At 48.6% G+C, this 144,179-nt stretch overlaps 4 protein-coding genes and 1 long non-coding RNA gene across 5 annotated transcripts in view; 4 read left to right on the forward strand and 1 right to left on the reverse strand.

The window, feature by feature from the left end:
- Nucleotides 1-1,544, forward strand: part of GDF2 (growth differentiation factor 2) — a 4,233-nt gene extending 2,689 nt beyond the window's left edge. The window contains exon 2 of the mRNA XM_030847674.2: nucleotides 595-1,544. Within this exon, the coding sequence (XP_030703534.1) occupies nucleotides 595-1,544 (950 nt within the window). The remainder of the gene's footprint in view (nucleotides 1-594) is intronic.
- A 13,830-nt stretch (nucleotides 1,545-15,374) lies between these two features.
- On the forward strand, nucleotides 15,375-24,845 carry RBP3 (retinol binding protein 3). The gene is made up of 4 exons (XM_030847670.2): nucleotides 15,375-18,422; nucleotides 20,665-20,855; nucleotides 22,731-22,873; nucleotides 24,367-24,845. The coding sequence occupies exons 1-4, from the start codon at nucleotides 15,375-15,377 to the stop codon at nucleotides 24,843-24,845; spliced, it is 3,861 nt and encodes a 1,286-aa protein (XP_030703530.2).
- Nucleotides 24,846-33,007: 8,162 nt separating this feature from the next.
- Nucleotides 33,008-43,278, reverse strand: ZNF488 (zinc finger protein 488). Its single transcript, XM_060286336.1, has 2 exons — nucleotides 43,163-43,278; nucleotides 33,008-35,851 (listed from the first exon to the last, which is right to left on the reverse strand). Exon 2 carries the CDS (start codon nucleotides 35,708-35,710, stop codon nucleotides 34,736-34,738), a length of 975 nt encoding a protein of 324 aa, XP_060142319.1. The 5' UTR covers nucleotides 35,711-35,851; nucleotides 43,163-43,278; the 3' UTR covers nucleotides 33,008-34,735.
- A 546-nt stretch (nucleotides 43,279-43,824) lies between these two features.
- ANTXRL (ANTXR like) lies at nucleotides 43,825-75,846 on the forward strand. Its single transcript, XM_060286009.1, has 13 exons — nucleotides 43,825-43,938; nucleotides 56,568-56,639; nucleotides 59,513-59,594; nucleotides 59,700-59,733; nucleotides 60,638-60,717; nucleotides 60,795-60,863; nucleotides 61,202-61,279; nucleotides 61,375-61,435; nucleotides 70,692-70,787; nucleotides 73,554-73,623; nucleotides 74,198-74,276; nucleotides 75,489-75,669; nucleotides 75,824-75,846. The coding sequence occupies exons 3-13, from the start codon at nucleotides 59,574-59,576 to the stop codon at nucleotides 75,844-75,846; spliced, it is 792 nt and encodes a 263-aa protein (XP_060141992.1). The 5' UTR covers nucleotides 43,825-43,938; nucleotides 56,568-56,639; nucleotides 59,513-59,573.
- Nucleotides 75,847-75,920: 74 nt separating this feature from the next.
- Nucleotides 75,921-82,781, forward strand: LOC132593640 (uncharacterized). The gene is made up of 5 exons (XR_011376799.1): nucleotides 75,921-76,226; nucleotides 76,810-76,848; nucleotides 77,994-78,068; nucleotides 79,497-79,574; nucleotides 82,220-82,781. It is a non-coding gene; the product is annotated as an uncharacterized lncRNA (long non-coding RNA).
- The last annotated feature ends 61,398 nt before the right edge of the window (nucleotides 82,782-144,179 follow it).

A 144,179-nucleotide genomic window follows, 5' to 3' on the forward strand; every position in this document is an offset into this window, starting at 1 on the left:
TCTGTAAAAGTGGAATAATAATTAGATCTTCTGGGGGTCAGTGTGAAGAGAAAAGTGAAATATAGTATGCAAAGCTCCTGGTGCAAAGCTGGGCACGTAGTAAATGCTCAGTAAACAGCTGGAGCTGTCAATTTCAATGCGATGCATCTCCTGCCTGTTTTTCTTTGGAAGATGCCAAACGTACGTTTTAAAATATCCTTCTAGGGCTTCCCTGGTGGCGCAGTGGTTAAGAGTCCGCCTGCCGATGCAGGGGACACGTGTTCGTGCCCCGGTCCGGGAAGATTCCACATGCCATGGAGCGGCTGCGCCCATGAGCCATGGCCGCTGGGCCTGTGCGTCCGGAGCCTGTGCTCTGCAACGGGAGAAGCCACAACAGTGAGAGGCCCGTGTACCGCAAAAAATAAAAATAAAAAAAGCTTTTAAATAAAATAAAATACCCTTCTACATTAAGGGCTTAAGTGAAAACAAACAGACTTGATAGAGATAGACAGTGTCATGCCAAATGCCCTTTCATCTAAACCATGAGTCTCAGCTTTGGTGTCATGAAAACAGACTCTCCCAGCAGATGACTGTCACCGTGTATTTGCATTTCAGATGCCATCTCTATAGCCGCCACAGAAGACTTCCCTTTCCAGAAACACATCTTGCTCTTCAACATCTCCATTCCCAGGCATGAGCAGATCACCAGGGCCGAGCTCCGACTCTACCTCTCCTGTCAAAGTCACGTGGACTCCTCTCACGAGCTGAAAGGAAACATGGTCATTTATGATGTTCTGGATGGAGCCAATGCCTGGGATGCTTCTGGGGGAACCAAGACCTTCCTGGTGTCCCAGGATATCCGGGACGAGGGCTGGGAGAACTTTGAGGTGTCCAGTGCTGTGAAGAGGTGGGTCCGAGCAGACCCCACTAAGAGCAAAAACAAACTGGAAGTGACAGTGGAGAGTCACAGGAAGGGCTGTGACAAGCTGGATATCAGTGTCCCCCCCAGCTCCAAAAACCTGCCGTTCTTTGTCGTCTTCTCCAATGACCGCAGCAATGGCACCAAGGAGACCAGGCTGGAGCTCAGGGAGATGATCGGCCACGAGCAGGAGAGTGTGCTCAAGAAGCTGTTCAAGAACGGCCTGATGGAGGCAGGTGAGAACAAGGACGACGAGGAGGAGGATGTGCAAAGCCACACGGCTGTGAGCTCGTCTTCGGCCAGGCGGAAGAGGAGTGCTGGGGCCAACAACCACTGTCAGAAGACCTCCCTGCGGGTGAACTTCGAGGACATCGGCTGGGACAGCTGGATCATCGCGCCCAAGGAGTACGATGCCTTTGAATGTAAAGGCGGCTGCTTCTTCCCCCTCGCTGACGATGTGACCCCGACGAAACACGCCATCGTGCAGACCCTGGTGCATCTCAAGTTCCCCATGAAGGTGGGCAAGGCCTGCTGTGTGCCCACCAAACTGAGCCCCATCTCCATCCTCTACAAGGATGACATGGGGGTCCCCACCCTCAAGTACCACTATGAAGGGATGAGCGTGGCCGAGTGTGGGTGCAGGTAGTGCTGGCCCGTGGGTGGGGGAGGCAGGGTGGAGGGGGCTCCTAGTGAGAGGTCCTGTGTCCTGCTGGGCATGACAGAGACTAAGTCCACCTGGGTGGCAGCCTGGAGAAGGAAGGGGAGCCACCAGGTCCTTGTGGTAAAGACCTGCTCTCCCTCTCACGGCCCACCCCAAGCACACACCACTGGGTTGAACTGCAGGGGAGGGGATGCCGACGGGCAATGGGGGTTTGGGGAGAAGAGGAAAGCCTGGAAGTGTTGCTGGGGTGGAAGGGGAGATGAAGAAAAGGGGACAAGAGAAAAATTATCCAGAGTCAGCAGAAAACTGAGCGAAAACGAGGCCAAGGAGTATAGACGGGAGATGCACAGAGATTAATGGAAATTAAAGGACGTGAGAGGCATGGGGTTTATTCCAATAACCTCAGGGAGTGAAGGGGAAAGGAATGGGCTGTGTGCGCCACACCCACTCCACGTTATTCCCACAACCTGTGAGATGGGCGTCGTGACTCCCAATTCACACACTCAGAAGCCAAAACTCGGGCAGTTCAAGTAGCAACAGTCAATGGCATGATTCCAACCCACGGGTCTCCATAGGTCTGTTGATCACCGAAGCCCGGGACCTCCCCAAGTATCCCACTGAGGTTTAGCAGGTCGCCTGGTAGCTGAGGAAAATTAGACTTTGGTGGCTGGGGAGTGCGGGGCAAACGGAACTGAGGCCGGCCAGTACCCAGCAGGATGACTGGGCTGCTGGTCACATCCAGGGAATGTTTCGACTGCTCCGCACCTGTGCTGATTCAGTGTCCAAGTGCTTTTTAAGATGACCGCTAAGTCACTGAAAACTATCCCCTAAAGCAACTGCGGGATGGAGAGAGGCAGGACGGAAGCCCTCAGGTTGCAGTGAACGCTGTTGGCTGGAGGTACTTTGACCTGCTGGTTCATACAGGGTCACTCTCCGCCATGGACTCAAACCGCAAGGTGGTTTGGAAGGGGGTGCACAGTTAACCCTGAGGGATGGGGCAGCCCATGGCCTGTGTCTCTGCAGTTAATTAGCACCACCAGTTCACCAGCATCACACACCATGGGCTCCCCTCCCACAAGGACTCGGTGGATGACAAGACCTGGATTTGAATGTGTTGGGATAAATGTGCTCTTGCTTCGGTATTTGCAACATCCCTATTCTTACTCCATGTACTCAGGTGAAGACGTCCAGTCCTCCTGGGTGAGGGCTCCTGGCCACTGGCGAACTCGGGTCCTTATTGGCCGCATTGGCTACGGCTGTACTCGCTGGCTTTCCTGAGCAATGTGTGTCCAGCCCTGGTCCTGGGCTTGGGCCTTGGGACCAGGCCCCTTCCCCACTGACCGCAAAAGAGGACCTCTGACTCTTGAGGTCACACATGGAATGGGGTGGACTAGGAAGTTCTGACCGCTGACCAGAGCAGAGCCTATAGGAGGCCTGGAGAGACCTGGGCCATTCCCACTGGTTGAAGTTCCCAGAATATTTTTTTTTAATGGTTTGTGTTAAATGTTTACATGGAACCAAAGAACAGCTTTAACACAAAAATGCAATAAAAACATTATTGTTTAATTACTGGAGTTACAGAAAATGCTAATTCCTGGTACGACAATATTGCTCAATTGTAAGGAGGGATGACAGACGTCTTTTAGTCCCGGTGGTGTATTTCTGTGTCTGCATCAAAGTTTCACTTGGAAATAAACTCAGAGTCTAATCTGTGGCCTTTCTGGAGTGTGAGGCCTGGGCCTGATGGTCCCCTAGCCCCACACCCCGCCCACCGCCCCCCTTCAGGCCCTTCTTTCCCTGGGGGGAAGTGGAAAGGAGAGCCACGGAGAGGAGTAGACACCTGTGGGCGGTGTCTCTGCAGGTTGGGGGGAATGGGTGCGTCTGTGTAAGAGCCCGTGTGTGGGTATGCGGGCCTGGGTGTGAGCAGGTGTAAAGTGGATACTTGCAAGTGGACAATGACAGTCAGCCCCATGCCTTCCTTGACCTCCCCACACGTCAGGGGCCAGAGGCTGGGCTCTGTCAGAGAGACACATCCGGCTGTAAATCCTGTCTGCCCGGTGTCCTGGGGCCTGCACAACCCTTCCAGCCTCTGCTCCCTCTACATCCCTGCTCAGACGCCCAGCTCCAGCCAGATATACTCAAGGCCACCTGCTGTTCTCAGCCCTCAGGTGACTGCTGTGACCGCCCCGCCCCCAGCTCTGCAGCCCAAGTCCACCTTCCATGAAGGCCCAGCTCTAGTGCTGCCCACACACACCCCTTGGCCCCACTCTTGATGCTCCCATTCTGAACTTCTTGGCTCTAAGGGACATTACAGTGCTTTTGTCTCCTGGTTGCCATTGGCCTGGTGTGGGGTCCTACTGACCTCTTATCTTGAGGCTTCTGGGGCACTGAGTCCTCTGGGGACAAGGCCCAAGGGCCTCTGGCCTCAGTCACTCCCTGGAGGGCTGATGTGGGTTGTGGCTCAGGACAAAGTGATTAGGATGGATGTGCTGGGACAGAACTTGCAAGGAGATCCTGAGAAATGCCCTCTGCCTTCCATTTCACTGTGTTCTTTCCACCAGACCCTCCAAAGCTTGGCCAGCCCCAGTCAGAGAATGAAATCCAACAGTCCCATCCTCTGGACACTCTGTTACGCGGCCAATCAGCCCTAATGACTAATGACTGATGACTGCCACAGTCAGTGCTGCATTTGTAGTGTGTCCTGAAGCATTCTCATTTTTACCCTCTCAGGGTGATGATCACGGATATGAAGTGGCAGTCCCACAGGGCCGCTTGGTGTCATGTTCTGCTCTTGCCATCTCGAAATTCATAACAAATTTTAAACAAGAGATCCACATTTTCGTTCTGTGCCTGGCCCCGCAAACGATGCAGCTGGTTCTAGATGCTTGTGTGGGGGTGGCATCTTGGTTTCCCGAGTCCCAGGGACACTCTGGAGGCTGCTTCAGGCCCAGACACTGACAAGATCCTGTAGAACAGGGTGTTGGAGCCTGGCTGCTGAGAGCTTCCCCGGGGTCTGAGTGAAAGGACCAGCCCGGCCCCTCCTCCCTGGCCCACACCGAGGGGGCCCAGGGGCTTCTCTGGTCTGTGATCAAAGGCAGCAACACTGTTTGGCTCTCAAAGGCTGGTGCACTCCATCTATATGTCAGCTCCCATGGGAGCAGCCTGATACAAAGGGGGTCCCACTTTTCCCAGATGCGCCTTAAAGAGGAAGCCAGAGACTATACACTAGACAGGCAGCACTGGTGGCACACAGATGGCTTCTGTGAGACCAGACTGAATAAACCTTTTGGAACTTCTTTCCTTTTCAAATCAGATCGTCTAACTCAGGTAGAAATCTCACACCGTTGTCTCAGCTTCCCTGACACCTCTCACTAGGACGAGCACCCCTCCCCGAGGGAACCCTTTTCATCAGCAGATGACTCCGGTCCTCAGAAAGATGTCCCTGGGCCTGCAGCAAACAGCTGCTCCTCTGCGGCTCTCTCCCGTGAGCTTCTGTTCTGGATGAGGGGTCCCTTCCTCCCAGAGAGCCTGACACCCGAGCTGTCTTGATGGGGGCTAAGGAGCTGGACAGTGAACATGTGAGCTTCGTGGCCCTCTCAGGACCCCAGTATCACACTTGCATTCGGGAGGCCATTTGGGGCCGCACCTCCAGTGCTTTCCAGGTCATCCACATCAGTGCCCAACTGTCCTTCCTTCGCCTGGACCATGTTCCTACTGGGCAGTGCTTGGCCGACTTCTTCCTCTGGCTCAGTGACCATCGCCCTGATTTGCCTGGGCTGGTCCTGGTTAACATGTGTTGTCCATGTATAATTGAAATTAGGGCCTCTGTTTGGATGACAGGTTATATGGTGTCCATAGTCAGGGACAGCTCAGGGGCCAATAACAGAGGACAGTTGGGAACAGCAGAGTGGCTGGAAGAGCACCGGGTGTGGGGTTGCCTGGCCTGGGCTCAGGTCCTGACCAGGTCGCTCACTGGTTCATGGTCACATCAATGGTCACTGAGTCTTGAGGTCCTTGCTTATCACCCCCAAAATGACATGCAAATGCTTCCCGGATACTTTGGAAAAGTTCATGTAGGTTCTTGTTTCTCTTTCTGAGTAATATTTGGAAAAACGTTAGAGCTACACTATTACCTTTTATTACACTCTTTCACTCTGAATCTTCATTTCTTTCCTCATTATCTTTTTTTATTTCCCTCCTCTTCATTTTTTCCCATTCTCTCCCAGTATCTTCGGCCTTCCTACCTGTACCTGGGTTGGAAGCAAGAGTCACCTCTGCCTACATGTGCCCTCTCCATGCACATGCACCAGAGGTCCTCCATGCGCTGGGCACCCAAACCTGAAATGTAGCCAGACATCTGGGAACTGCAAAGACAACTCTCTACTTCCTTGATTTGCCTGGACCCAGGGGTCTCATGGAGAAAATCTTGATGTCTCTTAATTATTGGGGTTCATACATATACAGACGTGTCTGATAAACCTGGAGAAAGAAATGCAAGAAGAATGCCTAAGTCATGGGGGAAAAGTGAGGTCAGCATCTGAAGCGCAGGCCCTGCTCACCAGCAATGTACCGATGACCCCAGACACAGGGTGAGGCCACCCCAGGCAACACAACTGGACAGAGAGGACTACAGGTACACCAGGCCAAAGAGCACCATTGAGAGGGAAAGCTGGAAGAACTATAGTATGAGGGGTGCTAGCTCCCTGGTCTTCCAGAAAAGAGCTGGCACAAGAAAAGGGAGACTTTTCTTAGTGCCTGGAGAGAGAGAAAGAGAAAGAGGGGAGAGAGAGAGAGAAAGAGAGAGAGAGAGGAATGAACAGGAGAGAGCAGGAGACGGCCCTCCTGGAGGGTAGATGCTCAAGGGACATCAAAGGTTGAGGACAGCTGAGCCCAGTGGCCTGAGCAGAGCCCCAGGCCTTCCAGGGTCTGCCCCATGACCTGTTCCAAGGCCTCCTGGTGGACCTGCTCTTAGATTTCCAAGGTTGTGTTCCATTCACCATTCCCACCACTCCCATCTTATCTGTCTTATTCTGTGGATTCCCATGGGATTGGGGGAGATGTTCTGGGTTCAGGCTTCACATCAGCATCCAGCAGACTATCTTCCCTGGAGTCACAGAGACATGGCATTGCTGGGGTTACTAAAGCCATAGGGGATCTAGGCCCTACTCATGTCCCCAACCCCACCTCTCACCACAAGTCCACGCCTGGGGTTTCGACACAGAGAGAGGAACCAAAGCCCAGGTAAGGGAGGATGGCAATGTCCTCCCTTCCTTCGGCCAATCCACTGCTCCTCAGCTCTGTGATCTTGGGCATGTTCTGTAACCTCCCCAAGCCCCAGCTTCCTCACCCATAAAATAGGAGGAAGGATGGTTTAGGAGAAATCACCTTAGAAGCAGGATGTGAACAAGACCTATGAATGAAGGCATCACCCGTGAACAAATATTTACTGCACGAGACCTTGCAGACTTGGGGCAGCAGGAAACCTACTTGACCCTTGTTTACTATTCTTACGGTTTTATGTCTCTGGTAAAAATGACTGCTTAGGCATAAATTCTCTCCAGATTTAATTTAAAATAAATCTCAGGGCTTCCCTGGTGGCGCAGTGGTTGAGAGTCTGCCTGCCTATGCTGGGGACACGGGTTCGTGCCCCGGTCCGGGAAGATTCCACGTGCCGCGGAGCGACTGGGCCCGTGAGCCATGGCCGCTGAGCCTGTGCGTCCGGAGCCTGTGCTCCGCAACGGGAGAGGCCACAACAATGAGAGGCCCGCATACCGCAAAATAAAATAAAATAAAATAAAATGAAATAAAAAATAAATCTCATTTATTTGTAAAAAGCATGCGTTCCCAGAACCTCTTTAGGCCCTGCACGCCTGTGCTTTGTCTTTAGGCTGGTTCTGGCCACAACTTTCATTGTCTGTAAACTTGAATTTCTGTCCTCACTGCACAGAATATGTTTGATGTAGGGAAGAGTCAAGGCAGCCACGCGCTTCATAGAGGTTTACCCCCTGCAGAGAAAGCATGTGGGTGATGTTCCCACTGCCATTAGGACCTTGGTCACTACTCAGAGCGCCAGACACACCTCAGAACTGATCCCAGTTCAAAGCACCACCCACGCCCCGCCCCGCCCGGCTCATTGTCTGGCACACAGCGGCCCCTGGAGGTGCCAGTGGGAGCTGCACCCACAGTTACCCTAGGTCTCTTCTACATCAGACAAATGATGTTATCTGGGGGCTCTGAACACTTCTTATGTGAGTGATTAACAGCTGGAATGATCTTTATTCTGGGACTTCAGTTATTGTTCTCCTTTCGTGGCACAAAACTGTAAACATGCTTTGTTGGGAAGTGGGAATAAGGAATAAACAGAACCAGCCCTTCCTTGCCTAGAGCAGTACTTCTTAACTCTTCAAATAATTAAAATAATATCGATTCTACATGAACTGTCCCATAAAATAGAAAAACTTAAGGAATAGGAAGAGAAAAAATCCTTTCCAACTCATTTTATGAGGTCAGAACTACCTTGAAAGCAAAGCCAAAAGAAAAGACTACATATGGATATCCCTCATGAGCATGCAAAAATCCTCAAAAAAACACCAGAAAATTGAATCCAACAACATATAATAGGATAATACATAATGACCAAGAGAAATTTATCCCACAAATAAGACTGGTTAAATATTAGAAAACCAATCAATGTAATCAATCATATTAACAAACTAAAGAGGAAAAAACATGATCATCTCAAAAGATGCATTTACAATATTTAACATCTGTTCATGATTTTCTTTTTAATTCTTAAATACTAGGAATATAAGAGAATTTTCTTAAACTGATAAAGAGCATCTATCAAAAAAAACAAATATACAGTTAACATCACACTGATGATGAAAGACTGAATTATTTCCCCCTAGGATCAGGATCAAGACCCCAGAGGTCCTAAGGAGTGCAGTAAGGCAAGGATAAGAAATGAAGTCTGTAGATGGGAGAGAAAGAAATACAATATGAATACCCCTCTAGAAAACTCTAAGGAATCTATTAAAAACATAGTGGATGAATAAATGAGTTTAACAAGGTTGCAGGATATAAGATTAATATACAATGAATAACTAGAAATTAAAATTGTAAGAAAAACATATCATTTGCAATAGCACCTGAAAATAATGAGAAATACTTAAGTATAAAACTAACAAAATACTGAATGGGAGAAAATATTTGTAAATGAAGCAACTGACAAAGGATTGATCTCCAAAATTTATAAGCAGCTCATGCAGCTCAATATCAAAAAAACAAAAAACCCAATCCAAAAATGAGCAGAAGACCTAAATAGACATTTCTCCAAAGAAGATATACAGATTGCCAACAAACACATGAAAGAATGCTCAACATCATTAATCATCAGAGAAATGCAAATCAAAACTACAATGAGATATCATCTCACACCAGTCAGAATGGCCATCATCAAAAAATCTACAAATAATAAATGCTAGAGAGGGTGTGGAGCAAAGGGAACCCTCTTGCACTGCTGGTGGGAATGTAAATTGATACAGCCACTATGGAGAACAGTATGGAGGTTCCTTAAAAAACTAAAAATAGAGCTACCATACGACCCAGGAATCCCACTACTGGGCATATACCCTGAGAAAACCATAATTCAAAAACAGTCATGTACCAAAATGTTCATTGCAGCTCTGTTTACAATAGCCAGGACATGGAAGCAACCTAAGTGTCCATTGACAGACGAATGGATAAAGAAGATGTGGCACATGTATACAATGGAATACTACTCAGCCATAAAAAGAAACGAAATTGAGTTATTTGTAGTGAGTTGGATGGACCTAGAGTCTGTCATACAGAGTGAAGTAAGTCAGAAAGAGAAAAACAAATACCGTATGCTAACACATATATATGGAATCTAAAAAAAACAAAAAACAAAATGGTCATGAAGAACCTAGGGACAGGATGGGAATAAAGACGCAGACCTACTAGAGAATGGACTTGAGGACACGGGGAAGGGGAACGGTAAGCTGGGACGAAGTGAGAGAGTGGCATGGACATATATACACTACCAAATGTAGAATAGGTATCTAGTGGGAAGCAGCCGCATAGCACAGGGTGATCAGCTCGGTGCTTTGTGACCACCTAGAGGGGTGGGATAGGGAGGGTGGGAGGGAGGGAGACACAAGAGGGAAGAGATATGGGGATATATGTATATGTATAGCTGATTCACTTGGTTATAAAGCAGAAACTAACACACCATTGTAAAGCAATTATACTCCAATAAAGATGTTCAAAAAAATTAAAAACAAATAAATAAATAAAAGTTAGGTTATTTGTCTTTTTATTGTTGAGTTGTAAGTGTTCTTTATATGTTCTAGATACTAGACCCTTATCAGATAAATGATTTTCAAATATTTTCTCCCATTCTGTAGTTAAATACCAGTGTCTTTTAATAAATAAAAATACTTTTGAGAACAAAAACAATAAAAATAAAACTAACAAAATATTTACATAATTTATATACTGAAACCATACAACACTGATAAATCAATGAAGACATAAATAAATGGAGTTATACCATTTTCAAAGATTGGAAGACTCAGTATTGTTAAGATGTCAATTGTCCCCTAACTGATCTATAGCTTCAATTCAATCCAAATCAATTGTCTGATTCTAAAATCAATTATTGGTATCTGAAATGTACATGGCTTTAGATAAATCCATATAAATCCAAAGGAACTAGAATAACCAAAATAATTTTGATGAAGAATCACTAAGTTCAAGGGATTACACTACATGATTTCAAGACATACTATAAACTATAGTAACCAAAACAGTGTGGTATTGGTGAAAAAACAGACAGAATACAGCAGAACAGAGAGTAGAGAAATAGACCCACTCAATTAATGTGGTTAATCACTTTTTGACCTAATGCCAAGGCAATTCAATGGGACAGGAAAGTTTTTTCAACAACTAGTGTTGGCAACTGGATATTGACATGGAAAAAGAAAATCTTGACCCCTTCCTCGTACAATAAAATAAATATACACATACACAAAAATTAACTCAAAATGGATTATAAATGTAAAAACTAAAACTATGGAACTTCTAGAACAAAATATTAAAGAAAAGCTTGGTGACCTTGGAATAGGCAAAGATTTCTTAGATATAGCACCAAGAGTATGAATCATAAAAGAAAAAAATGATAAATTGGAATTCATCAAGAACTTTTAATCTTCAAAAGACACTGTTAAGGACATGAAAAGACAAGCCACAGATTGTGAAAAAATATTTGCAATACATACATCAGGCAAACGACTCATATCTAAAATGTACAAATAATTCTTACTTGATCAATAGTAAGACAAAAACAGCCTCCTCTCCCTACCCCCTACAAATGGGAAAAAGGTTTAAACAGACATTTTACTACAGAATATATACAAATGGTCAATAAATATACAAACAGATGCTCAACACAATTAGTCATCAAGGAAGTCCCAATTAAAATCACAATGAGAAGGTACTATATACCCATTATAATAGTCAAAATTTAAAAGTCTAACCATGCATACAAATTGCTGGCATTAATGTGGGGGAATTGAAAGTCTCATATGTTGCTGGTAGAAATTTCAAGTTTGGAAAACATTTAGATTGTTTCTTAAAATGTTAAACATGCATTCTTGTCCTAGTGAAAATAAAAACATACATCCACACAGAAACTTATACTCAAATATTCACAGCAGCTGTATTTGTAATAGTTACACTCTGGAAGCAAACTGTAGTTCTATCAACATGTGAGTGGATAGTAAATTGTGGTATATCTATACAATGGAACACTACTCAGCAATAAAATAAGTGACCCAATGGTACACTCAGCAGCATGTCTGTTTGTCAGTGTTTGCCTGGAGATGGAGACGCAAGGGGATGGATAACAAAGGGGCATGAGGAAAATTTGAGGATGAGGGCAAGATACATTACCTTCCTGTGGTGATAGTTTCATGGGTGTATACACATGTCAACACTCACCAAATTGTACATTTCAAAGATGGGCAGTTTATTGTATGTCAATCGTACATAACAAAGTTGTAAAAATATAAAAAGAAAAAATAGACATTTATTATATAATTGTAAAGTTACTAAAAATATAATAAAGAAAAAATAAATAAACAAGTGTCCAACCATTTGATTCAGCAAGCCCAGGTTTGGAAATTTTTCTACAGAAGCAAGAAGTACTAGTCCTAAGAACATGTATTTGAGAACACTTATCACAGTATTGTTTATAGAAGCAAAAACAGAAACAACTTAAAATATCTTTTGCTAGGGAAACAGATCAGTAAATTGTCAAGGACAATTATGCAGCCATTAAAAGAACAAACTTTATGCTTCAACTTGGAAGGTTGTTTCTGCTGTATGCTTAAGTGAGTAAAACAAAATGCAAATTATCCTGTGTGCTATTATGAGGTGACACTAGGTAGATGGACGGAGAGATGAGCATCATACATGGGCAGATCCATGGATGGATGGACAGATAGATCTCCTACATATGTGCTTCCACATATGAACACAGAGAAAAGTGAAGTGAGGACAGCTACACATTAAACTGTTATTATTGGCTGGATGAGAAAGGCTTTGGGAGAAGATTGTTCATACGTTTATGAATTATTTAACTTGCAAATATGAGTATGTTTTCTTTTTATTTTTAGAAAAGTAAAAAGAAAAAGGATTAAAATAAAGTCAAGATTCAACTTGCTTTGAAATACATCCCCAAAATATGTTGGCTTGAGGGTTAGAGAGGGGACTAGAGAGACAGAGGTGAGAGAAAGGAAGGATAATAAAATGTCAATGGTAGAATCTAGGAGAATAGGTCATGGATATTTGCTGTGCCACTTGAAAATGACCATAATGAACACTGAGGGGAAAACTAACATAAAACAATAGATAGGTAGGTATGTAGATAGATAGATAGGAAGATGAATGGATAAATAACCAGACAGACAAGGCCTCTGACCACTGCAAAAAGGGAATCCGTAATGTAGCAGGAGATTAGCTTTTTCTGGGATTGCCCAGGCTCCAGGTGTGCTCCATTTGACTCCCAGTAGCACACCATCTGTGCCACTGTCCCCCTTTTAATCTCCCTGGAGTGTGCTCTGGAGTGAACACTGTGTCAGGACCTTTCTCAGGTGTACAGACTCTCCAGATACACAGAAGCCCATGGAAGGTTTGGGTCTTCAGAAGCACTTGGTACCCCCAGGGTCCCTAAGACAACCCCTGCCTCTTGGGTTATCTCTCCCCAACCCCACCAGGGAGCTCTGATCACAGGCTGTCTGCCACTCGTCAGCTGCTACTGTGACCTCGGCTTCTTCATCATACCTACTGACACTGTCACAACAATACTGTGAGGCTCTTCTCCTTATCCTGTTTCCCTTTTGAGGAAGCCAAGGCATGGAGCAGTCATGTCACTTAATCTGGGTCTGTACTTTAGAAAGCAGTAGGGTTTGGGGACGGCTCCTGAGCCCGTGCTCTTAACACCTCTGCCCACATGGCTGCTTGTACAAGTGAGGGGGAGGCAGGGGCTTTGACTGCATCCCAACTCCAAACTCAACCCCCAAGATCACAATGGGACTCTCTGTAGCCCCGGGCCGACAGCTGGCCGAGGCTGCGTGGAAGCTCCTCCTGGCTCCCGCAATGGGACTTGCCCAGAACGTGCTCACCTTAGACAGCTGCCACCTGCTTATGCCCCCCTCATCTGGGGGCCAGGACACCCCTTCCTCCTGGAGAGCTTGGGGAACTCTGGGGACAGAATCTCCTCCCACTGGCCTCAGGCCACACCCACAGGAGGACACATCATCTCCCCTTGCAGGCACTAACCTGGGCACCTCGGGGACTTGCAACAGACGCCAGGCCTGCTTCTACATCCTCCCTGAGGCTCTGGGCCATCCACAGAAATCAAAGCCCCACACCAGCTCCAGGCATCGCATCCTGAGGCTGCATTTTAATGAGTCCAGGGGAAACACTTTCCCCAGAGAGATACTTATTCCTGCTCATCTTCATCTGCACCTTTCCTGGTCCAGAGGCTTTGCCTGGGCTCAAGCGATGATGGAAAAGTGCCCTCAGAGGATGAGACTGGCATGTCCCGAGTTGTGATTCCCCGAGCGGCGGTGGAGCAGAGGGCTCAGCCTTCCCAGTGGGGACTAAGGAGGCCTTATTATTATAATAAATCAGTCTCACTTGATTGGCTGCAAACGGTGGAGTGATGTGACCATATGTCACTTGGGCATTAAACAAATCCTAATGAGCTAAGAATATGTTTGTTTTAGCTAATTGACCTCTTTGGCCTTCATCAACCACTTGGTAAACATCCTCAGATAATGATTTCCAGAGAGCGGATTGTGGCTGTCTAGCGTGCTGAGAAGGTCCCCCGGCCCCAAGACCACCTCCTCCGGCTGCCGGCTGAGGCACACGTGCGCGCCTGCCTGTGGCCACCCGGTCCCAGGAGCGTGCACTGGCGGTAACGGGGCGAAGGGAAAAGAGGGCAGCCAGGCGGCTCTCTCAGCGCTCGTCCCTGGCTATGTGACCACACTCTGAGCCATAGCTGTCTCATCTGTTAAGTGAGGGCAATGCCCACTCCCAGAGGGACGGGGAGACAAAGCAGGGGTTCTAGGGTCTAGGCTCCGTGGTAGGTATTCTTGGAAATCTGTGCCAAATCAGTCAGCAGCTGGACCCACGTCACTTCTATGTGAAGGAGCAGGCGTCCAGCAGTTCTCTGGGGACTGGTGATCTGGAAACCTGTGGGGTCTGGACCACAGACACCTAAGTCATCCAACTCAGTTCTCCTTGCAAGCAGCGGGCCAGGGGCCGAGCCCTCAACCAGCGAGGGTCTTCTTTAGCCAGGATAATGGGTGCTTGTTAGATCTCAGCACTAACTTCATCTGCCCTGGAATCACCAATCCCGTTCATCATGCCCCACAATGCAGTTCAGACATTTCTCTCCTATCATCTGAAAGCTGTCGGGGGGAACCACTTCGGTTACCTGGATGCATTAGCAAGACAGGGGAATAAACTTCAAGCCGTGAAGTAGATGGAGCCTCAGACTCAACCTTGGCACCGTCTAAGTGACGGTGACCCCACAGGCTTCTTCTGGCTGCCCTCACATCCCCCCACCTAGGATGGTGGGCTTCCGTTAGCTACTGAACTCTGTTTCTTCAGCTACAAAACAGAGCAACTATCTGACACGGAGAACTTATCAGTAATTGAGTGCTTCCTTCTTCCCTGATGCTGTCAATGCCTTGCCCATATTTTGTCACTTAATCTACACAATAAGTAAGACACTTCCCTAAGGCCACAGAGTAAAGTGTGGCAACACCAGGCCCCCAAGTTCTCCCTAATTCCAGAGGGGTGTGTCGCCCAGTGCAGTGGGGAAATGCTATTTACTTGCAGGTTAATAACTCTGCTTTGCAAGGTGGAGACTGTCAGCCTGTAAAGCATGGAACACAGTGCGTGGCACGTGGCAGGAACTCAAATGGTAGTTACTCACGTTAGTCTACCAGAGGTGGCGCAGCAAGATGAGACCCCACATACCTTCTGAGTCAAACCACTTCCGCCGCTTCTCCCCAGTCCCCAGGGCTGATGTGCTTGAATTAGACAGGATTAAAGGCTTACTGGAGCTGGAAGCTGCACCCCAACTCCCGTGTTTAGCCCCAGACCTTCTGTCCGCTGGCTGAGAAGGACGCAGGAGAAAGGCAGCCGCGCAGGGCAGTGCTGTTGCCTGGCGCACGGTGTCGAGAGCTTTTGTGCAGGAGCCAGCCCTCCCTCTGGATCCCCATGTCAAGAAAATGGGCCCTGCTCCTGCCCATGCTGCTCTGCAGCCTGGCTGGCCCTACACACCTATTCCAGCCGAGCCTGGTGCTGGACATGGCCAAGGTCCTCCTGGATAACTACTGCTTCCCAGAGAACCTGATGGGGATGCAGGAAGCCATCGAGCAGGCCATCAAGAGTCGTGAGATCCTGGCCATCTCAGACCCTCAGACGCTGGCCCATGTGCTGACAGCTGGAGTGCAGAGCTCCCTGAACGACCCTCGCCTGGTCATCTCCTACGAGCCCAGCACCCTCGAGGCTCCCCGGCAAGCCCCAGCACTCAAGAACCTCACGCTAGAGGAACTCATTGCGGGACTGCAGAACGGCTTCCGCCATGAGGTTCTGGAAGGCAATGTGGGCTACCTGCGGGTGGACGACATCCCGGGCCAGGAGGTGATGAGCAAGCTGAGGAGCTTCCTGGCGGCCAACGTCTGGAGGAAGCTCATGGGCACCTCTGCCTTGGTGCTGGACCTCCGCCACTGCACTGGGGGCCACATTTCCGGCATCCCCTATGTCATCTCCTACCTGCACCCAGGGAACACAGTCCTGCATGTGGATACCATCTACGATCGCCCCTCTAATACGACCACTGAGATCTGGACCCTCCCTGAAGTCCTAGGAGACAACTACGGTGCCGATAAGGATGTGGTGGTCCTCACCAGTGGTCGCACGGGGGGTGTGGCTGAGGACATCGCTTATATCCTCAAACAGATGCGCAGGGCCATCGTGGTGGGCGAGCGGACTGTGGGAGGGGCCTTGGACCTCCAGAAGCTGAGAATAGGCCAGTCTGACTTCTTTCTCACAGTGCCTGTGTCCAGGTCCCTGGGGCCCCTGGGCAAGGGCAGCCAGACTTGGGAGGGCAGCGGGGTGCTGCCTTGTGTGGGGACACCGGCCGAGCAGGCCCTGGAGAAGGCCCTGGCCATCCTCACGCTGCGCCGCGCCCTGCCGGGGGTCATCCAGCGCCTGCAGGAGGCCCTGCGGGAATACTACACGCTGGTGGACCGCGTGCCCGCCCTGCTGCACCACCTGGCCAACATGGACCTGTCCTCGGTGGTCTCCGAGGAGGATCTGGTCACTAAGCTCAACACCGGCCTGCAGGCCGTGTCCGAGGACCCCAGGCTCCTGGTGCAGGTGGTCAGGTCCAAGGAAACCTCTTCTGGGCCCGAGGACGAAGCTGAAGACCCCCCGGAGATGGTCTCCGAAGTGCCCGAGGACGAGGCTGCCCGGCGGGCCCTGGTGGACTCCGTGTTCCAGGTGTCCGTGCTGCCGGGCAACGTGGGCTACCTGCGCTTTGACAGGTTTGCTGACGCCTCAGTGCTGGGAGTGCTGGCCCCGTACATCTTGCGCCAGGTGTGGGAGCCCCTGCAGGACACGGAGCACCTCATCATGGACCTGCGGCAGAACCCTGGGGGGCCGTCCTCCGCCGTGCCCCTGCTGCTCTCCTATTTCCAGGGACCCGACGCCGGCCCCGTGCGTCTCTTCACCACCTACGACCGGCGCACCAATGTCACGCAGGAGCACTTCAGCCAGACCGAGCTGCTGGGCCAGCCATACGGCACCCAGCGCGGGGTGTACCTGCTCACCAGCCACCGTACCGCCACCGCAGCCGAGGAGCTGGCCTTCTTCATGCAGTCGCTCGGCTGGGCCACGCTGGTGGGCGAGATCACGGCGGGCAGCCTGCTGCACACGCACACGGTGCCCCTGCTGGAGACGCCCGAGGGCGGCCTGGCGCTCACAGTGCCCGTGCTCACCTTCATCGACAACCATGGCGAGTGCTGGCTGGGGGGCGGCGTGGTCCCCGATGCCATCGTACTGGCTGAGGAAGCCCTGGACAGAGCCCAGGAGGTGCTGGAGTTCCACCGAAGCCTGGGGGAGCTGGTGGAGGGCACGGGGCACCTGCTGGAGGCCCACTATGCTCGGCCAGAGGTCGTGGGGCAGACAGGCGCCGTGTTGCAAGCCAAGCTGGCCCAGGGGGCCTACCGCACAGCAGTGGACCTGGAGTCGCTGGCCTCCCAGCTCACGGCAGACCTGCAGGAGATGTCTGGAGACCACCGTCTGCTGGTGTTCCACAGCCCCGGCGAGATGGTGGCTGAGGAAGTGCCCCTACCACCTCCCATCGTCCCCTCCCCAGAGGAGCTCTCCTACCTCATCGAGGCCCTGTTCAAGACAGAGGTGTTGCCGGGCCGGCTGGGCTACCTGCGTTTCGACGCCATGGCTGAGCTGGAGACTGTGAGGGCCATCGGGCCGCAGCTGGTACAGTTGGTGTGGCAGAAGCTGGTAGACACGCCCGCGCTGGTGGTCGACCTGCGCTACAACCCTGGCAGCTACTCCACGGCCGTGCCGCTGCTCTGCTCCTACTTCTTCGAGGCAGAGCCCCGCCAGCACCTCTACTCCGTCTTTGACAGGGCCACGTCGAGGGTCACAGAGGTGTGGACCCTGCCCCAGGTGGCAGGCCAGCGCTACGGCTCCCACAAGGACCTCTACATCCTGGTGAGCCACACCAGCGGGTCGGCGGCTGAGGCTTTCGCCCACACCATGCAGGACCTGCAGCGCGCCACCATCATCGGGGAGCCCACGGCTGGAGGGGCGCTCTCTGTGGGCATCTACCAGGTGGGCAGCAGCCCCTTATATGCCTCCATGCCCACGCAGATGGCCCTGAGCGCCAGCACTGGCGAGGCCTGGGACCTGGCTGGGGTGGAGCCAGACATCACCGTGCCCATGAGCGTGGCCCTCTCCACAGCCCAGGACATAGTGGCCCTGCGTGCCAAGGTGCCCACTGTGCTGCAGACAGCTGGGAAGCTCGTGGCAGATAACTACGCCTCCCCCGAGCTGGGAGCCAAGATGGCATCCAAACTGAGCCGTCTGCAGAGCCGCTATGCCAGGGTGACCTCAGAAGCTGCCCTGGCCGAGATGCTGGAGGCTGACCTGCAGGTGCTGTCCGGGGACCCACACCTGAAGACAGCCCATATCCCTGAGGATGCCAAGGACCGCATTCCTGGGATTGTACCCATGCAGGTGAGTTACAAGGGAGACTTGGTCCAGCACAGTCCCAGGAGAGAGTCAACCAACGGTCCGCACATCCAGGGCTCTGTGCAGGGTGCAAAGCAACGGCTTCCAGACGTGTTTTCATGTTAAATTTTTCACCAGTCACATCTTTTCCTCTCTCTCACCCTGTCCTCCAGTCCCTCATATGCCCACGAGGTCCCTAAGTACCTCAGCAGAACATCGGTACCCACAGGAGCTCAGTTTGAAAAGTGCTAGTATAGCAGGAGCTTCACTCTTGGTTGGGTCGAATGCAAGGGTTTGTAGGGCTTCTCGTTGTCGGTGTTGGAGAAAGAGGTTGACAAGTCACATGGGTCCCCGTGATTTCCTGTTCTGGAAACGTGGGGTGTGTGTGTACCCACGTCACCTGCCTGCCTCAGGGGTTTGCAGTTTGTGTGAATGAGTCGGGGGATGGAGACAGGGAATCAGCACAGGTCCTGGCATCACAGTTGCCTTGGATCTAGAGCATGGAGCCTGGGGACAGGTCCAGGAGCGTCCACGCACAGCCTGAACAACCCCTGCAGTGAGGCTGCCTTGGTTAGGCGCCGACTGCCTTCTCCTCCCCTCCCGCAATGCCAAGTACTGTCTCCCAAAGGAGTTGCGCCGGGTGGGCGTGCACCACGATACAAGGGCCAACTGAATGGGAAATTCTGGGCCAGGCTGTGTGGTCAAGATAGTTGAAGCCAGCCCTGCAGGTCTGGGGAACACTGAAAAGGTAAATCAAGGCTGAGGAGTTTTGCTGCAGGGTAGATGAGGGAAGAGTTCTCCCGACCAAGGGCCAAAGCACACCGCAGGACTCACCAAGCACTCCCATCAGCAAAGAGCTGGATCTAAAGCACCTTTCCAACACCTCTCCATGGTGTTTATCGTCTATGATATAACTGCGTAGTCACAACAAGTAGGCAGGGAAGCATTTGTCCTGGTTCCCTCGAAGCCAGGACCTGAGACAGGGGCTTAGGTGCGGTCCGTTGATGTGGGAGGTGGTCACTGAAGCAGCAGTGAGGGAGCGGGGAAAGTGGGACAGGAAGTGTGGGCGCATCATGGAGCCTGTTGCCTCTGAAGACTGCAACAGCACCCTGACGAGTGTGAGGAATGCCTCTGCAGACGTGACCCCGCGGCTCCCGCTCTCCGTTAGCTGAAGGTCCCCCTGGGGACATGAACGCTCTCAGATTCTGGGGCAGCTTGGAGAAGGTCCTGAAGTAGAGAGTAAAAAACAAGGGTATGCTAGAGGCAAAGCCCTGTCAGCCTGGGTCAAGCTGTGGCTGAAATCAGAGGAGGGCTGAGGGCACCAAAAGCATCTACTGCCGAATTGTTATCCCATTTTACAAAAAGAGGAACTGAGGCCCGGAGGGATACAGAGGAGAGCGGCCCGTGGCCAAAGGGCTTGTGACTGAGGTCAGCACAAGGCCTGGAGGCCGGGTGTCCTAGTCAGCAGGGGTGTTCCTGGTTTGCAGTCACCTGGTGTGGATTCATATTCTGGCTCTTCCACTTACTGGCTGTGTGCCCTAGGGCAAGTTACTTAATCACTCTGTGCTTCCATTTTTTTCAGTAAAAAGATGGGGATAATAGTGTCTTCTCTACAGTAACTGCTACAACATGCTCAGCACAGGGCCAGATCCCTGGTAAAGACTCAAGGGCCCAGTAGTTCATGTCTTCAGATGATGATGTCTTTAGATGATGAGTTCAGAGACAAAAAGTGTCTGGGGAGCTCAGGGGAGCTCAGGGGAGACCGTGCCTGGGCCTTTCAGCTCTGACGCCAGGGTGAGAGGTTGGCACCCATGAGCATTCCCTGTAAGGAGGCTGCAGACCACTCATTGGGGTTCATATCCCAGGCCCACTACCCATGTAACCTCCTGGATACCATCAGGAAAGTCCCTGGCACCTACAACCTCCTTAGGAAATGTTAGCTCCCTTCCCGTGGGCTCAATATATCTCATGATATAAAGGACCTCCGTGACACCCACTTTCAAATCTGACCTTTCACTGTATCTGGCAGAAGTGACAGTGGGTGGATGCTGGGCACGGTTTGGCAGGAGAACAGGGAAACGTGGCTATGGGAGAGTTTGACCTGGACTTTCTTCTTTAGCGGAGCTAATTGTCCATTTAAGTACTATGGTCAATAATGAAATAAAGATACTCAGAACCTTAAAAAAAAAAAAATTGAGCTTTCAAATCTCTCCTCTCCTGACACGGAGCCAACCTCCCACTCTTTCAGATCCCTTCCCCTGAAGTCTTTGAAGACCTGATCAAGTTTTCCTTCCACACTAATGTGCTTGAGGGCAACGTTGGCTACTTGAGGTTTGATATGTTTGGGGACTGTGAGCTGCTCACCCAGGTCTCCGAGCTGCTGGTGGAGCATGTCTGGAAGAAGATTGTACACACGGACGCCCTGATTGTCGACATGAGGTCAGTGGGCGGGGCTCAGCAGTTCCCAGCGAGGCTGGGGCAGCTGCTGGAAGACAGTCAAAGCCATGAGTCTAGTAGGGATGAAAGGACCTTGGGACTCCGGGAAGAACCCAAGTGGAATAGCTCGCCTGGCTCTCAGGGCTCTGGCCAGCTATTCTGGGGTTCTGGTTTAATTAGCCAGGTGGGGCCCCACCACTGTTGGTTTTTTTAAGCTCAGGTGACCAAGGCTGAGAACCACTGAGCTAATCCAGTGGTCCCCAAACTTACCTAGTCACAGGATTCAGTGAGGAGAGAGGGGAAGGGTGACCTTGAACACACTGATTCCAGGACCCCTCCCTGCTGAATCCAGAGCCCCAGGAGTGAGGTCCAGTGGACTGTATATTTAACAGGATGATCCAGGTGACTCTGATGATCAGCCGTGTTTGCGACAGCTAGGCTTCCACCTGTGCTTGTGTCTCACATCTCACGAAATCAGCCCAGGACAGCCCTGGTCATGAGAATCATAAAGCCAGTGGCCCAGAGAGAATTTGCGATTTAACCACTATTGTTGCAAAAAGAACTCTTTACACTACAAAATGATTGTTGGGGGGATGCTTTCAGCTAGACCTCTCATCTGCTTCTGTGAAGGCATGCCTCATACAGGTTGAGTTTCCTTCCGAGAGCTGGGGAAGGGGACTTGGGAGGGTAATGGGTAGAAGAATGTCCTTCAGTAACCAGACCTCTTGTCACTCCCGGGGCCATCAGCAGATGTGCCCTGGGCACCTTCCATGGGCACTGGGAAGGGGGGAGCCAGTTCCCCTGGGAATTGGACACTTGCCCCCCCGCCCCGCCCCCCCGCCCCCCATCCCCAGCTGCTGGATTGACTGAGAGGGAGCTCTGGCTTCTGGCCTGCAAAACCCTTGTGATTCTTAGTCGTCACTAGGTGGCACCGGATCCCAGAGGCGGACTCTCCTCCCTGGAAGATGAACCATCTCCTAGGGTTTGGGCTTGGGTATACACAGAACTTGAGCTTGGGGACTCCTGTGGCACCTCTGATGACTTTATTCTTCAAACGCTCTATTGACCATCCAAATGGCCCTCATGCTAAGTCCCTTTCTGCTTAACTGTGTCATCCACATTTTTCTAAAGAGGAGACCCAGCCCATAGGGGTGCTTTGCTTAAAGATCCTTCCAAGCCAAGGTTTGGAGGTTCAGATGCCGAAGTCATGGGCCCTGAACCCATCCTAGACCATCAGCTGGAAGAGACTCCTAATACACTGCCAGCCCAGGATTCCTCGTTTCACAAATAAGGAGACAGGGGCCCAGCGAGGTCACACAGCAGGACAAATCCAAATAGCCTGGAATGATCACAGGATCCCCCACCCCCAATGCAGTTCCACAACTCTGAACACTCCACCACACTAAGAGCCGTGTTAGGACACCTCAACTAAGATACCTAGTGGGTTTTGTGAAATTATCAAGCATGAAACTAGGCAAGACAGTGCTCTCAAAATGTGCAGGCAGCATGGGTGCATGGGAACAGTCCACGGTCAGTAAGCTGGGGAAATTTATCAACAAGTTCCAGGCTGCAGGACTTAGGGCCTTTAATATAACATATACAATATGTACCACATAATGTATTAATGTGTGAACAGAAGGGGTGGGTAAGTTATGCAGTATTTTCTAAATGAATTTGACCACAAAGTCTCTGGTTCTCAAGAATCTTGTATTCTGGGAAATGCCAACCAAAGAATTCTGTAGGAGGAAGAAAGGACACCAGATTGAGGCTGCCTGGAATTAGAACCCTCCACAGGGCAAGGATTGGGGCACCCAGAGGGGCACCGAGGGCTTCCCTGTGGGCTCCGCCCCTCAGTGGGCAACATTTCCCTTCCCTCAGGTTCAACATCGGTGGTCCCACCTCCTCCATCTCCGCCATATGCTCCTACTTTTTCGACGAAGGCCCACCTATTCTGCTGGACAAAATCTATAACCGGCCCAATGACTCTGTCAGCGAGCTCTGGACCCACGCACAGCTCGAAGGTGGGTACAGGAGCCTTTCCTTCCTATTATCATTCTGGAAGCTTCTGGGAAATCAAGGAAAGACAGTTTGCGTTCGGGTAAAAGTAACTGTAGCTAGAATATAAAGCCCCCGTCCTATGCCATGTACTCTATACATAAGACCTTTAATCCCTGCAAAACATGTACCATTATACATATTCTCTAGATGAGAAAAATGAGTCCCAACTAGGTCAAATAGCTTGCCTAAGGTCACTCAGCTAATAAGTGATAGCTCCCAAACTCAAACACTGGTTTGTCTAAAACCAAAATGCCTGCCATTCCTGCCACAGCAACCATCAGCCTGCAAGACAAATGTAAAGCTAGAAGGGTCCTCGGGCCATCGCCAAATCCCACAGCGTTTCCAGTGGTTTTCCATCTCACCTGAACTCTCAGCAGTTTCCCAGCACACCTACCTAAAGGAAGTTCATAACTCTGATGGGGCTTCTGTTAACTGCCCTGGGCCCAGAGCAGTGGGAGAGGAAGCAGTACAGGCCCCGCGCTTTACAGAGCCACGGCTCTCCAGCCACATCCCAGGTGGATAGCCTTGCTCCATCTCCCTTGCCTAGCTTGCAAAACCAAGGAACCTGCACATCCATCTGAAAAGAGGAGGTTGGGAAACAAATGGGGGGTGTGCCTCATCCGATCAGAAAAGCACCCTGCAATTTTCATTTGCACACGTCCTTATCACACAAGCATTTGGAGGGAATCTTCCAAGATACACATTCAATAATATTGCAAAATGTAAATAAAACAGGACCAGATGAATTCTCAATTCAAATAGACATTCAAGACCAGTCGTTAAAAACAGATCTGCAGATCATGGGGTCTTGGAATTGCGATGTCCAGTACGGAAGCCACATGCCACACGTGGATTGAGAGGCATAAAGTGTTCAGTGCCCACCAGATTTTGAAGACTTTTTATGAAAAAAAAGGATGTAAAATATCTCAATAATTTTATTGATGACATTTTGAGAGGAACAAATTTTGGATTTATTGAGTTAGATAAAACAGTATTAAAATTCCTTTTATCAATTTTGTTTAACTTGTTTAATGTGGCTTCTAGAAAACTTGAAATGACGTATGTGGCTTGCATTCGGGCTCATGTTGCTTTTCTATTGGACATCACTGTCCTAGAGGGCTGTCGTCATTAAGTCACAAACTTGGCTCTTCTGAGGGTCCAAAGTGAAGAGAGTCTGGTCAGGTTAGCCCTTTTCTCGTGTAACTCCGTCCAGCCTCTTCCCATCACTGGTGATAAAATCTCTCAAGCACTGGCATGCTCGGGATACAGCACACATCCTTATCCCCATTTTGCAGATGCAGAAACTGGGGCTCAGAAAGGTGGTGACTTGCCTGTGGACACAAGGACACAGAACTAAATCCCTGGCCCTCCTCTCTGGAGTCTAAGCAGTATGGAGAAGGCAGGTGCCCAGGGTGGGGACTTGACTCCCTATTTTGAAGGGCCTTGTATCCTGCAGGTGAACGCTACGGCTCCAGGAAGAGTATGGTCATTCTGACCAGCAGTTTGACAGCTGGCGCCGCAGAGGAATTTACCTACATCTTGAAGAGGCTGGGCCGGGCACTGGTCATCGGGGAAGTGACCAGTGGGGGCTGCCAGCTGCCGCAAACCTACCACGTGGATGACACCGACCTGTACATCACCATCCCCACTGCCCGCTCAGTGGGGGCTGCAGACGGCAGCTCCTGGGAAGGGGTGGGCGTGGTGCCTGACGTGGCTGTCCCTGCAGAGGCAGCCCTCGCCAGAGCCAAGGAGATGCTCCAGCACACTCTGCTAAGGGCGAGGCGGAGCCCACGCCTGCAGGGCCGCCGCAAGGGCCACCGCAGTCAGAGCCAGAAAAGGCCGGGACCTCCGGGACACATCCAAGGGGCACCCAGGCACGAGGTCCCGACTGAGGCCCCCAAAGGGCAGCAAAGGGGCCTGCTGCCCTCTGGGTAGGCTTGAGAATCAGAGGTACCCTTGGAGCTCATATACCTGGTCTCTTCCCAATGGCCAACATCCTCTCTGTTGGAACACCTCAGGACAGGAAGCTCACCCCCTTCAAGGTCAAACCCCTCCTGGGAAGTGAAGTCCATATCTATCTCCACCGACGCTTCTTAATCACCAACCCCTGGTCCTCATGCTGTCAACTAGAGCGTCTCTGTCCAATAACGTCATAACGTGAGCCACGGAGGCCAGGCACACGTGTCACTTTACATTTTTAAGGAAAGTATAAAGAAGCAGGTGAAGTTAATTTTAATAGTATACTTCATTTAACGCACTATATTCACAGTAGTATCATTTCAGTGCATATTCAATATAAAAATTGTTATGAATGAGATGCTTTTGCACCAAGTCTTTGAGATCCGGTGTGTGTCCCGCGCTTACAGTACATCTCCATTGGCACATGTCACGTGTCTAGCACACAGCAACCACGCTGCAGCTGGTGGCTCCCATGTGGGACAGTGCAGGCCCAGAGGTCAGGAGCCCTACTCCCCCGCTGCACTGTCCCCATTCTGTCCTCCCTGCACCTGCATCTTCCCCAGTAGTGTACCTCTCCCGCTCTGCCCCGGGATCATTTCTGTCCCCGCCACGCTGTGTAGTCCTCAGGGGTGGAAACCGTCCTACGCATCCTCGTCTCCTGCTGCCCAGCACTTGGCATGGCACCTGACACAGGCAGTGGATACACAGTAAACACTCATGCTTATGAAGCTGCAAAACTATGTTTTCCTCCAAGTGGCAGCCCTCAGACACATGGAGACAAGTTCAGTTTCACTTAGAACCCTCTCCTCCCTGCCCTAAACCCTCGCAATCCAATTCTACACAGCAAGTCTATATTTCCTTCACGTTCCTTCCATGATCTTGTTCTCCTGCTTCTGCCAGGGACCCAAAAGTGAGCTCTGGTGCCACGCAGAATCCCGCCATGCAGCGTTGCTACCAGAGGGGAGAGTGGCCCTGCGTGGTGGCCTGGGGACCTGCCCTGCTCATCCAAGTGCAGCCTGTCACTGTGCCAGCTCTGGCGACCAAGCTGACTCCTAACAGGGTGAGCAGTTTGAGACAGGCAGAGCCCAAGACCTCCCGCAGAGTTGGGCCAGCCCTGGGAGGAGACCTGGAGCCCGGGGGTAACCTGGGGGAATGAGAGGCCCCCGGTTTGTGCCCTGGGCCCATGCAACTCTGCTCTGCTAGAGTCACAGGGACCCAAAAATGAGAGACCTCTGAGGCTCTGCCCAAAGTCATGGTGGGGCGAGCCCAGGAGGGCAGGGAGATCCCAGCGCACAATCCCTGCTCCCAGAGCTCCAGGCTCCAGGACTGCCGGGGTGAGGATGAAGTTCTGGTCCTGTCTGGCCCGGCCCTCTGGTGAGTCCAGGCTGCAGCTGCCACAGGCGACTCCCCAGGGCACCAGGCATGGCCTGGACTTCATCAGCCCCCTCCCTAGACCTCAGAGATCTGGGGAATCTGGGCCACCACCATCCGTAGGGGTTTCTCCACTAGGACACCTCGAAACAACCCTGTCTAAACTGGAAAGCCCTGATGGAAAGCAAGATTTCTCTCCAGCTCCTTTTCCTCCTGCTAAATTCCAGTAAGATTCATGGCATGATCGTATTTTAGTAGTTATCATACATACTGTGATCTCACAGTTTTCTTCATTAAACCTACTGCTACCCAGGCAAATGTGTGACCACATTATATGCTTACACTCTAGGACTCTCTCTCCTCCCTCTTTCTCTCTCTCTCACATACACCCACAAAGAGATACATACATATATATACATGCATATATATGTATGTGTGTGTGTATATATATATATAATATATAATATATATATATTATATATATATATATATAATATATATATACACACAGCTATGAGATGATTACCTAAATCAAACAATGGTTTCTTCTAGATGGTAGCATTTGGGGTGATTTTTTTTTTTTTTTTGCGGTACGCGGGCCTCTCACTGCTGTGGCCTCTCCCGTTGCGGAGCACAGGCTCCGGACGCGCAGGCTCAGCGGCCATGACTCATGGGCCCAGCCGCTCCGCGGCATGTGGGATCTTCCCGAACCGGGGCACGAACCCGTGTCCCCTGCATCGGCAGGCGGACTCTCAACCACTGCGCCACCAGGGAAGCCCTGGGGTGATGTTCTAACTTTCTTATTTATACTTTCTCTTTTTCTTAAATCCTTATAATTAGCATATATCATTATTTTCAAATGCAGCCATCATTATTCCAAAAATATAATAAATAAGATAACATAAATTATATAACTGACTCACTATCTATACCTTAGTGATCATTAGTGGTTGTTCATTTTTTTATGGGTTTTCCTTTCACATCTTTTGGATTTCCTTGATCTGCACCACTGGTGTTTCCTGCAGCTTAATTTGTTTAAGGTGTCCCACAGGCACTGTGGGGTCACAGATGGCAAATACCCTGGTGGGTCTTAAACAGGGGAAGGGGCGGAGCGGTTTAGAGTGGGTGACACACGCAGATCTCTCTTCGGAGCTTCACACCACATGGACATCCATTGTTACCACCTCCACCAGAGTCAGCTCCGCCCAGAGCCTTAGACAGGATCAGTTATTCACTGGCGGTCACACACCTAACACAGTGGATGTTTGCCCTCCTTTAGGCCACCAGCATTTACACCCCCTTTGGATGTTCAGAGAATTGCTCCCCATATGAACCTGTGGGAAACAGACTTACTCAGAAGCAGAGAGGTGGTTAGGAGCTCAGGTTCCAGCTTGAGCCTGCCCAGATAGGAAGGCCAGCCCTGCCACTTGCAGGCTGTGTGACTCTGGGCAACTTACTTCACATCTCTGTGCCTCAGTTTCCTCATCCATGCGATGGACGAGATAATAGCACTTTTGGGGCTGTGTAGATTGAATGATTAATCTAGTACTTGGCCAATGTCAGCTGTAACCATTCCCCCACCATGAAACCAGATGTCCTGGACGCTCACTTTTCCAGCTCTCTGGCTGTGGGGTATGGACATGGGACATGTGGTCCTGCCTGGGCCAACCAGAGGCCCCTATGCAGGACATTTTTTTTTTTTTTTTTATGGAGCAAGTGACCCAGGGAAGCTTGGTAGCAGCAATGACCAGATGTCCAGCGTGCAGGGCAGCATGGCCATGCCCCGACTTATCAGGGGCAGAAGCAGCACCTTCCAGAGGCGGTTCCCCTGCCTGACCACAGCTGAGGTCCTGCCAAGTAGCTCCTTGCTTCTGCCTACTATTCAGCCTGGGCCCCCTGCTTGCCCACCCAACACTGGGTGCAGCCCTGGCTCCTCTCAAGATATCCTTTTCCGCTTCAACCAGCCACAGACTTTGCTTTCTTACAATGAACTGCACCGTCCATCCCCCCTGCCTTGTCCTGAGGTCCTGGCTCGGTACCTAAATCCCCACCACAGCCTCCTGCCCCATTTCTGTGTTCCGGCCTGTAGCCAGGGCCACTGCTCTGCCATGCAACCTCCTCCCATGTCCCCCTGCTTGAGGACCCCTCAAGGCACCCACTGATGTGCTGTGAGAGGGGCTGGACCAGGCCGTCCACCCCCTTTCCCAGGGTAGCCACAGCCACAGACAGGCTGGACCTTCACCATCAGGATCGTTGCTGGAGACTTGACCCAGCTCTCAGGCACCATGCTGGAGCACCAGAGGGTAGGACCCCAGCTCTTCTCCCATCTCACTCACCCTCCTGCTTCCTGTGTGCCTCCATTTGCCAAACAGCCCAACACGAAGCAGATGCCCCGTCTGTGTGTCAGTGAGGGTCATGGCCACCCACACAGCTTTAATGCAATGAAAGGATACAACTTCGAAAGAAAAAGGATACAGCCCGAATCACATCTGTGGGCAAAGAAACCTGCCTCCAAGGTCCCTAGTGGAGAGCGCTCAACTCACACTTCCTGGTTTCTATAGGATTAGCTGCCTAAGGACCTCCTTGCTACCTTGCAGATCAGGGTGGCTGGCAGTGAAAATAGCCTACTAATCCAGGCAGCTTAGAATAGCAAGGGTATCAGAGGCTACTGGCTTCCTGTCTCCTGCGCCAGGAAAACATAAGGTGACCGGGGAAGAAAAAGTTACATTTAAAGAACAAGAACGGCTACCCTCCTTCCAGAAGGCACTGTCTCCCCAAAGCCCATTCAAAATCGCTTTCCTGGGCTTCCCTGGTGGCGCAGTGGTTGAGAGTCCGCCTGCCGATGCAGGGGACACGGATTCGTGCCCCGGTCCGGGAAGATCCCACATGCCGTGCAGCGGCTGGGCCCGTGAGCCATGGCCGCTGAGCCTGCGCGTCCGGAGCCTGTGCTCCGCAACGGGAGAGGCCACAACAGTGAGAGGCCCGCGTACCGCAAAAAAAACAAAAACAAGAACAAAATTGCTTTCCAAAAATTCTTCTTTTCTAGGACGCGGCACAAATCAAAACACATTGGAGAATAATTTGTTTTTAAAATAAAAGTTTTATTCTATGGATTTCATATCTTACTATATGATGTTTAGACCTCACACATGACTTCTACTACAAAAAATAAAAACAAAATTATACATATAGGCAGGGCATGTAAAACGCCTTCTCTGAAGAGAAGTGGCCTGCAGGGAAGGCATGCTGCCACCAGGGGGCGGCAGCACCTCCCAAGGAAAGAAAGGCTGGGAGGTTTACCTTAGGACAACGCCTGCTGACTTTCACCCCTCTATAGGGTCTCTCCCTGTGCCTAGAGTAACAGGGCAGTACTGTGAGGTTAGCAGGGCCAGGCCCACCACCCAGTTGGTTCAAAGGCTGGGAGCATAACAGAGTTAGGGGTCTCCAGCTGGTGGTTCCTGCCCCTCCCCACGCCACCACCACTAACGTGCTTCCTTAAGTCCATGCCATTTTGGCCATCAGTTTTTTAGAGCGACAATTCCACATACGGTCCTGATTTCTGGCCTCTCTTGAGAGCTGCACTTGGCCTGGCACTAAGGAACCTTCACCTAGGACACACGAGCTCCAGGTGTCAGGTTGATCCTCACCTCCCCTTCCCTCCGCTCTCCCCAAGCCCAGTGGGCTACACACACTTTCATTAACATAATTATATAGTCTTTTGAGTAGAATCTGCGGTCTAAGATTCAGAAATTGGCCAGACGTAGATATGGACCTAGGACCCTGGCCTTGTTAAGGTTTTACCTCTCTTCCAGATAAAAGCAGAAAGAAGAACAAATCTCGGTAAAAATTGAGAACTCAAATGGATCTGAAATCAGAATGTCTCATTTTAGCCGCATGAGCACATTTGGGGGACTTTTAGAAACCTTAATGGAATGGCTGCTGTCTGGGAGGTCATATATTGAGATATAATTTGCTATTTTTCCAGCCACTATAGGTATTTTCTCTTCCATTGTCCAAAAAGCAAGCCAAGACTTTCTGTTTATTGGCTCAGTGGCTCCTGTGTTACCTGCCTAATGATGGTATTGCCAGAAAACCACCAGGGCTGAGATCCTGGGAGAAGATCCAGAGCACGTTGGAGGATAGAGGCGAAGACACCGACACGGCATGCGGACGCTGCTTGATGCTAAGAGAGGGTATTCCTAGGTGGGAGGTGCTGGGGAATGTTCTGTAAACTGGACAGACAGGGGAGGGATTTTAAAAAGACAGACTGCCTGTCCTACCAGAATAGGATTACGGTAGAGAACAGATTAAATTAGATATAGAGAATTTAAGGAATGTGATGATTCTTACCCCAGAATTGTCGAGTAAAATTCATACCTGCTGATGTGATGTTCTGTGGCAACATTATCTGCCAGCTCTTAACTGGGATGGAAGGTGGCAGAGAGAGCGTGGGCAAAGTCATGATTAAAAGTGACTGATCTCAAGTCGATATAGGAGAGTAGGAGAGAAAAGGGACGAGACAGGCTTCAACTGCCATGGGGACTTTGGGAACGCGGCCTGGTGACAAGCAGGAACTGCCACATTAATAAACTGTAAGTCGTCACCTCCGTAAGTCATCTTGGCGTCTGTCAATTTGAATGGCTACAAAGCAACTTGCATCTACATCGATTTTTACCAAAATGAACTCCATCTTAAAAAGTTGACTTGGGAGATGTTTTCTTGTGCTTCTTCATAAAATTAATTAACTCTAATTTTTTTTCAAAATGTCTCTCTTGCTTATGAACAACGTGCTCACTATCAGTAATCATTCTGTTTGCGGCCATAGCCGAGGTTCCCAGAGAAGTGTGGGTGGGCCAGGGAAGACACACCAGTGTAGACATCCCAGGGGTCCTAGGCTTGACCTCACCACCTCTTGCCCTGCTTCGCTTTGCACATCAGCTCCTCATGGACCTCAATGCTCACTGCCATAAAGTCAGGGGATGGACTAGAAATGTAGAGTCCCTTTCAATTCTAAATTTCTATTGTTTTAGTATAGTGCACTTATGCCTGTCAAACTGATTCCAAAGAAATTATAGAGCAATCCGACAAGTCAGAGGAGAACAGCTGTGCATCCATTTTAACAGATGTCGAAACCCTTGTGCGAAGCTGGTCTGTCAGGAATGAAGCCAGAACCGGGCGTTTCGTTCATTCCTCCCACGAAGGTCTGTCGAATGCCTGCTATTTGCCCACATTGCTCTAGCTGCTGGGGATACAGCAGCGAACAAAACAGCAAAGATCCCTTATGGAACTTACCTTCTAGTGATGGGAAATACAAGAAACAAGACAAATCAGTAAAAAAGAGTAAGCAAAACGGTGCAAAGTGCTCAAGAGAAGGGCAATAGAAAATGTTGGGGAGGGAAGGAAGGGTGCAAGTTGCAATTGTAGACAGGGAGTCAATGCCTGTCTTAAGTCCCAGTTTTTTCATCGTCCACAATGCCACACAACCTGGCTGGGCTGAGCAGACGCATGGCAAGCTGGGAAGGATCTGAGCACAAGTGGGGCAGTCCTGGGGTCTTATTCTTGTACTGCTTCTCCAGAACCCATGGTCTTAGGAAAGTCAGCTGACCTCTTGGAGTTCAGTTTCTTCTGTAGTAAAATGGGAATTAAGTATCTACCTCCTGTGGGACTTCTCTGGTGGCGCAGTGGTTGGGAGTCTGCCTGCCAAGGCAGGGGACACGGGTTCGAGCCCTGGTCTGGGAAGATCCCACCTGCCGTGGAGCAACTAAGCCCGTGTGCCACAACTACTGAGCCTGTGCTCTAGAGCCCACGTGCTGCAACTACTGAGCCCACACACCACAACTACTGAAGCCCGTGCGCATAGAGCCTGTGCTCCACAACAAGAGAAGCCACTGCAGTGAGAAGCCCGCGCACTGCAACAAAGAGTAGGCCCCGCTCGCCGCAACTAGAGAAAGCCTGCGCGCAATGAAGACCCAACACAGCCAAAATTTAAAAATCAATCAATTAATTAATTAATTTTTAAAAGTATCTACCTCCTGGGCATATCATGTGGATTAAATGACATAACATACATCATTGCATGGTGTGGAGTCTCAGATTCCAAGCCCATGAGGTGCCCTCTCCTGTCCCACATGGGACGGCAGCCCTTCTAATTAATCTTCTTCCCCACGTGGGACGGCAGGAGAGGGAGGCTCCCCAAAGCTTCAGCCCCCTTCTGGGCACAGCCTCCCGGTGGGCAAATTGTAGCCCCACGCAGCTCCCAAAGGGGCCCGGCCTGCAGGGCTCCTGACCTCCTTCACGGAGGGTGGGGCCTCCAAGCCTCACTGTAGAAATGGGGGTGCTTCTTTGTTGCCTCTGTGGAGCACTGCTGCTTCCTTCCAGATGCAGAGGAAACGGCTCAGAGGGTCCATCTCCTCTCCTCCAGCCCACTTTTCCTGCTGCAGCCAGAGGCCCCCTGGAAGGGTTTCTTGGAGCCGGCCCTCCAGGGCCCTGGTCTGAACTCCTTTCCTTCAATGCCTTCCTATGTCTCCATCTCAGAGGCCCACCTCCCCACTAAGTCTGCCCCACCTGGGCCTTGGAGCAGCCTCGGACACTACAGCTCAGGACCACCTTCTCCCCAGCACTGCCCTCCCTGTCTGAATCACCAGCTCCTGCTGGACTCTGAGGCTCAGCTCACATCCCCACCCCCCAGGAGGCCTCCAGGGGTACCCTCCTCCCCTACCCACAGGTCTGACTTGGGCACGCCCCCCGACGTGCCCAGCACCCCGGCACAGGCCTCTGTTCTGCATCTGTCGCACTGCACCCTAATCATCTCACACCCTGAACAAGGACTATGTTCGACTCACACAGTGGGTCGAACTCACTGTGCCCCCAGCAGGGCCTGGCACACAATCTGGCACAGCACAGGTGCCCAGGGAGGCCAAGAAATGAATGAATATACCTCTGGCTGTGGAGAATGGGTGGGAGGTGGGGGGAGTGGGAGAGAGAGGGACAGGTGTGGGCTGGGCCAGGGGGGACATGCAGCTGCCTCGGGCAAGGTGGGAGCCTGCCGTGGAGATGGAGAGGGGATGCGGAGTCTGCGGGTGTTTGGATGGCTGGCTCGCTGCTGGCTGAGACCCCCACCAGCTCCTTCCCACCCACAAGTCTGAGCTCTGTGACCGAGGCCCCAGAGGAGGGGTTGGAAACTGCAGGTCAAGTGAACAAATCTTGAAAGTGAGGTGGAAACCACTCAAAAGAACTGCAGTGACTTGAAAGAAATTCCAACAAAGGGCTTTCACACAGACTGGCTTGTGTTACAGCAGAGTGTATGACCTGAGGTTTGCATTGTTAGGAATAAGGACAAATGTGGATAAACAGCATAGGTACTGAAACTCAACATGCATCAGATAGTAAACGGTACCCAGAACTCTCCCAGTCTTCACAATGTCTCAAGCCTTAAGGTTTTGTGCACGCTCACTTCCTGAGAGTTAAGGGGTGTGTGTGCGTGTATGTGTGCATGTATGCGTTGTTTCGTTTTCCCATTTTCACGTATTCAGAACGTGAAGAACCAGGGACCAGGTGTTGGTTGAATTATTGGTCCCAATTCCGCCGGCCCCTGTAGGATTATACACTCACTCATGACCTCCCCGTTGGCCATATGCACACCTCACCCCTTAACTTTGGGCTTGGCCGCCTACTTGTATTGGCCGAGGGGACATTAGCGGAAGCAAGCCAAGCAGAGGCTTGAGCTGTGCTTGGATATTTGGACTTGTCCTGCTGTGCTCTTGGCGTAACCATGAGAGAAGCATGACCGGGCAGCCCAACAGTCCTGAGAGAGAAAGCAACCTTGGAGTCAAGCCCAGCTCAACCCCAGGCAACCCGCAGGCCCATGACTGAGACACAGGGGCTCTGCATTGTTGGCCACTGAAACTTTGTCACTTAACAATAGTTGACTAATCTGGATCATGCTAATAGTACTGTTTACTCTGTGATGACACTGCCGGGCACATGCTGGCCATTTCCCACACGTCTTCCCATACAATCCTGACAACATCCCTCAGACACAGGTGTCACCATCTCCATGTTTGCAGAGAAGTACGCTGGGACTCAGATAGCTAGAGCAATTTGCCCAGGCTCAGGGCCAGTATGTGAAAGGGCCAAGATCCCAGTCCAGGTCTGTCTGCCTCCAAAGCCCGTGCTGGGTGCCAGCCTTGCTTCCACATGGAGCGAGAGTTACGGTGACGGGAGCAGAGCCCTCACTCTTGAAAACGTCAGAAGCACTTGATGCCATTCGTCACCATACCCTGCCATTAGCAAAGCACATCATTTCACGACATTACTTCCTTTAAGCACGTCCCGGGGGCGGGTTGACTTTTTCCAATTATGACTGAGCTGTTCATCCTCAAACGCCCAAGGAGACGGCCCTGCGGACAACTGTGACCAGTCTTTTCGGGGGAAGGCCCCGTGAGCCATCTCAGCCTCAGGACCGCGTGCTGGACGCCCTTGTTCCAAACCACCTGTTAACTGTGAGAAGTCATGTGCCGGGAGAGATGGTGGCGCTCGCGGAAGTACTCGTGGCAAACGGGGCACGTGAGGGCCTCTTCTCTCAGCCTCTTAGAATGCAGGTCGGGCCCCACGTGCTCCTTTTTGTGGTGGGACCGCATGTGGAAGACCAGGTCGGAGGTCAGGCGGAAGGAGAGGTTGCACTTGGCGCACCAGTTCTGGGTGGACAGGCCCAGGGAGGTGAGCGTGGGGGGCAGCAGGGCCCAAGAGGCGGTGGAGGAGCACGACGGAGGTGTGGGCACCTGGGCCGTGGCATGCTTGAGCCACAGCATGGGGTCACCCAGGAAAGTGCCGCAGAGAGGAGCATTTGGTGCCACCCTTTGCAGGCTCCAGAAATCACCCACCAAAAGCTTGGAGTTGGAAAGTCGACCCCAGCAACTGACATCCACTGTGTTGATGAGTCCCAGCAGCTCCCCCAGGGTGTCTACGGGTCCGCCTGCCTGGAAGAGTGAGGCTGGCCCCGGTCTCCCTGCTGGACTCCTGGTTGGCTTGCTGAAGGCACTTCTCTGCTCCCCATGGGCCCCACTGGGCCCCACTGAGAAGCAGGTGATGCTAGCCGGGTCCCTGGGGTTGTCCAGGGTCAGCTGCTGGGGGCCCGGCTGGCCTGCAGGGCCACTGTGCACCCTCTCCTGGGCCTGCCTGCCCCCAAGCCTCTTCTTGAGCCGAGGCACCTCCATGAAGGCGCTCTGCCCCTGTTCCCAGCAAGCCTTCCGGGGCCTCAGCTTTCCCAGCCTGAACTTGCCCGGGGCTGCTGACTGCGCCGTCTCGGCACAGGCCTCATCCCGGCCACCGCTGCCCGGGGCAGCCTCAGAGCCCAGGCAGTTTGTTTTCTCCAGCAGCACTGGCTTGCGGCCCCAGCCCTGCTCGGGTTCACTAAGCCGCCATCTGTTTTCAGCTGAAGGGCTCCGCAGAGCTCCCTTCCCGGCAGCCATGGGGACCGCAGGGCCTGGACCGGCTGAGCCAGGTGGATGCTCCAACAGCTGTCAGTCTCTGAGGCTTCTGGGCCCGGAGAGGGGCCGTGAGATTGAAGGGCTCCCCTGGTGCTTGGGTCGGCACACTCGGACCACAGGGCTCTGCAGAGAGAGGAAGCAAAAGGCAGTGAGAAGTGTGCTCTCCACTCAGGGAGGAGCACGCACGTTGTAGGAACTTATAGAAAGCCTTCTCTCACCTGGGACCTTGGTGTCTCAGGGCAAGTGCTGGTAGGAGCATGAACTCGGGGCAGACAAGTGTCCCTGTGAGTCCAGGCTCGGCCAGTCCTCAGCTGTGTGATATTAGACAAGCAGCCCTTCTAATTAATCTTCTTGGCTAACTTGGCAAGAGACAGTTTTTGTCCTTTGCATCCAAAGAACCCTGACTACTACAGATGCAGCAACTCACCCTGACTCAGAGGACAACGCTTTCACCTCCAGGACTCCATCGGGGGGCGGGGGGGAAAGACCACAGCGCGCAATGCTCCCACCCAGAGGCCAGGCTCAGTACTGCCCCCCATCTGTCAACCTCCAGGCAGCAGCTGCTATCTTTTAACAGCGGCACAAGGCTTCCACCAGTTAGTTTTGACTTGGTTGACAACTCTAATACGCTTGCACCCTGATTCACAGCAGATTATTTTCCTTGCTGTTCTGCATGCCAGCTTTCCTCACAAATCCTCACATGTGCTTGGACACTTTAAACCCCTGGACACGGGAGCTGCTGCAGCACAGGTGACCAGAAGGTAAAAGCTGGACAGTAACATCCAGACATGGCGGGTTGGGTCTGGAGCTGTTCCTGTTCCCTGCTCCCACACCTGGGGGCAGCCATCTCTCCACCAGGCCCTGCCCCTGCACCAAGTGTGGGTCTCCCTCTCCACTCTCCTGAAGTGACCACAACTGTTCTTCACACATTCATCCACTTGCTTCTCCTCTGCTCACCTGTCAACTGTCAAATGCCCTCTTGTGACCACCTGTTGGGCACTAACAGGTGAATCAGCTTCTGCTTTGCCCTTGAGGCGCTCACGGCTGCAGGGGAGACACACAATGGCCATAAGTGAGGGTGGTACCCAGGAGGAAAGGGAGCCATCAGCCCTTCTGGGAAGACATTCATCCCTGCCCTTCCCTGATCTGCTCCACCAGCAAGTTCTTAAGGCTTGCAAGCCCATCTTCAAGCGCTCCCTCAGCTTGTGAGAGGTTTGCTGGACCACACTCAGCTGAGTGTTCCGAGTTGTCATCATTAACAAATATGTCTCCTGAGCCCAGGAGGACCGTGAGGAGGGGACAGCTCCGCTCCTTCCTCACAGGAACATCACTTGAGTTCATCTTAGCTCCTTCCTCTTGCCCTGCCTCCTGCCCCACCTGGAAAAGGAAGCACAGGTGCCTGCCCTCCTTCTCACTATCTTGGCAACAGGAGTCTGTGACACATGTTTTGCATATGTCACCTCCTTCCATCTTCAGCACACATGGAGGGTCATCACCCTCTTTCACAGATGAAGAGGACCCAAGTCCTGCAATACTAAGCATCCTGCCCCATGTCGCCTGCAAGGATGAGGCGCAGCTGGGATTGAAACCCAAGTGTGTGTCGCCAAGCCTGCTTTGGTTGCACTGGCCATGTCGCCCTCCCAGAGCCCCCAGAGGTGAACACCAAGTCAACCATGTGACCCAAACACCAAATGAGGGCATGTTGAGGGTTTAGGTCTCCTTTTCCTGCCTCCTCTCCGACTTCTCCCAAGCTTTTACCCCATCAAAAAGTCAAATTCTTTGTCTAACCTCTGAGCTTTAAACAGCTCCTGAGGAAACACATGCCAGACCTACCTTTCAGCCCATTCCTATGTGAGCCTGGTCTCGAGCTTTGTCAACCTGTAAGGACTTACAAGACTGGCCACCAGGGAGAGCTGAGCCTCTCGTAACATCCTTTCCAAACTGAGTCCTCAAAGGGGATGCCACTGACATCAGAGATCAGTGCCCACCAATGTTCCTTGAAGAGGAAGAGGCAGTCACATCACTCCACCAGCTGACCCTGAGATGTCCTTCCCACCTCTCTCAGCCTCGAATTCCCATCACCTGGGATTGGGCTTAATTATCTCCACAGTCCTTTCCAGATGTACCAGTGTATGACTCCAGCTGGGATGAAGCCACTTCTCCCCCTTTGTCAAAGAATAACTGGTCTGCTTGAAGCCCTAATGCTGAGCTCACAAAGACACACACACACACAGGCACACTCATACCCTCACACACTTTCACAACACATACACACTCACAATCTCATATACACATACACTCACATACATACAGTCACACACACTCAAACACATACACATACTATCACACACTCAAATGCACATACACCATCACACAAACTCCCCCTTTCTCTCGCTCTCTCACTCTCTGTCTCTCACTGCTCTCCAGATAACAGTTTAGAACCACCTGATGTATCCCACGCCCAGGCAGGAGGCTGCCCTGCTGACCCTGGTCCGGCTGCACCCCTGCAGCCCTCTGCACACAGCCCCGCTGCACTACCCTCACAGCTTAGGCAACCTTGTCCAACCACAGCCATGTAGACCCCATTGACAGAACCGTCCAGAGTGCCCTGAGCCACAGATGGGACAACCTTCTCAGGGGCAAAATTTGGAACATGTGGTCTTACTTCAGGATGGAATGTTTGCTTCATTTATAAAGGATGCTTCATGATATAAATATGCAACTCACCACTTATTGACTATGTAAGCGTCTACATGCCAGAGATGCCAAGAGCTTAACGCATCTTATTTCATGGAGTTTTCACAACAACCACGTGAGGAAATTTGCAGGTCTCAACCCAAACGTGTTCATCTCCAACCTGCAAGTGCTATAGTGCTAAACGCTGTGCTCCTCCAGCTTGTTGCAGATCTGGCCAACTGCCGAATCCGCCCCAAATCGCTTCTGTCAATGCTACCGTCCAAATCTTAATAATGATAATGAGAACAAGGAGGAGGAGGAAGAAAAGGAGGACACCGAGGTACTGGCCTGCCAGGGGACCCCAGCATGCTGCCCGCGCTCCCTGAGGGCCACCACTCTCACATGCACCAGCGCTGCTGGGTAAGGTCACTCAGGCAAACGCAAAGAATGTCCTACCAAACTCCATCTGGGGCCCCATCTAACCTCAGTCCACTCCATCTGCGGCCATCACCAGATGGAAGTCTTTCAGTGGAAGATGATGTGAGTCTGCCGTGGCTTGTTCCTGGGGAGCCCTGCCAGCTCTTTTTTTTTTTTTTTTTTTTGCGGTACGCGGGCCTCTCACTGTTGTGGCCTCTCCCGTGTGGAGCGCAGGCTCTGGACGCGCAGGCTTAGCGGCCATGGCCCACGGGCCCAGCCGCTCCGCAGCATGTGGGGTCTTCCCGGACCGGGGCACGAACCCGTGTCCCCTGCATCGGCAGATGGACTCTCAACCACTGCGTCACCAGGGAAGCCCCGCCCTGCCAGCTCTTAATGCTCATCTCCTCTTGTCGAGAGATCGCAGGCTCTCTCCCAGGGTCAACATCCGACTTTGAGCCTCATCCAGCTCCAGGCTACATGCACCTCTGCCATGGTCCTCAACTCCTCTCAGGTGACCTCTGCAGATGTGTGGGTCACTCCTGGCCCTGGACAGTGAGTTCTGGGTCAGGAGACCACATGCACAGCTGCTCAGGGCTGCCTCTGTCCCCCTTTCCTACATGGACCTACCAACGCCCTTTGCAACTGGAGGCTGGTTCTCTGTCCAGACAATCGCTGGGCAAAGCAGAGCTGCTCCCTCCTCTTTCTCCCTCCACAGACACCAGCGGTTCTGGCAGCGAGTGGATCTATGCAGCCCTTGTTCTTTTGCTCCCATCCAGTATTAAAAGACCTTTGCTGTCCTCCAGTCCCCTCAATAGCCTCAGTTCATTCTGGGCTCTCACCCCCTGACACGATTTACTCATCCTTGTCGCTCTATTGTGTGTGTCCTGAGAAGGGACTCTTCTTGTCTTCCTTGGTTCTTTCAGTCTGAGCTCAGCAAGACAACCCTCTGAGTCACACAGACATCCTTCAGTATCACCCACAGTCTTCCTATTGAAAGAACCTGATTTCAATTCCAGGCTCTGAACCTTTTCCCAGCCCTCAGATGATCTTGGCAATCTTCTGAAACTGAGCTCCCCAAGCCAACAGGGTGTCTGACCATGTCCCATCTTCCCTGTCGATGGGGATACTTCCGCCTCGGGGTTCAGTCCTCCTGGGCCACCAACCATGATTCTACTGACCAAAACATGAAGTTCTCTGAGAAATGATACCTCACCCACCCCATAGCATAAAAGCACTTGTTTCTCTGTTTATTATCTATTCCTAGAAAACAGGAATCATTGCTTCATCTGAGGAGGACGGGCCACATTCTACCTTCCTGTTCATGTTCTAACCAGGCCGTCCCAGGAACCTTCCAGCCTCACATCCACATCGAGGTTAAGTGTGTGGGTTCTAGGGTCAGAATGCCTGGATCAAATACAGCTCTGCTCTTACCAATCACATGACCTTGGGCAAGGTGCTGATCTTCTCCCTGCCTCTGTTTTCTCATCATGGATCACCTTGGTGCCCACCTCATCAGGTGTTTGTGAAGATTAAATGGATTAACATGTCTAGAGTGCTAAAGAGCCTGGCTCAATAAATGACAGGTAGCATCAATTTATTATCGCACTAGTTCTGAAGGTTAGAGACAGCCTCAGGGTTGCCTACCCTCCATTCATGCCCCTCCAGGGACCAGTGCACAAGAGTGTTTAACAAGTGACCAAGTGGCCTGGGCAGTTTTCTCCTTCCCCCTCCCTTTACAGAAGAACTCTTTGCAAACAACTGAACGACAGTATGTTACTGAGATGTCTGCAGATACTTACCACCCCAAGTCAGCTGGTCAGCCTCCAGCTGTCCCAAGCTGCAGCTCAGAAATTAGGTCTTATTTAGTGACACCATCTACACCAACAGTGCCTTCCTGCACTGCCTTCCTCTTCAGCTAAAACAAGTGAGAACAGAAAAAAATCTCCTGTGCCCCAATTCTTTGGTTTCCCCAGACTCTGGAGATGCTTCTCACACCTTTTTGGAAGATTTCTAAGGATAATTAATCATCCATCTACCTCTTCTACATGTGGACTGTGAGGTGCTGTGTTTTCCTGAAAAGGAAAACACACATGTTTTCTAGACATCCTCCTAGCCCTAGAACCCTGAGAAAACGAAAAATTGCAGAGTTGTCCAGGCCTTGCTGGAGGCTGGCTGGTGGTGCCACGAGGTGGGAAAGAGGACTTCCCAGGCAGCCCTCGAAGGCTCCATGTTCATCTATGCCCACATCCCCCTAGCAGCAATGCCTGCTATGTCCAAGCAAAACCAAATGCAGGATTCTCAGGATGTAACCAGCTCCCAGGCCCACTGTGGGGTCAGCTGTGGCCCTAACACCACTTGGCCACATGGACCAATTCCTGTGGCAGCCTTCAGAGGAAAAGGCCATGGTTTGTACAATAGACTACTCAGCCAGACTCTACAATAGCATCATTAGCTAGAAAGAAGAGATGCAGCCTATTGAAGAAGGAAAAAAAAATCTAAAAGCACTGCAGCTCAAGACTTAGCCTTGAATCCAAAAAAAAAAAGAAAAAAGATGTGAGCATCTGTTTTAAAGAAAAGTTGTCACCTATTTTTTGAAAAAGATATCTGCTAAGCAAAGCAGGCATGATGGTTCTAAATCATTGGAAAAGCATTCCCTCCCCCTCCCCTCCCAAAATTCTAATACATGGGAAGTCAGTGGTTAAATGATGTGAAAGACAATTTAACTCTTCAATCCAGAGAACAGTCTCCCAAATCATGCTTATACCTATGAATGTGTCCAACGTTCTTTGATACAAAGTGGAAAAAAATTTCTTTCAATAAACACACTGAAATCCTCTTCCATCATTTTTAATTTTTGTTCAATTCTGTGTGACTTATCCATTGACAAATTTCCTCTTGCATATCAACCAAAATGTTAAATAAGCTGAATTATCACTAAAAATCATAACAAACTCAAAGGACAGGTTAGATTAATTATAAGAACAAAAAGCTTCAAGTGTTGAGCTGTAATTAGCAGCTTTAAAACCAAACAAGTTTTCTTTTTCCAGCTTAATATATATATATTATGTATGTGCGTGTTTGAACATACAGTTATACATGACATAAGAATATCATCAAATAATGAAATCATGTCTCTCTGATAAGATTATATTTTTAAGAAGCAAAAAATTGCTTTGCTATTTAATACTTTCTACTTTATTTCTCACAAATGAACCAGATTTGTTTTTCTGTATTTCTTCACTTAGTATGTATCTAAGACAATCTTTGATATGATGATGAAATATTTTCACTGTGTACACAAAAACATTAATTTCCAAATACCACAATAATTGTTATAAAAAGTCTGAATCAGTTAACAGTAATTATGGAACCTAATTTTTGCACACCACCAGCATTGACAAGTATATACTTTAGAAATTTATAGTTAATTTCTTATTTCAACTCTCACCCAAATGTTTCACATGCAAAGCCCTGGCCTATTGTCTTCCCACAACTGCTCTCTGAGTCCCACCCTCATTCTTCCCACCAACCTAGCCTTGCACTGCCTCCACAGAAGGATGGTGTGGGGCCCCATGTTCCCTAAATGATCCTGCAAGATTTAGCTTCCTGGTGCTGTCTGTGTCTGTAACTAAAGGCAAAATGCCAAGAAAAGGATTCATTCAAAGCCTTGTCTCTAAAGCCAAGTATTTCTTTCAGCTCACCCTGAAAACTCAGAGATTTACAACTTGATCCTTCATGTATTTTTCCCACAACAGGCACTGAACAGGTTACATGCCCAGATCTTTGGATATAATCTGTTGGAGAAAGGATCTGGGGCAAATGCATCATTATTACCCTCGTGCCCAGTACAAGCCCTGGCTGAGAATAATGGAGCGGCACAGGGTGGGTGAATGGAAGAATTAAAAGAATTGCAGCCCAAAAAAGTTGACCTAGCAGAAAAAACAAAAATCCAAGGTGGAATTCTTGATGGGGGGAAGGAAAAAGGGAAGAAGTGGGGAGGAGAGAGAGGGAGAGAAGAAGAAGAAAAAACAGAGAAAGGGAAAGACAGGGGACACAAGTAATAAAAAGATTGGTAGGAAAAAGTGAGACAGATGAGAGAAAAATACAGAAGAGGCAAGGAGACAAAAGACAGAGGCAGAGGGCAGGGACCGGAGTAGCACGGGAGGAAAAAAAAAAAAGAAGGAGCGATGGAGAAAGCTGATGACAGAGGAAAGAGAAGAACCGGGCAGTCGAGGGCAGAACTGAGAACCTGCCCTGGGGAAAAGCCAGTAGAAATGAGATGACTCCCGACCCCCACGCCCACTCGCGGGTCCGTCCCGGGGGCAGGACAGCGCGTCTCACCTCGGCTCTCGCGCGGCGCTGGGCGCTGGGGACGCGCTGGCAGCCCCGGCCGCCTCCAGGTCGGGGCAGTGACACGCGGGTCGGAACTTGGCGCGCGAGCCCTGCGGGGCCGGTCAGACCCCGCCTTCCCGAGCTGCCCCCGCCTCTGGGGCGGGGCCTCGGGCACCGCCCCGTTCCTAGGGGTCCGCGGGCCTTAGGGGAGGGGCCTGTGAGTGGGCTGAACCCGCAGAAAGGGGCGCCTAGGAAACCCGCTTCCCAGGCACCACCCGGAGCAGATCTGGACGCCGGAATGCATGCCGGCTCCGCGCCCACTCGGCTGGGCCCAGCCCTCCCGCGAGTCCAGCTCCGCAAACCCCGGCCCGCCGTCCCCGCTGGTTCAGGCCTTGCCCCGCGCCTCCCAGGTGCGGGACTGAGGAGGGTGCCCTGGCGCGGACCTGCCTTTGGAGGTGGCCCTCGGGCCACGGCGGAGGCTGCACTTACCGCTGCTCACTCGCCCTGTGCGCCGCGACTTCTACCCTCTTGGGTCTCGGGGACCCGGGCAACAGCCTGGTTGTCAGTGCAGGTGTTCCGTGTCCTGCGACTGCGGATCCTCCGTGCAGCCAAGAGACCCCATCAGCGCGTTGGACTCTCCTTCCGCCTCCAGGCTGAGCGGCCACGAAAGCTCCATCTTTGTGGCGCACTGAGAAACTTCCAGACTTCACTGGAGCTGATCCTCGGCCTCTCAGCCTTTCCTGAGCCTCCTCAGTTCTGAAATGGCAGCATTGTGCCAAATAATGGTGAGTTCTGTGACTTCACAGAATGCAAAGGTGTCAGGGAACTTAACTACCCATGGAGGGTGGGACAGGTCAGGGCCTAAAGCGTGGGGACAGGAGAGAATGCCTTCTAAGTGACTACATTCATGCCAGGTCTTGGACTACCTAGGACATTTCCCTGTAGTGAGGGTGAGAGGAGATAGGAGTGGGGGGGGTGGTCTCAAGTAACCAGAATTGTTGCAGTGGCAGCCAGGTGTATGAGTCACATTGTTTGAGCCCAGAAGAGGGGCAGAGCAGGCTAGATAGGGGAAGAGAGAATCCTTGAGGGACTGAGAGGGAGCCCTGAGTCCCCGCTCCTTCCTTCCTTCCTTCAGTCACTCAGTAACTGTTCCGGATGCCCCTGAGAGGAGAGGGTGTGGAGACATAAGCAGACAAAGCTCTGTGCTTTTCCCAAAGGGTTGGGAGCATATATCACACAGATAAGATTGTAAAGGAACAAAATTATGATGAGTCTGAGGTGGGCAAAGTGAGATTCAGAACAGACGGTAAAACTCTGAGTAACGGTCCCCAAAACAAAAATTTTCTTCTGTGAAGAGAACCCATTAATGAATATGGACATGAGAGATCAAATCCCAAATGTGCCGCTCACTCAGCCTTAGTGAAATTATAGATGTTTAGGACAAACCTTGAAAATAATCTGTCCACTTAGAATCCTGTATCTAACTGAACTGTTGTTCAAGAGTGAACACAGAACAGAGATATTTTCGAGGTACAAAGCCTAAGTTGAACACCCTTACAAGCTTGGTGAAGGAACCACTAAAGAATGTATTTCAGAAGCAAGGAAACTGAACCCAGATGAAAGGACAGAGAGTCAAGAAACCATGACTGGAAGTCCAAGATCAAGGTGTCAGCGGGGTTGGTTTCTGATGAGACCTCTCTTCCTGGATTTCAGGTGGCCACCTTCCTTCTGTGTCACCCACTGCCTTTTCACTGTGACTGTGTGAAGGACAGCACTGGTGTCTCTTCCTTTTCTTATGAGGACACTAGACCTATAGGATTAGGGCCTAATACTTATGACCTCACTTAACCTTAATCATATCCTGAAAGGCCTGACGTTAAGGATTAGGGCTCAATATATGAATTTGGGAGGAAGGGCACAATTCAGTCCATAGCATTCAGTAAATATTAAATAATTGTATCAGTAGTTTAAAGACTTTACACAAAGAAAACACCAGATATAGGAGATATCATACCAAATATTCAAGAAGCAGACGATTGTGATCACATTCAAAGTCTTCCCAAAGACAACATAAAACACTCCCAAGTGCATTTCAGGAGGCTAGACTTATGTAATATCAAATCCAGATAAGAGCAGCACAAAAATAGGAAATTACAGGCCAACCTCTCTCCTGAGCATAGGCAAAAAAAATCTAAACTAATACTAAATTCAATCAGCAGTGTTTAAAAAATATCATGGCCAATCTGGGTCTATTTACAATATGTTAATATTGTTTCAGATGCATTAATTTAATTAGCCATATTAATAGATTACTGGAGAAAAATATATACTTCTCACAAAATATACAGAAAATTTTAGATAAAATCCAGGACTTGTTCATGATATCTAGCACACCAAGAATATTAGTGAAATACCGTTATCTGATAAAGGATTTCTACCAAAAGCTTTCAATAAATATCATTCTTTTAATTTTTATTTATTTATTTATTTTTGCGGTACGCAGGCCTCTCAACTGTCATGGCCTCTCCCGTTGCGGAGCACAGGCTCCGGACACGCAGGCTCAGCGGCCATGGCTCACGGGCCCAGCCGCTCCGCTGCATGTGGGATCTTCCCTGACCGGGGCACGAACCCGTGTCCCCTGCATCGGCAGGCGGACGCTCAACCACTGCACCACCAGGGAAGCCCAATAAATATCATTCTTAATGGTGATGTGTTAGAGGCATTCTCTTTAAAATCAAAAATGCCTCCATCATAGCTCTACTCGTTGAAGAAGTAATCAAGACAGTGGTTGTTTTTTTTTATTTTTATACTGACCCAATGGATTTTACAGTTAAATTTTTAGAATGAGAGAGCTTAGCAAGTTGAGTGAATATATCAACCAATAAATACATTTCTTCACAATACCAATAAACAGTTTAAAACTCTATTTCAAAATGCCATTTACACTAGCAGCAAAAATATAAGGTATTTAGAGAAGGCACTTACAAAAGAAGTGAAGATCTTCATAGGGAAATATAAATGAAAAGCATTGAAAAAGACCTAAATAAATGAAGACAATGCCATGTTCACTGATAGGAGGAGTCCTGATTGCAGATTCACATCCCTCCAAATGTATCTGTATATATGTTGATATCATAAACAAACATCAAGAGGGTTTTGGTGGAGTGGAGACTTGAAGAGTTGATTCTAAAATTTGCATGAACGAGCAAATGGCCAACAATTACCCTAAGAAGAGTTAGGTGGGGTGATTTACCCTGTACTATCAAGGCTTGCTGTAGCACTCTGCGTATGTTAGGTTAGGTAACTGAACGCCGTGTGTATCAGGTTCTAGTGGGTTATCTTCTGTAACAAAACCCACCAAATCTAATCAGCTGAAAGCACAAACTTTATTTCCCACTCGTATATCTCAGTGTCCCACATGTACATGTCCATCCCAGGTTCCCAAGAGGGAGCAGCACATCACAGTTACTCAGCTACCAGGGTGTTGGATTCACCTGAGTCACACCTGGATTCTTGAAGATTCTGTCCAGAAGTGGCACGTGTAACTTCTATTAACGTTTCCTTGGTGGAATCAAGGGCAAGCCTGCCATGAATGTGGCAGGGAAGCAGTCCTCCTCTGCAAGAGGAAGGGACAGCGAGGAGCAGTAATACAATCGTTCACAATACACAATAATTTAGACAGTGCGGTTTCGACACTTTCAGTATAAACCAATAGACGGATAAAGACAATGGAACAGAGAGCACAGACCCAGGCCCACAACTATATGGAATTTGAAACACATCAGAGGTGACATAGAAATCATGAAGGAAAACATGGAATAGACAACAAATGATGCTGGGACAATTTACTCTAAATATGGGAAACATGAAATCAGATCCCTGGCAAGAATCAGACTTATAAATTAATTCCAGATGGATTCAAGACATCAGTGTGAACTCTTTAAAACTTTTAAGATAAAATCTTTAAATCTTTTAAAACTTTAAAACTTTTAAGTTTTAAATCTTTAAAACTTTTAAGATAAAATCTGTTTCAGCTTAACAGGGAAGGATTTCTTAAATAAGATACAAACAGTGCAAATCTTAACAGTTTCACTTAAAAGTGACAAATTCAACATTTGTCATTAAAATTAAGAACTTGTAAAATAATACATATATATACATAGAATACAAGAACATACATATATATATGTATTCAGGAATACATATATATATATATGTATTCAGGAATACATATATGTAAATACATATATGTAAATATATGTATTCCTGAATCACTTTGCTGTACACCTGAAACTGACACAACACTGTGTCAACTATACTTCAATAAAAAAATTAAGAACTTCTGTTTTATTAAAAGGCATTAAATAGAGTGAAAAAAGAGCCACACACTGAAGAAGATCTTTGCAACAATTGATAAAAGATTAATATCCTAAATATACAAGGAATGCTAAGGAATCAATATGAAAGAAAAACAACTGAATTGGAGAATGGATACAGGCCGAAACAGGCATTTCACAAAGGAGGGAAAATGAATGACCTGAAATCTGTTGAATAGAAGACCAATCCCATCAGTAATGAGGGGAATGCAAATTAAGACCAAAACAGACGTTGAATCAGTAGAAAAATATATAAAAATATGACAATAGCAAGTGTCATGAAGGATGTGAAGCAAGGAAAACCTAATAGCCTCTAAGGGAGAAGTATACCAGATTCCATCAATTCCAAATATCATTTATTTAAGATATTCCATTATTTAAAATATCACTCAAACAACAAGAACTACAAAAATCACCAACACAGTGCATTTTACCATTTGTAATTTTTGTATTTTCATTATACATATTGAAAGATCTATTTTAGACTTATTACAAATGACCTTTAGCATATATCACTCTTCTTTTGTGCATACAAAAGAAAACAAAATAAATTGGTTAAAGTATTTCTAAAAATTTTTACATTCACAGCCCGAGTTTTTGAAACACTTTTGACTTAAAGTTGTTAATGCCCAATGTTGATCCATGGAGGAGAGAGAGGCCATCCCCGCTCAGCCCTTTCTGATTTCTAGTCACAGAATTTGTGGGCATAATATAAAAGTTCTTGTTCTATGTCACTCAGTTTGTGGTGGTTTGTTAAGCAGCAGTAGATAACTGGCATGCCCTTCATTCACAAGGGACTTTGACATCCTTGCAGGACCTTCTTCCCCTTCTAGATCCTTCCATCCACTGGGTCACATGAATGACCACTGCAACACTCTACACTCCGAGTTCCTGGACCTCCTCCCCCACAGCGATGTCCTCATCTAAGCCACCACAGCTGCCCTGTTTCAGCTGACAAAAAGGCAGGATTTCTCCAGGATTTTAATGGCCACCTGAGAGGGTCTGGGATGAGGAACAAACGGAGGCCTCATCTTACTGCCCCTCCAAAGAGCCCCTGACTCCCCCCTGGGATTGTCAACAGGCAGGACACTGAGCAGAGCTGCAGGTCACAAAGTCACCATGCCAACCTTCCTGTCCATCATAAGGGACATCACAGGGAATTCTGCCTCCTTGGGGCTGGGGGCAGGCCGAGCAGGTAGTGGGCCATCCCCCAAGGCCAGCCATCTTTGCCTTTTCCGCCCTCAGGGCAGGTACAAGAGGAGGCTCACAGTGCCCCATCGTTAGAGGGCTGGAGGGGTGGAGGCTGCGGCCTGAGGTGGCCTGGAGTAGCCAGGGTCCAACGGGACTGTTGGTACAGCCAGGTAAATGGAGAGTGGCGGGCCCTGGATGCCCAGCCCTGGGCTCTTCCTGTTGCTGTTGCTGCCCCCTCCACTGCTGAGTGGAAGGAGCTTCCAGCATAGCATCCCGAACTGGAGAAATTTACACCACCTTGACCTTGGCTGGAGAACCATTCACCGCTACCTCAGCCCAGACTGGAGAAGCTTCCACAGGGGCACCAATCATCACAAGAGCAAAGCAAAAAAGTTGCATGACTGCAATGGTGTCTTCGATCTCTACTTCGTCTTGGATGCGTGAGTGGCTTCCCCATCTGGCCCCCATGCTTCTCAAGGCACCACTGTCACCAAGGTTACTGATGGCAAGAAGTGGTCCAGGGGGATCCCAGGCTCTGAGAGAGGGGAGGCAAGGACAGTCTTGGTCAGACCCAAGGAACAGACCTCTGTGGCCTCCTTGTTCCTGGACAGAAAGAAAGCCCCAGGCATTTATTTCCTGGGGCTCTTACTTCTGGAAAGGAAAAAGGTCACCATAAGGTTTCTCAATGGTTCTCAGTCTCTCCATCAACTTGGCCTGGATCTGTGACCTGCATGCCCCTTAAACAGCTGGAGGGGCAGGCAATTGCTAGGAGCTGCCTTCTCAGCAGTTGTGAGAAGCTCACAGTGCATTTGGGTTTCTTTTCTTTCTTTCTTTCTATTTTTTTTTTTTTTTACCCAAATAACCTCTGTTTTTACTGGGCCCCAGAGAGATTGGTATGTCATCTGTTAGGCATTCTCACAGTGTCACTGCTTAGAAAGTCCTTTGCTTTGCTGCTTTCTTTGACAACTTGGAGACCCACGTTACAATTTGTGTGCACTTTCAGAACAGTTTGGTCTGTCTGAGTGTGGCCCTGGGAAACCTGTGCTGTGCATTAACTACCTTCTGGCCCTCAAAGAAGGAAAGGGAGGGGTGAATCCTCAGGCTGGAGAGATTGCCTTGGTTCCATTTTCAACTCCTCTGTGGGGCTGAGGATAAAGTTTACTTATTTAGTAGTAACAGTGGCATGACTCTAATATCATTGACCTATTTTATGGTTTCCAAAGTCCATCACTGCACATCTGTTATCCTCAAAACAATCCTGGGAAGTAAAGTGGGAAGATATATGCATATGCAATCACCTGGAAAGGGGAACAGACTCCTAGAGGTTGGATGAGGTATGACAGAAGCTGGTGGGGGTGACAGGACTGAATCCTGCTGGATTCTGCAAGTGGGAGGAGGAGCTGAGGGTGTCCAGGGAAGGGACCTACACACCCATTTCCCAGCCCCAGGCCATCAGAGAAGAGTAGGCCTACAGCATGGCCATAGTGGGCCAGGCTAGGCTTGTCTGAAGCCACAGCAAATTCCTCAGTTCCAGAGAAATAACATTGTCTCTCTGGGAACTGTGCTCATTCAGTCTGGTTATAGAAAGCCTTGCTGTCTTCGAAACCATCTTGATGAGAATATTTGGAGGTTGAGGACAAATTCCCTCCTGATGTCCCCTGCTACTCTTGGGGAGGGGGGAATAATGACCACTGAGGAGGCAGCCCCAGCTTTGCAGTCAGGCAGACTCCACTCATCAGTCATGCGGCCTAGGGCAAGTCGCCTCACCTCTGTCTGCCTCAGTGTCCCCATCTGTACAATGGAGCCTTCACACCCACCTCACCAGGTTGTGATGGGGATGAAGGGGAGCTTATATGGTTTGCCCAGCATGTGTCAGATGCAGTCGTGGAGGAGGAGCATAAAATAAACTTCCAGGGAAGGCAGAGTCACACACCCTGGGAACTCCCCAGCACTGCAGGGGCCCCTGATCCAGCCCTTACTGCTTGGCTCGCTCTCTCCGCATGTGCCCTTTGTGGGGAGGTGGGATGTGGGTCAGACACCTCTGCTGGTGGCACTCCCAAGGTTCTCTGGATCTTTCATCCATTGGTGAGCAGTCTTATCCATTCTCTCATTCCCTTGTTCATCCACTCACTGAAATAATTACTGGAAAAATTCTATATGCCAGTCACTGTTTGGGGCAGTGGGGATAAGGCAGCAAACAAAACTTGAAAAAGTCCTTGTTCTCTTGGAGCTTTCACTGTAGGAGACAAGAAATAAATCAAAGAGGAACTAGGGTATTAGATGGGGATAAATCAGGACTGGGGGGAAATCAGGACAGGAGGATGAGAAGTGCTGAGGGAGGATCAGAAGTGCTGAAGAGGTGCTCAGGAAAGGCTATGCTGACAGACTGGGGCAGTGTCGGGGAGGCTCTGGTGATTTTTGAGCAGAGGAGGTGTGTGATTGGATTATGTTTAAAAGGGTCACAGTTGAAGGGTGCAAGAATAGAGCCTTCCGGGAGACCAGTGAGGGGCCTGATGCAGGGATCCAGGGAGGATATGATGGTGGTGTGGACCAGTAGGTATGGGTGGCAATGATAAGTGGACAGATTCTGGAGCTATTTTGAAATTAGAGGCCACAGGAATCCAGAGAGTGTGGATGGGGGGAAAGCCAGGTGTGTCCCTAGATTGGGAATAGGGGGTAGGGGATTAAAGCAGTTTCATCACCATGTCTTCATCATTATGTGAATAAGTATTATTATCCCTGTTTTATAGATGAGGCAAGGAGGTAGCTCAAGGCCTGGGGATGACCCACCAAAGCCTCCATATAGAATACACGGATCCAGAATTTGAACTCTGGAATCTTAGTCTTTGTTTTCAACAGTTTGATTATAGTGTGCCTTGATGTGGATCTTTTTATTTTATTGCATTTGGAGTTAGTTGAGATTCTTGGAATTGTACAATCATGTCTTTCATCTAATTTTGGACATTTTTGGATGTTATTTTTTCAAATAATGTTTCTGCTTCTTTTTCTTATTTGCTTCAGGAATTCATACAATATGTTTGTTGGTCTGCTTAAGCGTGTCCTACAGGTCCCTTAGACTCCGACCACTTTTATTCATTCTTTTTTCTTTATGCTCCCAACACTAAACAGTAGCAATTGTCCTATCCTCCACTTTGCTGATTCCTTGCTCTGCCTAGTAAAATTTGTTATTGAACCACCCTAATGAATTTTTCAATTTATTATTACACTTTCTGCTCCAAAATTTCTGCTTGGTTTTTTAATAATTTATGTTCTTGGTGATATTTATTTTGCTCATATATCATTATCCTGGTTTCCTCTATTTCTTTGTCTTTATTTTCCTACTTCTGAGCATATTTAAGATGCTTTTAAGTGTTTGTCTAGTAAGTCTGATGCCTTGGCTTCTTCAGGAATGGTTTCTGTAATTTTATTTAGTTCCTTTGATTGAACAATGATCCTGTTTCTTTGTATGTTTCACGTTTTTTTGTTGAAAATTAGGATTTTTATTACCATAATGTAGTATCTCTAGCAAGCAGAATTCACCACAGCTTACTGGGTTGTATTTGCTTTTATCTGTTGATATAGACTTGTGTAGTAGTCTGTTTATTCTGAAACTTTTCCAAACTACTTTTGCAAAGAATATTCCTTGTTGTGTGGGATCACTGGAGTTTCTGTTCCACTAACTCTTATTCACTGAATGTATTGACAGAGATTTCCCAAATGCCAGGATCTGAAAAGAACATAAAACCGTTACAAAACTGTAAAAAGACCTGGGGTGGCAGGGAGAGGCCACCTCTTCCATTCTTTGCAGAATGTTTCTTTGCTGGGACATTCCTTTAGCGCTTAGCTAGGCGACCACTGAGCCTAGGGATCAGCCTAAGGCGAAACTTAAGGTCTTCTCAAGACTTTCCTGAACTTTCTCCTGGCCTGAGCGTATGTGTCTGTTTTTAAATTCACCTATGCCCACAGCTGATTTTAAACATCCTAATTGACTCCAGCCAGGTAAGGAGAGTTTTACACAATAATTTGTAAGTAAGGTCGACACTGCTCCCTCTAGATCAAGGACAACCTGGGACTGGGCCAGCGATCAAGACCAAAACTGCCACCATGCCAGAGAAGGTGTGGGAGAAGTGTGATGAAATATGCAACAAAACCCCTGTCATTTTGAAAATAGCTATTTCTTAATTGCACATTTGCTTTATTGTTGTGATCCTTTTTTGTTTTCTGGGGCTCCTACAGAGTTAGTGCTGACAGCTTCTGGTTGTTTGTTCAATGTCTCCATGGGGGAACGAGGGCTTAGGTTTTCAGCTGTGCCATTTTGGTGACATCATTCATGCTACAAGTTTTTGTTTGCAATTTTATTTTCACATTTAGGAGAAACTGAATGAACATAAATTTTAAATCAAACACTATTATTGTTCACAACAGAAATCTTGAGGCCCCTGACCCTTTCCTCCCCACTTTTGATCTCACTTCCCAGAGGCAGCCACTTAGAAATCTTCCAGATTTTTCTTCTGATAATATGACCATGTTTCCAATGCTGTGCTTGTATCGACTGCTATTTCCTGCTTTTTGAGGTTTATACATTCTCTATTGAGTTCTTATTAGGGGGAGAGGAAAATGTAGCTTTCTGATAGCTCAGCTCCCCTGCATGACACTGCCATAGCCACTTCCGATGTCCCAGCATAGTTATCTCACTAGGATGTTTTGGCCTCAAGCTTTAATATCAGAGATATCCTCAAGTTGCTGGTGACCCTCGTCTCTCCATTGTCATTTAAGAGTGGGCACTAAATCATGATTGAAGCTCTGTGTGCCAGAAGCCCATGTAGTTGCTCTGTTCCAAACTGCCTCCTTCCTGGGGACCTGAGGGTCCCTGTAGTATTTTCCACTGCCATGAGCACTCGTGTTCTGCGTTCTAGAATCGAGACCTTCATTCACAATAATCACACACTGAAACCTTTTCCAGAGGAGGTGGGTGGGTTGAAGACTTTTGTTTCCTATATATCTCCTTTGGAAGATCCTCTTCAGTGGGGGAGAACACAGACGAGAGGAGTAATGAGAAGGAAAGTGGAATGTGGTATGAATAGTTAGGAAAGGAGTTGCCACGCACTTAAGTATAGGAGCTCCTAAGGAAAAGTCTGTATTGTTGTTGGGTTGACAGAGTCTTATGCTTTGCCACCCACAGTTGTCACACACAGCAGTGTCTCCCACATCTGCCAAGTTCAGGGGGTAAATCATGGGGTTTGCAGCTAGTTCTCGGTTCAGGTCCATGGAAATTTTGGCAAATTCCTTGACCTGTGAGAGCCTCAGCTTTCTCATCTGTAAAATGGGAATAATGATATCACAGAACTGTTTTGGAATTGGAAATCATGCATGTAACATGTCTGGTATATACGTACTCCATGAATGATAACCATAGTATTGTTAGAATTATATATTCTTAGTGTGCTCGCCATCTCTTGACAGTTCTAGATACAGCCAAGAGGAGGCAGAAGGAATGGTAGAGAGGAGAAGGATGCTTTTGGGTATATGGGAATTACACATATAAATATGACATTCAGGATGTTTATGGGCATGGTGATCACTGGAGGTGAAAGGAAGCAGCTCCTGGTGGGTTCCTCAGACTTACAATCCATATCAATCCATATCAATCCATATCAACATGAGCCAACATTCACTGGGGAAGAGCCCAGAACAGGGCACCAGCCTCAGTTTCATCCCTACCATCTGCAGAACCTTGAAAAAAACACTTAACCAGTGAGACCCACATTTGCCCTCCGTAACCTGCACTAGTGCACACCTGCAGAGGCGTGGGATTGCAAGGACCTTTGAGCCCTGGCCAGTAGGGCACATGGAAGTTCTTCCCACCTAGACAGAGGGGGCATGCGGCTCCAACCCCCTTCAGCCTCCTCATTCTCCATTCAGGTACTAAAGTCAGAGCCAATGGCAGTGAGAAACTGAAAGTAGGGATAGGAAGGTCCCACACCTTTCCCTGCTGGTGGGGTATGATGACACCAAGACGGCAGTGTCCCAGGCCTGGTTCTGTTCTTCCCCATGAGTGTTCCCAGAAAAGGGCTTCAGTGTCCAGAGCGGCTCAGCTTTGCAGGCTGCTAAGAAAGTAGTGAAGTAAAGTAGTCTGAGTAGCACATCCCTCTCGTGCCTGAGGCCAGGGCTCTTGTTGTGGTGTCAAAGCTGGGGTACCAGGAGATCCAACATATCAGAATTGCTTAGGCTTCTCCAACCGCTGTCTCCTCCCTTATTCCTTGTGTATCAGCCATCCTGGTTTGCCACCCAAAGTCCCTCATCCCCAAGCACACAAGTCAGGTTGGTCACCCTCCCCACCACTCACACTGGTGAAAGTTACCACCAAGGTGACCCACTGAGTTTGCTGCGGGAGTGTGGCAGCCTTCAGCTACATGCGGTGGGGAAGAGATGCTAAAGGGTCTGCTGGAAACGGGAGGCAGCAGCTCTGCCCGCCAGGAGGAGGTGCCTCATCCCTCTTAATCAAGTCTTCTTTGTTTTCAGGTCGGACAGCGTAAGCAGATCCTGGGATGACATTTGCGATTTAGTAGAAAAACTGTTGAAGAGGTTTACAAAGTAAGGCTGGTGTTTTCCTCTGACAGGCAGAGTACACAGCTCTTTACAATCGGTGGGCATGGGAGTCCCTTGGATCAGGAGCAGAGAGCCCAGGGCAGTGTTCTGAAACAGAAAGAATTACCAATCACTGGTTTTATCAGGTGTCGACATCCTTCTTGGCTCCTGCCTGGGAATCAGGTTGCAACGTGGGGGGCACAGTCTGTCCTTGAGGACCTCATAGATGAGGAAACGGGCAAATCGGTAACGCATAGCTAAATACTGGGCTAAAGGGTGCCAAGGACCAAAAGAAAAGAACAAAGGAATTACTTACAACTTTAAGGAAAAAGCAAGTATTCTTAGGGGAAAAAAAATGCAAGCATGGCTTCCTAGAGACTGTGGAATTTTGAACTAAATCTTGAAGGATGAGGAAGGACAGGGTAACAGGAACCATCAAGGAGACTTCTTGTGCAGTGAGTGGTCTGTTTGGCTGGAAAGTGGGGTTACTTCAAGGGAGAGCTAGGAGATGAGGCTGAACAGGACAGCATGGGGCCAAGTCCATGGGGCTCATAATGCCAGGCCCTGGGGCTTATGATTTCCTGCTCTGAGCAACAGGGAGCTATAGATGATTCTAGGGCAGGGGTCTGACATGATCAAGGTTGTGCTCCAGGAGAAAAGTCTGATAATTATGGATTAAATGAGGTGGAACATGAATGAACCAGGAGAATTGGGGAACCTACTGCAGCAATTTCACAAAAGATGAGAGTCCAGAGACCAGAAGACAGTGGGGAAAAGAGGGAAGGATGTATGTGAATGACTGCTGAGAGGTAGAACAATTTCCCTGAGATAAGAGGCGGGCAGGGAAGAGAGGAGAGGAGGGAAGTGTGGGAAGGTCCAGAGCATTTGACATTAGAAGAGAGGCCAGTGGAGAGGCCCTCATGCAGGAGTTTATAAGTGTCTGCCTTCTTGTGCGTGCAGGGAGCGTGTGCATATGCCTCTGTGTGTGTGTGAGAGAGAGAGGGACTTTGGGGATGTTGGGAGTGTAGGGATGGAACATGAAGCCGTCTCAGCACTCACTTCCAGCAAGATCACACATCTTATAGGCCTCCGAATCCTTCACAAAAGGAGTGAAACTTCCAGGATTTGAGAAATGCGCAACAAAGCAAAAGAGCTGGGGTGCAAGGAGGGAAATTGACATGCACCCCTCCCTGGCTGCTCATTGATGTTCATTCTGACCAGTGTGCGTGGCTGCTTACGAGCTCATCCTTCCTCCCCAGCCCTAAACTGCGCATTTCCCTCATCACCTACTCATCATACGGCAGCATTGTCCTGAAGCTCACCTCAAACAGGTAAGTCCCAGGCCTGGTGGGCAGGGCAACAGAGAGACACAGGGAGCTGACAGTTCCCACTGGGAGCAGGCTGGGCCATCCTGGGCTCCCCTCAGCGTCCACTCTGACCCCCAGCCCCGGCCCCATGGCTCCCACTGACCCCTGGCTGCGCTGGCCCTGGCAGACCCCGTGCTGCTAGACCATCTCCGCCCCCTCTAAGCCCTGCCCTCCACCTGTCCTGTGTCCTCTCAGTGCTCTTCCCTTTCCTGAGAACTGGCTCACTGCAAGGACGCCTGGGATCTGGTGGAACAGATGTGTGGGCCCTTTGTGAACACTGGCCTGTGTTGGGCACCTGCTCTGTGTGTCACTCTCTGCTCTGGGCCAGTGGGGGAAGAGGGGAGGCACAGTCAGAACCAGGAGGCGGGGGTGGGCAGTGCTGAAGTGCTGGAGCTTCAGTGGAGGGGAGCTTGGTCCCTTGGTGGGTCTGAGACAAGGGAGCCCATGAGTGTGGGCTGGGGTGCAGGAGGGAAGCATCACACGCCAGCATCCTAGGCGGGCCGCTGGGAGGGCCCAGCGACGTGCCCAAAGCCCTGGAGGTGGGAAGCTACGGAGCTCCTGAGTAGCCGGGAGGTTCCGACGCTCATGATGCAAATGACTGGAACCCGGTTCAGTGGGTGAAATACCAAAGAGAGGTTGAGGACATTTAGAATTGAGTGGGTCCAGGATTTGTGGCACAGAGCCGTGTTCGGGAACTTGGAGAGAAGCCAGAGCAGCAGGTGAGCAGCTGCAGCAAGGCTGCGGGGGAGGGAGTGCTGGTGCCGGAGCGTGGACACAGCACTCCGCATGCCTGGCTCCCTGGAGAAGCAGGGGCTGTGCTTCCTGTTCAGTGAGCTAGGGGAAGGCATGGTTTTGTGCATGTTCGAGTTTAGAAGAGAGAGACCAGAGTGGGTTTGAAGTGGGAGAAAGGAAGTCCATGGGGAAGGAAACTGGCGGGTGGCAGAGAGAGGCGAGGGCCTCTGGGGGAAGAGCTGCCCGTGGGGGAGAGGAGGACCACTGCCCCCTCCAAGGCAGTGGGCTCAAGACCGAGACCAAGAGAGGTTTGGTGAGGCTCATGGAGGGCATCCCTGGTCCTCTCTGGAGAGTGTGGGAGAGGAAGTCTTCCATGACAGAGGGTTCAGGAGAGGGAGTGGGGCTCAGGGGAGAGGAAGAGATATGAAATCCTCTATGTGTGTGTGTTGGGATGGTGGGGGGGCGGGTTACGTACCTACGAGGACAGCTCAAAATCAACCATGGCCCTGATGCTTCCAGCTCGGGAGGAGCCCACAGAATCTCGCTGAGAGCAAGGCTCAGCCCGGGATTGGGCATTCCCAAAACTCCCTAGGAGTTTAGGAGGGTGTGGCAGAGGGCTGGGGTGGGTCCTGGTGTATAGGGTAAGTCCAGCAGTGGCCGATGGGATCTGATACGAGGTGTGACTCTGGTGGGTCTGCAGAGCGTGTGGGGCCAGGACTGGGACGAGGGATGGTGCTTTCTGAGCCCTGCCACTAGGGGGAGCAGGCTGAGGATGGCGCGGTCCACGCAGGGCTTGCTCTGGGTGCTGGAGAAGCCAGACGGCACAGGGCTAGGAAGCCCCAGGGGTGATGGCGGGGGTGGGTGAGAACTGGGAAGAGGTGGAAGGGGCTCTTATGGTATGAGAGGGGTATTTTAAGAGCAGGAGGGATTAGCGAGGGTGCTGGGAGCCTGGTGTCCCTGTATGAGAAGAGCTGGGAGGGCAGCACTAGGGAGAGCCACTCAGGTGAGAACGTTGCCTGGTGACTTGAGTCCTGGGCAGGAGGCTGGGGAGGGCTGAGAGTTTCAGGATATTGCGAGGTGCAAACGACAAAACTGAAATCTTCCAAAAAGCACCAAGACCTGTATTTATGCTAGACTAGGCAAGGCCAGCTTTGGCCTGCCCTGGCCATTGGTCCCAGGTCTCCTTTCCTCCTGAACTGGGTTCAGTAGGTCTGGGGCTCTCATATCTCACCACACATGAGCATCTCTTCTGCCCACAGTGAGAAATCAGCCTTCAGGGACCGCATTCTCCTTAGACTTGCTGTGACAGCTCAGCCCATCACACTGCACTAGCCTGAACCTAAGCCCCAGCCCTGGTGTGTCCCAGTCCCATCCCCTGCATCTGCTTTAACAGAGGCCGACAGTCCATCCCCATGGCAGCCTGGGGTCCCTGCTCTTCCTCCCACATGGACGGGCCTCAGGCCTCTTTTCCAGCTTATGGTCTCTTTCTTCAGGAGCACATGAAGCCCAGGAGGCCTAGACTCTAACGGAGCATCCTGACTGCTTCCTTTAGCACCAATCCAGAGGGGGAAGTGGCTTGGAGGGACCAAGTCCACCTCAGGAGTCTGTGGCAGGGGAGGAGGGGACAGGGCAGGGGTATCAGCAGAGTGACCTTTCCAAACTCAGCCTTGCCTGTTGGAAGGTGATGCGCCCTCACCAGGGACCCCTTAGGTGCCAGCAGTACCGCCAGTCACATTGGCGGTGCTGGATTCACAGGTGCGCAGCCATGGGTGCTCCCGCCTCACCACGGACGGTCAAGGCAGGGCCCTTGCTGAGTCCGCCGAGGTCTGCATGCCTGAGACAGAGATGAGCACATTGAAAGCCAGGCCCTACCCATGGGACCAGCAAAGCAGCATCCTCCACACCCGCTGAATGCGGGACAGAGAAGCATTGACCAAGGCCAGTCAGTGTCAAAAACACAGGCAGAGAGGTCACCACAGGGCCACTTGTGTCCTCTGTGGTCCAGGCAGGTCTCCACAGGGCAGAATGGCACCAGGACAGCTGGAGCTGTTTTATAGCAATCAACCCTCCTTGCTCCTCAACCCTCTTTTCTGATTTGTTTTCAGAAATGAGATAAAACATGGTCTTAAAAGACTTCGGGATGTAGTGCCCTCAGGACCCAGAAACATGCAGGCAGGATTGAGAAAGGTATAGACTCTACGGCTAAGGGAATTTATTCTGCTTTGTCAAGTTCTTAAAGAATTATTGGGTCATCTCACTGCCCTCCCCCAACATTCCTTCATTTTGTTGCAGGCAAATGAGCAGATTTCGAGAGTTTTCTACAATAGTAAGTTGCCTGCTGATGTCACTGTGCTCAGGTGGGACAGAGCCAGGCCTGGGCCTCAGCGAAGGCTGGTGCAGACCCCCCCGGGCAATTCCTAGCACTGACCCTTGGAGCGAGTCCCTTGTCCTCTCTGTGCTGCAGGTTCCTCCTCTGCGCAGTGAGGAGTAAAACCACCCCCAGGGATGCTTCCGAGAGCCACATGGCATCATGCATTACACTCCTGGTTCTTACTAGATATCAAATGCTTGACCTACGGTTGGGCTGCATGAAAAAGAAACGAGAACTTACAGGGATGGCGAGCAGACGGGGTTCAGTTTAGGGAACAGAGACCTTGGTGTCCCCCTGGCTGCCCACACTTTGTCCACCACAGCTCTGGCTCTGCCTCCTTTCCCTTGAGCCTCTTCCCTCCGGTTGACTCTCGTCCTGTGACTGTGCCTCCGCCAGTGGAAATGGCTGTACTTGGCCCAGACCACCTGCATCGAGACTGTAGGGTTGCAGCCCTTGTCAGGAAACATGCATGGGCTGCTGGGGAAAGGCGGGGAGCTGGGTGGGGGCTGCTGCCCAAGCACCTTGACAGTCATTCTGGCTGCTTCTCCCTGCGCTCACCTGAGAGGCTTGTCCTCGTCCAGTGAGTAGCTGCAGTTGCCTTTCAGGGCAAAGGCCGTGCCACCTGCCCATAGTGAAGGTCCACTAGGAAGGGCTCTGATCCGGTCTCAGGCTCCTTGTCTGTCAAGTGGATCCTGGGCTGAGGCCCCTTCTCCCTCCAGGCGCTCTGGGTGGTGGGTACTCGGGTCAGGGTGGCCTCTCCCCAGGAGGAGGAGGTGTGGGAGCAGCTGCGGGCCTGACAGCCTGAGGCAGGTCACTCTAGGTGCCTTGCTGACCAGGCCACTCCCTGCTTCTTCTGCAGACAAGAAAGCTACCAGCCTAGTCTATGCTCTGACCGCTGGACCACTGCTGCCATCGACATTACGGAATGCTAAGAATGAAGTGAGTCTAGTCCATCATTAACAGCTTTGTGCCTCATGTATTTGTGTATTTTATACTAAATATCTTTCTTCTGTTAGGTCAGCAGGCTTCGGAATATGAAGACCAAGGTTTACTGCCTGGGTGTAAAAGACTATCAGAGAGACCAGGTAATTCAGAACAGGTAACCAGGTGCCACTCTTGAGCCCAGTTGGAGAACGCTTTCAAAGGCAGCTGTCCCAGGGTTCCCCAGAGGATGGTCCTCTACCCGTCCCAAGTGTCTGGACAACAGGTAGTCACAGCAGATGAACAGCCAGTATTGTATGAAGCTACACACCATCGATGTGGACAGAGGAGCTTTCTACTTGCCAAGGGTGGGCTGCTGGCCGATGCCAGGGTGTGGCCATTGGAGTCCAACACGGAAAGAGGCAAGAGCCTGTCTTCTCGGATGGGATCTGCTGTGTCCTCAACCCCTGGCTGTGTGCCAACCATCTCCTCTTCCTTGTAGCTGATTCAAATTGTAGAAGGAAAGACCCACATGTATGATGTGCCCAAATCCAGTGATGAGGAAGGCTTTATTGTATCGGTGAGTGTGGGCTAAATGTGAGAAGGGGGAGGGGGGCTTCTCACCATGGTCACGCCTGTCTCGCCCTGACCCTGCCACCCATCTATCTGTTCCAGCTCGTGGGAAATTCCTGTAAGGAAGTTATGGGTGGGAAAACATTCTATGCCTGTGTAAGAGGTACGTGCTGGAATCACTGTTCTAGACTGAATGGCGTTTGTGCATGTGTGGAGTGAATGTGCCAGAGTGTGTCCGTTTGAGGGTGGTGTGTGTGTGTGTTTGGTGTGTGAAGTTGTGTGTGTGTGTGTGCGTGTGTGGATATGTTATCGTGCGTTAAGTATGTAAGTAAGTGTGTGTTTGTATGAGGCATGTCTGCCACAGACTGTGGTGTGGATATTGTGTGTAATTACATTTTCTTCCAGTTTTATTGAGATATACTTGACATACAGCTCTGTGTAAATTGAAGGTATACCACAAAATGACTTGACATACATATGTTAGGAAATAATTACCCCAGGAAGTTGAGTATAATCGCGTTTTTAAAACTCAAAACCAGGGCTTCCCTGGTGGCGCAGTGGTTGAGAGTCCGCCTGCCGATGCAGGGGACACGGGTTCGTGTCCCGGTCTGGGAAGATCCCACATGCCGCGGAGCGGCTGGGCCCGTGAGCCATGGCCGCTGAGCCTGCGCATCTGGAGCCTGTGCTCTGCAACGGGAGAGGCCACAGCAGTGAGAGGCCCGCATACCACAAAAAAACAAAACAAAACAAAAAAACCCCTCAAAACCAAAAGCTTTATTTAGACATAAGAAAAATACAGCACAGAGTGCCTCATCCTGTTAAGAAAAAAAAGAAATAAGAAAGGATGCTTCTAAACCCTGAACAGAGCACTAGCAAATGAAATCCAACAATATATGAAAAGAACAACACCTCAACACTAATTAAGGATCACCTCAGAAATGCAAGTCTGATTCAGTATTTAAAATATCAGTGTAGGGACTTCCCTGGTGGGCCAGTGGGTAAGACTCTGCACTCCCAACACAAGGGCCCGGGTTTGATCCCTGGTCGGGGAACTAGATCACACATGCATGCCACAACTAAGGAGTCCACGTGCCACAGAGAAGATCTCGCGTGCTGCAACTAAGACCCGGTGCAGCCAAAATAAGTAAATAAATAAATAAATATTTAAAATAAATAATTAAAATTAAAAAATAAAATATCAGTGTAATTTAGCACATTAGCAAAATGGAGAAGGAAAACATGATTATTTCAACAGATGAAAGAAAGAACGGGACAAAGTTCAAGTTCAGCATCATAAGAGGAACACAGCCTGACAAAGGCATCTGCACAAATTCTCACAGCCAATGCTACACCCAGTGGTTCAACGGGGTCGGCCTCTCCCTGAGATCTGGAACGTGACAAGGATGCCCTCTCTCCCCCCGGAAGGGTCCCTGCATCAGTGTGGGGAGGATCCTGTGCAGTTGCTTTTCTGATAGAAGCCCTCTCTCTCAGTGAGCTCTGTGTGTGCTGGCTCGTGAGTCCACATCACTGGGATTTGTGGAGCTGAGGTGGGTGGATAAGCACACGCTCCCACTGGTAACAGCACACAGCTGGATGCAGCTGGACGCAGACCCAGGAAGCTGGGCCTGGCCGCGGTGCGAACTGCAAGGTTACAGTGCAACAGGCCATGGGGTCACACAGAGCAGTGTTTATATCCGAGCTCTGCTGCCCATGGGCACGAAACCGGTGCAAAATGCTGAGTACCTGTGAGCTCCACTTTTGTCGCCAAGAAGTAGAAACAGCAACACCCACTATCAGGTCTGCAGTGAGACGTAGATGCAGTGGAGCTCACAGGGACTGGCACAGGATCTAGAAGCCGGGGGCCCTCACCAACAGGAGCTGCCACTAACACTCCCATCACTGACCCCTGGTGCTGCCCCCACCCCCGAGCTGAGCCCAGGATGAAAGCGTGTCCAGCTGAGCCCGCTGTGGGTGGCAGCTGTGTGACTCCTCCTGAATCCCACACTGTGACCTGCAGTGCCGAGTGGGGACATGGGTCACTGCTTCTCTGGTGTCACGTCTGAGCCGTGCAGCACCCTGACAGCTTCAATTCTCTGATTGTGTCCCTGGGACATACACAGGCCTGTCAACCACAGGGGAAGATGCCCATTGTCATTCACGCCCTGTGGTGGCCCAGCTGAGGTGACAGGTGCCCACCGCACACCCTCTGCAGGCGTGGCCCAGCACTGCTGCTCTGACCTTTACAGCTGCTGTCATCTTGTCAAAAGCTGCCACACAGCATGACTGTCACTTGGAGGGAAAGCTCAAGGCAGGAACCTGGGCCCCAAATAAAGTAGAAGAAGCTGTTCATCAGGCTGTTGTTCTGAATAAGTCAGTGGGCCGGGTGTGGGGAAGCCGGGAGTGGGGAGCGTGAGGCACGTGGCCTCTTCAGCCTCTCGGCCTCCCTCCAGGACTAGGCAGAGGCCTCTGCTGGCCTCCCTGCCTCCAGACCTGTGCTCCAGCCCATTCTCTGCACAGGACCCGAGGGACAGAGAAGACCACTTCCCTACCCCAGTCTGACCATGGAAGCTGAGGCCCCTGAGCCAGACAACCAGACCCTCCAAGGTCCAACCTCTGCTCTAAGCCCATCTGCTGCAGAGGCTGGGGGCTGGGGGGACTGGGCTCCCTGCAAAACCTTCCTTAGCTTTACAGGGTCCAGCCCACGCAGCCTCACTCTCAGAGCGCCTCAAGCCCGAAGTCTTTCCTGGTCAGCTTGCCCCCTGGCTTCCCACAGCCTTTGCTCTGTTCCTGTCATTAGTCACTTGTCACCAGTAGGACCCATGACTTCTGCCTCACTGTGTCCATGGTTTTATTTTTAAATTTTTATCATTCACCTCATATTTTTCTTCCTACATTTTATTATGGAAATTTTCAAAACTACAGCAAAGTGGAAACAATTGTACAATGGACACCCCTCTCTCCACTACCTGGATTTACAATTTATATCTGACAACATTTCTCTTATCATTTATCACGGGGCTACCTCACCTCCAAACCCTTCATTGTGCATATCTTTACCTGGTAACAATTTTTGTTAAGATTTCTCTTTTTGAAATGCAGCAAACAAGTGTTTCATTTGATGACTTCTGACAAATGCACACACCTGTGTAATCCCCAGCCCTATGAAGACTCAGACACTACATTTGCCCCCAGAAAGTCCCCTCAGCTCCCTTCCCAGGCAATCCCTGCCCCACCCCCTGGAGGCAGCTACTCCCTGATTTCTTCCTCCACAAGCTAGTTTGCTGCTTTAGAACCTCTCCTCAGGGACTCACAGGGGATGAGCGCAGGGCCTGGCCTGGGGCACTCGGCACTGTGGTTTGGGGATTCATCCCTCCTGTGTGTTGCTGGGTTGGCCCGGGGCTTGGACCCCAGAGGCAGGCTGGAGGCGGCACCTGGTCACTCCTTTTCCTGTATATGACTGGGCCAGAGTGAGTGTCTGCAGGAAGCCCAGCAGGTGGGGCCCAGCAGTGTGGCCATAGGAGGACACAGTGCAGAGCACGGCTTCCCTCTGAGGTCCAGCATCCAGCTCTGCGTCATGGCCAGAGACCTTCTAGGGGGTTGGGGGGTGGAGGGGGTGGGGGTGGGCAGGCTGTGCGGGGCAGGAGGACCTGCGGGATGAAGGCAGGACACACTGCGCAGATGGGGACACTCCTGTAACCAGCCTGGGTCCAGGCTGTCCCCCACCGTGATAAGGTCCCCCCTTGTCCCATCCTACTCTCTCCAGAGATAACAACCATAAGGAGTTCAGCTTTTATATGTAAAGACCTACCTAAGTATACTTTACAAGGATATTTTTACATTAATGGGATCATGCAGTACATAGTACTTTCCAGCCGTCTACATAGTATCCCATTGCATGGATGGAACAATTTATTTCATGGGCCTCCCTTGATCAATAGTCAGATTGTTCCTAATAAGTTGATACTAGAAGTCATACTGTAGGACCATCCTGATGCTTACTCCTCTTGGGTCAGAATATCCCGGGGATCAAGATCAGAAGTAGAATTGCTGCCTTAAAAGGACACCCTGGTCACAGTTGGCCAGTGTCCAGTTTCTCTCAAAGTGACTGTCCCAAGCAACATCAGGTGCTCGCAGACCCGCCCTCCCCAGGGCAGGTCGCGTCCACCTGTGTACCTGTGTCAGTCTCAGGCAGATCGGATGCCTTCTTCATGCTCATTTCCATCTGGGTTTCTCAGGGAGATGCCTGCCTTCCCAGTAACTCTTTCTAGAGGCCCTGGATGACCTGGTGTATAACTTTTCTTCCAGAGAGAAAGGTCTCTGTTCCAGAAAGGATCAGTATCCCACGGGCTGTTGGTCCTTCTGTCTCTGATGGGCAGCAGCACTGTATATGGGAAATACAGCCCTGCAAGCTGATTTTAGTCCTTCCTGCAACTTCATTTTTTTTTTTTTTTTTTTGCGGTACGCAGGCCTCTCACTGTTGTGGCCTCTCCCGTTGCGGAGCACAGGCTCCAGACGCACAGGCTCAGCGGCCATGGCTCACGGGCCCAGCCGCTCCGCGGCATGCGGGATCCTCCCGGACCGGGGCACGAACCCGTGTCCCCTGCATCGGCAGGCGGACTCTCAACCACTGCGCCACCAGGGAAGCCCCCTGCAACTTCATTTTCATCCTGTAACTGTTGGAGGAATTGGGTATGTGGTGTTGGGAAACAGAAGAGGCTGCTACCTGGACAAAGAAAATTCTTTTATTTTGAAGTCTCTTCTGCTCAAAAATCTGAAACCATCACCCTGCCTTCTACTTTGGAGACTTGCCGGAGTTCAGAAGCCCCCCTTAGGGAGCGGCAGTGCCTGGGGCACAGGGGGCTCTGCTGCAGAGGTGAAGCAGCCCCCGAGCGGGGCTGAGGGCAGCAGGAGACACAAGGAGGAAGGAGGGTGTCCAGGCGGAGGGCAGCGTGCGCTGATCCTGAGGATGCGGCACGGGCTGTGCGCTGGGCTATCAGACGGCCCTGCCCTCAGCTGCCGCCCTCCCTCCTGTCAGCTACGTGGAAGAGGAGGCTGCGTCCAATCTTCACCGTAAGGCTGGGACTGGCCACGTCCCTAATCGGGGCTTTCTGGTTCCAGCTCACAGCCCAGTGAGCTGAAAAACCACGTATCAGGGTATCAGGACATGTCCCCGGAGAGCAGGGTGATAGATGTTTGGAATTAAGACAGGAGTGGAGGAGGTGTACGTGGGTGCTGGATTGGGTTCTCAAGATCAGATCCTGGCCCTGAACCTGCCAGGGGTTGCGGGGTACCTCCTGCCCTATCTTAGCTCCAGTTTCCCTCTCTGTAAAACTGGAATAGTAGATCATGCCTAGCTCATGGGTTCGGGAGATTTAAGGGAGGAAGTGTAAAGATTGACTGGTGCACAGTAGATGACTGCTTGTCGGGGATGTCATTTTGGATGAACACGGGGTACATGACTTGGCCTGGCACAGACTTGCCCATTTCTGGTTCCTCTTGGCTTTTGTTTGTGGCAGGAAGGGTATACTGGCTCTTTTTGCCTCATCTAGAGCCTGACCTCTCCATATTCAGGCAGCTGAGGTTTCCCTTCTCTGACTGTATCTACTTACAATATGGTTTATTAGTTCAGAGTTATGCTTCTTTGCAAAAAAGAATTCTAAAGTGTAAATTGTAACTCCTAAAATGTAAATTGCAAAAATAATCCTAAAGTGAGACTAAGGGGCAGCAGCCCTGCTCAGGGTGGACCAAGTTGTGCTGACAAAGGTGCGCATGCAGGACACAGTCCCAACTGCTTTTTCCGGGACAAATACGGATTCCCGTGTCATGGTGAGCAGGGCCTTTATGAAGTGTGAGCAGTGAGGGTGCAGCCTGGCAGATTTGGGTTCAGAAGCAGCATTGTGCTGTTGGCCACCGGTCATGGCATGGGGTGTGTCACTCAGGGAAATCAAGGCTGCCCTGAGTGGGCCACACGTCTGATTTCTTAGCACGAGGTAATCAGCTCACCTTCCTTGCTCTTTTTCCAAACCTCAGTGCTCTCCCCATTCTCCCATGTACTTAGGCTCTTCCAAGGGCAGGGTCACTGCCATCAGGTGCCCTTGGAGGCCAGGCAAATACCACGAGTAAGAGGCGTGGGCCAGGCCAAGCCAAGGATGGTTGGTTGCAGTGAGCGGGGTCCTGGAGGGAGGTTGGTTGCTGGGCCATTATGGAGCTGTCCGATCCGAGAAGGGCAGTGGCCTCTAGCCCAGTCAGTGGTCGCCCTGCAGAAATACAAGTCCACTGATGCCGATGTTCCCACTTTTCCAAAGAAGCTAGTAATCTGGATTATTATCCAGATTACTAGCAGACTATTACTTTTTTTGAAAATTTTAAAAATTATTTTTTATATTGAGGTATAGTGATTTACAGTATTATATTAGTTTCAGGTGTATAACATATGGATTCAAAAATTTTATGGCTCATACTCCATTTAAATTTATTATAAAATATTGGCTATATTCCCTGTGAGGTACAATATATCTTGTAGATCATTCATTTTACACATAGTAGTTTGTACTTCTTAATCCCCTACCCCTATCTGGTCACTCTCCCCTTCCCTTTCCCCATTGGTAACCACTAGTTTGTTCTCTTTATCTGTGAGTCTGTTTCTGGTTTTGTTATATTCATTTTTGTTTTAATTTTTTTAGATTCCACATATAAGTGATAACACACAGTATTTATCTTTCCCTGTCTGACGTATTTCACTAAGCATAGTACCTTCCAACTCCATCCATGTTGTTACAAATGGCAAGATTTCATTTTTTATGGTTGAGTAATATTCCATACTGTGTAATATTCCACACATATATACATATATCGCATCTTCTTTATCCATTCATCTGTCAATGGACATTTGGGTTGCTTCCATGTCTTAGCTATTGTAAATAGTGCTGCTATGAACATTGGGTTGCATGTATCTTTTTTTTTAATATCTATTTATTTATTTGGCTGGATCGGGTCTTAGTTGCAGCGTGTGGGCTTCTCGCTAGTTGTGGGACGTGGGCTCTAGAATGCACAGGCTCAGCAGTTGTGGCACACAGGCTCTCGAGTTGTGGCACGCAGGCTCTAGAGCACGTGGGCTTAGTTGCCCCATGGCATGTAGGATCTTAGTTCCCCGACCAAGGATCAAACCTGCGTCCCCTGCATTGGAAGGCGGATTCTTAGCCACTGGACCACCAGGGAAGTCCCGCATGTATCTTTTTGAATTAGAGTTTTCTCTGGATATATGCCCGGGAGTGGGATTGCTGGATCATATGATAACTCTATTTTTAGTTTTTTAAGGAACTTCCATGGTGGTTATACCAACCTACATTCCCACCAACAGTGTGCAAGGGTTCCCTTTTCTCCACATTCTGGCCAACATTTGTTATTTGTGGTCTTTTTGATTATAGCCATTCTGACAGGTAAGAAGTGATATCTCATTGGGGTTTTGATTTGCATTTTTCTGATGATTAGTAATGTTGACCACCTTTTCATGTACCTGTTGTCCATCAGTATGTCTTCTTGGTATAAAAAATGTTTATATAGGTCTTCCGCCCATTCTGTAATCAGGTTCTACATTTTTTTGATATTGAGGTGTACTCCCTGTTTATATATTTTGGATATTAACCCCTTATCTGCCATATCACTTACAAATATTTTCTCCCATTCATTACGTTGTCTTTTCATTTTGTTGATGACTTCTTTTGCTGTGCAAAAGCTTTTAAGTTTAATAAGATCCCATTTGTTTATTTTTGGTTTTGTTTCCCTTTCTTTAGGAGACAAATCAAAAAAATATGGCTACAATTTATGACAAAGAGTGTTCTGCCTCCTTTCCTTTCTAGGAGTATTATGGCTTCCAGACATATATTTAGTTCTTTAATCCAAAATGAGTGTATTTTTGTACATGGTGTGAGAAAATGTTCTAATTTCATCTTTTACATGTAGCTCTCCAGTTTTGCCTGCATCAGTTATTGAAGAGATTGTCTTTTCCCCATTGTATATTCTTGCCTTTTGTGTCATAGTTCAATTGATCATATGTACATGGGTTTACTTTGGGGCTGTCTGTATCTGTGTGTCTGTTTCTGTATAGTACCATACTGTTTTGGTTACTGTAGCTTTGACTATAGTCTGAAAATAAGAAGCATAATACCTCCAGCTCTGTACTCTCCCAAGAAATTTTTGGCTATTTTGTGTCGAGAAAGTACGCAGACTTTTAAACATGGGGTCCAATTGTTTGAAGACACTTGAAAAGTTAACAAAATATGTCATCCAGCCAGCTTCAGCCCACAGGCTGAGAATCTATTTTCTGCAAGCAGAGAAATTGCAAACTTTGCCTTGATCTGATGGGACCTGCAGGAAGACCTGAAGCAGGAGGAATCAGACTGCCAGGTCCAAGGCTGTGCTGGCATTTTTGAGGAATATTTTTCGAGTTAATTGACTTTGGGCAAATCAAGCATCTGGGATTGGAATTAGCAGCCTGGGCCAGGAGGCAGAGGTGGAGGCTAATGACCTTGGACTTGCAACAGGATGACTTGCATGTTATCCTGGACAGCTCCCCAGAGGGCAGGCCCAATAACTGCCCTCTCTGGATCCCCCAGTATTTGCTTCAGGGGCCAGAAATCCCCAGCAGCCTGGAGAGAGGCTATGGCCCCAAAACTGTATCTTAGCAAATCAATGTCTCCCACCCTGACAGAAGGAGGTGCTTGCTGAATCCCTGGGGGGTTGTGTGAGGCACATGAAGGGGCAGGAAGAGGGAGGAGAAAAGCACTCATTGCAGACTTCAGAACCACAGCTAAGACAGGTTTTCAACTTCCATAGAGGATTCTCCTGTGCAGGGTCCTTGCCTCCTTCTTGCCTCACCCAGGTCCTGGCCTTGCTCCTGGGGTCTCCAGCCTGCCATAGGCAGAGAGAAACACAGGGAGGAGGAGCAGACTACCAAGTGTCAGAAAGCCCCACAGACACCCAGGCTTGTGTGCTCAGCTCAGACAAGAGTCAGGACTGTCTTCAGCTTGTGTTATCGTGGTTCCTCTGTCATTTATGTAATGGAGGGCCTGGTGGAGAGCACTGCCTGTGCCTCTCAGGGAAGACCTTGGGTTGGAAACCCATGGCTGGGTTCACCTCTGTGGAGGGGACGACATTGGGTGCCTTTAATGATCTTAATGGGTCAGAGGCGGTGGTGAGAGGCCCCGATTGCTCAAAGCCCAGCCCCGCTGCCTCAGAGTGGACCATCAGTGACAACAGGTGAGCCCAGGGAGAAAACAGATGTTGGTTCTAACACAACTGCTTCCTCAGAGGAGTCCCCTGGGAATTCAGTTATGGGGTAGCCTGCAATAATTGTGAGATCAGAGGGAAGTCAGCACTCAGCCACTCCTAACACAAACCTTTGGATGTTGCCCTTACAGAATCCTACCAACTTGGGTTTTATGCACATGGCCTAAATCCAGACAGAATGAAAGACTACACTTGCAGATATAAGTTGGGCAAAACCGAAGTCTTCAGTAAGTACCCACCTTGGTGCCTCCAAGTAACACACTTCCCACATTGCTCTGCATTCCTTAGAGCCAACCAAGACTTCAAAGCCCTTGCTGGCCACTCACTGTGGACACTGTGAGGATAGAGGCAGCATGGACAATGGAAGGAGGGACCTGGCTTGGAAGCCTGGCCACTGCTCCCTTCATCTCAGGCCAGGAAGTGATCAATCCCCAGCACATCAAGAGCTTCTTGGGTCAGGGCGTACACCTTTCAAGGCTGGGTTGGGGGTGCTGGGTCTATCCTCACTGCTACACTCCCCCCACACTTTCCTCGGCCCTCACTTCCCTTGAGAGACAAGGACTTGAATCTCACGAGTCTGCTGGTGGGAAGTGGAGGTGGCCCCAGGGCCCTGAGTCTGGGCCAGGTGCACTGAGCTCTCCCAGGACCGTGTGGTCACCTGGGATTGAGAGAGGATGCCAACTGCCAGGCCTGGGCCCCGGAATCCTTGCTCTGGCCCACATTACATGTGTGATCTTGACCTAGTGAGTGTTCTGCTCCCAGCCTCTATTATCTGTACTGTGAAATGGGGCCAGTATGGTAGGTGCACTAACTAAGCCCTATCACATATGTAAAGCTACTGTTTGGAAATACTCAGGCACCAGGTGTCCCTCCAGGAAGGGTGAGAGGCCTGAGGAAGCACACAGTTGGGGCAGCAGATGTGCCCTCAGCACTGAGGTGGGCCTGATCTCCCCCACAGAGCGCCTGGGGACAGTGGGACTTTCTCTTCTTCCTCAACTCTCTCAGGTAGCCCCATGATACATTGATTTAATATGATGATATTAATTTCAATGACTTCTCATTCCAGGGCCATCTGGTAAACCCAGAGCGAGCCCTCGCCCCATCACACTTCTGGGCCATCTCTCCTTCTTCCACGGGTGCATAGAATGCGCAGGGCTCTGCCATTGCCACACTCTCTCACCACATAGTGTGTAGATGGCCTCAGGGAGCTAGATATCTCTTGGTTTATACTTCAGAAGTGATTAGGACTGAGTAACACATTTATATGGAGAGCTAATGTTTATTACATCTGGTAGTGTACTGTGTCTTACATGCACTACCCCAGTTAATTCTCAAAAGACCTAGTGTTATTGCTTTGTATGCAGCTGATGCAGCAAGAGCTAGAAAGTAGACACAGGTGACCTGATTGCATAATATAGGACTTTGACCTTGCTGATGACAGTCCTTGAAAAAGACTGGGAACAGCCTATCCTCCAAGAAGTGTATTCAGATACCTCCTCTGGGTTCAGTGGCTGTACTGTTTTCTCACCCTTGCTGTCACCTGTGTTTCTCTCTGAGGTGGACCAGCATTAGGGTTTCACATGTCCTGAGCTCCTCTGCTGACCGCCGTGCTGCACGTGGTCAGAGGCTGACCAGAAGTGGAGGATCAGGACTGTTTATTGCCATGAGCCCCGATGCACTGATGAGGATTGATGTGGTTGTCTCTAACTGTATTTTCCTCTGATTAAAACATCTGGGAAAACATTTTCGTATATATAGAAAAGCGTAACAAGGAGTAATTTTAAAACCAATATTTCTGTATGTTTTATATTACCTATTTTAGTGCATAATGATGTCATATATTAAGAAATCTTTAAAATAGCAACGGAAATATTTGGTTTAATCAGTTAATGTTGGTTTCAAAGCTCCTGTGCAGCCAACCATGCCTTCCTTGGCCCTCAGTACACGAGGTGCCTGCATCACCTCACTCTCCCTGCTCTGTGAACACTATGGAGATTACACCACACTTCCTTGTGATTTTTTCACACTAATCCCAATCACCCTACCCCTCAGACACAAATCCTTCCCCTGAAATAAAGTTGGTGATTACTTTAAATATCAGCACCAATGAGGGGAGCACAGTTCAGAAGTTCTTAGCTAATCTGACAACTCAGTTATGGCCGAAAGCTGGTCAAGTGGAAGGGGACCATCTGTGCGGAACAGGTCTGACCTGTGGCCACTGTCGGAGTGTGAGAAGATTTAGGGCTCAGGAGAGAGAAGGTTCCACAGCTACTAGTTACAGACTGTCCTAGCCTCCAGAATGCCACCTCCCAGCTCCCATAAAGTTACAGAACAAGCACGAACACAGAAGCCCTGTTCCCCTCAGGCTTCCCTGTGTCCATAAATGTCACCACCACCCACCCAGGTGCTCTGCTCACTAACCAGCACATCGTCCCTGACTCCTCTTTGCTCTCATCCCACATCCAGTCCACCTGCAGGCCCTGCTACCTCTGTGTCCAAACTTACCCGAAACTGGCCAGCCATGCGACAAGCTTACTGAACTTAGAATAAAGCCCAAACCCCTTCTCAGGGCCCACGAGGCCCCGCCCCCTCTCCTCACTCACCTCTTTCCCACAACAAGCTCAGCTAGTTATGCCTCAGGCCTCTGAACAGGTGCCTACAGCCCGGACCCTCTTCCCCAGACCTTTCCCTGCCTTTCCCCTCATCTGGTTTCACTCCGGCGCTTATTTTGTTCATTGCTTGTTACTTTATTGTCTGTCTCCCTCTCCAGTCCCATAAATGTCAGGTCCTTGAGAGCAGGGCCTCTGCCTGCCTTGTTCCCACTAGACGCCAGAGCCCTGACAGTGCCTGGTGCACAGTAGGTGTCAGAAGAAGGCAGAGGAGAGAAGCTGCTTCTGCCAAAGTGGTAGCTCTGCTTCCAAGGGCAGGCAGAAGGGGAGGGGCGGATGGGTGGACAAGTCCACTGACATTCTTGTCATGTGATTGTCTTTCAGCTAAACCACCTGACTCAGTGACTGGAGAAAAAATAATTTGCCCAGGACATATTTTTCTTAAGGCTGGACAGTAAGTGTTTAGGTTAGGGGGCCATTTGGGCAGGTGTCGCTACCATGAGTACAGAATGCGGACTGCCCCCTTTACTGGGGCAACACATGTCTGTCTCTGGGAGGGCTCAGGGCATCCTCCGCACCTGCCCTGGTTGACAATCCCCCGAGGAGCTCAGGGGTCCGCGGTGGCCCAGGCTCCGCTGAGGAGGGCAGGATGTGGGAGATGGTGTGCCCCAGGGCTGGTATCTTTGCTCCAGGCAGCTTTTCCGAGTGAAGCCAACATACCGTGTACATACAGAGGAGTCGAGATGGTGCCACCATACAGCCATCCCTGGTCACTTCGCTCCTGGTCTTGAGGGCATCTGACCCCACGCAGGGCTCCTCACTGCCTGGTCAGCCCTCATTGCAGAGGTCAATCTCATGGTGCCTGGGGATGGGCTCCCCTTACTCCTGCTGCCTGCATTTGAGGAGCCCCAAATGCCTGAAGTGCAAAGCCATTACCGTGAGGAGAGCTAGGGCTACAGATTGAGCCAAGTGCAGGAACTGTGTCTATCCTGTCTCTTGGGTCACCAGCTGCCCTTTCTGTGCTTTAGGATGGTCGTTGTTGATTACTCTCTGGACCTGGGCAATACCTGGAGTGAGAGAAGATTGAATATCACCAGCAAGGACTGTGTGAGTGAATGTTGGGCTGCAGCATCCCTTCGGGCTAGCCAGAGACCCTGCTTGGGAGGGAGAGACAACCAGGGATGCAAGAGAGGGGAATAACATCACCAGGGAAAGGCCAGCAAGTAAAGAAGTAGCCTTTGCAGGTACGCACCTATGGTAGCATTTCACAGCCAGCTCGGTGCCCTTAGTCCTTTACTGTGGAGCTGTCCCCCTACTCTGGTTTGTGAAATGCTGGGAAAAGAGGGCCCCTGGGAGCAGCACTTTGTTCGCAGCTTCCTCTCCCTGAGCTGAGCCCCGCCCTTCCCACCGGCCCTGCCAGCTTCCCAGCAACAGAGGGGAGAGTCCCCCTGCACAGGTTAGAGCCAGTCCCGCCACTGGACGGCCCCCGTCCACAGGCACATTGAGAACTCGGGAGCCGCCCGTGGCTCTGGGCCCAGCACAGGGTCACCCTCAGCCCCACTCGGCCTCTCCTTTCAGCCTCCCTGTTTCCTGGGCACAGGTTCTCTCTGCCCTCTTCCCCCCCCTGCTTCTCTCAAGCAGAGGCTTGATGTAGGGAAGGGCTGGGCAGCGCGGGTCCACAGATGCAGCACACATGCCCTTATTATGCACAACAACAGGAGAACAGAGCCCGTTCCTTAATCCCCCACGTGGACCTGGCCTGTGCGTGGGCTTTCTACAGCCGCTCTCTAACGCTCTCAAGTGCCCGCTCACTTCCTCACTCCACATGTGCAGACGGAGGCTCCGAGAGAGGGAGTAGCTTGGCCCGAGGTTGCAGAGTGGGGAAGTAGGGGAGGGAGGCTACGGGGAGGTGAGCAGGGTGTCCTGCCTCTGCTCTTGCACCCACACCTCTCTGGGGCCACAAAGCCCCTCCCTCACCAACCTGTGGTCGTAGCATTTTGTGGTCCTTACAAAGCCCCTGTGCTCTCAGCCAAGGCAGGCAGTGAGGGCTGGGCTGTCACTCCTTGGAGGACTGGGCTTCCTTGACAGGGCCCCGGGGAGGGTCTCGGAACAGGGCCAGTGCTAGGGTCTGTGGCCCAGGGCTCCACAGTGGCTCTCTGGGTACCAGCCATGATCTCCTCTCCCCACTGTGATCCCTCTGGATGAGGCAACCTGAGGAGAAGGGGAACTGTGAGGTCTGGTGTGGGAAGTGGATATTGGGTTCACGGGAAGAGATCACCCAGGCCAACCCCAGGACATTGGCATGTGTGCCCTGTACAGCAGGAGACTGTGGAGCCCCCAGCTGTCCCAACTACAACCAGAGTGACCACAGTGCCTACCACTGTCAGGACAAGGAGGACGACAACAAGGAGGATGACAACGAAGACCACAGTGCCTACCACTGTCAGGACCAGGAGGACGACAACGATGACAACGAAGACCACAGTGCCTACCACTGTCAGTACCAGGAGGACGACAACGATGACAACGAAGACCACAGTGCCTACCACTGTCAGTACCAGGAGGACGACAACGATGACAACGAAGACCACAGTGCCTACCACTGTCAGTACCAGGAGGACGACAACGAAGACCACAGTGCCTACCACTGTCAGTACCAGGAGGACGACAACAATGACAACGAAGACCACAGTGCCTACCACTGTCAGTACCAGGAGGACGACAACAAGGACAACGAAGACCACAGTGCCTACCACTGTCAGTACCAGGAGGACGACAACGATGACAACGAAGACCACAGTGCCTACCACTGTCACCATGACAACAACTACCGTGACAACTGTTGCCACAACAACCACAGTGACTACAGTTGTCACAACAACCACTGTGACTACAGTTGTCACAACAACCACAGTGACTACAGTTGTCACAACAACCACAGTGCCCATGGTTATCACCCAGAGCACAATTCCCAACAATCCTCTCTTGTACCCTACACTCATCCCGTCCCTGGTCGTGATACCGTTGCTGCTTGTCTGCATCTGCTGCTGCAAGAGGGTGAGTGACCCTTGCCCGCACAGCCTGCATCCAGCCCTCACTGACCCCTGAGGGACCAGCCCCATGCCTGCCCCATGATTCTGCCTGTGGCCAGGTTCCATCAGCTCTGGGGTCCTCACACTAGCAAACAAGGCACAGACTCTGTCCTCCCATCCCGGGCATAGACACACCCTGGGCTTCTAGGGGGCCACCTGCTTCATGCTTTCACCTTCACAGGGAGGTGGACTGTCATCCCAGAGGGCTGGGAGGCAGGGAGGGCAGCAGGGGGAGGGAGGGAAGGGGAGAGGAGGAGGGGTGTGGGGAGTGTTCTCTTGTCTTCATATGATGTCAGGGCTGCGGCTGAAAACTCTACCAGGGACCAGGGGCCTTAGTCTGCCTGTCTCCCCCTTGACCCTCCACGGAGGTACCGATTCCCCTCTGATGACTGAGGGGCCTGAGGCTCAGGAAGGCACCTAGGTTGACACCCCAAAGCCCATGTTTGATCCCTTACTGCTGCCGAGCAGGGTCCTCTCCTGTCTGCATAGCTGAGCCAGAGCCTTCCATGCCCCTTCCAGCCTGTGTTTTTGTCTCTTTCACGTTCTAGATCGTTAAGGAGCCACCACCAGCCCAGAAACCAGAAAAAGTAAGTGGTGTGTTTCGTTGTGATGTTGTCAGCATACTTGATGCACACACAACCTGCAGAGAGAGGCCCTCTGACATGTATGGGGAGATGCCCTCCCCCACCCCTCCAGCTCCCACCTACCTGGGCAGAGAGAGGTGGCAGAAAGAAGAGGGTGACAGAGGGCAGGGAGGGACCCCAGAGAGGACCTGAGACACACAAAATGTCACCCAGACAACACGGTTCCCCACCTCCGAAGACAGCCTGAACCAGGGCCTTTATCACTGAATCAGCAACATGGGGTAGCCTATTTCAGGAACAGCTATGATCCCTCCTGATATAAATGGGCTTTTCCTCAATTCCCAAAAGACTCTTTGTAGACTGATCCTTCCCAGGACTGGCGCAAGCATTTGGAGAAGGATCCTCAGGTTTCAGGGACCTGGTCCCCCTCCCCGGGCTCTGATGTATGCTGGGCTCCATTTCCTTGGTCTTCATCCCTGGCTCATGTCAGGATGAGGGTCTTGGCAGGGTTGGCCTTTAGGGACCGGGGACTGGGGAGGGTGGAGGGAGTCCTAACCTGACTTTGAGCTGTTGGGGACTAGGGCAGGTGAGCACAGGGACCAAGGGTCAGGTAAGGAGGCTGGCGCTGACCCGGGGTAGGGGCCCAACCCAGGGCCCATAACAAGTAGTTACAGCAGGGGTGCCGTGTCGAGGCAGGGGGACCTGGGCCTGAGATCTGGTGGGAAACAGGGTCACTGCCTGGGCTGACGTCTACACTGGCTGCAGTGTGGCCTGGGGAGGCTGGATCTGCCAGAGTCGGGTGAATACAGCCCTGTCACCTGCTAATGCCCACACCCCTGCCAGCCTCCGTCACATGGCACAGCCTCACGCCCAGCTTCTCCTGCAAGGGTGGCTGCCAGGAACCAAGGGGACAGGATAGAGTTTGTTGATGTTTGGAGAAGAGCCATCTTTGTAAACCAAAAGGAGTTGGCGTGTTTTTCACATGGAGGCCACTCTCCTACGTGCCGGGCGCTGCTCATTTGTCCTTGATTCTCCAGCAAACATTTGCTGACTCGCCAGTACTTGACAGGTGCTGGGGCAACAGATGTCATGGGTCTGCACCCAGGAGCTGCCAGACAAGAAAGACTGCAATTTTTTTCTCTTTCTAGAAGCCATGCCCTGTACAGACCAGGGTGATTGTCTCCTGCTGTGGGTGCCAAGAAGACAGGATGAAACAGATGGAGGTGACAAGCACCCTTAGGAAGGGAGGGATGAGCCCCTCAAGGCTGGAGGTTTGGAGGAGGGGGAGCCAGTTCAATGCACACAGACTTGGGCCTAAAACACCTGGCTTGGATGGAGACGAGCTTTATGGGCTCTGGTCTCCCACCTCTCGGTGACAGAGAACAACCAGAGACCCTCCCGACCCTATGGCCCAGGGGAGGACAAAGAGCTGAAGGCTCAGGTGCCCCCTGCCTCCAGGCAGTCCCAGCACCAGGGACCTCGCCTTGGGATGGGCCCAGGATTCTGGACGTTGGGGGCTGACCTACAGCCGGCCAGTTCCTGATTCTCACAGAGGTTGTCATCAGCTCTGGCAATCTCCTGGGTTTCAATGGCCAGTGGCTGCATGAGTGAAAACATGTAATGACAAACAGACACACACCAGTCAGGGGGAAAAAAAATGAAAAAGAAAAGAAACTTCTGAGCCAAGATCTTACCAGCATTAAACTACCCAGGAGTGCCTACGGCTCCTGTCTGCTCAGTGAGGGAGGGAGACAGCTCACTGCATTGTCCTTGAGGCCCCTGAGATGGGGTGACAAGGGCCACATGGAGGAAGGGGAGTCACTTCCCTCCCCCAGGTGACTGAGACCCCAGCTGGCAGGGGGCTGAGAGATGACAGGGACGAAGAGGGTCCCAGGTAGCGGGTCTGAGGAAGGAAGACCCCACCATCTCTGGGTTCAACTTTGCCCTCCTCCCCCTGGTCCTGCCTCTGTCGCTGTGGGATCCATTGGTCCTCCTGGGAGCTTCAAATGGCAGCCGGAGGGCGGGCCCCGCATCTCCCCTGAGAGTCAGTGTGAGGGCACGGAGAAGACAGAGCTCACCTTCCAGAGAGGGAGGAAGCACCTGCCAGGGGCTCGTTCCTGCCTCAGGCCCGGCCCCACCTTCCACCCACACCACGTCCACGTTTTCACCGGTTCTTTGGTTTCCTCATCTCTCTCTTTCTCCCGTTTCAGGACCCTTCCCCCTGAGCAGGGACTGGGACTCTTCCCTGCCTTCTCCCTCTGAGCCCCCCAAAAGCAGGCCTTCTTCCCTCTTCTTCAGGCTCCTGCCCAGTCTCCATGCCCCCCTCACCTTGCTCCTTGAGGACCTCTCCTTGGCTACTGCATGTCTCCTCCAAACTTTGACACTTTTTTCAAAAGTAGCCCCGACCTCTCCTCCTACACCAAAAGTACCGATTTGTTCCAGAACCCAAAACAATCTGTGACCCACAGTGACGAGCTCCCAACAAACACAGCAGACTTTTAAGCCCCCTGCCCCAGGTGATGGCTGCAGTGCTGTCTCAGCCAGTTTGTGGGGACACAGCCCTGGGAAGCCATGGGAGACAGAGGGGACACCACCCATCTGGACGCAGCGTCTGTGCCTGTAGCTTCCTCACAACCACATCTGCTTTTCAGGGAAAACTGGATACTTTTTATGACTTTGTCCAGCTCTGCAGCCAGCTGCCATTGATGTGGTGTCCGCCCAGGGACATGGTAAGCAGGGCACAGGGATGCTCCCCGTGGGCTGGGGTCTTGCTTTTGCCCTTGACAGTTGCCCCTGGGACTGTGGGTCAGAGAGCCCTGTCCGGGCATCTGCCGAGAGGAACGCCCAAGGCGTGGAGACCTGGAGCTCATGAGCCTCCAGATGATTCTCAACATGGTGCCCGTGCATTTCCCCTGCGTCCTCGTCTCAAGGATGTCAGGACCTTTCTTCTCCAGAGCAATGCCCAGCAATTCCAATCTTAAGCGAAAAGGGCTGGAGAGGCCTGTTGGACTCCCGTCCATCGTCCCTCCCCACTGCCTACCTGACCCTGTGGGACTGCTGGCTGCACCCCATCCATGAGACCCTCCTGGGCTGCTCACTCAGCTGCAGGAGTGGCGGAGGACATGGTGACACCCCCTCCCCAATGTTGTCTGGTCAACACTGACTGGTTTTACCAGGTAGTAAAGATGCCCTCCTTGTGTCAGTGCCTGTGACAGTGGGGAGAAGCCCAATTTCTCCACTTGTCATCCTTGTTATTTAATAATAATAATGATAGATAATTTTATTGTGTCCTTTCTGTGGGTCAGTTCCTCAAGAACTTTACATGTTTTCACTGCTTTAATCCTCCCAGTGAATGTACAGGTAGATACTACTGTACTGGTAGATCCCAGCTCTATGGAGGCGGGTGTGACCCACAGAGAGGCTGAGTGACTTGTCCCAGCTCATAAAGGATGGGAGCAGCAGAGCGGGACTTTAATTCTGAGCCTGGCTCCACCCTTCTCACTGCTCTGCCCCCCATTCGGGTCAGCACTCATGGTCTCATGATGGTTACCCCCAAACCATCAGAGAGCTGCCCTTCTCAGGCCTCCAGATCTGAGGAGGACCTTACTCCTGGTTCTCTTGGGAAGCACCTGCCTGGGCCTCATATTCCTGGGTGTCCCCATGCTCAGACCTTTTGTACAGACCGGGCCAGGGGCCTGGAGGATGTTGCAGTCCCACGATCTATAGTGAGGTCTGTACTGACCACATTCACTGAATCAGGAAAACACTGGCTCTTGGTGGCTGGACAGGTGGGCATTTAGAAGCTCTGGATAGGCCTGAAAGCCTCTGGACACTGCTGGTGACACACCTGAGGCATGCTCACACCCAGCAGAGACACTGTCTGGTGACAGTGGTGTCGGGGCTCCTTCTGCAGCTGGGCTCCCGGCTCTGGGTGTGAATCGAGCTCTGAGTCCCAGCCTTGCTTGCACAGAAGCCCCATTCTCCACCTGTCTCTAGACAGCTCTCTAGACACTTGAAAGTCATGAATATCTCAGTGAGGGCCTGTTTGGCCAGATCAGAATCTGTGAGAGTGACAGTTAAGCTGAGAAATAACTGATAAAAATAAATCCAGAGAGGTCCTTCCAAATGGAGGAAACAGCCAGTGTGTATGCCCTGGGGCTGTAGGGCTTGCTGAATTGAAAGGCTCGAAATCAAGTACTGTCCTCATCAATGCAATGGTCAAGATGTTCACAAGATACCCAGTGTCACCCCATAGGGTGTGGGGGACAGAGGCACACCAGTCCTGCAGGTCAGAGCGTTGCAAGGGCACCAAATCCAGTTGTTCCACTGCATGTGGTCCACACACACTGAGCCCTCTGATCATGAATGAATGAATGGGCACTTCTACTTACACGTGCTCCTGTGTAGAGGCTTTAGGTCATTTCTGTGACACAAGGAGGCATTTTGGATCTGACAATATAGGGCACAGAAATCTGCTTTGCGGGGCACTGTGCAGGGATGGGGAAAGGTCCCTTTGGCATTTTCAGGAGTGACTGTAGGAAAGTACTGACTTCAACCTGTTACTACATCTGCGAAGTTAGTCTAGTTTCTGAAACGCTCCAAGCTTTACCTTTTTTTGACAAAAACAGGGATAAAATAATAAAATGCCACTGAAGAAATAATGCAGTTATGAAGAATGCTAGGTCAATTTTTGCTGAGGCTAAGAAAGTGTCCAGGTGAGTCCGAATAACCCAGAGTCCAGAGGTCCTGGAGTCCCATTGACAGATCCAGTCCAGGGCTGCCCAGAGATGCTGTCAGCTGGTCAGTGTGCTCACCACCCTCCCTGTGGTGCTGCAGACAGATTATGGTGTCCCAAAGGGTCTGCATCAATCTCTACCCAAACCAATGGGTCTGTATGTGCTGCTGCCTCCAGAGCCCATCACCCATCTGAGGGCACCATCACCTGCCCTTGCACTGTGGACTCAACCCCAGCCTGAGGGTTGTAGTGAGAACCCATCCCTTTGGCACATACTCACCAAGAGAGCCTGGGCAATGCTGGGGCTACAATGGCAATAAGCCCTTGTCCTTGCTAACCAGGCTCCCAGTACAGAGGGGAGCAGGCAAGTTCAACACCAGAGCAAAGGGAGTCCAGAGTCAGAACAACGGGGCTCCATAGAGAAGGGAGGGCAGATGTCCAATATCTGAACAGAATCTAGTATTAGGAGCGCAGGCTGGAGGCCGGCACCTAGGGAGAGGAAGGGCATCAACAAAGGCGCACCCTGGGGATCCTGACAGGTACTGAGCCTAATCCCCTTGAGCCAAGGAAACCACAGCCTTCTGCTCCCAATTCCAATGGCTTCTCAGTAACCTTCTCTCTCTACTCTTCTTCACACAGGGGAGGTGCATCAACTTCACCTTAATGAATCCCCACTGCACACAAATGTTCTGTGGCCCAAAGATCTGCCTTCAACCCAGCCAGGAGTGCTTCCCCCTCAGTAGCTGCTGTTCACATGGTCAACATCTCCCACCCATATGCTCTCAGTCACTCTCCAGGATGCTGCCGCTGATCCCTCGTACTGCCCGGAAGCTCTGCAGAAGTACTTTGTCACTCCCACCCCCGTAGCCCAACATCTAAAGCACCAAAACACAAAATTGTTAAGAGCCCCTTTTGTACTGAATTGGACACATATACTGTGTTTGGGTTTCCAGTCAAAAGGAGTTGGGATTTGTTGTTGATTAGCAAGAGAGTTTGTTACCTGGTGAGCACTGCTCCACTGTATGAGATGCAGCTATACTGCTCCTGCCAGAACAAAGCACCCTGGTGTCCTGTGGATGTAGACATGATGAGTCTCATTCCCCACAGACAGGTCTTCATCTGTCACCATGGGTTGAGATACGTGGGGTTTTAGCCAAAATATGCTCTTTCCAAAAAGCCCAAAATATCTTTAATGTATGAATATAGTCTGGTGTCCATTACTCACTTGCTGTTACTTAATCTCCTGGGCAAGTTACTTAATCTCCCTGTGCTTCAAATTCTCACTGAAAAGAGGGATAATGGTGTCTCCTCTACAGGGTGCCATGAGGGTGACAGTAACTGCTACAGTATGCTCAGAACAGGGCCAGGTCACTTGTAAAGACTCAGGGGCCCAGTAGTTAATGTCTTCCTCCTCTGCCCCAGGGAGGGAGAGGATGATGAGCTCAGAGACATCAAGAAATGTGTGTTGAGGACCAAGGTGTTAGAAGAAACCATGACTGGGCCTTTCAGCTCTGGATACCAGGACATGGGGTTGCCACACTTGAGAATTCTCTGTAAACTGCTGACCACATGTAGGTTAACATCCAAGGCCACCACCCATGTAATCTCCAAGACACTGTCAAAAATAGGTCCTCAAACCTACTACCTCCTTCAGAAATGTAATTTCCCTTCTTGTACCTTAATATTTCTCATAATATTAAGGTAATTGCAGGGTCCCAATTTCCCATCAGCTCCTCTGATGACAGAGACACACCTCCCAATTTTTCAGATCCCTCCTAAAGAATACTTTGAAGACATGATCAGGTTTCCTTCCACGCTTACATGCTAGAGGACTATCAACAGGCAAGAATTCACTGTGAAAATCACAGAATATATATGTGAAGATGAAGCAACACCATGGACCACAGAGTCCAAGAAGGGAAGAAGAGACTGCTTACTCAAAGACCAGTGCACATACCAATGCAACAAATCAGGGACCATGAAGAATCAAGGAAACATGAGATGATGAAAAGAAATGAATAAACTCTCTAAAGAAAAAGAGATCTATGTACTCTTGTAGAGAAGATTCAAAATAATCCTCTTAAAATAGTTTAGTGAAATTCAAGAAACACACATAGACACACAACTTCATGAAATTCAGGAAAAAAATGTATCAACAAAATGAGATGTTCAACAAAGTAATAGAAACCATCAAAAGAACAACTGGAAACTAGAGCTGAAGAATACAATGACTGTACTGAAGAATATAATAAAGAGATTCAACAAACTCGAGCAAGCAGAAAAAAGAATCAGTGAACTAAAAGATAGGTCATTTGAAGTTATCCTGCCACAGGAGTGAAAAGAAAAATTAATTTAAGAGTGAAGAAACACTATGGGACATTACAAACAGAAACAATTGTGAATTATGGGAGTCCCATTGAGAAGAGGAAGAGAAAAAGACAGTATGTTTGAAACAAAAGAGTTGAACACTTACCAAACATGGAATGAGAGATGTACATCCAAATTCATGAAGCGCAAAGAATCCCAAATAAGTTGACTCTGCAATGGCTATGGGAAATCACATTGTAAGTAAATTGTCTATGGTCAAAGACACAGGGGATTTTGAAAGCAACAGAGAAAATGAGTCACCACATGTAAGTCACCACCATAAGAATTTAGAGGGACTTACCAATACAAACTTTGTAGTCTAGGAGAGAGAGGGGTGATGTATTCAAGTATAGAAAGAAAAAAAAATCCTGTCAAAGAAGAATATTGTACCCAGCAAATCTGTTCTTCAGAAATGAAGAAAGAGATTGAAAATATATCAAAACAAACAAAACTGAAAGAGTTCATCACCAGAAGACCTGCTGTACAAGAACTGCTGCAGGAATTTCATCAAGCAGAAATAAATGCATAATAATTAGCATTGTGAAAACATAAGAAGTTTGTAAAACTCACCACTAATGACACATATTGTCAAAATCAGACCCTGTAATATTGTAATTTGGGTGTGTAATTCACTTAGAACACTAGTTAAGAGGTTAAAATGTATTAAACAACGATAACTACAATAATATCACTGGATACGAAACATAAAAATATATAAATTTTTATATTGATAACCTAACATGTGAAGGATGGAGAAATAAAGGGAAAATTTATGTATGCTATCAATGTTGTTATCAGCTTAGAATAGGATGTTATAAATATATTTTAGGTATGGTTCATGATAACCACAAAGATAAAACCTCTGGTAGATATAAAAAAGGTGATAAAAGAGGAATCTAAGCATACCTGCTACAAAAAGTCATCAATTAGCAAAAGACAGCAAGATAAGAAGCTAGGAAAAATGGACCTATAAAACACTTGAAAGAATTAACAAAATGGCAATTGTAAGTATTTACCTATCAATAATTATTTTAAACATAAAAAAATTAAATTCAATAGAAACACATAAAATAGCTGAATGGACCAAAAAAAAAAAAGGAAATAACAGCGGTCCAGAAATATGTTTCCCCACAAGAGAATTACTTTAGCCTTATAGACACCCAAAGACTGACAGTCATGGAATGGAAAAAGATACTCAAGCAAATGGTAACCAGAAGACAGCATTGATATCTATACTTACATCAGACGACATAGACTTTGAGCTAACAATGCTCCAGGGACAAAGAAGGTCATTATATAATGATAAAAAGAAAGAAAAACGACAATCCGTCAAGAAACATTGCAATTGCACATATATACATGCACTCAATATCAGAGCACCTAAGTATATAAAGCAATTATTAACAGAACAAAAGGCAAAAAAATAACACAATAATAGGTGAGGACTTTAATAACCACTCTAAACAATGGAAGGATCATCCAGATAGAGAATTGATAAGGAAGCAGCAGACTTGAACAAAATTATAGACCAAAAGAGACCTAAAAGATATACACATTTCATTTCATACAATAGCAGCAGAATATACAATTTTCTCAAGCACCTATGGACCATTTTCTAGGATACGTCATATTTTAGGCCACAGGCAAGTCTCGATAAATTTAAGAAGACTGACATCATGCCATACATTTTCTCCAACTACAATTGTATGAAAGTAGGAATGAATATCGTGAGGAAAGCTGGAAGATGCTAAATTACATGAAAATTAAACAACGCATGCCTGAGCAACCAGTGGACCAGAGAAGACTTTTTTAAAAACAAACAAATATCTTGAAAAGGCAAACACAGTATGTAAACCAGATCATGCAGTTTGCAACAAAAACATTTCTAAGGAGGAAATTTATAGAAGTAAATGCATATTTTAAGGGAAAAAATATTTCAACCTAAGGAACTATTAATAAAAGCACAAAGTTAGTAGAAGGAAGAAAATAATAAAGATTGGAGCAGAAATAAATGAAATAGAAAACAAGAAAACAATATAAAAGATTAACAAAATGAAGAGTTAGTTTTCTGGAGAACATAAACAAATTTGACAATAGTTTAGTTAGACTAAGTGAGTAAAAGAAAGAGAAACCAAATTGGTAAAATTATAAATGAAGGAGAAGACATGAAAACTGATATTACCAAAATTAAAGTATTTATAAAATTCTACTACTTAACAACTACACATCAACAAATCGGACAATATTGAAGAAACGGGGAAAGTCCTAGAAAGTACAACCCACCAAGACTAAATCCTGAAGAAATAGAAAATCTTAACAGACCAATAATGAGTAAGGAGATTCAATTGGTAATCAAAAACATCCCAACAAAGAAAAGCTCAGAACCAGATGGTTATACTAGTACATTCTACAAATGTTTAAAGAAGAATGAACAACAATCTTTTTCAAACTTTTCTGCAAAAATGAAGAGGAAGAAACACTACCAAAGACACTTTACAAGGCCAGCACTACCCTGAATCCAAAGGCAGAAAAGGACATTTAAGAAAGGAAAACTATAGACCAATACCCCTGGTGAATATAACGGAAAAAATCTCAACAAAGTACTAGTGAACCATTTAAAGGATCATACACCATAATCAAGTGGGATTCTACCCTGGAATGCAAGGATGGTTCAACATACACAAAACAATACATGTGATAGATTAATACATTAAAGGATGTTCAACATCCTACTCATTAGGAAAATGCAAATCAAAGCCACAATGAGATATCACCTCACACCTTTTAGAATTCCTATCCAGGTGCACTGATGGGTGGAGATGCTTGGAGGGATCCATGTCAAAAGCCCATGTCCTCACTGCAAGGGGTCTATAAAATGTACATTTAACTTTTCCACCACTACGGTGCAGGAAAGCCAAGTAGAAGGGATGACATACACAGGTTGATTGAACCAGCAGAACCTGTCACTGTGGCACTGAGTACAGCTCACCACATGAAGAGGCTGAGGGGACACATACATGCTACTCTGTCCCCCAAAAGTGTCCTCTCTCCCCTCACCTCTCTTTGAGTAAAGCGTTTTTTGTGGCATGTGGCCAGTGGTGGTTCGGAGCCAGCTCACAGTGCCTTGTGAGATTTTCAGGAATTTTGTGAACAAGCTGTTTTAACACAGCCATTATCAAAACCCACATTAAGTAAACTTAATAAATTATATAAACACCATAAATATCCCAAACTCACCAATTCCTAATTCTTTTACTAGTTTTCACTATTGAATATCTTGCTGCGGATGGTACCGCAACTGTTGGGCCTGTATGTGGGCTATGGTGCCCTGCTTCTGTGCATTTCTGCCCAACTCCACATCTAATGACATCAAGTCGGCCATAATGGGAGCATCTATGGCATATGCTATAAATCGGGGCTTCATTTCTTGGTTCATTGTTTTTCTGGACTTAAGAATGTGAGGGGGAAAAGTTAATTCTGTTTAAACTAAAAATTATGTCCTGTCTGAATTCTTTCCATTGTGATTAGTGCAAAAATTTAAAAGAATATTCTTCAACTGTTAAACTATTCTCTATTTTGAAAAAGACATCACCCAAAACACTGAGAAACAAGTGAAATTTAGACAGCTGTCTTCATTGTTTCATTTTCATGTTAACTTTACCGCAAATGAAAATACCATCTGACATTCCTGTTGTAACTACATGCGGAGAGCCAATTATTAAACATTTACCAGCACACCACCCATGAGACCCAAATGATTTGGAATTCTGGGCACTGGAATACCAGAGACACCCTCCTGGTGTTAGAAAGGGGGCAGGAAATCCTCCAAAGGGCAGGAAGAAAATACAATACAAAAAGAGAAGTCAGAGGGAACTGCAAAAGCAGGTGCAAGGCAGTTAAAAAAAAGTAAGAATTAAATCACAAGTGTTTTGCAAGGACTGTTTTGAGCAAGGCATATGGTCCAGACACAGAAACCCATTCCATATCTCTTAGGGGTGATTTTCATTTATTTATTCAACAAATACAAATCTCTGCTCAGCCTGTAGATAAAAAGATGAATACAGTGGAGCCACTACTGCACATTCAGTAAGAGGAAGAAAGCCTAGTTATAGTAGGATCTACTGAAGCCTGTGTTAATGGTGTGGGACAACTGTTGTAGGATCAGGGATGAATAGTCACTAATAATGTGCTACCTAAGAAATGCCCCATCAAGGAGGTGACATTAGCTCTGGAGTTTGATGGATGAATAGGAGTTTTCCAAGAAGCAATGGTGAAAATAGCACAGGCAAAGAAGGTCTAGGCATCCTCCAGTCATGAGGAAAAGGTTGAGGGACACAAGTTTAGTAGGACAAAGAGCCACCCCTAAATGATACCCTTCTATTCATACTAAGCCATCCAGACCCACCTGTGACTCCATCCCCACTGAGTGCGTCAGGGGAGGGAAAAGGAAGAGGGTCACAGTAAGAGCCATCAACTTGCACAGCTCCTTTCTCTACAGACCTCAGAACAGCTTACCTTCATTAACCCTCATGTCCTCAGGCTACCCTGGGAGGTGGAAGCAGGCACCCACCCCCCATCTGATGCCCTGCCCGGGTCACAGTCCAGATGGTGGGCTGAGGTACTCATAATTGCCCCGCCTGCCAGATAGAGCAGGTAGATCAGGGGCGCAAGTCAGGGATCCTGATCCCCAGTGCAGAGACTCACAGAAAAGTTCTGCCCACACTCCAGGGGCCAGTACCTAAACTGAAGGCTGAGAGAGGACTACTTTTATCCCCAATAGAAATTATAATCCAGTGCTATGCCCTTCCACAGCTAGCAAATTTATCCTGTGTGAGGACTGCCAGATTTGCTGTCAGGGTTGCAGAGCCAAAGCTCAGGGTGTGTGGAGCCTGCTGGGGCCCCAACACTGTCCTTGCTATTACCCAGCCTGACCCTCTCCTCCTGGAGAAAGACTGCGTGTCTATTTATCTGTGTGCCCCACAGGACTTCATGAGGTGGCAAGTAGCACACTCTCAGGAAGTGTTGGCTGCACCGGACTTAAGGGCACTCTTTGTACCCAGGTTCTCAAACCAGCAAATAGGAAGGCAGGATTACATGATAACTATGAGAGTAAAGCAGACATCCGATGGTTTGGTTTGAATTTATGCTGCCAGCATCCTTCCTAAGAAAACCTAATTTCAGTTTGAGGGGATTACCAGACTCTCTGAAGCAGCTCAATCCCTGTGTTTTTCCAAGATTAGTTCTCCAGTCCTCCCTTTGATGCTGGGATCTATCCTCTCCTCTCCTATCGCTTCTCACCCTTACCAAAACCTTCTAACTAATCTTCTTGACTAAGATGGCCAGAGTCGGTCTTTGTTTTTGGTATCTAAAGAACCCAGACTGCTATAGATGCAGCAACTCACCCTGACTCAGAGCGCAATGCCACCTGCTTTCACCTTCAGAATTCCATCACAGAGGAGGGACCACACCGCACAACTCTGCCACGCAGAGGCCAGGCTCAGTACTGCCCCTCATCTGTCAGCATCTGTCAAAACAGCAGCTGCTGTACTGACACAAGTCTTCCACCAGTTAGTTTTGACTTGGTTGACAACTCTAATACGCTTGCACCCTGATTCACAGCAGATTATTTTCCTTGCTGTTCTGCATGCCAGCTTTCCTCACAAATCCTCACATGTGCTTGGACACTTTAAACCCCTGGACACGGGAGCTGCTGCAGCACAGGTGACCAGAAGGTAAAAGCTGGACAGTAACATCCAGACATGGCGGGTTGGGTCTGGAGCTGTTCCTGTTCCCTGCTCCCACACCTGGGGGCAGCCATCTCTCCACCAGGCCCTGCCCCTGCACCAAGTGTGGGTCTCCCTCTCCACTCTCCTGAAGTGACCACAACTGTTCTTCACACATTCATCCACTTGCTTCTCCTCTGCTCACCTGTCAACTGTCAAATGCCCTCTTGTGACCACCTGTTGGGCACTAACAGGTGAATCAGCTTCTGCTTTGCCCTTGAGGCGCTCACGGCTGCAGGGGAGACACACAATGGCCATAAGTGAGGGTGGTACCCAGGAGGAAAGGGAGCCATCAGCCCTTCTGGGAAGACATTCATCCCTGCCCTTCCCTGATCTGCTCCACCAGCAAGTTCTTAAGGCTTGCAAGCCCATCTTCAAGCGCTCCCTCAGCTTGTGAGAGGTTTGCTGGACCACACTCAGCTGAGTGTTCCGAGTTGTCATCATTAACAAATATGTCTCCTGAGCCCAGGAGGACCGTGAGGAGGGGACAGCTCCGCTCCTTCCTCACAGGAACATCACTTGAGTTCATCTTAGCTCCTTCCTCTTGCCCTGCCTCCTGCCCCACCTGGAAAAGGAAGCGCAGGTGCCTGCCCTCCTTCTCACTATCTTGGCAACAGGAGTCTGTGACACATGTTTTGCATATGTCACCTCCTTCCATCTTCAGCACACATGGAGGGTCATCACCCTCTTTCACAGATGAAGAGGACCCAAGTCCTGCAATACTAAGCATCCTGCCCCATGTCGCCTGCAAGGATGAGGTGCAGCTGGGATTGAAACCCAAGTGTGTGTCGCCAAGCCTGCTTTGGTTGCACTGGCCATGTCGCCCTCCCAGAGCCCCCAGAGGTGAACACCAAGTCAACCATGTGACCCAAACACCAAATGAGGGTATGTTGAGGGTTTAGGTCTCCTTTTCCTGCCTCCTCTCCGACTTCTCCCAAACTTTTACCCCATCAAAAAGTCAGATTCTAGGGCTTCCCTGGTGGCGCAGTGGTTGAGAGTCCACCTGTCGATGCAGGGGACACGGGTTCGTGCCCCAGTCCGGGAAGATCCCACATGTTGCGGAGCGGCTGGGCCCGTGAGCCATGGCCGCTGAGCCTGCGCGTCCGGAGCCTGTGCTCCACAATGGGAGAGGCCACAACAGTGAGAGGCCCGCGTACTGCAAAAAAAAAAAAAAAAGTCAGATTCTATGTCTAACCTCTGAGCTTTCAACAGCTCCTGAGGAAACACATGCCAGTGTTACCCTTCATCCCACTCCTGTGTGACCCTGGGTTTCATTTGCCATTTTATCCTGAAAGGATGTCCAAACTGTGCCACCAGGGACATCTGAGCCTCTCCTAACATCCTTTCCAGACTGATTCCTCAAAGGAGATGCCATTGACATCAGAGATTAATGACAGCCAATGTTCCTAGAAGAGACATAAGTGGCTTTATCAATCCAGTGAGTGACCCTGGACTGACTATCCCATCTCTCTCAGCCTCAGTTTCCCATCAATAAACTGGGGTTGGGCTAAATTATCTCCACAGTCCTTTCCAAATCTACCAACGTATGACTCCAGCTGGGATGAAGCTGGAGTAATTACTTTTTTAAAACTCAAAACCAAAAATATAATTAAGAAATAAGAAAAGGTACTTTTTAAATCCTGAACATAATACTAGGAAATGAAATACAGCAATGTATAGAAAGGGCAAAACATCAAGACCAATGAGGGATCACCCCAGAAATGCAAGTCTGATTCAGGTTTGAAATATCAATATAACTTACCACATCAGCAAAATGGAGAAGGGAAACATGATTATCTCAATGAATGAAGAAAAAAGTTGTAATAAGTTCAAGTCCAGCATCATAACAGGAACAGCCTGACAAAAGGCATCCGCACAAATTCTCTCAGCTAACCTTATCCACAGTGGTTCAATGGGGACAGCTTCTCCCTGAGACTTGGAACTTGACAAGGATGCCCTCTCTCCCCCCGAGAAGGTCCCTGTATCAGTGTGGGGATGATCCTGTGCAGTTGATTTTCTGATAGAAGCCAACTCTCAGAATCATCAAGAAGTGTCTGATGAGGACAGGGGTGTAAGAAAAGTCATGACTGGGACTTTCAACTCTGGGTACCAAGACATGGGGTTCCTATACACGAACATTCTCTGTAAAAGCCTGCTGACCACATGTAGGTTCACGTTCCAAGCTCACCAAGCACATAAACCTCAAGAATTAATTGGAACAGGCCCTGACACCTGTTACCTCCTTCAGAAAGGACCCTAAGTCTCTAGAACAGAAGACCAATCCCATTAGTAATGAGAAGAATGCAAATTAAGACCAAAAAGAGATGCTGAATCGATAGGAAAATATATAAAAATAGGACAATAGTAAAGTGTCATGAAGAATATGAAGCAAGGAAAACCTATTAGGTTATTGGGAGAAGTACACCAACTGTCTCAATTCCAAAACACCATTTATTTAAAATTTTCCATTATTTTAAATACCACTCCAAAAATGCTTTAGATCACTTCCAATTTATGTTTTACGTATTGAAATATCTAAGCTTACTAGAGGATCTTAACATATATCACTCTCCTTTTATGCATACAAAAATGAAGGTAATAAAATCAATTGGTTAAGGTATTCTAAAAAGTTTTACATTCACAGTCTTGGCTTTTTAATCACTTTTGACTTAGAGTTGTGTATGCCCACATAGAACAGAGACAAGCCGTCGCCACTCAGCCTTCTCTGATTTCTGGTCACAGAACCCAGGAGGATAACAAAATCGTTCTTGTTTTATGCGACTGAGTTTGGGGTGATTTGCTACACAGAAGAAGATAACTGCAATGTCCCTCATTCACAAAGGACTTTGACATCCTTACAGGCCTTCCTCCACTTCTAGACCCTTCCATCCACTGGGTCACACGAGTGACCACTGCAGCACTCTAGGCTCCCAATTCCTTGACCCAACAGTGATGTCCTTATCTAAGCCACCTCAGCTGCCTTCTTTCAGTTGACAGAAAGGCAGGGTTTCCCGGGGAATTTAATGGCCACCTGAGAGGGATTGGGATAAAGAACAAATGGACGCTTCATCTTACCCCCACCCATGCCTCCCCACTGGGACTGTCAATAGCAGGACACTGAGCAGACCTGCGGATCACAAAGCCACCATGCCAACCTTTCTGTCCATCATAAGGGACATCACAGGGGAGGATTATGCAGGTAGTGAGGACAGCTCCCGAGGCCAGCCTCTTGCCTCTTCTGCCCTCAGGGCAGATACCAGGGGAGGCTTACAGCAGCAGTGCACCTTAGTGAAAGGGCTGGAGGAGTGGTGGTCCCTTGGAACCAGCGAAGGTAGCACATGCCCCAGCCTGAGGTGGCCTTAAGTGGCCAGGGTCTAGTGGGACCACAGGGGCTGGCCAAGAAAATGGGGAATGTTGGGCCCGGGATGCCGGGCTCCATGCTCTTCCTGATGCTGGCACTACAGCCTCTACAGCTGAGCCCAGGGAGATCCCTGCACCACCTCCCAAACCACAGAAGCTTCCACCTGGGCACCAGCCATCATAGAAACAACTGGAAGAAGCTGAAATCCTGCAACGGTGCCTTTGACCTGTACTTCATAGTGGACGCGTGAGTGGCTCTCCCGCCTGGCCCAGGTGCTCCTCAGGGCACCTCTGGCCACAGGACCACTGATGACAGGAAGTAGTCCAAGAGAACCCAGCCTCTGAGAGAGGGGAGACAAGAACAGTCTTGATTAGACCCAAGGAACACACCTCTGTGGCCTCCTTGTTCCTGAGTTAGAATTAGTGCCCCAGGCCTTTGTTCCCAGGAACATTTATATTTGGAAAGTAAACAAAACACCATAGAGTTTCTGGATGGTTGTCAGTCTCTCCATCAGCTTGACCTGGATCTGTGCCCTGCACGTCCCTTAAACAGCTGGGGGGCAGGTGATTGCTAGAAGCTGTCTTGTCAGCACTGGAAGGAGCTCACTGTGATTTCTGGGTTTGTTTGGTGTTTGTTTTGTTTTGTTATTTACCCGAATGACCTCTATTTTTCCTGGGCCCCAGGGAGATTGCTGTCATCTGTTAGGCATTCTCCTAGTGCCACTGCTTAGAAAGTCCTTAGCTTGGCTGGTTCTAAATGTTTTGCTTCTTTCTTTACAGTTTGTGTGCACGTGATGAACAGTCTGGCCTGTCTGCACGTGGCTTTGGGAAACCAGGGCTGTGCATTTTGTACCTTCTGGCCCTCAAGGAAGGAAAGGGAGGGGCGTGTCCTCAGACTGGACAGATTGCCTAGGTTCCATTTTCAGCTCCTCCGTGGGGCTGAGGACAAATTTTATTCATTCAGTAGTAACAGTGGTATGGTTCCCAATATCACTGAAGCACTTTACGGTCCCCAGAGCCCTTTACTGCACATCTGTCATCCTCAAAACATTCTGGGAGGTAGAGTAGGGCAGGTATTTGCTTATGCAATCAACTGGAAAGGGGGAAAGCTCCTAGACATTGGATGAAGTAGCCCAGAGGTTAGTGGGTGTGACAGGACTGAGTCTTGCTGGATTCTGCAAAGGGGAAGAGGAGCTGAAGGTGTCCAAGAATGGGCCCTATGCACCCATTTCCCATCCCCAGGCCATCAGTGAGGAGTAAGCCTAGAGCATGGCTACAGTGGGATAGGCCAGGTGTATCTGAAAGCACAGCACACTCCTCATCCTCACCCGCTTCAGCCTCCTCAGTCTCCATCCTGGCACTAAAGTTAAAGACAATGGGAGCAAAAAACTTGACGGAGACCAGGAAGGGCCTGCAGTTTTCCCTGCTGGTGGGTATCATGATGTCAGGACAGCAGTGTCCCAGGCCTAGTTTGCAGGCTGATGAGAAAACAAATGGTAATAAAACAGTCTGAGTAACACATGCTCCCTGGCCTGAGGACAGGGTACCTGTTGGGTGTCCATACGTGAGGGACGAGAGCCAACGTGTCAGAATCGCTGGAGGCATTTCTAACCAACAAATTCTCCCTCTTTCCTTGTCTTAAAGCCCCAAGTAAAATGACCAACCATCCTGGTTTGCCACCCAAAGACCCTCATCCCCCTGCACATGGGTCTGGTCGTTTACCCTCCCCAGCACTCACAATGATGAAAGTCACCACCAGGGGGACCCACTGAGGTCACTGAGGGAGTGTGGCAGCCTTTCGCTACCTGGGATGGGGAGGATTTGCCCAAGTGTCTGCTGGAAGCTCGAGAGGCAGAAACACTGCCCACTGGATGGATGCGCCTCATCCCTCTGACTCAGGTCTTCTTTGTTTTCAGGTCACAGAAGGCGAATGATATTTGGAAGGACATTTGCAAATTAGTGGATGAAATGGTGGAGATGTACACAAAGTACGGCTAGTGTTTTCTTCTGCCGGGCAGGGTACATAGCTCTTTAGACTCGGTGGTCACAGAAGTACCTTTGGTCAGGAGCACAGAGTCCAGGGGGGTGTTCTGAAGCAGAAAGGACAGATCACGCTGGTTCCATCAGGTCTCAGCAGCTTTCTTGGCTCCTGCCTGAGGTCAGGCCACATTGTAGGGGACACAGTCTGCCCCTGAGGAGCGCACAGATTAATAAACAGGCAAACCAGTAACCAAACGCCGAGTTAAATTGTGCCAAGGGCTAAAAGAAAAGTGAAAAGGAATTTCTAGTAACTTTAAGGAAAAAGCAAGTATTCTTATCTTTTTAAAGTCAAGTATGACTTTCTAGGGGATGTGGAATTTTGAACTAGATCCTAAAGAATGCGGAAAAGAGCGTAGAAGAACGATCAAGGAGATTTCTTGTGGAGTGAGTGCTCTACTTGACTGGAAAGTAGCGTTAACTCAGGGAAGGCTGAGAGATGAGTCTAGACAGAGCACTGTGGAGCCAGAACCACTGAGGATCATAATGCCAGGCCAAGGGGCTTAGAATTCCACTGTGAGTAGTTGGGAGCTATAGATGATTCTTGAGCAAGTGTCTAATATGATACTTGAGGTCCTCCAGGTAGAAAGTCTGATACTAGTGGTTAAAATGATTTGTAACAAGAGCCAAGAGCAGTAGAGAGCACAGCTAGGGACCTATGGTAGCAATTGAGAGAAAAAATAGTGAGGGTCAATGGAGCAGAAGACAGTGGAGGGAGAGAAAAGGGAGGGATGTGTGAAAGGCTGAAAAGAGGTAGAATAATTTCTTTGAGATGATCAGGACATGGGGAGGTGGGCAAGGAGAGAAAAGGGGTGAGTCTCAAAGAACTTTACAGTAGAAAAGAGGCCAGTTGGGAGGCTCATGCAGAAGTACATGAGTATCTATCTTCTTGTGCATGCCTCTGAGTGTGTGAGAGAGAGAGAGAGACAGACATAGAGATTTGGGGGGGGGAGTATAAAGAGGGAGCAGGAAGGTCCCACACCTCCACAGGCCACAGAATTCTTTACTAAGTTATAGGAACTTCCAGTGTTCAGGAAACGGGTCCCCGAAGCAAAAGACTTGGAACGGGAGCAGGGAAATTGACATGCACCCCCTTCCTGGTTGCTTGTTGACTTCGTCTTCATACTTCTCCAGCCCTAACCTGCGGATGTCCTTCATCACCTACTCCACTCTGGGCCACACCCTCATGAAGCTCACCTCAGACAGGTAAGTACTGCTTTAATCCCCCAGGCAGGCCTGGTGGATGGGGTCCGTTGAGAGCCCAGGGAGCTGACAGTTCCCACTGGGAGCAGGCTGGGCCATCCTGGGCTCCCCTCAGCGTCCACTCTGACCCCCAGCCCCGGCCCCATGGCTCCCACTGACCCCTGGCTGCGCTGGCCCTGGCAGACCCCGTGCTGCTAGACCATCTCCGCCCCCTCTAAGCCCTGCCCTCCACCTGTCCTGTGTCCTCTCAGCGCTCTTCCCTTTCCTGAGAACTGGCTCACTGCAAGGACGCCTGGGATCTGGTGGAACAGATGTGTGGGCCCTTTGTGAACACTGGCCTGTGTTGGGCACCTGCTCTGTGTGTCACGCTCTGCTCTGGGCCAGTGGGGGAAGAGGGGAGGCACAGTCAGAACCAGGAGGCGGGGGTGGGCAGTGCTGAAGTGCTGGAGCTTCAGTGGAGGGGAGTTTGGTCCCTTGGTGGGTCTGAGACAAGGGAGCCCATGAGTGTGGGCTGGGGTGCAGGAGGGAAGCATCACACGCCAGCATCCTAGGTGGGCCGCTAGGAGGGCCCAGCGATGTGCCCAAAGCCCTGGAGGTGGGAAGCTACGGAGCTCCTGAGTAGCCGGGAGGTTCCGATGCCTATGCAGCAAATGATCGGAACCCAGGGAGTGTATTGGTGCCAGTGCGTGGACACAGCACTCCCCATGCCTGGCTCCCAGGAGAAGCAGGGGCTGTGCTTCCTGTTAGGTGAGCTAGGGGAAGACATGGTTTTGTGTGTCCCTGTCTTCTGCATTTCAGAGAGAGAGAGACCTGAGTGAGGTTGAGGTGGAAGATAGCAAGTCAGTGGGGGGCTGTCAGGCAGGTGGCAGAAAGAGAGGCGGGGGCTGGGCGGGGGCCTCTGGGGGAGGAGCTGCCCGTGGGGGACAGGAGGACCGCTGCGTCCTCCAAGGCAGGGGTTCAGAGCCTGAACCAAGGGAGCTGTGGGGAGGCTCTTGAGGGTCTCCGGGGTCCTCTCTGTAAAGTAGAGGTGACGATGCCTTCCTCAAGGGAAGGTGTCAGAAGTGGGAGTGGGCTCAGGGGAGTGAAAAACGGGGTGGAATCTTAAGAAGTGAAGGGCCTGATGAGGGCGTAAGCAGCCTAGTGCACAGAGCTGGGAGTAGGGATGGGGCGGGGGCAGCCCAAGAAGAAGGCCCGCTCAGGCAGGAGTGAAGCCTGGCCAGGCTCAGTCCCGGGCCAAAGGCTGGGGAGCGATGAGAGCTCCAGCATATTTGGGGGTGCTGTCAACAAAAAGGAAATCTCCCCCAAAGTGTCAGGAAGAGGGGAGGGTGTTTGTGCTGGGGTGGGCAGGGCCTGGTTTGGCCTCCACTGGCCCTGGGTCACAGCCTCCTCAGCTCCTGGGCTTGGTCAGGCAGGGCAGGACCTGGGGCTCTCAGATCGCACCTCACGGCAGAATCCCTTCTGCGCAAGGCAAGAGCCAGCCTTCAGGGACCATGTTCTCCTTAGACTTGCTGTGACAGCTCAGCCCATCACACTGCACTAGCCTGAACCTAAGCCCCAGCCCTGGTGTGTCCCAGTCCCATCCCCTGCATCTGCTTTAACAGAGGCCGACAGCCCATCCCCATGGCAGCCTGGGGTCCCTGCTCTTCCTCCCACATGGACGGGCCTCAGGCCTCTTTTCCAGCTTATGGTCTCTTTCTTCAGGAGCACATGAAGCCCAGGAGCCCTAGACTCTAACGGAGCATCCTGACTGCTTCCTTTAGTACCGATCCAGAGGGGGAAGTGGCTTGGAGGGACCAAGTCCACCTCAGGAGTCTGTGGCAGGGGAGGAGGGGACAGGGCAGGGGTATCAGCAGAGTGACCTTTCCAAACTCAGCCTTGCCTGTTGGAAGGTGATGCGCCCTCACCAGGGACCCCTTAGGTGCCAGCAGTACCGCCAGTCACATTGGCGGTGCTGGATTCACAGGTGCGCAGCCATGGGTGCTCCCGCCTCACCACGGACGGTCAAGGCAGGGCCCTTGCTGAGTCTGCCGAGGTCTGCATGCCTGAGACAGAGATGAGCACATTGAAAGCCAGGCCCTACCCATGGGACCAGCAAAGCAGCATCCTCCACACCCACTGAATGCGGGACAGAGAAGCGTTGACCAAGGCCAGTCAGTGTCAAAAACACAGGCAGAGAGGTCACCACAGGGCCACTTGTGTCCTCTGTGGTCCAGGCAGGTCTCCACAGGGCAGAATGGCACCAGGACAGCTGATCTGTTTTGCAGCAGTCAACCCTCGTTCCTCCTCAACCCCCTTTACTGTTTTTTTCAGAAATGAAATTCGTGATGGTCTTAGCAGACTTCAGAATATAGTACCTAGTGGAGCCACACACATGCAGGAAGGATTTAAAAAGGTACAGATCCTACAGCTCTGAGAATTTATTCTGCTTTACCCAGTTCTTCGAGTATTATTGGGTCATCTCACTGCCCTCCACCAATTTCCTTCATTTTGTTGCAGGCAAATGAGCAGATTCAACGAGCTAACTCAAGAGGTAAGATGCCTGCTGGCGTCACTGTGCTCAGGTGGGACAGAGCCAGGTGCGGGCCTCAGCGAGGGCTGGTGCAGACCCCCTCGGCCAATCCTAGCGCTGACCTTGGAGCGAGTCCCTTGTCCTCTCTGTGCTGCAGGTTCCTCCTCTGTGCAGTGAGGATTAAAACCACCCCCAGGGATGCTTCCAAGAACCACATGGCTTCATGCATTACATTCCGGGTTCTTACTAGATATCAAGTGCTTGACCTATGGTTGGGCTGCATGAAAAAGAAAAGAGAACTTCCAGGGATGGCGAGCAGACGGGGTTCAGTTTAAGGAACAGAGACCTTGGTGTCCCCCTGGCTGCCCACACTTTGTCCACCACAGCTCTGGCTCTGCCTCCTTTCCCTTGAGCCTCTTCCCTCCGGTTGACTCTCATCCTGTGACTGTGCCTCCGCCAGTGGAAATGGCTGTACTTGGCCCAGACCACCTGCATCGAGACTGTAGGGTTGCAGCCCTTGTCAGGAAGGATGCATGGGCTGCTGGGGAAAGGCGGGGAGCTGGGCGGGGGCTGCTGCCCAAGCACCTTGACCTCGAGTTCTGAATAGCAGGACCCACAGAGCCAGCAGCAGTGCCTGCCGGCGCCGCCCAGGACAGGGCCCACTGCCCCCTGACCCGGGGGTGTCTTGTGCAGTCGGTCGGCTGCTTCTCCCTGCGCTCACCTGAGAGGCTTGTCCTCGTCCAGTGAGTAGCTGCAGTTGCCTTTCAGGGCAAAGGCCGTGCCACCTGTCCATAGTGAAGGTCCACTAGGAAGGGCTCTGACCCGGTCTCAGGCTCCTCGTCTGTCAAGTGGGTCCTGGGCTGAGGCCCCTTCTCCCTCTAGGCGCTCTGGGTGTTGGGTACTCGGGTCAGGGTGGCCTCTCCCCAGGAGGAGGAGGTGTGAGAGCAGTGCTGTGGGCCTGGCAGCCTGAGGCAGGTCACTCCAGGTGCCTTGCTGACCAGGCCACTCCCTGATTCTTCTGCAGGCAGCGCTTCCAGCCTGATTATCTCTCTGACCACTGGACCACTGCTGCCAAGGACAGTACGAGCAACTAAGTTTGAAGTGAGTCTAGTCCATCATTACCAGCTTTGTGCTCCATGTATTGGGGTATTTTTACTCAAACCTTTTTTTCCCTCTTAGGCTGACAAAGCTCGGCGTATGGGGGCCAAGGTTTACGGCCTGGGCATGAAAGACTATAAGAAAGGCCAGGTAATTCAGAACAGCTAAGCAGGTGTTCATCTAACCAGGTGCCACTCTTGAGCCCAGGTGGGGAATGCTTTCAAAGGCAGCTGTCCCAGAGACCCCCAGATGATGGCCCTCTACCCCCCCAACTGTTTGGAGAACACATAGCCCCCGCCAATGCATAGCAAGTGCTGTGGAAACCTGCACACCAGAGGCGCGGGTGAAGGAGCTTTCCACTCGCTAAGGGTGGGCTGCTGGCCGACACCAGGGTGTGGCCCTTGGAGTCCAACACAGCATAAGGCAAGAGCCTGTCTCCTGGGACAGGATCTGCTGTGTCCTCAAGCCCTGGCTGTGTGCCCACCATCTCCACTTCCCTTGTAGCTGCATGATATTTTACAAAGAAAAGACCAAATGTATGGGATAGAAGAATTCCAGTCCCTGGAAAAGCTTGCTGCCTCGGTGAGTGTGGGCTAACCGTGAGAGGGGAGATGGGGTGTCTTCTCCCTATGCCTCTGCCATCAGTCTCCCTGACCCTGCCACCCCACTGTCTGTTCCAGCTGGTGGAAAATTCCTGCATGGAAGTGACGGCTGGGGACACTTACTTTGTCTGTTTAGGAGGTAGGAGCCAGAGTCACATATCTATACAGAAGTGTGTGGTTCTATGTGTGTGTGTGACACATTTGGGTGGTGCGTGGGTGTTGTGACTGTGGGGTGTGTGTACATGGTGTGTTTCTGTTTGTGGTGTGATTGTGTGTGTCATATGTGTGGTTTGAGTGGAGTGAGTGTGTATGGTATGTGTGCGTGGGGTCTATGACTGTGGTGTCTGTGTGTGATGTGTGTGTGTATGAGCTGATTGTATGGAAATCTGTCCGACACATGAGTGCGCAGATATGTAAGTCAGTGTGTCATTGTATGATGCGTGCATGTTGGGAGCTGTGTGTGGATATGCATGTGTAATTACTTTTATCATCCAGCTTTATTGACATGTAATTGAAATATAGCTCTGGATAAATTTAAAGTATAACACATAATGGTACAGAATTGAATACATATATTGGAAAAAGGTGACCAAAATGAATTTAGTTTATAAAACTAAAACAAAAATTTCTTTTAAAAATTAAATATATACTTTAAAACCCTCAACAATACTTAGCAAATGAAATCCAACAACACATAAAAAATATAATACATCAAAACTAATTAGGTATCAAGCCAGAAATGCAAGTCTGATTCTGTATATGAAATATCAATGTAATTCACCACATTAGGAAGATGGAGAAGGAAAACATGATTATCTCAATGGATGAAGAAAAATGTTGGACGCAGTTCAAGTCTGACAAAGACATCCAACAAATACTCACAGTCAACACTACACCAACTGGTTCAACGGGGTCGGCCTCTCCCTGAGATCTGGAACGTGACAAGGATGCCCTCTCTCCCCCCGGAAGGGTCCCTGCATCAGTGTGGGGAGGATCCTGTGCAGTTGCTTTTCTGATAGAAGCCCTCTCTCTCAGTGAGCTCTGTGTGTGCTGGCTCGTGAGTCCACATCACTGGGATTTGTGGAGCTGAGGTGGGTGGATAAGCACACGCTCCCACTGGTAACAGCACACAGCTGGATGCAGCTGGACGCAGACCCAGGAAGCTGGGCCTGGCCATGGTGTTCTGAACTGCAAGGTTACAGTGCAACAGGCCATGGGGTCACACAGAGCAGTGTTTATATCCGAGCTCTGCTGCCCATGGGCACGAAACCGGTGCAAAATGCTGAGTACCTGTGAGCTCCACTTTTGTCGCCAAGAAGTAGAAACAGCAACACCCACTATCAGGTCTGCAGTGAGACGTAGATGCAGTGGAGCTCACAGGGACTGGCACAGGATCTAGAAGCCGGGGGCCCTCACCAACAGGAGCTGCCACTAACACTCCCATCACTGACCCCTGGTGCTGCCCCCACCCCCGAGCTGAGCCCAGGATGAAAGCGTGTCCAGCTGAGCCCGCTGTGGGTGGCAGCTGTGTGACTCCTCCTGAATCCCACACTGTGACCTGCAGTGCCGAGTGGGGACATGGGTCACTGCTTCTCTGGTGTCACGTCTGAGCCGTGCAGCACCCTGACAGCTTCAATTCTCTGATTATGTCCCTGAGACATACACAGGCCTGTCAAACCACAGGGGAGGATGCCCGTTATCATTCATACCCTGTGGTGGCCCAGCTGAGGTGACAGGTGCCCACCGCACACCCTCTGCAGGCGTGGCCCAGCACTGCTGCTCTGACCTTTACAGCTGCTGTCATCTTGTCAAAAGCTGCCACACAGCATGACTGTCACTTGGAGGGAAAGCTCAAGGCAGGAACCTGGGCCCCAAATAAAGTAGAAGAAGCTGTTCATCAGGCTGTTGTTCTGAATAAGTCAGTGGGCCGGGTGTGGGGAAGCCGGGAGTGGGGAGCATGAGGCACGTGGCCTCTTCAGCCTCTCGGCCTCCCTCCAGGACTAGGCAGAGGCCTCTGCTGGCCTCCCTGCCTCCAGACCTGTGCTCCAGCCCATTCTCTGCACAGGACCCGAGGGACAGAGAAGACCACTTCCCTACCCCAGCCTGACCATGGAGGCTGAGGCCCCTGAGCCAGACAACCAGACCCTCCAAGGTCCAACCTCTGCTCTAAGCCCATCTGCTGCAGAGGCTGGGGGCTGGGGGGACTGGGCTCCCTGCAAAACCTTCCTTAGCTTTACAGGGTCCAGCCCACGCAGCCTCACTCTCAGAGCGCCTCAAGCCCGAAATCTTTCCTGGTCAGCTTGCCCCCTGGCTTCCCACAGCCTTTGCTCTGTTCTGTCATTAGTCACTTGTCACCCAGTAGGAACCATGACTTCTGCTTGGCTGTGTCCATGTCTTTTTTTTTATTGATCAGTAAATTCTTTTTCTTTCAAACTTTTATTATGGGTAATTTCAAACCTGCAGCAAAGTGGAAACAATTGTACAGTGGGCACCCCATCTCTACCACCTGGATTCGCACTTAATATCTGACTGTATTCTCTTTCATATTAATCTAGCTAGCTCTCTGTCTCTGTCTCACTGTCTTCATCAGTCAAACTGATTTTTTGATGCATTCCAAAATAAATTACCGTCATCAGGCTACCGCACCACATATCTTGAATTTGGAAACAATTTTTGTTAAGATTTCTCTCTTTGAAATTCAGCAAACTTAAGTGTATCATTTGGTGAGTTCTGACAGATGCACGCAATGCCTGTGTAACCACAAACCCCATGGAGAGTCACAGCACTACATATGCCCACAGAAAGTCCCCTCATCTCCCTTCCCAGACAATCCCTGGTCACAGTTGGTCCAGGGATTGGTCAGTGTCCAGTTTCTCTCAAAGTGACTGTCCCAAGCAGCATGTGGTGCTCCCAGACCCGCCCGCCCCAGGGCAGGTCACGTCCACCTGTGCACCTGTGTCAGTCTCAGGCAGGCTAGATGCCCTTTTCATGCTCAGCTCCACCAGCCTTCTCAGGGAGACACCTGCCTTCCCAGCTCCTCTCTCTGGAGCCCCCAGCTGGCCTGGTGTACAACTTTTCTTCCAGAGAGAAAGCTCTCTGTTCCAGAAAGGATCCATCTCCCTTACCCGGACTGTTCGTTCTTCTGCTGCCTGAGAGCTGGTGGGCAGTGGACTGTACGTGGGACATGCAGCCCTGCAAGCCGATTTTAGACCTTCCTGTGGCTTCATTTCCTTCCTGTGGTTGATATGTTGGAGGAATTGGGGTGCAGGGGGAGGGGTTGGGAAGCAAAAGGAGCAGCTTTCTGGGCAAAGCAAAAATCCTTTACCTGCAAGTCTCTTTTGCTGAAATATTGAAACCATCACCCTGCCTTCTACTTTGGAGACTTGCCGGAGTTCAGAAGCCCCCCTTAGGGAGCGGCAGTGCCTGGGGCACAGGGGGCTCTGCTGCAGAGGTGAAGCAGCACCCGAGCAGGGCTGAGGGCAGCAGGAGACACAGGAGGAAGGAGGGTGTCCAGGCGGAGGGCAGCGTGCGCTGCTCCTGAGGACGCGGCACGGGCTGCGCGCTGGGCTATCAGACGGCCCTGCACTCGGCTGCTGCCCTCCCTCCTGTCAGCTACGTGGAAGAGGAGGCTGGGTCCAATCTTCACCATGAGGCCGGGACTGCCAGGTCCTCTGTGGGGGCTTTCTGCTTCCAAAAGCCTATCAAAACATGTTAGCAGGCCAGCTTCAGCCCACAGCCCAAGAATCTGTTTACTTCAAAAGAGAATTTGTAAGCTCCACCTTGATCTGAGGTGACCACAGGAAGATCTGAAGCAGGACGAATCAGCACTGCCAGGTCCAAGGCTGTGCTGGCATTTCTGAGGAATATTTCTCAAGTTACTTGACCTTGTGCAAATCAAGTATCTGGGATTGGCATTAGCCGGCCTAGGCCAGGAGGCAGGGGTGCAGGCTAAAGACCATGGACTTGCAGCAGGAAGATCTGCATTTATCCTGGCCAGCTCCAGGGGCCAGGCCCACTAGCTGCCCTCTCTGGATCCCCTAGTATTTGTTTCAGTTGTCAGGAAGCACCAGTGGGGACCCAGAAGCCTGGGGAGCCCCTATGGCCCAGAACTGCCTATCAGTGTCTCCCACCTGGGCCTAAGAAAGTGCTTGGGGAATCTCTGTGGTGGGCGTGGGGGGTTGTGTGAGGCACATGAAGGGGCAGGAAGAGGGAGGGGCAGAGCACTCATTGCCGACTTCAGAACCACAGCTGAGACAGGATTTCACCTTCCATGGGGGATTCTCCTGTGCAGGGTCCTCACCCCCTCCTTGCCTCACCCAGGTCCTGGCCTTGCTCCTGGGGTCTCCAGCCTGCCATAGGCAGAGAGAGAGAGACACGGAGGAGGAGCAGAAACCCTAGTGTCAAAAAGCCCCACAGACACCCAGGCTTGTGTGCTCAGCTCAGACGAGGGTCAGGACTGTCTTCAGCCTGTGTTGTCTGGGTTCCTCTTTCATTTATGGTGGAGAGCACTGCCTGTACCTCTTAGGGAAGACTGTGGTACTTCAGGGCCTGGGTTTGCCCCTATGGAGGGTAGGAGACTGGGTGTCTTTTAATGTGCTCAACAGTTCAGAGAGGTTTGTAGCAGCAACCTGAGTGCTCAAAGCCCAGTCCAGCAGCCTCAGAGTGGACCCTCAGTGACACCAGGAGAGGATCTGGCACAGGAGGTACACAGATATTGGTTCAGACAGAGCTGCTTCCTCATAGGAGTCACTTGGGAGTTCAGTTTTGGATGACCTTCTGTAACTGTGAGATCGAGGGAAGACAGCACTCAGCCCCTCCTAACACAGACCTTTGGATGTTACCCTTGCAGAAGCCTACGAAGTGACATTTTTTACATCTGACCTAGATCAACAAAGAAAGGATGAAATTGTTTGCAGATATGAGTTCGGCTTCAGCGAAGTCTATGGTAAGTAACCCACTTGGTGCCTCCAAGTAAGAAATATCACACAACACACTGCATTCCCTTCATCCAACCAAGCCGTCAAAGCCCTTGCTGCCCACTCACTGTAGACACTGTAAGGATAGAGGCAAAGTCAAGTGGAGGGAGAGACCTGGATGGAAGTCTGGTAACCTCTCCCTTCATATGCAAAGCCGTGAAGTAATCAATCCCCCAGCACATCAAGACCTGTTTTGAAAAGATAAAGACAATGGATAATCCTTTAGCCAGGCTCATCAAGAAAAAAAGAGAGAGGACCGAAATTAAAAAAATAAGAAGTGAAAGAGGAGAAATCACAATTGATATCACAGAGATACAAAAAGTCATAAGGGAATACTACAACCAGTTATAGGCCAACAAATTGGACAACCAAGAAAGAATGGATAAATGTCTAGAAACATATAATCTTCCAAGATTGAATCAGGAAGAAATAGATAAGCTGCACAGACTGGTTGCTAGTATTGAAATTGAATATGTAATCAACAAACTGCCAGCAAACAAAAGTCCAAGATGAGATGGCTTCACAGGGGAATTCTACCAAACTTACACAGAAGAGCTAATACCTATCCTTCTCGAACTATTTCAAAATATTGAAGAGGAGGGAACACTCCCAAAATCACTCTATAAGGTCACCATTACCCTGATACCAAAAGTAAACGAGGTCACTACAGAAAAAGAAAATTACAGGCCAATATCTCTGATGAATATAGACGCAAAAAACCTCAACAAAATGTTAGCCAACTGAATTCAACAATATATAAAAAAGGATCAACACCATGATCAAGTGGGATTTATTTCAGGGATGCAAGAATGGTTTAATATCCACAAATCAATGAATATAATTCACCACACTAACAACAGCAACAACAAAAAAAGGATAAAAATCACATGACCCTCTCAATAGACACAGAAAAAGCATTTGACAAAATTCAACATCCATTCATGATTTTTAAAAAAACTCTTTTATCAAAGGTGGTATAGAGGGAGCATATCTCAACTTAATAAAAGCCATTTATGACAAACCCACAGCTGACATAACACTTGACAGTGAAAAGCTGAAAGCTTCCCTTTTAAAATCAGGAAAAAGACAAGGATGCCCACTATTATCACTCCTATTTAAGATATATTGGAAGTCCTAAGCACAGCAATCAGACAAGAAAAAGAAACAAAAGACATCCAAATTGGAAGGAAAAAGTAAATCTGTCACTATTTGCAGATGACATGATACTATATTCAGAAAGCGATACAAAAAACTCCACCAAAGAAAACTATTAAAACTAATAAATGAATTCAATAAAGTTGCAGGGTGCAAGATTAATATACAGAAATCTCTTGCATTTCTGTACACTAATAATAAAATATCAGAAAGTGAATTTAATAAAACAATCCCATTTACAATTGCATCAAAAAGAATAAAATACCTAGGAATAAACTTAACCTAGAAGGTGAAAGACCTATACTTGAAAACGATAAAACATTGATGAAGGAAAATGAAGAAAATACAAATAAATTGAAAGAAAGGTCTTGTTCATGGATTGGAAGAATTGATATTGTTAAAATGTCCATACTACCGAAAGCAATCTACAAATTTAATGCAATTCCTAGGAAAAAAATCCCTGACATTTTTCACAGAAATAGAACAAGTAACCCTAAAATTTGTATGTAACTTCAAAAAAACTCTAATAGTCAATACAATCTTGAGAAAAAGGAACAAAGCTAGAGGTATTGTGTTCCTTGTGTTCGGACAATACCACAAAGCTACAGTAATCAAAACAGCAGAGTAATGACACAAAAATTGACACATAGATCATCAGAAGAGTTGAGAGATCTCAGAAATAAACTCATGCACATATGGTCAATTAATCTATGACAAAGAAGGCAAAAATATACAATAGAGAAAAGTCAGTCTCTTCAACATGTGGTGCTGGGAAAATTGGACACCCTGCACATAAAAGAATGAGATTAGAACATTTCCTCACACCATATACCAAAAAATCTAAAATTGCATTAAAACAATAGATACTGGAGAGGGTGTAGAGAAAAGAGAACCTTCTTACACTGTTGGTGGGAATGTAAATTGATACAGCCACTATAGAGAACAGTATGGAGGTTCCTTAAAAAACTAAAAATAGAACTACCATATGACCTAGCAATTCCACTCCTGGGCATATACCTGGAGAAAACCATAAGTCAAAAAATACATGCACCCCAGGGCTTCCCTGGTGGCACAGTGGTTGAGAGTCCGCCTGCCGATGCAGGGGACGTGGGTTCGTGCCCTAGTCCGGGAAGATCCCACGTGCCGCGGAGTGGCTGGGCCCCTGAGCCATGGCCACTGAGCCTGCGCGTCCAGAGCCTGTGCTCCGCGGCAGGAGAGGCCACAACAATGAGAGGCCCGCGTACCACAAAAAAAAACATGCACCCCAATGTTCATTGCAGCACTATTTACAATAGACAGGAGAAGGAAGCAACTTAAATGTCCATCAACAGAGGAATGGATAAAGATGTGGTACATATAAACAATGGAATATTACTCAGCCATAAAAGGGAACAAAATTGTGCCATTTGCAGAAACGTGGATGACGTAGAGACTGTCATACAGAGTGAAGTCAGAAAGACAAAACCAAATATTGTATATTAACACATATATGTGGAATCTAGAATAATGGTATAGATGAACTTATTTGCAAAGCAGAAATAGAGACACAGATGTAGAGAACAAACGTATGGGTACCAAGGGGTGAAGGGGCAGGGTGGGATGGATTGGGAGATTGGGACTGACATATATACACTACTATGTATAAAATAGATAACTAATGAGAACTGACTGTATAGCACGGGGAATTTTACTCAGTGCTCTGTGGTGACCTAAATGGGAAGGAAATACAAAAAAGGGCAGATGTATGTATACAAATAGCTGATTCACTCTGCTATACAGCAGAAACTAACACAACATTGTAAAGCAACTATACTCCAATTAAAAAAATGCACTGAAGATGTAACTATAATACCTGAAATCATACAACTCCTAGAAGAAAACACAGGCAGAATATTCTTTGACACAAATTGTAGCAATACCTTTTTGGACCTGTCGCCTAAGGCAAAGGAAACAAAATCAAAGATAAACAAATGGGACCAAATTAAACTTATAACCTTTTGCACACCAAAAGAAACTATTGACAAAATGAAAAGAGAACCTACTGAATGGGAGGAAATATTTGCAAATGATATGACTGATGAGTCAATATCCAAAATATATAAATAGCTCAAACACTTCAGTATCCAAAAAAAAAACCGGTTAAAACATGGGCAGAAGACCTGAATAGACATTTTTCCACAGAAGATATACAGATAGCCAACAGCTATATAAAAAGATGCTCAACATCACTAATCATGCAAGTCAAAACCACAATAAGATATCATCTCACACTTGTCGAAATGGCTCTTATCAAATGTTGGCCAGGATGTGGAGAAAAGGGAACCCCAGTATACTGGGGTATTGGTGGGAATGTATTGCACCAAAAATTGGTGCAGCCACTAGAGAAAACAGTATGGAGATTCCTCAAAAATGTAAAAATAGAATTACCATATGATCCAGCAATTCCACTACTGGATATATATCTGAAGAAAAAAAAACACTAATTTGAAAAGATACATGAACCCCAACATTCACAGCAGCATTATTTATAATAGACAAGATATGGAAGCAACATAAGTGTCCATCACAGATGAAGAGATAAAAAAGATGTGCAAAGAACGCAAGGCGGGCCTCAGGCTGGTGCAACGTCACGCCGGCCTCTGCCGCCGCAGGCTCGGCCCGCACTCCGCGCCCCTCCCTCCCCGCGGCCTGAGTGAGCCAGAGCCCCCGAATCAGCGGCTCCTTTAACCCCGTCCTGTCTGAGCGAAAAACAGATGCCCTCCGGCGACCTACACGCCGAGGCAGGACCAAATCCAAAGCTGAACCCCGGGAGCTGTGAGAACAAAGAAGAGAAAGGGAAATCTCTCCCAGCAGCCTCAGAAGCAGCGGATTAAATCTCCACAATCAACTTGATGAACCCTGCATCTGTGGAATACATGAATAGACAACGAATCATCCCAAATTAAGGAGGTGGACTTTGAGAGCAAGATTAATGATTTTTTCCCCTTTTCCTCTTTTTGTGAGTGTGTATGTGTATGCTTCTGTGTGAGATTTTGTCTGTATGGCTTTGCTTGCAACACTTGTCCTAAGGTTCTATCCGTCTGTTGTTTTTTTTTAATAATTATTTTTTAATTTAATAACTTTATTTTATTTTACTTTATCTTCTTTCTTTCCTTCCTTCCCTCATTCCTTCCTTCCTTCCTTCCACCCACCGTCCCTCCCTCCCTCCTTTCTTTCTTTCTTTCCTTCTTTCCCTCTTTCCCTCTTTCCTTCTTTCTTTCTTTCTTTCCTTCTTTCTCTCTTCCTTCCCTCCCTCCCTCCCTCCCTCCCTCCCTCCTTTCTTTCTTTCTTCCTTTCTTTCTTTCTTTCTTTCTTTCTTCCTTCCTTCCTTCCTTCCTTCCTTCCTTCCTTCCTTCCTTCCTTCCTTCCTTCCTTCCTTCCTTCCTTCCTTTCTTCCTACTTCTACTAATTCTTTCTCTCTACATTTTCTCCCTTTTATTCTGAGCCGTGTGGATGAAAGGCTCTTGGTGCTCCAGCCAGGAGTCAGTGCTGTGCCTCTGAGGTGGGAGAGCCAACTTCAGGATACTGGACCACAAGAGACCTCCCAGCTCCACATAATATCAAACGGCGAAAATCTCCCAGAGGTCTCCATCTCAACACCAGCACCCAGCTTCACTCAACGACCAGCAAGCTACAGTGCTGGACACCGTCTGCCAAACAACTAGCAAAACAGGAACACAGGGCTTCCCTGGTGGCGCAGTGGTTGAGAGTCCTCCTGCCAATGCAGGGGACATGGGCTCGTGCCCCGGTCCGGGAAGATCCCACATGCCGCAGAGCGGCTGGGCCCGTGGGCCATGGCCGCTGAGCCTGTGCGTCCGGAGCCTGTGCTCCGCAGCGGGAGAGGCCACAACAGTGAGAGGCCCGCATACAGCAAAAAAAAAAAAAAAAACAGGAACACAACCCCACCCAATAGCAGAGAGGCTGCCTAAAATCATAATAAGGCCACAGACACCCCAAAACACACCACCAGACATGGACCTGCCACCAGAGAGACAAGATCCAACTTCATCCACCAGAACACAGGCACTAGTCCCCTCCACCAGGAGGCCTACACAACCCACTGAACCACCTTAGCCACTGGGGACAGACATCAAAAACAACGGGAACTACGAACCTGCAGCCTGCGAAAAGGAGACCCCAAACACAGTAAGATAAGCAAAATGAGAAGACAGAAAAACACACAGCAGATGAAGGAGCAAGATAAAAACCAACCAAACCTTACAAATGAAGAGGAAATAGGCAGTCTACCTGAAAAAGAATTCAGAATAATGATAGTAAAGATGATCGAAAATCTTGGAAATAGAATAGACAAAATGCAAGAAACATTTAACAAGGACATAGAAGAACTAAAGAGGAAACAGGCAATGATGAACAACACAATAAATGAAATGGAAAATACTCTAGATGGGATCAATAGCAGAATAACTGAGGCAGAAGAACGGATAAGTGCCCTGGAAGATAAAATAGTGGAAATAACTACTGCAGAGCAGAATAAAGAAAAAAGAATGAAAAGAACTGAGGACAGCCTCAGAGACCTCTGGGACAACATTAAACGCACCGACATTCAAATTATAGGGGTTCCAGAAGAAGAAGAGAAAAAGAAGGGACTGAGAAAATATTTGAAGAGATTATAGTTGAAAACTTCCTTAATATGGGAAAGGAAATAGTTAATCCAGTCCAGGAAGCACAGAGAGTCCCACACAGGATAAATCCAAGCAGAAATACGCCAAGACACATATTAATCAAACTGTCAAAAATTAAATACAAAGAAAGCATATTAAAAGCAGCAAGGGAAAAACAACAAATAACACACAAGGAAATCCCCATAAGGTTAACAGCTGATCATTCAGCAGAAACTCTGCAAGCCAGAAGGGAGTGGCAAGACATACTGAAAGTGATGAAGGAGAAAAACCTGCAACCAAGATTACTCTACCCAGCAAATATCTCATTCAGATTTGATGGAGAAATTAAAACCTTTACAGACAAGCAAAAGCTGAGAGAGTTCAGCACCACCAAACCAGCTTTACAACAAATGCTAAAGGAACTTCTCTAGGCAAGAAACACAAGAGAAGGAAAAGACCTACAATAACAAACCGAAAACAATTAAGAAAATGGGAATAGGAACATACATATCGATAATTACCTTAAATGTAAATGGATTAAATGCTCCCACCAAAAGACACAGATTGGCTGAATGGATACAGAAACAAGACCCATATATATGCTGTCTACAAGAGACCCACTTCAGACCTAGAGACACATACAGACTGAAAGTAAGGGGATGGAAAAAGATATTCCATGCAAATGGAAATCAAAAGAAAGCTGGAGTAGCAATTCTCATATCAGATAAAATACACTTTAAAATAAAGACTATTAGAAGAGACAAAGAAGGACACTACATAATGATCAAGGGATCGATCCAAGGAGAAGCTATAACAATTGTAAATATTTATGCAACCAACATAGGAGCACCTCAATACATAAGGCAAATACTAACAGCCATAAAAGGCAAAATCGACAGTAACACATTCATAGTAGGGGACTTTAACACCACATTTTCACCAATGGACAGATCATCCAATAGGAAAATAAATAAGGAAACACAAGCTTTAAATGATACATTAAACAAGATGGACTTAATTGATATTTATAGGACATTCCATCCAAAAACAACAGAACACATTTTTCTCAAGTGCTCATGGAACATTCTCCAGGATAGATCATATCTTGGGTCACAAATCAAGCCTTGGTAAATTTAAGAAAATTGAAATTGTATCAAGTATTTTTTCCGACAAGAACGCCATGAGACTAGATATCAATTACAGGAAAAGATCTGTAAAAAATACAAACACTAGGAGGCAAAACAATACACTACTTAATAACGAAGTGATCACTGAAGAAATCAAAGAGGAAATAACAAAATACCTAGAAACAAATGACAATGGAGACACGACGGCCCAAAACCTATGGGTTGCAGCCAAAGCAGTTTTAAGAGGGAAGTTTATAGCAATACAAGCCCACCTTAAGAAACAGGAAACTTCTCAAATAAACAACCTAACCTTGCACCTAAAGCAATTAGAGAAAGAAGAACAATAAAAACCCAAAGTTAGCAGAAGGAAAGAAATCATAAAGATCAGATCAGAAATAAATGAAAAAGAAATGAAGGAAACATAGCAAAGATCAATAAAACTAAAAGTTGGTTCTTTGGGAAGATAAACAAAACAGATAAACCATTAGCCAGACTCATCAAGAAAAAAAGGGAGAAGACTCACATCAATAGAATTAGAAATGAAAAAGAAGTAACAACTGACACTGCAGAAATACAAAAGATCATGAGAGATTACTACAAGCAACTCTATGCCAATAAAATGGACAACCTGGAAGAAATGGACAAATTCTTAGAAATGCACAGCCTGCAAAGACTGAACCAGAAAGAAATAGAAAATATGAACAGATCAATCACAAGCACTGAAATTGAAACTGTGATTAAAAATCTTCCAACAAACAAAAACCCAGGACCAGATGGCTTCACAGGTGAATTCTATCAAACATTTAGAGAAGAGCTAACACCTATCCTTCTCAAACTCTTCCAAAATATAGCAGAGGGAGGATCACTCACAAATTCATTCTACGAGGCCACCATCACCTTGATACCAAAACCAGACAAGGATGTCACAAAGAAAGAAAACTACAGGCCAATATCACTGATGAACATAGATGCAAAAATCTTCAACAAAATACTAGCAAACAGAATCCAACAGCACATTAAAAGGATCATACACCATGATCAACTGGGGTTTATTCCAGGAATGCAAGGATTCTTCAATATACACAAATCAATCAATGTGATACACCATATTAACAAATTGAAGGAGAAAAACCATACGATCATCTCCATAGATGCAGAGAAAGCTTTTGACAAAATTCAACACCCATTTATGATTAAAAAAACCCTGCAGAAAGTAGGCATAGAGGGAACTTTCCTCAACATAATAAAGGCCATATATGACAAACCCACAGCCAACATCATCCTCAATGGTGAAAAACTGAAAGCATTTCCACTAAGATCAGGAACAAGACAAGGTTGCCCACTCTCATCACTCTTATTCAATATAGTTTTGGAAGTTTTAGCCACAGCAATCAGAAAAGAAAAAGAAATAAAAGGAATCCAAATCGGAAAAGAAGAAGTAAAGCTGTCACTGTTTGCAGATGGCATGATACTATACATAGGGAATCCTAAAGATGCTACCAGCAAACTACTAGAGCTAATCAATGAATTTGGTAGAGTTGCAGGATACAAAATTAATGCACAGAAAACTCTGGCATTCCTATACACTAATGATGAAAAATCTGAAAGTGAAATGAAATCACTCCCATTTACCATTGCAACAAAAAGAATAAAATATCTAGGAATAAACCTACCTAAGGAGACAAAAGACCTGTATGCAGAAAACTATTAGACACTGATGAAAGAAATTAAAGATGATACAAATAGATGGAGAGATATACCATGTTCTTGGATTGGAAGAATCAACATTGTGAAAATGACTCTACTACACAAAGCAATCTACAGATTCAATGCAATCCCTATCAAACTACCACTGGCATTTTTCACAGAACTAGAACAAAAAATTTCACAATTTGTATGGAAACACAAAAGACCCCGAATAGCCAAAGCAATCTTGAGAACGAAAAATGCAGCTGGAGGAATCAGGCTCCCTGATTTCAGACTATACTACAAAGCTACAGTAATCAAGACAGTATGGTACTGGCACAAAAACAGAAAGATAGATAAATGGAACAGGATAGAAAGCCCAGAGATAAACCCACGCACATATGGTCACCTTATCTTTGATAAAGGAGGCAGGAATGTACAGTGGAGAAAGGACAGCCTCTTCAATAAGTGGTGCTGGGAAAACTGGACAGCTACATTTAAAAGTATGAGATTAGATTACTCCCTAACACCATACACAAAAATAAGCTCAAAATGGATTAAAGACCTAAATGTAAGGCTATCAAACTCTTAGAGGAAAACATAGGCAGAACACTCTATGACATAAATCACAGCAGGATCCTTTTTGACCCAGCTCCTAGAGAAATGGAAATAAAAACAAAAATAAACAAATGGGACCTAATGAAACCTCAAAGCTTTTGCACAGCAAAGGAAACCATAAACAAGACCAAAAGACAACCCTCAGAATGGGAGAAAATATTTGCAAATGAAGCAAGTGACAAAGGATTAATTTCCAAAATTTACAAGCAGCTCATGCAGCTCAATAACAACAACAACAAAAAAACCCAATCCAAAAGTGGGCAGAAGACCTAAATAGACATTTCTCCAAAGAAGATATAGAGTGCCAACAAACACATGAAAGAATGCTCAGCATCATTAATCATTAGAGAAATGCAAATCAAAACTACAATGAGATATCATCTCACACCAGTCAGAATAGCCATCATCAAAAAATCTAGAAACAATAAATGCTGGAGAGGGTGTGGAGAAAAGGGAACACTCCTTCACTGCTGGTGGGAATGTGAATTGGTACAGCCACTATGGAGAATAGTATGGAGGTTCCTCAAAAAAAACTACAAATAGAACTATATGACCCAGCAATCCCACTACTGGGCATATACCCTGAGAAAACAATAATTCAAAAAGAGTCATGTACCAAAATGTTCATTGCAGCTCTATTTACGATAGCCCGGAGATGGAGACAACCTAAGTGCCCATCATCGGATGAATGGATAAAGAAGATATAGCACATATATACAATGGAATATTATTCAGCCATAAAAAGAAACAAAATTGAGCTATTTTAATGAGGTGGATAGACCTAGAGTCTGTCATACAGAGTGAAGTAAGTCAGAAAAAGAAAGACAAATACCATATGCTAACACATATATATGGAATTTAAGAAAAAAAAAATGTCATGAAGAACCTAGGGGTAAGACAGGAATAAAGACACAGACCTACTGGAGAACGGACTTGAGGATATGGAGAGGGGGAAGGGTGAGCTGTGACAAAGCAAGAGAGAGGCATGGACATATATACACTACCAAACGTAAGGTAGATAGCTAGTGGGAAGCAGCCGCATAGCACAGGGAGATCAGCTCAGTGCTTTGTGACCGCCTGGAGGGGTGGGATAGGGAGGGTGGGAGGGAGGGAGACGCAAGAAGGAAGAGATATGGGAACATATGTATATGTATAACTGATTCACTTTGTTATAAAGCAGAAACTAATACACCATTGTAAAGCAATTATACCCCAATAAAGATGTTGAAAAAATAAAATAAAATAAAAACAAACCCAAAACATGTAGTCTAGGCTCACAAGGAGCTCAAAATCAAACAGAAGAGGCAATCTACATTTAAAAAAAAAAAAAAAAAAGATGTGGTATATATTACTCAAGAAATATTACTCAGCCATAAAAAAGAATGCAATTCTATAATTTGCAACAACATGGATGGACTTACAGGGTATTTATGCTAAGTGAAATAAGTCAGACAGAGAAAGAAAATACTGTTGTGTTATCACTTACACATGGAATCTAAAAAATAAAATAAATGATTGAATGTCACAAAACAGAAACAGACTCATAGATGTAGAGAACAAACCAGTGTTTGCCAGCGGGAAGAGGGAAGCAGGGAGGAGCAAGATCCAGAGGTAGGGGATTGAGAGGTAAAAACTGCTGTGCATAAAATAAATAAGCTACAGGTTATATTGCACAGCACAAGGAATAGAGCCAATATTTTGTAATAACTTTAAATGCAGTATAATCTATGAAAAATTTTAAATCACTATGCTATACTCCTGAAACTAGTATAATATTATAGATATATAAAAAAACTATACTTCAATTAAAAGAAAAAAAAGAGGGCTTCCCTGGTGGCACAGTGGTTGAGTGTCCGCCTGCCAATGCAGGGGACGCGGGTTCGTGCCCCGGTCCGGGAAGATCCCACATGCTGCGGAGTGGCTGGGCCCGTGAGCCATGGCCGCTGAGCCTGCGCATCCGGAGCCTGTGCTCCACAACGGGAGAGGCCACAACAGTGAGAGGCCCGCGTACCGCAAAAAAAAAAAAAAGAAAAGAAAAAAAGAAAGCTCCTGTGCAGCCAACCATGCCTTCCTTGGCCCTCAGTACACGAGGTGCCTGCATCACCTCACTCTCCCTGCTCTGTGAACACTGTGGAGATTACACCACATTTCCTTGTGATTTTTTCACACTAATCCCAATCACCCTACCCCTCAAGCACAAATCATTCCCCTGAAATAAAGTTGGTGATTACTTTAAATATCAGCACCAATGAGGGGAGCACAGTTCAGAAGTTCTTAGCTAATCTGACAACTCAGTTATGGCCGAAAGCTGGTCACGTGGAAGGGGACCATCTGTGCGGAACAGGCGTGACCTGTGGCCACTGTCAGGGTGTGAAATGATTTAGGGCTCAGGAGAGGAGAAGGTTCCACAGCTACTAATTATAGACTGAGCCTCCAGAGTGCCACCTCCCAGCTCCCATAAAGTTACAGAACAAGCACGAACACAGAAGCCCTGTTCCCCTCAGGCTTCCCTGTGTCCATAAATGTCACCACCACCCACCCAGGCGCTCTGCTCACTAACCTGCACGTCGTCCTTGACTCCTCTTTGCTCTCATCCCACATCCAGTCCACCTGCAGGCCCTGCTACCTCTGTGTCCAAACTTACCCGAACCTGGCCAGCCACGCGACAGGCTCATTGAACTTAGAATAAAGCCCAAACCCCTTCTCAGGGCCCACGAGGCCCCGCCCCCTCTCCTCACTCACGTCTTTCCCACAACAAGCTCAGCTAGTTATGCCTCAGGCCTCAGAACATGTGCCTACAGCCCGGACCCTCTTCCCCAGACTTTTCCCTACCTTTCCCCTCATCTGGTTTCAGCTCCAGGAACGCCGCCGCAGTGAGACCTTATCTTTATGGGGAATTTTCAATAACATACAAAAGTAGCAAAACTTGTTAATGCCCTTGAAGCAGCCTTCCCCTTCTTTCAGTAATTACCAATCCTGGCCAATCTGGTTTTGATGATACTCTCACCATTGATTATTGTGAAGCAAATCCCAGACATCCCATCATGTCCTGTATAAATATTTCACTTTCTCTTAAAGAGAAATTGAGTCTCTAAAGGACAGAACAGGTCACCTGCTCCTAAGCAGCTGTCCCTTCCCCTCCCTTCTCTAACCCGTCCCTTGCTTTCTGATGTCACTGCACTTTTCACTCTGGCATTTATTTTGTTCATTGTTTCTTACTTTATTGTCTGTCTCCCTCTCCAGTCCCGCAGCTGTCAGGTCCTTGAGAGCAGGGCCTCTGCTTGCCTTGTTCCCATTAAATACCAGGGCCTTTTATAACAACTATAAATGGAGTACAACTTTTAAAAAGTGTGAATCACAGTATTGTACACTTGTAATTTAGGGAATATTGTGTATCAACTGTACTTAAATAAAGTTTAAAATACCAAAATACCAGAGCTCTGCACAGCACTTGACACATAGTACATTTCAGAAGAAGGCAGAGGAGAGAAGCTGCTTCTGCCAAAGTGGCAGGTCTGCTTCCAAGGCAGACAGAAGGAGAGGGGCGGATGGGTGGACAAGTCCACTGACATTCTTCCCACGTGGTTTTCTTTTAGATAAAGCAGCCACCTTTGTGAATCAAGAAAAATTAATTTGCCCAGGACATACATTTGACAAGGCTGGACAGTAAGTATTACGCTTGGGGGCCATTTGAGCCAAGAATATCAGAAGCCACCTCTGCTGGGGCAGCACATGTCTGTCTCTGGGAGGGCTCAGGGCATCCTCCGCAACTGCCCTGGTTGACAATCCCCCGAGGTGCTCAGGGGTCCGCGGTGGCCCAGGCTCTGCTGAGGAGGGCAGGATGTGGGAGATGGTGTGCCCCAGGGCTGGTACCTTTGCTCCAGGCAGCTTTCCCGAGTGAAGCCAACATACCCTGTACATACAGAGGAGTCGGGATGGTGCCACCATACAGCCATCCCTGGTCACTTCACTCCTGGTCTTGAGGGCATCTGACCCCATGCAGGGCTCCTCACTGCCTGGTCAGCCCTCATTGCAGAGGTCAATCTCATGGTGCCTGGGGATGAACGTCCCCTACCCCTGCTGTCTGCTCTCTGGTAGCCCTGAATGGCTGACGTTCAAAGTCATTTCCATGAGGAGAGCTGTGTGCTATGGACTGAGTCAAGCGCAAGAACTGTGTCTATTCGATCTGGTGGTTACCCTCTAACTTTCTGTGCTTTAGGGAGGTCTCAATTGATTACAGCCTGGACAATGGTGTCACCTTCACAGGCGAAGACATGAAAATTGCCAGCAGGGACTGTGTGAATGACAAGGTAAGCCTGAGCCTCCCTCAGTGGATGGAGGCAGAGACATCCTGGGGAGATGAGGTGAGGGGAGCAAAGTCCCTGGGGAAGGCAGAGCACGTAGCTTATGAGACAGGCATCTCGGGCAGCACCTCACAGCCAGACAGGTGCCCTTAGCCCTTCATCAGGTTGGTAAAATTCATTGCAAATTCTTCTACAAGAGCACCGAGGTTTCAGGCAGCTGTCCAGGTCTTGCAGAATCTCTGCTCTCTCTGTGAACCAAGTATCATTGAAGGTATGTGGAAGGGACCAATTCGAGCTCTAATCAGAGTTCAGAAACAGTGCTGAGGCTCTGCCCACCCTGGACCCAGCTTGCCTCCTCCCCTGGCCTCGGCCTTGTGGTGGGGAGCTCAAGGCTCCATCCTGGATTCCAGCCGGAGTGAGCGGGAGAGGTTGCGGCACTGTGTACTAGGGGACAAGGTCCAGGGACTCTGGGACACCTGGGCCCTCCAAATCAGGGTCCCCGGCACAGGGGTCTGGAGAGTGGGAGCAGCTGTGACCATGCATTGCCAGGGTGTGTTTGCACTGCACTGGTGTAGCAGTGGGCAGGGCTCTGGACCCTCTCATGACCATCACAGCCCTGGCCTCCCACACCTGTTTGGGGAACACCGGCTGTCACTTTGCAGATGTCATCAACCTCCCTGCGGCCACTCCTCCTTTCTCGTGCTCCTCAGTTGCCCCTCTCCACTAACTGGCTCTGACCTGTGCAGGGGGACTCTCCCCTCTGTTGCTGGGAAGCTGGCAGGGCCGGTGGGAAGGGCGGGGCTCAGCTCAGGGAGAGGAAGCTGCGAACAAAGTGCTGCTCCCAGGGGCCCTCTTTTCCCAGCTCCACAGCATCCGGGTCCCTTAGCCTGGGGCAGCCCGCCATGGGGGACAGAGCACGTTAGCCTGGAGTGAGGTTTCCCTGGGAGAAGGGACGCGTGTGCCTAATGCCACCGCCCTTGTGTCCAGTCCCAGCTGGTGAGGGTTACCGCAGTGTGACGATCCCCTGCGTGTCTGTCTCCGCTGGTCCCTGCACAACCACCTCTGGACCCGAGATTAACCTCCACGTTTCCCAGCAGGAGTCCCGCCACCGGATGGCCCCCGTCCACAGGCACATTGAGAACTCGGGAGCCACCCGTGACTCCGGGCCCAGCACAGGGTCACCCTCAGTCCCACTCGGCCTCTCCTTTCAGCCTCCCTGTTTCCTGGGCACAGGTTCTCTCTGCCCTCTTCCCCCCCTGCTTCTCTCAAGCAGAGGCTTGATGTAGGGAAGGGCTGGGCAGCGCGGGTCCACAGATGCAGCACACATGCCCTTATTATGCACAACAACAGGAGAACAGAGCCCGTTCCTTAATCCCCCACGTGGACCTGGCCTGTGCGTGGGCTTTCTACAGCCGCTCTCTAACGCTCTCAAGTGCCCGCTCACTTCCTCACTCCACATGTGCAGACGGAGGCTCCGAGAGAGGGAGTAGCTTGGCCCGAGGTTGCAGAGCGGGGAAGTAGGGGAGGGAGGCTATGGGGAGGTGAGCAGGGTGTCCTGCCTCTGCTCTTGCACCCACACCTCTCTGGGGCCACAAAGCCCCTCCCTCACCCATCTGTGTGTCGTAGCATTTTGTGGTCCTTACAAAATCCCTGTGCTCTCAGACAAGGCAGGCAGTGAGGGCTGGGCTGTCACTCCTTGGAGGACTGGGCTTCCTTGACAGGGCCCCGGGGAGGGTCTCGGAACAGGGCCAGTGCTGGGGTCTGTGGCCCAGGGCTCCACAGTGGCTCTCTGGGTACCAGCCATGATCTCCTCTCCCCACTGTGATCCCTCTGGATGAGGCAACCTGAGGAGAAGGGGACCTGTGAGGTCTGGTGTGGGAAGTGGATATTGGGTTCACGGGAAGAGATCACCCAGGCCAACCCCAGGACATTGGCATGTGTGCCCTGTACAGCAGGAGACTGTCCCAACTACAACCAGAGTGACCACAGTGCCTACCACTGTCAGGACCAGGAGGACGACAACAAGGAGGATGACAACGAAGACCACAGTGCCTACCACTGTCAGGACCAGGAGGACGACAACGAAGACCACAGTGCCTACCACTGTCAGGACCAGGAGGACGACAACGAAGACCACAGTGCCTACCACTGTCAGGACCAGGAGGACGACAACGATGACAACGAAGACCACAGTGCCTACCACTGTCAGTACCAGGAGGACAACAACCATGACAACGAAGACCACAGTGCCTACCACTGTCAGTACCAAGAGGACGACAACGAAGACCACAGTGCCTACCACTGTCAGTACCAGGAGGACGACAACGATGACAACGAAGACCACAGTGCCTACCACTGTCAGGACCAGGAGGACTACAACAATGACAACAAAGACCACAGTGCCTACCACTGTCAGGACCAGGAGGACGACAACGATGACAACAAAGACCACAGTGCCTACCACTGTCAGTACCAGGAGGACAACAATGACAACGAAGACCACAGTGCCTACCACTGTCAGGACCAGGAGGACGACAACAAGGACGACGACAACAACAATGACGATGAAGACCACAGTGCCTACCACTGTCACCATGACAACAACTACCGTGACAACTGTTGCCACAACCACAGTGACTACAGTTGTCACAACAACCACAGTGACTACAGTTGTCACAACAACCACAGTGACTACAGTTGTCACAACAACCACAGTGACTACAGTTATCACCCAGAGCACAATTCCCAACAATCCTCTCTTGTACCCTACACTCATCCCGTCCCTGGTCGTGATACCGTTGCTGCTTGTCTGCATCTGCTGCTGCAAGAGGGTGAGTGACCCTTGCCCGCACAGCCTGCATCCAGCCCTCACTGACCCCTGAGGGACCAGCCCCATGCCTGCCCCATGATTCTACCTGTGGCCAGGTTCCATCAGCTCTGGGGTCCTCACACTAGCAAACAAGGCACAGACTCTGTCCTCCCATCCCGGGCATAGACACACCCTGGGCTTCTAGGGGGCCACCTGCTTCATGCTTTCACCTTCACAGGGAGTTGGACTGTCATCCCAGAGGGCTGGGAGGCAGGGAGGGCAGCAGGGGGAGGGAGGGAAGGGGAGAGGAGGAGGGGTGTGGGGAGTGTTCTCTTGTCTTCATATGATGTCAGGGCTGCGGCTGAAAACTCTACCAGGGACCAGGGGCCTTAGTCTGCCTGTCTCCCCCTTGACCCTCCACGGAGGTACCGATTCCCCTTTGATGACTGAGGAGCCTGAGGCTCAGGGAGGCACCTAGGTTGACACCCCAAAGCCCATGTTTGATCCCTTACTGCTGCCGAGCAGGGTCCTCTCCTGTCTGCATAGCTGAGCCAGAGCCTTCCATGCCCCTTCCAGCCTGTGTTTATGTCTCTTTAACATCCTAGATCGTCAAGGAGCCACCACCAGCCCAGAAACCAGAAAAAGTAAGTGGTGTGTTTCGTTGTGATGTTGTCAGCATACTTGATGCACACACTGACCTGCAGAGAGAGGCCCTCTGACATGTATGGGGAGATGCCCTCCCCCGCCCCTCCAGCTCCCACCTACCTGGGCAGAGAGAGGTGGCAGAAAGAAGAGGGTGACAGAGGGCAGGGAGGGACCCCAGAGAGGACCTGAGACTCACAAAATGTCACCCGGACAACACGGTTCCCCACCTCCGAAGACAGCCTGAACCAGGGCCTTTATCACTGAATCAGCAACATGGGGTAGCCTATTTCAGGAACAGCTATGATCCCTCCTGATATAAATGGGCTTTTTCTCAATTCCCAAAAGACTCTTTGTAGACTGATCCTTCCCAGGACTGGCACAAGCATTTGGAAAAGGATCCCCAGGTTTCAGGGACCTGGTCGCCCTCCCCGGGCTCTGATGTATGCTGGGCTCCATTTCCTTGGCCTGCATCCCTGGCTCATGTCAGGGTGAGGGTCTTGGCAGGGTTGGCCTTTAGGGACCGGGGACTGGGGAGGGTGGAGGGAGTCCTAACCTGACTTTGAGCTGTTGGGGACTAGGGCAGGTGAGCACAGGGACCAAGGGTCAGGTAAGGAGGCTGGCGCTGACCCGGGGTAGGGGCCCAACCCAGGGCCCATAACAAGTAGTTACAGCAGGGGTGCCGTGTCGAGGCAGGGGGACCTGGGCCTGAGATCTGGTGGGAAACAGGGTCACTGCCTGGGCTGACGTCTACACTGGCTGCAGTGTGGCCTGGGGAGGCTGGATCTGCCAGAGTCGGGTGAATACAGCCCTGTCACCTGCTAATGCCCACACCCCTGCCAGCCTCCGTCACATGGCACAGCCTCACGCCCAGCTTCTCCTGCAAGGGTGGCTGCCAGGAACCAAGGGGACAGGATAGAGTTTGTTGATGTTTGGAGAAGAGCCATCTTTGTAAACCAAAAGGAGTTGGCGTGTTTTTCACATGGAGGCCACTCTCCTACGTGCCGGGCGCTGCTCATTTGTCCTTGATTCTCCAGCAAACATTTGCTGACTCGCCAGTACTTGACAGGTGCTGGGGCAACAGATGTCATGGGTCTGCACCCAGGAGCTGCCAGACAAGAAAGACTGCAATTTTTTTCTCTTTCTAGAAGCCATGCCCTGTACAGACCAGGGTGATTGTCTCCTGCTGTGGGTGCCAAGAAGACAGGATGAAACAGATGGAGGTGACAAGCACCCTTAGGAAGGGAGGGATGAGCCCCTCAAGGCTGGAGGTTTGGAGGAGGGGGAGCCAGTTCAATGCACACAGACTTGGGCCTAAAACACCTGGCTTGGATGGAGACGAGCTTTATGGGCTCTGGTCTCCCACCTCTCGGTGACAGAGAACAACCAGAGACCCTCCCGACCCTATGGCCCAGGGGAGGACAAAGAGCTGAAGGCTCAGGTGCCCCCTGCCTCCAGGCAGTCTCAGCACCAGGGACCTCGCCTTGGGATGGGCCCAGGATTCTGGACGTTGGGGGCTGACCTACAGCCGGCCAATTCCTGATTCTCACAGAGGTTGTCATCAGCTCTGGCAATCTCCTGGGTTTCAATGGCCAGTGGCTGCATGAGTGAAAACATGTAATGACAAACAGACACACACCAGTCAGGGGGAAAAAAAATGAAAAAGAAAAGAAACTTCTGAGCCAAGATCTTACCAGCATTAAACTACCCGGGAGTGCCTACGGCTCCTGTCTGCTCAGTGAGGGAGGGAGACAGCTCACTGCATTGTCCTTGAGGCCCCTGAGATGGGGTGACAAGGGCCACATGGAGGAAGGGGAGTCACTTGCCTCCCCCAGGGGGCTGAGAGATGACAGGGACGAAGAGGGTCCCAGGTAGCGGGTCTGAGGAAGGAAGACCCCACCATCTCTGGGTTCAACTTTGCCCTCCTCCCCCTGGTCCTGCCTCTGTCGCTGTGGGATCCATTGGTCCTCCTGGGAGCTTCAAATGGCAGCCAGAGGGCAGGCCCCGCATCTCCCCTGAGAGTCAGTGTGAGGGCACGGAGAAGACAGAGCTCACCTTCCAGAGAGGGAGGAAGCACCTGCCAGGGGCTCGTTCCTGCCTCAGGCCCGGCCCCACCTTCCGCCCACACCACGTCCACGTTTTCACCGGTTCTTTGGTTTCCTCATCTCTCTCTTTCTCCCGTTTCAGGACCCTTCCCCCTGAGCAGGGACTGGGACTCTTCCCTGCCTTCTCCCTCTGAGCCCCCCAAAAGCAGGCCCTCTTCCCTCTTCTTCAGGCTCCTGCCCAGTCCCCATGCCCCCCTCGCCTTGCTCCTTGAGGACCTCTCCTTGGCTACTGCATGTCTCCTCCAAACTTTGACACTTTTTTCAAAAGTAGCCCCGACCTCTCCTCCTACACCAAAAGTACCGATTTGTTCCAGAACCCAAAACAATCTGTGACCCACAGTGACGAGCTCCCAACAAACACAGAAGACTTTTAAGCCCCCTGCCCCAGGTGATGGCTGCAGTGCTGTCTCAGCCAGTTTGTGGGGACACAGCCCTGGGAAGCCATGGGAGACAGAGGGGACACCACCCATCTGGACGCAGCGTCTGTGCCTGTAGCTTCCTCACAACCACATCTGCTTTTCAGGGAAAACTGGATACTTTTTATGACTTTGTCCAGCGCTGCAGCCAGCTGCCATTGATGTGGTGTCCGCCCAGGGACATGGTAAGCAGGGCACAGGGATGCTCCCCGTGGGCTGGGGTCTTGCTTTTGCCCTTGACAGTTGCCCCTGGGACTGTGGGTCAGAGAGCCCTGTCCGGGCATCTGCCGAGAGGAACGCCCAAGGCGTGGAGACCTGGAGCTCATGAGCCTCCAGACGATTCTCAACATGGTGCCCGTGCATTTCCCCTGCGTCCTCGTCTCAAGGATGTCAGGACCTTTCTTCTCCAGAGCAATGCCCAGCAATTCCAATCTTAAGCGAAAAGGGCTGGAGAGGCCTGTTGGACTCCCGTCCATCATCCCTCCCCACTGCCTACCTGACCCTGTGGGACTGCTGGCTGCACCCCATCCATGAGACCCTCCTGGGCTGCTCACTCAGCTGCAGGAGTGGCGGAGGACATGGTGACACCCCCTCCCCAATGTTGTCTGGTCAACACTGACTGGTTTTACCAGGTAGTAAAGATGCCCTCCTTGTGTCAGTGCCTGTGACAGTGGGGAGAAGCCCAATTTCTCCACTTGTCATCCTTGTTATTTAATAATAATAATGATAGATAATTTTATTGTGTCCTTTCTGTGGGTCAGTTCCTCAAGAACTTTACATGTTTTCACTGCTTTAATCCTCCCAGTGAATGTACAGGTAGATACTACTGTACTGGTAGATCCCAGCTCTATGGAGGCGGGTGTGACCCACAGAGAGGCTGAGTGACTTGTCCCAGCTCACAAAGGATGGGAGCAGCAGAGCGGGACTTTAATTCTGAGCCTGGCTCCACCCTTCTCACTGCTCTGCCCCCCATTCGGGTCAGCACTCATGGTCTCATGATGGTTACCCCCAAACCATCAGAGAGCTGCCCTTCTCAGGCCTCCAGATCTGAGGAGGACCTTGCTCCTGGTTCTCTTGGGAAGCACCTGCCTGGGCATCATATTCCTGGGTGTCCCCATGCTCAGACCTTTTGTACAGACCGGGCCAGGGGCCTGGAGGATGTTGCAGTCCCACGATCTATAGTGAGGTCTGTACTGACCACATTCACTGAATCAGGAAAACACTGGCTCTTGGTGGCTGGACAGGTGGGCATTTAGAAGCTCTGGATAGGCCTGAAAGCCTCTGGACACTGCTGGTGACACACCTGAGGCATGCTCACACCCAGCAGAGACACTGTCTGGTGACAGTGGTGTCGGGGCTCCTTCTGCAGCTGGGCTCCCGGCTCTGGGTGTGAATCGAGCTCTGAGTCCCAGCCTTGCTTGCACAGAAGCCCCATTCTCCACCTGTCTCTAGACAGCTCTCTAGACACTTGAAAGTCATGAATATCTCAGTGAGGGCCTGTTTGGCCAGATCAGAATCTGTGAGAGTGACAGTTAAGCTGAGAAATAACTGATAAAAATAAATCCAGAGAGGTCCTTCCAAATGGAGGAAACAGCCAGTGTGTATGCCCTGGGGCTGTAGGGCTTGCTGAATTGAAAGGCTCGAAATCAAGTACTGTCCTCATCAATGCAATGGTCAAGATGTTCACAAGATACCCAGTGTCACCCCATAGGGTGTGGGGGACAGAGGCACACCAGTCCTGCAGGTCAGAGTGTTGCAAGGGCACCAAATCCAGTTGTTCCACTGCATGTGGTCCACACACACTGAGCCCTCTGATCATGAATGAATGAATGGGCACTTCTAGTTACACGTGCTCCTGTGTAGAGGCTTTAGGTCATTTCTGTGACACAAGGAGGCATTTTGGATCTGACAATATAGGGCACAGAAATCTGCTTTGCGGGGCACTGTGCAGGGATGGGGAAAGGTCCCTTTGGCATTTTCAGGAGTGACTGTAGGAAAGTACTGACTTCAACCTGTTACTACATCTGCGAAGTTAGTCTAGTTTCTGAAACGCTCCAAGCCTTACCTTTTTTTGACAAAAACAGGGATAAAATAATAAAATGCCACTGAAGAAATAATGCAGTTATGAAGAATGCTAGGTCAATTTTTGCTGAGGCTAAGAAAGTGTCCAGGTGAGTCCGAATAACCCAGAGTCCAGAGGTCCTGGAGTCCCATTGACAGATCCAGTCCAGGGCTGCCCAGAGATGCTGTCAGCTGGTCAGTGTGCTCACCACTCTCCCTGTGGTGCTGCAGACAGATTATGGTGTCCCAAAGGGTCTGCATCAATCTCTACCCAAACCAAGGGGTCTGTATGTGCTGCTGCCTCCAGAGCCCATCACCCATCTGAGGGCACCATCACCTGCCCTTGCACTGTGGACTCAACCCCAGCCTGAGGGTTGTAGTGAGAACCCATCCCTTTGGCACATACTCACCAAGAGAGCCTGGGCAATGCTGGGGCTACAATGGCAATAAGCCCTTGTCCTTGATAACCAGGCTCCCAGTACAGAGGGGAGCAGGCAAGTTCAACACCAGAGCAAAGGGAGTCCAGAGTCAGAACAACGGGGCTCCATAGGGAAGGGAGGGTAGATGTCCAATATCTGAACAGAATCTAGTATTAGGAGCGCAGGCTGGAGGCCGGCACCTAGGGAGAGGAAGGGCATCAACAAAGGCGCACCCTGGGGATCCTGACAGGTACTGAGCCTAATCCCCTTGAGCCAAGGAAACCACAGCCTTCTGCTCCCAATTCCAATGGCTTCTCAGTAACCTTCTCTCTCTACTCTTCTTCACACAGGGGAGGTGCATCAACTTCACCTTAATGAATCCCCACTGCACACAAATGTTCTGCGGCCCAAAGATCTGCCTTCAACCCAGCCAGGAGTGCTTCCCCCTCAGTAGCTGCTGTTCACATGGTCAACATCTCCCACCCATATGCTCTCAGTCACTCTCCAGGATGCTGCCGCTGATCCCTCGTACTGCCCGGAAGCTCTGCAGAAGTACTTTGTCACTCCCACCCCCGTAGCCCAACATCTAAAGCACCAAAACCACAAAATTGTTAAGAGCCCCTTTTGTACTGAATTGGACACATATACTGTGTTTGGGTTTCCAGTCAAAAGGAGTTGGGATTTGTTGCTGATTAGCAAGAGAGTTTGTTACCTGGTGAGCACTGCTCCACTGTATGAGATGCAGCTATACTGCTCCTGCCAGAACAAAGCACCCTGGTGTCCTGTGGATGTAGACATGATGAGTCTCATTCCCCACAGACAGGTCTTCATCTGTCACCATGGGTTGAGATACGTGGGGTTTTAGCCAAAATACGTTCTTTCCAAAAAGCCCAAAATATCTTTGATGTATGAATATAGTCTGGTGTCCATTACTCACTTGCTGTTACTTAATCTCCTGGGCAAGTTACTTAATCTCCCTGTGCTTCAAATTCTCACTGAAAAGAGGGATAATGGTGTCTCCTCTACAGGGTGCCATGAGGGTGACAGTAACTGCTACAGTATGCTCAGAACAGGGCCAGGTCACTTGTAAAGACTCAGGGGCCCAGTAGTTAATGTCTTCCTCCTCTGCCCCAGGGAGGGAGAGGATGATGAGCTCAGAGACATCAAGAAATGTGTGTTGAGGACCAAGGTGTTAGAAGAAACCATGACTGGGCCTTTCAGCTCTGGATACCAGGACGTGGGGTTGCCACACTTGAGAATTCTCTGTAAACTGCTGACCACATGTAGGTTAACATCCAAGGCCACCACCCATGTAATCTCCAAGACACTGTCAAAAATAGGTCCTCAAACCTACTACCTCCTTCAGAAATGTAATTTCCCTTCTTGTACCTTAATATTTCTCATAATATTAAGGTAATTGCAGGGTCCCAATTTCCCATCAGCTCCTCTGATGACAGAGACACACCTCCCAATTTTTCAGATCCCTCCTAAAGAATACTTTGAAGACATGATCAGGTTTCCTTCCACGCTTACATGCTAGAGGACTATCAACAGGCAAGAATTCACTGTGAAAATCACAGAATATATATGTGAAGATGAAGCAACACCATGGACCACAGAGTCCAAGAAGGGAAGAAGAGACTGCTTACTCAAAGACCAGTGCACATACCAATGCAACAAATCAGGGACCATGAAGAATCAAGGAAACATGAGATGATGAAAAGAAATGAATAAACTCTCTAAAGAAAAAGAGATCTATGTACTCTTGTAGAGAAGATTCAAAATAATCCTCTTAAAATAGTTTAGTGAAATTCAAGAAACACACATAGACACACAACTTCATGAAATTCAGGAAAAAAATGTATCAACAAAATGAGATGTTCAACAAAGTAATAGAAACCATCAAAAGAACAACTGGAAACTAGAGCTGAAGAATACAATGACTGTACTGAAGAATATAATAAAGAGATTCAACAAACTCGAGCAAGCAGAAAAAAGAATCAGTGAACTAAAAGATAGGTCATTTGAAGTTATCCTGCCACAGGAGTGAAAAGAAAAATTAATTTAAGAGTGAAGAAACACTATGGGACATTACAAACAGAAACAATTGTGAATTATGGGAGTCCCATTGAGAAGAGGAAGAGAAAAAGACAGTATGTTTGAAACAAAAGAGTTGAACACTTACCAAACATGGAATGAGAGATGTACATCCAAATTCATGAAGCGCAAAGAATCCCAAATAAGTTGACTCTGCAATGGCTATGGGAAATCACATTGTAAGTAAATTGTCTATGGTCAAAGACACAGGGGATTTTGAAAGCAACAGAGAAAATGAGTCACCACATGTAAGTCACCACCATAAGAATTTAGAGGGACTTACCAATACAAACTTTGTAGTCTAGGAGAGAGAGGGGTGATGTATTCAAGTATAGAAAGAAAAAAAAATCCTGTCAAAGAAGAATATTGTACCCAGCAAATCTGTTCTTCAGAAATGAAGAAAGAGATTGAAAATATATCAAAACAAACAAAACTGAAAGAGTTCATCACCAGAAGACCTGCTGTACAAGAACTGCTGCAGGAATTTCATCAAGCAGAAATAAATGCATAATAATTAGCATTGTGAAAACATAAGAAGTTTGTAAAACTCACCACTAATGACACATATTGTCAAAATCAGACCCTGTAATATTGTAATTTGGGTGTGTAATTCACTTAGAACACTAGTTAAGAGGTTAAAATGTATTAAACAATGATAACTACAATAATATCTTACTGGATACGAAATATAAAAATATATAAATTTTTATATTGATAACCTAACATGTGAAGGATGGAGAAATAAAGGGAAAATTTATGTATGCTATCAATGTTGTTATCAGCTTAGAATAGGATGTTATAAATATATTTTAGGTATGCTTCATGATAACCACAAAGATAAAACCTCTGGTAGATATAAAAAAGGTGATAAAAGAGGAATCTAAGCATACCTGCTACAAAAAGTCATCAATTAACAAAAGACAGCAAGATAAGAAGCTAGGAAAAATGGACCTATAAAACACTTGAAAGAATTAACAAAATGGCAATTGTAAGTATTTACCTATCAATAATTATTTTAAACATAAAAAAATTAAATTCAATAGAAACACATAAAATAGCTGAATGGACCAAAAAAAAAAAAAGGAAATAACAGCGGTCCAGAAATATGTTTCCCCACAAGAGAATTACTTTAGCCTTAAAGACACCCAAAGACTGACAGTCATGGAATGGAAAAAGATACTCAAGCAAATGGTAACCAGAAGACAGCATTGATATCTATACTTACATCAGACGACATAGACTTTGAGCTAACAATGCTCCAGGGACAAAGAAGGTCATTATATAATGATAAAAAAAAAAATCCATCAAGAAAACATTGCAATTGCACATATATACATGCACTCAATATCAGAGCACCTAAGTATATAAAGCAATTATTAACAGAACAAAAGGCAAAAAAATAACACAATAATAGGTGAGGACTTTAATAACCACTCTAAACAATGGAAGGATCATCCAGATAGAGAATTGATAAGGAAGCAGCAGACTTGAACAAAATTATAGACCAAAAGAGACCTAAAAGATATACACATTTCATTTCATACAATAGCAGCAGAATATACAATTTTCTCAAGCACCTATGGACCATTTTCTAGGATACGTCATATTTTAGGCCACAGGCAAGTCTCGATAAATTTAAGAAGACTGACATCATGCCATGCATTTTCTCCAACTACAATTGTATGAAAGTAGGAATGAATATCGTGAGGAAAGCTGGAAGATGCTAAATTACATGAAAATTAAACAATGCATGCCTGAGCAACCAGTGGACCAGAGAAGACTTTTTTTTTGGTACACGGACCTCTCACTGTTGTGGCCTCTCCCGTTGCAGAGCACAGGCTCCAGATGCGCAGGCTCAGCGGCCATGGCTCACAGGCCCAGCAGCTCCGTGGCATGTGGGATCTTCCCGGACCGGGGCACGAACCCGTGTCCCCTGCATCAGCAGGTGGACTCTCAACCACTGTGCCACCAGGGAAGCCCCAGGGAAGACTTTTTTAAAAACAAACAAATATCTTGAAAAGGCAAACACAGTATGTAAACCAGATCATGCAGTTTGCAACAAAAACATTTCTAAGGAGGAAATTTATAGAAGTAAATGCATATTTTAAGGAAAAAAATATTTCAACCTAAGGAACTATTAAAAAAAGCACAAAGTTAGTAGAAGGAAGAAAATAATAAAGATTGGAGCAGAAATAAATGAAATAGAAAACAAAATGAAGAGTTAGTTTTCTGGAGAACATAAACAAATTTGCCAATAGTTTAGTTAGACTAAGTGAGTAAAAGAAAGAGAAACCAAATTGGTAAAATTATAAATGAAGGAGAAGACATGAAAACTGATATTACCAAAATTAAAGTATTTATAAAATTCTACTACTTAACAACTACACATCAACAAATCGGACAATATTGAAGAAACGGGGAAAGTCCTAGAAAGTACAACCCACCAAGACTAAATCCTGAAGAAATAGAAAATCTTAACAGACCAATAATGAGTAAGGAGATTCAATTGGTAATCAAAAACATCCCAACAAAGAAAAGCTCAGAACCAGATGGTTATACTAGTACATTCTACAAATGTTTAAAGAAGAATGAACAACAATCTTTTTCAAACTTTTCTGCAAAAATGAAGAGGAAGAAACACTACCAAAGACACTTTACAAGGCCAGCACTACCCTGAATCCAAAGGCAGAAAAGGACATTTAAGAAAGGAAAACTATAGACCAATACCCCTGGTGAATATAATGGAAAAAAATCTCAACAATTTACTAGTGAACCATTTAAAGGATCATACACCATAATCAAGTGGGATTCTACCCTGGAATGCAAGGATGGTTCAACATACACAAAACAATAAATGTGACAGATTAATACATTAAAGGATGTTCAACATCCTACTCATTAGGAAAATGCAAATCAAAACCACAATGAGATATCACCTCACACCTTTTAGAATTCCTATCCAGGCGCACTAATGCATGGAGATGCTTGGAGGGATCCATGTCAAAAGCCCATGTCCTCACTGCAAGGGGTCTATAAAATGTACATTTAGCTTTTCCACCACTACGGTGCAGGAAAGCCAAGTAGAAGGGATGACATACACAGGTTGATTGAACCAGCAGAACCTGTCACTGTGGCACTGAGTACAGCTCACCACATGAAGAGGCTGAGGGGACACATACATGCTACTCTGTCCCCCAAAAGTGTCCTCTCTCCCCTCACCTCTCTTTGAGTAAAGCGTTTTTTGTGGCATGTGGCCAGTGGTGGTTCGGAGCCAGCTCACAGTGCCTTGTGAGATTTTCAGGAATTTTGTGAACAAGCTGTTTTAACACAGCCATTATCAAAACCCACATTAAGTAAACTTAATAAATTATATAAACACCATAAATATCCCAAACTCACCAATTCCTAATTCTTTTACTAGTTTTCACTATTGAATATCTTGCTGCGGATGGTACCGCAACTGTTGGGCCTGTATGTGGGCTATGGTGCCCTGCTTCTGTGCATTTCTGCCCAACTCCACATCTAATGACATCAAGTCAGCCATAATGGGAGCATCTATGGCATATGCTATAAATCGGGGCTTCATTTCTTGGTTCACTGATTATCTGGACTTGAGTTTGTTGGGGGGGGGGCAAGCGGGGGCTGGGAGCTGAGGCTTGGGCTTCGGTCAGATCGCAGAGAGAGGACTGGCAGCGTGAACACAGCCTGAAGGGGTTAATACACCACGGCTAGCCGGGAGGGAGTACAGGAAAAGTCTGGAGCTGCCGAAAAGACAAGAGACTTCTTCCCTCTTTGTTTCCTGGTGCGCGAGGAGAGGGGATTAAGAGTGCTGCTTACAGGAGCTCCAGAGACGGGCGCGAGCCGCGGCTAACAGCACGGACCCCAGAGACAGGCATGAGACGCTAAGGCTGCTGCTGCCGCCACCAAGAAGCCTGTGTGCGAGCACAGGTCACTGTCCACACCGCCTCTCCCGGAAGCCTGTGCAGCCCGGCACTGCCACGGTCCCGTGATCCAGGGACAACTTCCCCGGGAGAGTGCATGGCACGCCTCAGGCTAGTGCAATGTCACGCCAGCCTCTGCCACCGCAGGCTGCCCCGCACTCCGTGCCCCTCCCTCCCCCCCCCCTGGCCTGAGTGAGCCACACCCCCTGAATCAGCTGCTCCTTTAACCCCGTCCTGTCTGAGTGAAGAACAGACGCCCTCAGGCAACCTACACGCTGCGGTGGGGCCAAATCCAAAGCTGAACCCCAGGAGCTGTGCGAACAAAGAAGAAAATGGAAATTTCTCCCAGCAGCCTCAGAAGCAGTGGATTAAATCTCCACAATCAACTTGATATACCCTGCATCTGTGGAATGCCTGAATAGACAACGAATCATCCCAAACTGAGGAGGTGGACTGTGAGAGCAAGATTTATTACTCTTTCCCCTTTTCCTCTTTTTGTGAGTGTGTATGTGTATGCTTCTCTGTGACATTTTGTCTGTATAGCTTTGCTTTCACCATTTGTCCTAGGGTTCTGTCCGTTGTTTTTTTTTTTTTCAGTTTTTAAAAAAATTTTTTTTCTTAATAATTATTTTTTATTTTAATAACTTTATTTTATTTTATCTTACTTTATTTTATTTTATCCTCTTTCTTTCTCTCTTTCTTTCTACTTTTTCTCCCTTTTATTCTGAGCCATGTGGATGAAAGGCTCGGTGCTCCAGCCTGGAGTCAGTGCTGTGCCTCTGAGGTGGGAGAGCCAACTTCAGGACACTGGTCCACAAGACACCTCCCAGCTCCACATAATACCAAACAGCAAAAATCTCCCAGAGATTTCCATCTCAACATCAACACCCAGCTTCACTCAATGACCAGCAAGCTACAGTGCTGGACACCCTATGCCAAACAACTAGCAAGACAGGAACACAACCCCACCCATTAGCAGAGAGGCTGCCTAAAATCATAATAAGGCCACAGACACCCCAAACCACATGACCAGACGTGCACCTGCCCACCAGAAAGGCAAGATCCAGCCTCATCCACCAGAACACAGGCACTAGTCCCCTCCACCAGGAAGCCTACACAACCCACTGAACCAAACTTAGCCACTGGGGACAGACATCAAAAACAACGGGAACTACGAACCTGCAGCCTGCAAAAAGGAGACCCCAAACACAGTAAGATAAGCAAAATGAGAAGACAGAAAAACACACAGCAGATGAAGTAGCAATGTAAAAACCCACCAGACCTAACAAATGAAGAGGAAATAGGCAGTCTACCTGAAAAAGAATTCAGAATAATGAAAGTAAAGATGATCCAAAATCTTGGAAATAGAATAGAGAAAATGCAAGAAACATTTAACAAGGACATAGAAGAATTAAAGAGGAAACAAGCAATGATGAACAACACAATAAATGAAATTAAAAATACTCTAGAACGGATCAATAGCAGAATAACTGAGGCAGAAGAACGGATAAGTGACCTGGAAGATAAAATAGTGGAAATAACTACTGCAGAGCAGAATAAAGAAAAAAGAATGAAAAGAACTGAGGACAGTCTCAGAGACCTCTGGGACAACATAAACGCACCAACATTCGAATTATAGGGGTCCCAGAAGAAAAAGAGGAAAAGAAAGGGACTGAGAAAATATTTGAAGAGATTATAGTTGAAAACTTCCCTAATATGGGAAAGGAAATAGTTAATCAAGTCCAGGAAGCACAGAGAGTCCCATACAGGATAAATCCAAGGAGAAAAACGCCAAGACACATATTAATCAAACTATCAAAAATTAAATACAAAGAAAACATATTAAAAGCAGCAAGGGAAAAATAACACACAAGGGAATCGCCATCAGGTTAACAGCTGATCATTCAGCAGAAACTCTGCAAGCCAGAAGGGAGTGGCAGGACATACTGAAAGTGATGAAGGAGAAAAACCTGCAACCAAGATTACTCTACCCAGCAAATATCTCATTCAGATTTGATGGAGAAATTAAAACCTTTACAGACAAGCAAAAGCTGAGAGAGTTCAGCACCACCAAACCAGCTTTACAACAAATGCTAAAGGAACTTCTCTAGGCAAGAAACACAAGAGAAGGAAAAGACCTACAATAACAAACCGAAAACAATTAAGAAAATGGGAATAGGAACATACATATCGATAATTACCTTAAATGTAAATGGATTAAATGCTCCCACCAAAAGACACAGATTGGCTGAATGGATACAGAAACAAGACCCATATATATGCTGTCTACAAGAGACCCACTTCAGACCTAGAGACACATACAGACTGAAAGTAAGGGGATGGAAAAAGATATTCCATGCAAATGGAAATCAAAAGAAAGCTGGAGTAGCAATTCTCATATCAGATAAAATACACTTTAAAATAAAGACTATTAGAAGAGACAAAGAAGGACACTACATAATGATCAAGGGATCGATCCAAGGAGAAGCTATAACAATTGTAAATATTTATGCACCCAACATAGGAGCACCTCAATACATAAGGCAAATACTAACAGCCATAAAAGGCAAAATCGACAGTAACACATTCATAGTAGGGGACTTTAACACCACACTTTCTCCAATGGACAAATCATCCAAAATGAAAATAAATAAGGAAAGACAAGCTTTGAATGATACATTAAACAAGATGGACTTAATTGATATTTATAGGACATTCCATCCAAAAACAACAGAATACACATTTTTCTCAAGTGCTCATGGAACATTCTCCAGGATAGATCATATCTTGGGTCACAAATCAAGCCTTGGTAAATTTAAGAAAATTGAAATTGTATCAAGTATCTTTTCCGACCAGAATGCCATGAGACTAGATATCAATTACAGGAAAAGACCTGTAAAAAATACAAATACATGGAGGCTAAACAATACGCTACTTAATAATGAAGTGATCACTGAAGAAATCAAAGAGGAAATAAAATAATACCTAGAAACAAATGACAATGGAGACACGACGGCCCAAAACCTATGGGTTGCAGCCAAAGCAGTTTTAAGAGGGAAGTTTATAGCAATACAATCCTACCTTAAGAAACAGGAAACATCTCAGATAAACAACCTCACCTTGCACCTAAAGCAATTAGAGAAAGAAGAACAAAAAACCCCCAAAGTTAGAATAGGAAAGAAATCATAAAGATCAGATCAGAAATAAATGAAAAAGAAATGAAGGAAACGATAGCAAAGATCAATAAAACTAAAAGTTGGTTCTTTGGGAAGATAAACAAAATTGATAAACCATTAGCCAGACTCATCAAGAAAAAAAGGGAGAAGACTCATATCAATAGAATTAGAAATGAAAAAGGAGAAGTAACAACTGACACTGCAGAAATTCAAAAGATCATGAGAGATTACTACAAGCAACTCTATGCCAATAAAATGGACAACCTGGAAGAAATGGACAAATTCTTAGAAATGCACAACCTGCCAAGACTGAACCAGGAAGAAATAGAAAATATGAACAGACCAATCACAAGCACTGAAATTGAAACTGTGATTAAAAATCTTCCAACAAACAAAAACCCAGGACCAGATGGCTTCACAGGCCAACTCTACCAAACATTTAGTGAAGAGCTAACACCTATCCTTCTCAAACTCTTCCAAAATATAGTAGAGGGAGGATCACTCACAAACTCATTCTACGAGGCCACCATCACCTTGATACCAAAACCAGACAAAGATGTCACAAAGAAAGTAAACTACAGGCCAATATCACTGATGAACATAGATGCAAAAATCCTCAACAAAATACTAGCAAACAGAATCCAACAGCACATTAAAAGGATCATACACCATGATCAAGTGGGGTTTATTCCAGGAATGCAAGGATTCTTCAATATACGCAAATCAATCAATGTGATACACCATATTAACAAATTGAAGGAGAAAAACCATATGATCATCTCAATAGATGCAGAGAAAGCTTTTGATAAAATTCAACACCCAGTTATGATAAAAACCCTGCAGAAAGTAGGCATAGAGGGAACTTTCCTCAACATAATAAAGGCCATATATGACAAACCCACAGCCAACATCGTCCTCAATGGTGAAAACCTGAAACCATTTCCACTAAGATCCGGAACAAGACAAGGTTGTCCACTCTCACCACTATTATTCAACATAGTTTCGGAAGTTTTAGCCACAGCAATCAGAAAAGAAAAAGAAATAAAAGGAATCCAAATCGGAAAAGAAGAAGTAAAGCTGTCACTGTTTGCAGATGACATGATACTATACATAGAGAATCCCAAAGATGCTACCAGAAAACTACTAGAGCTAATCAATGAATTTGGTAAAGTAGCAGGATACAAAATTAATGCACAGAAATCTCTGGCGTTCCTACACACTAATGATGAAAAATCTGAAAGTGAAATGAAGAAATCACTCCCATTTACCATTGCAACAAAAAGAATAAAATATCTAGGAATAAACCTACCTAAGGAGACAAAAGACCTATATGCAGAAAATTATAAGACACTGATGAAAGAAATTAAGCATGATACAAATAGATGGAGAGATATACCATGTTCTTGGTTGGAAGAATCAACATTGTGAAAATGACTCTACTACCCAAAGCAATCTACAGATTTAATGCAATCCCTATCAAACTACCACTGGCATTTTTCACAGAACTAGAACAAAAAATTTCACAATTTGTATGGAAACACAAAAGACCCCGAATAGCCAAAGCAATCTTGAGAACAAAAAACGGAGCTGGAGGAATCAGGCTCCCTGACTTCAGACTATACTACAAAGCTACAGTAATTAAGACAACATGGTACTGGCACAAAAACAGAAAGATAGATCAATGGAAAAGGATAGAAAGCCCAGAGATAAACCCATGCACATATGGTCAACTTATCTTTGATAAAGGAGGCAGGAATATACAGTGGAGAAAAGACAGCCTCTTCAATAAGTGGTGCCTGGAAAACTGGACAGCTACATGTAAAAGTATGAGATTAGAACACTCCCTAACACCATACACAAAAATAAGCTCAAAATAGATTAAAGACCTAAATGTAAGGCCAGAAACTATCAAACTCTTAGAGGAAAACATAGGTAGAACACTCTGTAACATAAATCACAGCAAGATCCTTTTTGACCCACCTCCTAGAGAAATGGAAATAAAAACAAAAATAAACAAATGGGACCTAATGAAACCTCAAAGCTTTTGCACAGCAAAGGAAACCATAAACAAGACCAAAAGACAACCCTCAGAATGGAAGAAAATATTTGCAAATGAAGCAACTGACAAAGGATTCATCTCCAAAATTTACAAGTAGCTCATGCAGCTCAGTATCAAAAAAAAAAACTCAATCCAAAAATGGGCAGAAGAGCTACATAGACATTTCTCCAAAGAAGATATACAGATCACCAGCAAACAAACACATGAAAAGATGCTCAACATCACTAATCATTAGAGAAATGCAAATCAAAACCACAATGAGGTACACACCTGTCAGAATGGCCATCATCAAAAAATCTACAAACAGGGACTTCCCTGGTGGTACAGTGGTTAAGAACCCGCCTGCCAATGCAGGGGACATGGGTTCGAGCCCTGATTAGGGAAGATCCCACATGCCACAGAGCCACTAAGCCCATGAGCCACAACTACTGAGCCTGCATGCCACAACTACTGCAGCCCACATGCCTAGAGGCTGTGCTCCGCAACAAAGAGAAGTCACCACAATGAGAAGCTCACACACCACAACAAAGAGTAGCCCCCGCTCACTGCAACTAGAGAAAACCCACGCACAGCAATGAAGATCGAATGCGGCCAAATAATTATTTATTTATTTATTTTCAAAATCTACAAATAATAAAAGCTGGAGAGGGTGTGGAGAAAAGGGAACCCTCTTGCACTGTTGGTGGGAATGTAAATTGATACAGCTACTATGTAGAATAGTATGGAGGTTCCTTAAAAAACTAAAAATAGAACTACCATATAACCCAGCAATCCCACTACTGGGCATATGAGAAAACCATAATTCAAAAAGAGTCATGTACCACAATGTTCATTGCAGCACTATTTACAATAGCCAAGACATGGAAGCAACCTAAGTGTCCATCGACAGATGAATGGATAAAGAAGATGTAGCACATATATACAATGGAATATTACTCAGCCATAAAAAGAAACGCAATTGAGTTATTTGTAGTGAGGTGGATGGACCTAGAGACTGTCATACAGATTGAAGTAAATCAGAAAGAGAAAAACAAATACCATATGCTAACACATATATATGGAACCTAAAAAAAAAAATGGTTCTGATGTACCTAGGGGCAGGACAGGAATAAAGATGCAGATGTAGAGAATGCACTTGAGGACCCAGGGAGGGGAAAGGGTAGGCTAGGACAAAGTGAGAGAGTGGCATGGACATATATACACTACCAAATGTAAAATAGATAGCTAGTGGGAAGCAGCCACATAGCACTGGGAGATCAGCTCGGTGCTTTGTGACCACCTTGAGGGGTGGGATAGGGAGGGTGGGAGGGAGACGCAAGAGGGAGGGGATACGGGGATATATGTATACATATAGCTGATTCACTTTGTTATACAGCAGAAACTAACACATAATTGTAAAGCAATTATACGCCTATAAAGATGTTTTTAAAAAAAAAAAAACCCGGTTAGAAAATGGGCAGAAGACCTAAATAGACATTTTTCCGCAGAAGACAGCCAACAGGCACATAAAACGATGCTCAACTTCACTAATCCTGCAAGTCAAAAGCACAGTGAGATATCACATCACACCTGTCAAACTATTATCAAATGTTGGCCAGGATGTGGAGAAAAGGGAACCCTAGTACACTCTTGGTGAAAATGTAAATTGGTGCAGCCACTAGGGAAAACAGTATGAAGATTCCTCAAAAATGTAAAAATAGAATTACCATATGATGCAGCAATTTCACTATTGGATATATAACTGAAGAAAATAAAAACGCTAATCTGAAAAGATACACATACCCCAATGTTCACAGCAGCATTATTTATAGTAGACAAGATATGGAAGCAACCTGTGTCCATCAACAGATGAATAGATAAAAAAGATGTGGTATATATCTATATATACAAGCAAATATTACTCAATCATAAAGAAAATGAAATCCTACAATTTGCAACAAGGATGGACCTAGAGGATATTATGCTAAGTGAAATAAGTCAGACAAAGAAAGAAAAATACTGTGCGTTATCGCTTACACGTGGAATCTGAAGAATAAAACAAATGATTGAATATAACAAAACAGAAACAGACTCACAGATGTAGAGAACAAACTAGTATTTGCCAGCGGGAAGAGGGAAGCAGGGAGGAGCAAGATCCAGGGGTAGGGGATTGAGAGGTACAAATTGCTATGTATAAAATAAACAAGCTACAGGTTATATTGCACAGCACAAGGAATAGAGCCAATATTTTGTAATAACTTCAAGTGCAGTACAATCTATTAAAATTTTGAATCACTATATTATACCCCTGAAACTAGTATAATATTGTAAAAAAAACTATACTTCAATAACAAAAAAAAAACTCCTCTGCAGCCAACCATGCCTTCCTTGGCCCTCAGTACACGAGGTGCCTGCATCACCTCACTCTCCCTGCTCTGTGAACACTATGGAAAGTACACCACACTTCCTCGTGATTTTTTTTCACACTAATCCCAATCACCCTAACCCTCAGGCACAAATCCTTCCCCCTAAACATAACTGGTGATTAGTTCCTATATCAGTACCAATGAAGGGGAGCACAGTTCAGAAGTTCATAGCTAATCTGAGAACTGAGCTATAGCCAAAAGCTGGTCACCTGGAAGGGGACCATCTGTGTGCAACAGGCCTGACCTGTGGCCACAGTCAGGGTGTGAAAAGATTTAGGGCTCAGGAGAGAGAAGGTTCCACAGCTACTAGTTACAGACTGTCCTAGCCTCCAGAGTGCCACCTCCCAGCTCCCATAAAGTTACAGAACAAGCACGAACACAGAAGCCCTGTTCCCCTCAGGCTTCCCTGTGTCCATAAATGTCACCACCACCCACCCAGGCGCTCTGCTCACTAACCAGCACATCGTCCTTGACTCCTCTTTGCTCTCATCCCACATCCAGTCCACCTGCAGGCCCTGCTACCTCTGTGTCCAAACTTACCCGAAACTGGCCAGCCATGCGACAAGCTTACTGAACTTAGAATAAAGCCCAAACCCCTTCTCAGGGCCCACGAGGCCCCGCCCCCTCTCCTCACTCACCTCTTTCCCACAACAAGCTCAGCTAGTTATGCCCTCAGGCCTCAGAACAGGTGCCTACAGACTGGACCCTCTTCCCCAGGCCTTTCCCCTCATCTGGTTTCACTCCGGCGCTTATTTTGTTCATTGCTTGTTACTTTATTGTCTGTCTCCCTCTCCAGTCCCATAAATGTCAGGTCCTTGAGAGCAGGGCCTCTGCCTGCCTTGTTCCCACTAGACGCCAGAGCCGTGACAGTGTCTGGTGCACAGTAGGTGTCAGAAGGCGGCAGAGGAGAGAAGCTGCTTCTGCCAAAGTGGTAGCTCTGCTTCCAAGGGCAGGCAGAAGGGGAGGGGCGGATGGGTGGACAAGTCCACTGACATTCTTCTCATGTGATTGTCTTTCAGCTAAACCACCTGACTCAGTGACTGGAGAAAAAATAATACGCCCAGGACATATTTTTCTTAAGGCTGGACAGTAAGTATTACGCTTGGGGGCCATTTGAGCCAAGAATATCAGAAGCCACCTCTGCTGGGGCAGCACATGTCTGTCTCTGGGAGGGCTCAGGGCATCCTCCGCACCTGCCCTGGTTGACAATCCCCCGAGGTGCTCAGGGGTCCGCGGTGGCCCAGGCTCCGCTGAGGAGGGCAGGATGTGGGAGATGGTGTGCCCCAGGGCTGGTACCTTTGCTCCAGGCAGCTTTCCCAAGTGAAGCCAACATACCGTGTACATACAGAGGAGTCGGGATGGTGCCACCATACAGCCATCCCTGGTCACTTCGCTCCTGGTCTTGAGGGCATCTGACCCCATGCAGGGCTCCTCACTGCCTGGTCAGCCCTCACTGCAGAGGTCAATCTCATGGTGCCTGGGGATGGGCTCCCCTTACTCCTGCTGCCTACATTTGAGGAGCCCCAAATGCCTCAAGTGCAAAGCCATTACCATGAGGAGAGCTAGGGCTACAGATTGAGCCAAGTGCAGGAACTGTGTCTATCCTGTCTCTTGGGTCACCAAGAGATTACAGTTATCCCAGAGAAGGAGACCACAGAGCCTGAGGAGCTCTCAGAGGAGGAGACCACAGTGCCCACGGTTGTCATCCAGAGCCCGGTTCCCAGTAATCCTCTCTGGTTCCCTGTGCTTATCTCTCTGGTGCCCTGTGCTTATCTCGGCCCTGTTCCTGTTCCTGTTCCTGTTGCTGCCTGTCTGCATCTGCTGCTACAAGAGGGTGAGTGTCCAGCACAGCCTGCACAGCCTGGTCCAGCCCTCATCAACCCCGAGTTACTGGGCACACACCTGCCCCATGATCCTGCCTGTGCTCATGTTCTATCAGCTCCAAGGACCTCTCACCAGCAAACAAGGCACAGACTCTGTCCTCCCATCCTGAGCAAAGACACAGCCTGGGCTTCTAGGGGGCCGCCTGCTTCATGCTTTCACCTTCACAGGGAGGTGGCCTATGGGCTGTCCTAGCCCCTGGGGAAAAGGGACCCCAGACCTCCTGAGACCAGAGCTGCCTCACAGCAGTCAGGCTTCCAAAGGACTCAGGTGGACCAAGGCCCCTGGAGTCTCCTCTGTTGGAGGACGAAGAGGGGTCTGCAAGGGCATTGATGGTCCAAAGGGAGAAGGATGCTGGCCGGGAGGATGCTAACCTCGGGAGCAGCTGTGCCTTTGAAAACAGCATAGATCCCTGCCCATCTCTGGTGCCTTCCATCATTCCTTCATCAGTCATCACTAAGTCACCAGGATGTGCAGGGCCCCATGCTGGGCACAGAGGGGCAGAAATGAAGCAGCTACCACCCTTGCCCACAGGAGCTCACCATCTGATGTCTGGTCTGGTATTGGTTCCTGGGGAGCATGAAGGGTAAATGTCACCTTCAGAGGGTGTGGCAGGTGTCCTTATAATGAAAAGGACAGAGACTGGCCCTGGGTGGGAGGGGAGGAGGGGTGTGGGGAGTGTTCTCTTATCTTCATATGATGTCAGGGCTGCTGCTGAAAACTCCCAGGTGGGACCTCTACCAGGGACCAGGGGCCTTAGTCTGCCTGTCTCCCTGTTGACCCTACATTGAGGTATCGATTACCCTTTGAAAACTGAGGAAACCTGAGGCCCAGGGAGGTGGAACCTGTTGCCCACAGACCACCAGGTTTCAGGGACCTGGTCGCCCTCCCTGGGCTCTGATGTATGCTGGGCTCCATTTCCTTGGTCTTCATCCCTGGCTCATGTCAGGGTGAGGGTCTTAGCAGGGTTGGCCTTTAGGGACTGGGGAGCTGAGGAGGGTGGAGGGACTCTTACTGGGCATTGAGCTTTGAAGGAAGCACAGCCCAGGTGAGCACAGGGACCAAGGGCCAGGTGAGGAGGCTGGGGCTGACCCGGGGTAGG

This window comes from Globicephala melas, chromosome 16 (genome assembly GCF_963455315.2).
Source record: "Globicephala melas chromosome 16, mGloMel1.2, whole genome shotgun sequence".
NCBI lineage: Eukaryota > Metazoa > Chordata > Mammalia > Artiodactyla > Delphinidae > Globicephala > Globicephala melas.

Coding starts and splice junctions, on each gene's coding strand:
- RBP3 (XM_030847670.2), top strand. CDS start 15,375: ATGTCAAGAAAATGGGCCCTGCTCCTGCCCATGCTGCTCTGCAGCCTG. Junction 18,423..20,664: donor CTGGGATTGTACCCATGCAG/GTGAGTTACAAG, acceptor CCACTCTTTCAG/ATCCCTTCCCCTGAAGTCTT. Junction 22,874..24,366: donor GACCCACGCACAGCTCGAAG/GTGGGTACAGGA, acceptor TGTATCCTGCAG/GTGAACGCTACGGCTCCAGG.
- ZNF488 (XM_060286336.1), bottom strand. CDS start 35,710: ATGGCTGCCGGGAAGGGAGCTCTGCGGAGCCCTTCAGCTGAAAACAGA.
- ANTXRL (XM_060286009.1), top strand. CDS start 59,574: ATGCAGGCAGGATTGAGAAAG. Junction 59,595..59,699: donor TGCAGGCAGGATTGAGAAAG/GTATAGACTCTA, acceptor ATTTTGTTGCAG/GCAAATGAGCAGATTTCGAG. Junction 61,436..70,691: donor ATTCTATGCCTGTGTAAGAG/GTACGTGCTGGA, acceptor TTGCCCTTACAG/AATCCTACCAACTTGGGTTT.